Genomic DNA, 141,025 nt, shown 5'->3' on the forward strand with positions numbered 1-141,025 from the left:
GCCAGCCACGAGAAAGATTTAAACATTCATTGTGAATTGTCACGTGCGGAGATATAAATAAACGACTTAAAGTCTTGACCTAAATTAAATTAAGTCGGAATTGTTACAAAGGATGTACGAAACGTCTTCCAGATGTAAAATATTCAGATGCGGTTCATCCGCACAATTGTTAAAATAGGAGTAGAGGCGTGATAATTTAAGGATATCTTTGCAGTGCAACCATGTGGCAAGCTGTAATTGAATCAGTCAATAACTCTGCAAGTAAGTATATAAATAAACAGCTTAGTATCACCAAAGTCTTCATTAAGACTATAATCATTATCGTCATAATTATCATCAACAAAATTCTGCAGATACGCCATTGCAATTGAGAAATTGAGCCAGTATGTTTTCTGCTTTACACTTGGCACGATTGTCTTGTTCAGCCGCCTGGGGGCGCAATGACACAGAAGTCATTATTCCAAATGTGTGGAAAAAATAGGTGCAAGAAGCAATTATCCGTAACGGGACTAAGTGATGCGATCGGCATCTCGCTGTTGACGCAAACGATCGGAATAAGCACCGGGCAGTAGGCTACAGCATTTGAACCAGTACCAGTAAATTACGCACACAGTATTTATGCACACTTTTCTATTGTAGAGAGAGTCAAATTATGTGACAATTTACTCGAAACACTGCTGGACAAAAACGGAACATTTAATATTCTTAACCCCACGTCTAAATATGCATGTTTGTGAAACATGTCTTTCAGCTCTCAGCCTTTGCATGACAAAGCAAGTGTCTTACCCGCTACACAACCTTTCAAGCTCATTTTATAGGTCCAGGAATACCTTGTCCAAGTGACTGCTGTGGCACGTATTAAAGGAGATTGAAATGTGCAAGCATTGACTCCAAGCTTTGCCACAGAAAACGAAATCAAACCGAATATAAAAAAACTGCCCACAGAGGGTCCATCCTATTCATTTAGTCCAGATTTTTTTTTTACTTATTTTGAAAGACCAAGATAATAGACCTGTCATCAAGGACAGATCCATTATTGCAAAAGCAGTTGTCTTACTCTCCACAGCAGGGGTGTATATTTGACTTGCAATAAAGCAACAATGTCGCAGGCTGCAAATCTTTAACAGAACAAGTTAATTCCACAGCAAAAAGAGCAGGATGTTATTTTTTGAATTAAGAATAAAACATAGTAAAGCACACTCCATCACAATTTTCTTGTGGCAAAACTTGGATCCAAATCCAGATCTATAAAGCTTGAACTGTCAACTTCAATCAGCAACATGCCCATACAACCAATCCCCTAAACCCATTCCCCAATGCCTTTGGATACTTTATTAAAAATGCAAAACACAGCATATGTAGCCCTCTGTACGTATGCATAACTTGAAGCTCTCATTAGCGGGAAAGGCTGCAGGACCCGATAAGACAATGTGGTTTGTAAATTATTTACTTATTTATTGCATTTTCTTAGCTCACCAAATGCTCTTATCTGGAGCAGCTTGCATGTCTTACGTATTTTCCATTTTATACATTCATACAGCTGGGAATCTACTGAGGTGATTCAGGTTAAATGCCTTGCCCAAGTGTACAACAGCATTGCCCCACCTGAAAATCAAACCAGCAGTCATAAAGAACCAAATTTTACTCAAACACATGCACACACAGTCACGCATGCATTCGAACAAACACACACACACACATTTGTGCCATGAGGTCAGCAGAAATCTCATTGATAAGCTCTCTCCCTGCAAAGGTGCAATTCATGCAACACATTTCTGTCATTACACATCCCATAGTACAAGTACCAGCTGGAGGATCGGCACATCTCCAGTGATGTCAACCATACAACTCATAGGCTCCTCTGGAGCTGCAAGTGGTGGGGCAAGGAGATCTTAGCTAATGAAATCCATCCTACCCCAATGTAATGAAACAAATTGATTTCAGCTGCTGCAGACTCCTGGTAATTATCAGCAAATGACACAACTCAGATGTGAACACGGGTTTAAGATGTAGGAACATGCACCTTAACCAGTAGAGCCACTCATTCTATTTCTGGACAAATGATAAAATATGAAGAAAGGAGGAATAAAGGAGTTGTTTAAATTTGGCAACAGCATAATGCATATGGCAGGTCTAGGGGTGATCTCTCAGATGCATGCTACATGTCCATCACATCATCATGGCGTTTAAGAATTTTGGTCAATTTTGGTCATGCTCATTGGGTCTAATCCTGCTGATACAAACATACATTGTATAGTGGTCCTTTTGTGGTCACAGTTTGAAATTGTATGTAAGGATTTCTTCTGCTTTGTAAAGATGTACCCCAGCAGGTGACCCATCCCAGAGGGGGGAACTGTTCTTAGCACTGCTGATTTGGCACCTCTGCATGAGTTAGCTTATCATCCCTCCTCTCTCTCATCTCCTTTAACTATTCTAAACATAAAGCCCGCACAGAAGCATTAGGGAACCAGGGCAAAGAGATCAGCGGCCTTTGTAACCCGACTGCAGTTTTAGGAGGAAGCAATCCCACTGTAATTGTCTCAGGAGGAGACATTTTCTGGAGTGTAGTCTGGAATAGCTCGTCTGCCGGTTGCCAGATTTACCTTTGTGCTGTCAGCTGGTTAACATAATTAAGGACTTAGATGAGCTCGAGGAGACGCTTACTATGATTACACAACCGCTGCATGGACGCCAGCTCTGCCAGGCAGCTTGACTACCCAGCGTTCAAATCCACCTCAGCCGCTACATCAGTGTGGAGCACAGTAAATGTGTACTGTCCAGGTCCTCCTGGGTTTTCTCTGGGAGACCACAGGCTCTCCCACAGTCCAAAGACATGACGCCCAGGCATCAGCAAATTGTTCCCAGTGTTTGCGTGTGTGTTTGTGCAAGTGTGTGTCAGCCCCTGTGTTCTTCTGTCTGGATTGTGGTCCCTAGTTTCCAAATTCTGTCCTTCCCATCCCAGGCCTGGTTCCAGCTCACACCACTCCTCTCCAGGATATCTGTCTGATAGCTATTTGATCGCTGTCTGATAAATCTGAGTGGTGGGATGGAACTGCTGCTGTCTGGGGGATACCCACGACTCTTTTGATATCCTAAGAGGCTTTTTTTGGGGGGGGGGGTTCATCTGGACAAGCAGATAAGTGTATCTACACTCGCTTCAATAAGCTGTGTTTGCTGTCGAGCCTTGGGAAGAGTTCCAAATATGCCACCTCCACTGGGAACTTCAAATCCCTTGGAACCACAGACAGTTATCCCAGATATCCCAGATATCCCAGACATGGTTAACTAATTTGATTCATTTTCATAATTTTTCAAAAACTTTTTTTAACATCAAGACTGTATTAGTCCCTTGTTAGCTCATTTTAAGCATGTACAACCAAAAGTAATTAGTGGATTAATAGAAATGTAGAGGATGTGTTAGTTGATGGAAGTCAAAGCCTGGTTTAAGAACACATTCATATGGCAGAGGTTTCTTTTTCGCACTGTTTCCAGGCTGCTAAAAGCTTGGGCCTGCCACAGCAACGATTTAATGACGGAAATTTATCACATTTTAGTTTAAGTGAGCACGGTCACACTTGCTTAAAGTTGCTTAAAAACATTAACCAAGGGGGTTGCTTTACAGGTTAGGGGCTATCACAGTGTACATCAAGGATATATAGAGGAATAGACAGTAGTGGCTTTCAACTACCTTTACTTCTGTGGTGGACTCCATTTTAACACAGACTGAATTCAGAAAGCCTAGCACTCATAGCATTCTAAGCTAAGTACATTTACACTAATTGCTTAGCATATGTTCTTATCCAGAGTGACTTAAATAGGTTACAGTTCTCACATGTTATCCATTCATACAGCTGCATGTTTGATCAGGCAACTTTGGTTAAGTACCTTGCCAAAGAGTACAACAGCTGTGCTCCAACTGGGAACTGAACCAGTAACCTTTGGGTTACAAGTCCTGTTCCTTACCACTGATGAATGATTGACGATTGATTGATACAATTATTGATTTATTAATTACATGACACAGCCTCAGTTGCACCCTAGGCCTCACTACACCAGGTGGCGCTGTGCCTCAGTGCACTCAGACAGGACTTCTTCATCCTGGCTTAAGTAGCTATTACTGACAATGCTGTGAGAAGTCACTGGGACAGCAGCACAGCACGTAACAAAGGAGAGGATTGTGTCAGTTACAGCTCTGTCAGGGCCTGTCTCTGTACTGCGGATAGTCTTCAGCAAACAAGGCATTAAAAAAGCTCTGCTCTCATCAGGTCAGGATACACGCATCACTGCTGGTGTGCTCGCTTTCTCAATTGACAGGCTGGTGGCTGAGCTGGATTTGCAGTGCATTGGCCCCACGTCAAACTTCAGCCCCAGCTAATAGGATGTGGTGCAAATAACATTTTGCTGATTGCTAATAACAGAAGAGCAAATAGCACCCCCACCACTACACACACATACAGCCAAGGATTCGCTTATGCACAGCTGAGTAGCGTGGCCTGGGGTCAGTAGAAAAACCCTCCAGTTGTGAGTGCAGGCTAAGCTCAGACATCTCACCATGTCAGTGCTGCAAATTGTGCGACAAAATTGCTCCCATAATGTTGGTGAGGTGCAATGGAACACCCTGGTGGTGCGAGGTGTCGTGGTCATTGAGGGGGGCGGGGGGGCAGGTAGCAGGGATCAGAATGCGGATCTGTCCTGTGACGCACCTGGGCTTGCTCGTGCTTTAGTGACATGATCTCTGGCAGAGGGTGGGCTAATCCTCCTCCACCCTGATCTGCATCCCCCCCCCCCAATCCCTCTCCGCATGGCTCCCACAGCAGTCACCCAGACGCCAGGGTCCATCATGGACAGCAACTTGACAGTGAAGCCCACCGAGACACTGTTTTACAGGAGACCCTCACTGTTCTCTGTACGCCACCAGTGATGGATGTATGCAAAGGGGTCATTGTTCCCCAACATAAAAAAACACATTTAATGTAATGTAATATTGCAATAAACAAGTGCATATTTACTCAAAAATGAAATAAACACATTTGCTATGTAAAATGACAAATATGTGACACGTGAACATATCCTTAATGGGCTGAATATTTCATCGTATGTGGACCAGCCTATGGATTTCAAGTATAAAGGTAATTCAGTGTTGTATGTGATTCATATTTAAGACCAATATTAAACTCATTTTTGGGGATGGGAAATTCTTTTTCTCTCATCAGTGACCCCTTGCACGATCTTCCCATTCTTAGGGGTGACTTCCACAGTTTTATTCAACCCCTCCACTGTCTGTAGAGGGAAGAGGAAAGAGGGAATACTTTGATGTGTGAGAGTGATGTCATCATGGCACAGGAGCTCTCCCTGGTTGTCATGTCTGTTGGAATGGTGATTCTGGGGGGTGGGGGGACGGGTGCTGTGAGGTGTTCACTGCAGAGGCCCTGACCCCCCCTCCCGGACTGCCCCTGGACAGCTTATCTGCACAGACTGGATTCAAGAAAAGGGTGGAGAGAGTGATGAAACGGTGAGTGGGCGTGGTCAGAAGCAAACATGTTTGGAGGGTGGGGGTGGGGGGGGGTCTTTGGGGTCTGTGTGTGCATGTGTGTATGCATGTGTGTGTGTGTATGTGTGTGTGTTGGAGGGGCTTCTGAGTTTCTAAAGCCTCTTGATCATCCCTCACCGCTCCGGCAGAATTATCCTAATAGTGCATGACAAGTCTCCTTCCCTAAGATGCAGGGCTCGTAATCCCGCTCCAAGATAATGAACTACGGTGGATTTCAGGGCCACAGCCTCCTGGGCTCCCTCTGCTTCTTCACGTCCTGCTCTGAGCAAGGCAAGGAAAGAGAGGAGAGAAAGAGGGAGGGAGGGGGAGCGTCTGTTGAAGGGATGATCCGCATAGCCGCCCATGGGAAGTAGAACGTGGTGGATGTAAAAGTTGCAGACTTTACAAAAAGATAAACTGAAAAAGGACTGAAGAAACTGTCTCTGGATTTTACAGATTTGTTGCCTCCACGATCCTGTTGAAATCCACTCGGAAGGAGACTAGCAGAGTAAGTAAAGTCGGGTTACATTCAGTGGTGCTTGGCTTTTTCACAGTTAAAACTACATTGAAAGTAATAATCCCATTTGGGCAGCATATTCATGAATGTAGGAAATACACAGAAATATGAATATTTATGTTGAATCTGCATGTCCAGAAAACTTCATTTGTGTGGTAGTGAACCTTGTGTATTCTTATAGGACAAGAACAGAGCTCATCTGTTGTGCATACCTGTATGGAGATATTAATGGTGATTGAGGAGTTTTGGATATTGCAGCTTAGCTATAAAAAGGGTAGCAAACTGCAACTGTCCAACAGGTTTCATTTTACAGTTAGGTTACCTTGCAAAGATGTTATATTAAACCGAGGCTATGTCCATCTAGAGCCGGATCAAGCGAAAAAAAAAACCCCACTTTGCGACAACTTCTATAACTTCAGCAACTGAAATACCAGCTCATTTTGTGTTACAGTGGAGAAGCAGGTCAAAAGTATATTGCATGCAGTTTGTTGGATACGTAGGCATAACATTAGCAGGTCTTAAACTTTTAACAGCAGTGGAGAGCATATGGGCTGAACATTCAATTAGCTAGTGGAGACAACAGGTCAGTGGCTTTGACGTTTGGTATGTCACTCTTCCTGAATTTTAATGGGTCACCTCACCGAGACTCACATTTTAAGCTCTTATTAGCATTGACACTTTGATATTGGTAGTTACATCTGTCTCAGTACCTGCTGATGCATAGGTGTCTACAGTATCCACTGTTGTATCTACTGGTACTTATGAATGGTATAGGAATTCACTGCACCTTTTTACCCATGTCTCTTTCCTGTTTCCACAAAGGGGAACTCTGTAATCAGTGCTGTGCAAAGTAAAAAAAGGTATCATTGTAGTTGACATGGTGTAATGGTTCACACCCACAGTCTGACAGCTCTTTCACTGGAAGTAATGTAAAGTGTCTCAGTTGGTAAGAGCTTATTGTTAAGTTAACATTAACATTAATTGTTAATATTAACCAAGTCAAAAAATACAATGTGGGCAGTGCGATAGTCATGAAATGTCTGTTGGCAGGTGTTTGTGTTTCAGCTGTATGCGTTTTCCACTCACTTGCCCACACCTGCCCAGGACAATCTTTCTTGAAACAATGAAAATTAAGATGAAAGAATGGGGAGCTAGAAAAAGCCATTTCAGGTAGTAAATACAATGTTCTGTTTCTACAACCTGAAAGAGACAGAAGTTTTAGTGACCATAGGGGGCTCACCCTCAAGAATACCCTTTAACATTCACCACACTTTGAAAGAATTTTATATCCTCCCCACAAAATCAAATCATAAAAAGATAACGTCTAATAACTGCAGGCCCTACAGCTTGGTCTTCCCCTGTGTCATAGTCTCTTGGTCTGTTCAGTTGTTCAGTGGTGGTTAATCACTTGTCCAATGTTACAGCTAACCAGCTAATTAATAGTAATAACCCAGGTCCACCTTTGTTTCCTACTACAAACTCCTATGGGAGATTGTATTATGCAGGGACCCACCTGTAACATTTAAACAAACTCGTTACTTATTCCTGTGAGTATCTGAAAAAAAAGATGCGCTGGACTAAAATCAAAGGGACGTGGAATTAAACGGATCATAATTAACCCAATTAAGAGATACAGTGGATAGATTGGATTGAGTGTCCTCAGGATGCTCAAACCGTGGTGATACTTATCTGCGAAACGCTCTCCCTTGGCGAGAGGTTGCCGTTTTATTTGCTTATTTTATAATTAGAGAGCCTGTTCTGACCCACAGTAATCCCTTAACGAACTTTATGGCAGTGCGGAGCAAGAGATGACTTCCATGGACTCCTCGTGCCGATAGCGGTTTGACCTCCAGGGAGCTGACGTTAATACTGACAGCTTCACATACCACATTTGTGAAATGTTACTCCTATATTATCAATCTCCACAAATGAATCGTAAAAATTTAAGCTTTTCATGACTGCTGGATGCTAGATATATTTTAAGCTTTTGCAGTTTCCAAAAACGGTTCCCGGTTGATTATGTTTGACAAAATTTATGGATCAAATACCCTATTTATAGCTTCCAACCTGTGTTTCCTGCCAGCGCAGCTGTGAACATGGGCAGACGCCAGCAGAGTGCAAACAGAAGGTCGCTCAAACCAGAGGGCAGATTAAATCCGAACTTTTGACTAAATAACGGACAATCGCAAACCTAATTCAATTAGAGCTTGCAGTTTGGCGATGAATCTATCGCCTTGCAACAAAATGAAAGCCTGGCCAGCTGAAACCATTCCATCATTCTGAATTAATGGGTGGCTGAATTTTTACATGTGATGCCAACCTTAGAGGGTGTGATTCTTTTTCAGTCAGTGCGTGCTCCTTCAACAAGCGATGAAGTGTTGAACGCAAATTAATGGCACCTCTGCAGACAGAGGATTCTTCGATGAGAGATCATTTGCTTCAGCCGTACTCTGAGGGCCAAGTGTCTTCCTCATTATCTTGAGAGGCCTGATAGTAGGCACGCGGCCCAAATCACTTAGCCAAAGATATCTAAACATGAATCATGTGCTTTCCACTGAGTGACACCTCAATAAGCCATTTCAGAACACATTTTACGTTGAGTAATGAAACAAATGAATAGATAATGAAGCAATTATTCATGTACCTTACCCTGCAGAATTGGCTGGTGGTAATGAGGACTTTTGTGTGGAGAAGTGGTAATTAGTTTGCTCTCCTGCGTTAAAATAAACTTGTCAGAAGAATGACAGGACTCAATATCAAATTGCCAGTAATTAATGCTGGAAAAATACTCATCATAATCATAGTCCCTGTCAGGTTGTACTTTTTTCAGTCAGTTGTTATTGGAATCGGCATATTCAGTTGCTGCTTGTAAATTTATTCGGAATGGGATATCAAGGCTGCCAAAATATCACTGCCAATGAAACATGAGAACGAAATACTCAATTTCCTAAGCGTAACATTTTTAAATGTTAGCAGCTGTAATGTCTGTATTTAGTCTTCATATATCGCTCACGACAGCTATCTTTTAACACAAAGCAGATCAACAGCTCTGCGGTGAAATATGCTGTTGTCCTGCAATTGGTAAAATAATTTTCCAAGCTTAACTTTCATCACAGAGGATTCATTTTTGAATACACTAATGGGTCTGCGTTAAAATAACTTATACATTTGAAATCAGCTGTCTTTGGCTGTTGACCCCTCAGAGGCTAGATTAAGAGAATCCTTAGATGTTGCTTTCTTTGTGACATGTCTGCAGTTCCATGACTGTCAAGATCAGAATATGTCTGCTTACAGTTGCAGCAAGACAGCTATAGATGTGTCCCATCTAACCTGCTGGTAGGATGGTCTGCACTGCTGATGTTCAATGCAGCTTACAGCTCTGTTACTAAGGCAACAGCCTCCACTCATTTTGAAGGTCTGAGGCTGTACCAGTTAAGTGAATGCATTGTGAATGGGGGTGACACATCAACATGCACAGTTCCAATAATTCAAAACACTTATGGCTGTTCTTTGGTTCATAGCACAGCAAATTAATTGCCTGAGATGCACATTATTGGTATAGTACATTCAGATAAAAATGAACAGTGATGTAATTGGTCAAACGCATATTTCTTTTTTTTTTTGAAATTGTTACCAAAGCTATCTGAATGGGATTAATCTCTTGGGCATAAATCTACTGAAACATATCATTAATTTGATGGTGTCTTTTTTAATTTCATTCATTTTTATTGTCATTGAATTAAGTTCTTTCAATTAATGCAACAAACTGCTTCTTGATGCATTACTTCTTGACACACTGTCTTTCAGCAGCTGACTCTGGAAGGTAGCTGGAAGGAGACACAGGGAATGAGGGGATTGAGGGGGGCTTAAGATGATGGTTTAATGTAAGGGTTAGAATAGCGGGTGTGGAGTTACGGGAAAGGGATGGGGATCAGATGGAGGTTTGTGGCCACCAGGCACCAGTTGGCTGGAGATCTCGAAGTTAGTAGGGAGGGTGGGGGACCCGGGGATCGAAGGATAGAATATAACACCAGCATTTAACATCTCTGTTTCTCAACAAGTAGTAATGTTGTATTATCCATTTCCTTTAGAAAAAGTGTACTTGGCCCTCTAGGCACCCCCGGAAGCACTCACTCTTCTTGAAGCCGTGCACAATACATTGTATCACTTGTAGTAATTCCACGACCTAGATAGGGGGGTTTAAAAACTCATAATCATCTGAAAATTATAAAACATCTAACACGCTCTAGTGCCTTGTAGATTGTATCATAGAGTAGGCCCACAACCTAAGGCTTTTTTCTGTTATATATAAGTTCCATTACTTTGGCTCTCATTCTTCATCACTTGCATTTGCAAACATACAAAATCAAAATGGGGAAGAAAGTGACACTGAAACTAACGCCTTACTCCCTCTTCCCTGTCTCTGGTCACAGCCCCGCCATGGACATCGGTGGCTTGGAGACGGTGGTGGCCAACTCGGCCTATGTGGCAGCCCGTGGCAGCGTGGACGGCAACGCGGCTGCCACCATGCGCGACAAGAAGATGCGTGCCAGGCTGAAGCTGCCTCACATCAAGCAGTGCGAGCACATGAAGGCCACGGTGGACTCGGCCTTCGACAGCATGTGCGTCCGGCAGCCCATCGGCAAGCGTCTCTTCCAGCAGTACCTGGAGAGCGAACCCACCCACAAGACCGCCTGCGAGCTGTGGAAGGACATGGAGGACTACAACATCTCTGAGGAGAAGGCCCGCACGCAGAAGGCCCAGAAGATCGTCAACAAGTACTATGACTCCGCCTCCAAGACCTTCTGCAGCTTCCTGGAGGAGAAGGCCGTCGCCCGGGTCAAGGCCGACCACAAAAACATCCGGAACGACCTCTTCAAGGAGTCCGAGCAGCAGCTTCTCAAGCACCTGGAGGCCAAGGCCCTGGATGGCTTCAAGAAGAGCATGTACTTCCTGCGCTACGTGCAGTTCAAATGGCTGGAAGGCCAGTCAGTCACCGAGGAGTGGTTCATGGACTTCCGTGTGCTGGGCAAAGGAGGGTTCGGGGAGGTGCACGCCTGCCAGATGAAGGCCACGGGCAAGATGTATGCCAACAAGAAGCTCAACAAGAAGAGACTGAAGAAACGCAAGGGCTATGAGGTAGGAGGATGAAACATCACGATGCAGCTCATCTCTCTGCAAACATTACATCAAAGTAATGTCTGTTCTAATGCTCCAAACAGACAGTGAAGGGAAGAAAGTTCTTCATCTGCAGAGTAGGACATTCTTTGAAGAATCTACCCTCACAGTTCCTGCACTGCCATGTAGAACAAAACTCTACTGGCTAATTCAGCAGTTATTTTTCCCCTGTCTTCAGCTTGCCTGCAGTCAGTCTCCACAGTTCACTTGGTTTTTGACCGCATGTCTCTCAGGGGTACCGACCATGACCTTTACATTATTGTTTACTATGAGTGCTATGTGTTGGCTTGTCCATAGCACTCATAGCTTGTCCATAGCACTTATGGCACTTAACAGCGTCGGAGAGCTGCAGGCCTGGAAGGCCATAATGTCATGGCCATAGTGTCTTCCAGTTGTTTCTTCTGTCACTCCTGTGTTTATTTTGAGTCATTATTTAAGCAGGTCAGTCGGTTAATTTTTAAAAGGTAACTCCAGTAGGCCTTTTTGCATTGAGAAACTGTCATTGCCCACCCCTGGCTGGCCCTCATGGTCACAACATAGTATTTTATCCTGGGAGATAGACCTGGGAGATATGACAGCAGGCATTACACAGGCACAAAAGAGAGGAGATCAGACAGCTCATATAATTCAGTACACCCACATCCCTTACAGAGTGGTCATCCTTACTTTCTGTAATCCAGGGATGCATGCGGAGGCTTCTGGGTTACCTCTGGGTATGGATAGACACACACACAGAACAACTAAACCACCCAATAATACTACCTGCTGTTGTGTTACCTGTGTGTCAGACAGTAAAATAAACAGATTCTGTTAAAATCTTAAAATAACACACATGTATTGCATTGTACTCATTGTAAAGACACATACTCAAAATACACAACATTTTTCATTACATATATTCAAGACACTTTGAGCTTCACTATACATATATTACTACTGGCCAACTAGATCCTACAGATCTACGTGCTGCAATATTCAGTTGGTCTCTTCACTGTCCTCTTGAGACATGGATCAAAAAAAGCAGTAAACCAGGTTTATTCTTGAACTCATCTGTCCACAAGGAAACTAAGAGATCACCCTAGGACACTGATTCTCAATCCCGCTCCTGGGGTCCCCCTGCTCCGCACATTTTCCAACTTTCCCTGCTCTACCTACCTGACTGAGCTCATCAGTGGCACTTTTGATTAGCTGAGCACACACCTGATTTAATCAAGTTAATCATACTAATTTCAATCAGTTGTGTTTGGAGCAAGGATAGACAGAAGATATGCAGGACAGGGGGGCTCCAGGAGTAGGATTGAGAAAAACTGCCCTAGGAAACTGGTGATCGTGGCATCGTGATTAACGAAATTATAAGGTGAGAGGAGTGAAAAGAAGGGATGTTCAGAGAGGGAGAGGGAGAAGGAGAAAAGGAGGGGAGGCAGGTGAAAGGTGAGATTATGGGAGTTATTTGAGTGCTGAGAATTAGTTTAAACTCTAAGCGAGCCGCATTTGCTCAGGGCAAAGAGGCTTGCGGGCTGCTGATTAAAGCTCAAGGGCGGGGGAGAAACAGAGTCCATTGCAATCATGCTCCTGCTTGTCAAAGCATTACTGGGTAATGGAGATTAACCTTTTACATACCAATCTAAACCAGTGCACGGAGCAGGTCTACTCCACAAAGAAACAATTAACTATGAAATATTTTTCTTAATATATTTTACCATGAGCAATGAATATATCTGCTCTCTGGGGGTATATTTTACAACCTACATGAATTGGCTTTTTCATAAGGGCTCCACTGATTGATGCATTGACTCAGGATGTCAAAATCACAGACACATCCTTATGGGGGCTGGTGTATCTACATGTACCTAATGTAATATGGTGATTTGAATTTCTGTCCAATAGGATCCCACCCTAAGTCAATTCCCAGCAATATGGAAAAGATCACATTATTATTTCTTGTTTTGATGCTTTACTAATAAATAAGTTATTAATGTAAAATAAATGACATTTCACAAGCAGAGACAAGAGACACCTGCAACTTATGGGATTTAAACAAATAAAATAACCTGTGGTAAGACAATGGGGCATGTTCCAGCTTCTGTGAATTTTCTTAATTTGAAACTGAATGCCAGGTTAAAGTGGATTCCTGAATCACCTAATTCTGTCTAAAGAGGTTTGACTCAGTTTAGTTTCCTCTTTCCAAACACGGAGAATGCCGCGTGCAGCTCATGAGAACCTAAGAGCATCAGCTGGATTTGTGCCCTCTAAGTCATGACTTAAACTCTGACCCCGCCCTCCCCCAGCACTCCTCGTCCCCCCCAAAGTCTCAGTTTGTCTCAGTTTCTGTCTGTAAATCTGCCTTATGTAAGTTTTCAAGCGAGATAACGCGTTTGTGTCTGACTGGGAATACAGTCCAGCTCATTGGTTCTTTTGTCACAGTTTACCACAGCTCTTATTGGCTGAATCAATGCTCCGCCTAATTCCCTGCAACTAACGCTCACCTCACATCAGCTATCATGTGTTGAGAGTTCTGCCAGACAATATCAGTCCCCCAGGGGAATGCTTTACTGCACCAGTTGAGTTCCCACCCTTTGTAAAGTGCTTTCAGATTTGATTAAAGGCGCTATACAAATGGAGAGAAATGGGGGAAACAAGTGACTTGACATTAGGACAAGGATGTAAATTCTGGAAACTTTCGTATTGGTTATCCTATTTAAAATGTCAAGGATAAGTACTCATAAGGAATAAAACTGGAACTCACTGCTTCAGGTATAATTCACAAAAAACATAATTCCTCTGTACTGTTTTTGTGTAAATACTGATAAAAATGCATCACTGAACATTTTGTAGCAAATGCTGGATAACCAGAGGAATAGAAATAAGGAGGAGTTCTAAAAATTAGCCTCTCTTGATGGTCAAAGGTTTCTGTCAACAAGCAGACCTCCATTAGACCTCCTAGCAGAAATGATAAAAGATTAGCCCTATTAGCTGGGAGATAACTCGTTTCACTGTTAAGCAAAGGTGCCCCACCTGAAACGGAGAATAAACTGGTGGTCTGAGCAGTCACAGAGAAGAAACTACACAAAGTAAGCACAGTCTGGGTCATGGGTGTCATGAGTGGGCAGGGTGGGACTCACTGATTGACAGGTGGGAGTGATTCCTCATTGGACCACATACTCACAGTGACAATGGTGTTCTGGTGGCATGATAAAGTTGCTTCTCCTATCCATTTTGTGTCTGAAAATAATACCCCTATTGGAGAACTTTAGCAATTACTTCTTGGGTTTGATTTTGACTGCATGTGGTCATGCCTGGAACGATACATATAATGGGCATGTGTGTACAATTTTCTTTCTTTTTTATTTAAATGCTTATTTCTTCATTTTGTGTTGCCAGTTAAACAGCCATTAATGAGTACTAGTTAGCTCCTAGTTAGCATAACCTTAGCATAGTTTAGATAGCATAGCATAACTAGCATAACCTGCATACTCATTAATAGCCTTACACCAGAAGGTTTTAACAGTTGTTAAAAACACTAATAGATTGGGATGGACTGGCTCTAACACTATAGAAATCTAAAAAACAGGCATCTAAAAAACAGCCACACCCAAATAATTTCATCCATTTTACGTTGGTGGCGAGGAGCTATAATGATTATTAAGGTATTATACTGTTGCCCCTTCTAAATAAAGTTTATGTCAGCACAGGAGAGTATGTTTAACGGTAAGCGCCATGCACAGGTGAGGGTCACCTTCAGTCTCTTTACTGTCACTTGCGGCCCCTGAACTGGCAGCATTCCTTTGCAGGAGAATTGATTTTGGATGTCTGTGTTTCCTCCGCCTCCCCCTCCTTCCCTCCCCCTGCCCCTGTGTGTCAGGGGGCAATCATTGAGAAGAGGATCCTGGCAAAGGTCCACAGCCGCTTTATCGTGACGCTGGCATACGCCTTCCAGACCAAGAATGACCTCTGCCTGGTCATGACCATCATGAACGGAGGAGACCTCAGGTGGGCGCTAGTGGCCACAGATCAGCCCTCCATAATCAGGCACTCTGCATGACACGAGGTGTTCACTTACCCAGCGCTGATCGGAGATCAGTATTGCTGAGGAGAGTAAGGGTGAGTGTGTGAGTAGTTGGAGTGTAGCCAGGATCTGTGAGGAGAACCTGGAAAGAAAGTGGGGGAAGTGTGTTTGGCACAGCAAGCAGCAGGCATGATCTCATTTTCACACACTTTCACACACATGGACACTCGCCTACACACACAGACACACACACACACACACACACACCTCCGCACCCTTGGCCTTCCCTCTGAGCACACCGGCATGCTGTTGTTCTGATCCCCCTGCTAATCAGTCTAGAGGATCAACCTCATGGCTAATCTGTGTGTGGGCAACTGAGTCCTCTACAGGTAGAAACAGCAGGGAGGTTCAAACTGAGCCACAGTGTGCTCTGAAGGACTGCTACGGTCTCTCCCTCTTTCTTTTTTCTCTCACTCCTCTTAGCATGCCATACCCCAACTAATAAAAAACCTGACACACCCTGCACCTATAACAGCTTTTTAATTCTTTCCTTTGATGGTTGGTTCCACCCATAACTGTATTAGCTGTTTGCACTGTTTTAGTCATCTCTGAAACGCATATGAATCAAAGGTCAGACTTAATCTGGCACCAGACCAATGACACCAACCAGGCATCATACACTTTTTCCTTCTGTCTGTCAAATATATATATAAAATGCAACACGCCAGGACCGGCAATGAAAATGAAAAATCTCTCCTCACCTCACCTTTCTGAACTGCAGGTACCACATGTACAATGTGGATGAGAAGAACCCGGGCTTCAAGGAGCCCCGAGCCTGCTTCTACACAGCCCAGATCATCTGTGGCCTGGAGCACCTCCACCAGCACAGGATCATCTACAGGGACCTGAAGCCGGAGAACGTCCTGCTGGATGATGCGGGTACGACCACCCTCCGCCCCGCTCCATCATGTCACCCTCAACCACCCTCCATTCTGCCATCTGCAGTGTGCCTGTGTGTTACTGTCCCAGTCATGCTGGCCAGCAGCCCCTCTGCTCCCAACTGACTACATTCAGCAGGAAACCATCAGCTGACGTGTACCATCCATACAGTGTCTCATATTGCGGTGGGAACATTGTCTATTACACTAACGTTGCTACGTGGCAGCCGAACACCCCATGACATGCTTCTGAGCTCTCGTTGTGCTCTTCTGGTGTACATTTGTGCTCACTAAGCCTAAATTCTTTTATAACTCTTTTATAAATAATGATATTGACATGCCCCAGTTGCAAACCTGAAAAAACCTGTATTGAAAACCTGTACCTTCTGCTGAAATCTGACACTGCCAGATGTGAAAATCCAGGAGCCATGCTAATTAGCCTGGTTAGGTTTTGTCCCCCTGTAGCTCCTCTTCCTCTTACCCCTGTGTACCTGTGCCTTAGTGGTGTCTTTGGGTTATTGTTATTGATGATTATGTCGCCAGTAATGCTGCTGCCTCTCGTTTCCCTGTGATGTTCTGTGGTCTCACTCCCCTGTGTCCTCTGACAGGACATGTCAGATTGTCCGATCTGGGTCTCGCTGTGGAGCTGCCGCCGGGGAAAGACAAAACGAAAGGCTACGCAGGGACCCCGGGTCAGTAGTTTACAAAGGATCCACACTCAGCATTTCCAAACAGAGACAAGGCTAAATGACTCAGTTTGCCAAACTCTTGGAAACCTTTTTATTTTATACCTAGCTCAAAATTGTTGCCTATTTAAAGACACCAGGTCAGTGAAAAAGGCATGTGATCAAAGCAACCCAAGTAAAACAAAAGGCTATGTGGAACCACCTGGTTAGTGAAAATAATATATGAACTGACCCAACCAAGTAAAAGCAAGCCCCAAAATAGGGAAGAAAATGAAGATACCAAAACACCTACACCTACACTTTCACCTACACAGGTTTCCCTCAAACCTTCCATTATCATTTTGGCCATTTTGGTGGCCTGATTTTATAAACTTCATTCAAAATATGAATTTTGCTCAGATTGTTTTGATTGTGGACAAACAAATTAAAGGTAGTCAGAAGGTAAAACAGATGATCTGATCTAACAAGGATATGGGATGACTCATCAGCAGCTGCTCTGAAAGATGTGGTCCCTTCTTTGTGAAAGGCCCTCCATCTGTCTGTGTCACTCAGTACACTTCTGTCAGAGTAGCCTGCAAGGTTACATAGATTACCTAACATTGTGTTACCTTGGATTACATAAAATATCACCTGTAAGGATACATCCAATAGCTTTGAAAAAAATATTTTGTATGTCAAAAAACTGAATAGAAACTCAACTCAATGCTCTGAGATTCTGCTAAGCTTGAAGTCTTAGAATTTGCTTTCAGACTCCTTTATTGGGGTACAAAGGCTGCCCTGTTCTCTTTCTTTATTTCTAAGTCTTGTGCTTTCTGGCTGACATCCAGCAAAGTGCAGCCAAGGACATAAGAATCTTTGAAGGAGTGGGGTGTGTTCTCAGGCAGTGGTCCCAACACTGGCCCAAGAGGTACACCTTGTGTGCCAGCTTCCTGTTCCAGCTGGGCTCTCCATTCATTAGTTTGATTGAGCTTTCAGTTGAATGCTGGGCTTTGACACCTTCATTTTTACTCTGTGTTTATTGCATTAATTGTGAAAGATGTGTGCTGTTGGAGGTGTGTTTGTGCTAACAAAGACATCAAGTCATTTATTCATTCCATTAGACTATTCATTTTTATCAGTTAATGTCTGTCCCTTGAATAAATTTGAGGCAGCTGTCTCTATTGAGCTTAATTGGAGTTCTATTAATTATTCTGGGCCCCAGTTACTCTTATTAAAAGGGCTGAGGTAAATAACTTACAGTAACACATTTACTTGTTCTTGTCGAATCAAACAGATATCTGTGTGTAGGAAAGAACAGCCAGTACATGTTAAATGGTGTCAAATACAGATTAATGTTCAATTAACAGCTCAGTCAAACCTGATCAACAGTGAACTGAGCTGAGCTTCAGAGAGTCCTCCTAGGACCCAGGGCTGGGATACTCCACTCTGGCATAGCATTACCATTATTATTGGCATTTAGCAGATGCTCTTATCCAGAGCAACTTACAATGTTATCCATTTATACAGCTGGATATTTTTACTGAGGCAAGTGTGGGTTGCCCTAGGGTACAGCAGCAGTGCCCCAATGGGGAATTGAACCAGCAACCTTTCGGTCACGAGTCCTGCTTCTTATCCACTATGCTACACTACCAGCCCACTAGCCATAGCACACTGGGAGGGAGGGAGGGCGAGCAACAGTCTGACGTGCTGCTGGTCCGGTCCATTGCAGGCTTCATGGCTCCAGAGCTGCTGCAGAGCAAAGAGTACGACTACACCGTGGACTACTTCACCCTGGGGGTGACGCTGTACGAGATGATCGCGGCCAAGGGGCCTTTCAGGACTCGTGGCGAAAAGGTACACACAAGTGCCTACTAAAGAAACATATAATATACAGTCATTTCCACCTCAAAACTACTGCCAAAATGATAACAATCCTAATGTGTGAAGGACTGGGACTTACTCATGTCTTCATACAGAGTGGCATCCTTAAATTTAAGGAACAAAGTTAAGACAGTTAAGAGTCAAGTACATATTTGCCAACTCTCAAGCTAAGAGGAATGTATGTAAAGTGATGTATGAAGTAATTCAAAAAGCAATATTGCCTTCCTTTTGATATTTGAACCTTCCTTTTTTGGGGTATGTTGAATCTTCAATCAGTACAGTTGAAACTGCCATGTAAGGGACGCGGTTTTTAGGCCACCCAAGTTGCCTTTTTTCACATTCACGCGACGTCACGCTTTGGATGTGCCGTTTCTCTCGACGCGGCGCAGGTGGAGAACACGGAGGTGACCCGGCGGATCCTGAATGACCCGCCCTCATACACTGACAGCTTCAGCAAGGACTGCAAGGCCCTGTGCGAGGGGCTTCTGGAGAAGGACCCCGCCAAACGCCTCGGCTTCAAAAACAACAGCTGTGAGGAGCTGAAGAATCAGCCATTCTTCAAGAACCTCAACTGGGGCCGGCTAGAAGCAGGTGACGTAAAAAGGGTTTGCTTTTAAAAAGGCTGGAGGAATGGAGCTGCCCAAAAAGATGCTCAGTTTATCACAAGTAAATGAGACATGTTAAAACTAGTAAAACAGGCAAAAAAAATGGCCTAAAATGTATAAAACCACGGCGTAAACCACACACAGTCCTCCCTATGCATCTTTTTTCCCTCTCATAACCCAACTCCCACTTATTTAACCTGGTGGGCATGGGTAATGAATTAAGTAGATTAATTATCCAATGTCTGTCAAAACAAACACACACATTCTCATGCTTTCTAAACTAACGGTGAACCTGATGATAAAAAGATTATACATTGCAAAATATGTACATGAAGACACAGGGTTGTGAACACAATTGTGCATTAGCAAATAATAATTACGGATAAATAATAATAAAGGAAAATGTGTCCATGGTGAAGATCTTCACAGAGAATCTTCGTTTCTGTAGTAAAAAAATAAGCATGGATTCTCCGCATACACTTACATGTCATTGTGCCAGTTGCCTACAAAATATCATCATTCAGATACTAATTGTCCTTCAACATGTGGACACCTAAAGCAGCAGAACCCCCAGTGATGAATTTTTCATCACTGGCATGTAACCTCTCTGCTTTAATCACAGTTTGCATACGCATGCTAACACTGGCACATTTTTCCTCTGATAAAAGAGGGACAAACATTACTATACAGTTCTTATTTGACAAACCCCATTACTCTCTCTCCTCTCCCCAATCACTTACTATCTCCAGGCATGCTGACGCCCCCCTTCGTACCCGACCCCAAGATGGTGTACGCCAAGAACATTGATGACGTGGGAGCCTTCAGCACTATCAAGGGCGTGGTTCTGGACAACAAGGACACAGATTTCTACAGCGAGTTCGCTTCCGGAAACATCCCCATCCCCTGGCAGGAGGAGATGATCGAGACAGGCGTGTTCGGCGAGCTCAACATCTGGGGGGAGAAGGGCAAGCTGCCGCCCGACCTCGACCCCAACGTAGACCCCAGCGCCGTGGAGGCCAAAGGCGGGGCATGTGTCCTGCTCTGAGGAGGGGGTGGGGATGACAGAAGAGGAGGGGGAGGCCGCCAGCTGTCGGAAGACTGAAGGGGCAAGAACTAAAAAAGCACAATCTGCTGGTCTGAACTCGCAACTTAGATTATCTATGGACTCCATAACCATGTCAAGCGACCCGCCATCAGCTCAGTTCCTTTTGAAACAACCGGCAAAATAACCACGCTCAGACAACAGGTTCCATCAGTTCCATAGCTGTTGCTCAAAAATGATGGCAAATGTTTTGTTTACTGGTTCTGGGAGTTTTCCCACAATGATTTTGCTGTAAAGAGAAATTTTTTTTTCATTAGACTCAGGTTGAAATGTTCCCTTGTGTATGTGCTGTGGAAGCGATGAGCAAAAGTTTTGTTTTGGTTTGCTTTTTTTTTGTTGTTGTTGTTGACGCACAAGAAATATGTGCAATTCAAGACCGCAACTCCGGCATGGCATCTTGCTGTAACAACCATAAAGTGTAGTTGCGGAGGGACTGTTTCGGGTTGGAAATCTTTGGGGTGTCATGCTATGACCTGTCCTGACCTGAATGTGACCGTGCTGGCCATAATTACACCCCTAAATGGGACCAAGCACTTCAGCTATGCAATGAATGGGAAGGTGGGGAGGGGGACAATATTCAGCTAAGATATTGTATCCCACTCTCACATGTGGAAGATAGATTGGTATACAAACATTAATCAGAACAGGTTAACAGACCGGGGTCATTCCAGGTGGAGAGGACCCTTTCATGTTTAAAGTTTAAATGGATGAATGAGAACATTAAAAAAAGCTAAACCTAGATGACTGAGCTGAAAAATACTGTTGAATCCATAGAGGACAAGATGCTAAGTCTGCTTATTTTAAAGTAATTTCAATTGTAAATAGAAACAAAGAACAATGTGGCATTTGTGTTTAGCTGTGTTTTAATTGCCAATCTATAATGTTCAACTAGACATTAAACAAGAATATGAAGCATTACATCTCTAGACATACAAATGTTTTATTAAATAAATTGTCATTTGAAATATGTTAAGCAAAGATTTATCAACAGAAAGAAAATATGCTTTAAATGACACATACTGACAAAAAAACTAAATTAGATAACGTAGCATACATAATTGGGAAATCCTCTAGATTGTCTTTAAGCATTTGAATATCTTAATAGAAATGCACAATATAAATAAATGTATGTGAGCATTTGTGAGTTTGTTTCTTTGTTTGCACCACGCTGACTTATATGTGAACAACATCCATTATAATTGAACGTAAATGCCCATACTTTTAGCGTTTTTTGAGGTGTTTTAATTTAGCCTTATGGCAGTAGATTTCTATATTGGTTTTAAGTATTTAAATATCTGTTCCATTTCACCAATAACAGAGTTCGCAGGTTTGATATTGCTGTGTGTTTATGAAGAAGGTAATGTGTCGTTGGGTCGTAGGGAGGAACAGGCTGTCTCACACGGGCTTTCAAAGATGATGAACTTTATTTACAAACATGCCGCAGTGTTCAGGCGGTCCGTATTTACAGTGCAAGGCCAAAACAGCAGAGATGCATAAAAAAGGCTAAACAAACACAAGGAAGTTAACCAATAACGCAGATCAGAAGCTGTCTGTAAGCCCTGTTGGCTACGGTCACTGTTGCCGCAAGGCAACCGTTGTATGCTTAAACTCGCACAGCAATCAACCACAGTTACTTGCCTCTACCTACGTTACCCCCTAAGTGTGCGACCCAGCCCGTTAAAATAGTCTCCCCTTACCAAACCCCACCCTGGACTAATCCACATGAGGTACAACAGAAAGAACATACTTTTCCTTTCTGCATGATCTAACACATAGCCTAATCATATTTATGTACTGTTTAACACAGTAATCACAATTTTACCGCATCTAAAACATTCCATATCCAGATGTCACCCAGAAAGCACGCATATTACAACATGGTCCCTCTATCCCAAACCCGAAATGAGGCGCGGCTGCCGTAACAAAGACCCATGCGCATATGGGTGTGCTCCCGTACAGCGTCCGTAGCTGAAAACCATGGTGAGTTTCAGTTTTCGCGTTATTCCTCTTAAACACAGGCAGTCGGTTGACCATTATTCCCCTGCATGCAATGTTGTTCGCTAACTCGACTACGAATACCTACACAGGCACAGCGACAAACACAAAAACTCAACACACACACAGAAACGTTTTGAATTGAATATCCACCAACGGTGAACCTCGCTCCGTCACATTCATTTACATTTACATTTTACATTTATTTATTTGGCAGACGCTTTTATCCAAAGCGACTTACAAAAGTGCATACAGTTCATAGTTACAGTTACAAACGAAAGAAAATGACCAAGCAAATGTGATGGCGAGGGAAGTGACTGATGATGACTGAATGGAAAATATATATATTGTGCGCATACATGATATTACGGAGTCACCTGAATTGACTTGCAAGTCACGTATAAATTATCATTATACAGGACAAAAATGAAAATGCGTTATGAAGAAGGAGCCCTTTCAACTTCACCACTGTGTGCGTGTGTGCGCGCGTGCGCACTTGTAAGTCGCTTTGGATAAAAGCGTCTGCCAAATGAATAAATGTAAATGTATGGGCATGTGTGCATGTTTGTCTAATGAAATATAAAAGACGAACATGAACAAGTAAAAATTCAAATGAATAGTTGTGGTAACACCCCACTTGGAATCATAAATCCATATTCATCAGTTTATTTTAATGCACTAATTATTCCTGAATTAAATACATTTTTAAATACCTGAACAAATTTCAATCTCATTATAATATTCACATTTCAATCTCATTATAATATTCACATTTCACAGTGCTATTCTGGTGTAGGTCAGCGTTAACTGCTATCGGGATAGTACCATGCATTTTATGGTTCTTTGCTCTGGTCTGGGTTTTTATGATCCCTTTCCCTACTCAGGACCAGATCAAGGGCAGATAAGATAAGTCAACAAATACACACACACAGCAGGCACCATAAATGGCCTACCACCATAAATAAATAAGCAGGGCGTGGTACGCCTGCTTTGTGTATTGATAAGCATTAATCTGCCCCTCAGATGTAGAATCCTTGGCTAAACTGTGGCCACAGTCATGTTTGGTTTAATCTGAAAGAGGTTCAGGTGCCAAATACTTCTAAAATAATATTAAAGAACTCTGCCTTTCCAGCCAATCTTAAAGTTACTTCTTAAAAACAGTAACATCCAGATAAACCACAACTGCAGAGAGTTGCCTTCTCCCCCCCTTTCCCCCTTCCTGAGCACAATCAGCGTGTGTGTGTGTGTGTTTCTTTGTATGTATCTACATGTTTGGATCACTTACCTTTTTATACCCCACAGTTAATTGTACCCTCATGTCATGGGAAAATGTTGGAGAAACCTAATGCCATGTGATAACGTGTAACGTTCTCAATATATACAGCAAAGCCACCATTTTACCAGGTCCTCTCAGCCAACTCTCTCCTCTCAACCCATGCCTATTAATGTTTGGTGTCATTGCAATGCTCATGAAGGGCTGAATGTAAAAATGAGAATCTCAAAAATATATCTGGTATTTCCAGATGTTTGAGTCTAAAGTACAAAATTAAGTCCTGAAGAAACTTCCAGGCACTCCCCCACCATAAAATTAATTATGCGTGGGTCAGGGAGGTGGAGAGAGCTTCTTATTAAGTCAGGCCTAGAACATGCCTCGACACTCAGTCATCCAGTACGCTCAGTTTTTGCCTATCAGTCCATGGCTCACTTTTTGCTTGCACTCCATTCAATCTGCTCAGTTTCTCCTGAAACTTTTTGGATTTTTCCTTTTGGAGTTTTGCTGCGTGGTTAGTAGAGCTGAGTGGTTCCTGTGTTCTTCCTTGGGAGAGATAAACAATTGGCTTGGGTAATTTCCTCTTCACGAAATTCATTTATCCATTCCGTGATCCATCCATGTTCTTGTTTTGTAATGTCTTTATGTAATTCAGTGTGTGTTACGGTAGTGGACCAGGTTTGTAGCCCAGGCTCTGAATTTTGTCTTTGTCTTTGTCTTAGTGTAACTGCTCAATAAACCTTTTTAATTTATTCCAGTCGTGATTCTGGCAAAAGTTGATCTACCAGACTGCTCATTTCCTATCAACGAATTTGGTGATTTAATTGATAATTAATATCTTTGATAATTATCATTAAATTAAATCAATTTTTACAATTATTTTACATGTTGGTTAAGTGAGGAGTTTTAGTAATTGGCATCACTTGTGTTCGGTGTTCAGAGAGCCGGACGATAAACAAGGGCATTAATTTCTAAGACTGTTGGGTTCAGACCATTTAATTTTTATTAAGTTCTCACTTCCCCGTCACTGCCGGTGTTTTTTATTTGAGGAGTTGGCTGATGTAAATTGAATTGCTGAGCAATCCTGGCTGCCAAGATGAGAAAACGCTCCCATACCTAGTCTACGGTTCTGCTAAGGACAGTTGTGCTTGTTAGCGCAAAGACATCCTGAGAAGACACATTCTGTGAAAGATGGTGTCTCATCTTGGTCTCATTGCTGTCTCCTTGTTTTCTCACTGGCCTTATTAGATTACATTACATTACATCATTGGCACTTAGCAGACACTCTTATGCAGAGCAACTTACAGTGTTTTTACATTTATACAACTGGATATTTACTGAGGCAATTGTGGGTTAAGTACCTTGCCCAAGGGTTACAGCCACAGTGCCCCAGCGGTCCGGCGCCTTAACCACTAAGCTACATTGCCACCTTGTATGCTGTTTATGTGAACAACAACAACAACAGCAATAATACATAATCTTTAATATGCTGAGTGAATGTAATGGTACAGTAACTACTTTGTGAGGCAGTGGACAGGCCATGACAGAACATTCTTATGAAAAAAAGCAAAAAAGCTTGTCTTTTTAAATCAAACTTGCTGTGAGACATGGTTTAAATCTTAGACAACTATTCACTTCCTGTCACAGACTTTGTCACAGTCTCATTGATTTCTATTTAGTTATAACTAATAATGCATTTTCAGACCAATAGCTCCGTTGGTTAGACTACAAAAATGAAAAAAATATATTTTGAAACCTAACCAATTTTAGATGAGGCGAACTAAAAAAAAGCCGTACGTTTAAGTTCATAACATTATATTTTGTAGATATTATTGATGACAACAGACCAGTTTATATTTTGTATAATGATCCAAAACGGAATATACTATTATCGTCCAATACGAATATAACATATATGACAGCATAAATACTCTAACGTTAAATAAAATATACACGGAAGCAATACACTTGTTTTATAGTTGTTTCTGTTTGTGCAATGAAAATTTAGTCCGCACTCCGTGTAAACTCGATCTAAACCGGTCAACGTGCGCACACGTAATCCTTTTCTTAAGAATGGAAACTGAAAGTGCTGCAGCGCTGTGTAGGCTTTGGATTTACAGCGCAGAGATCTGCTCGCGAAAACCTGACAACAATGGTGGGTGTTTTGCCATAATTTGCTACCAAATAACTCAACACTGTTTTTAACCAAAATACCGTGTCACAGACCTGAAGTGATTGGTGTTCGGCATATATGTTTTCGTTGCGTGTCTCGTGTACAGCGCAAATGCACCCACTGCCAGTTAACATAGAGCAGGTGCGTAAATGCGTAAAAATACTATTGTATTATCTGTACGCGCAGCAACAGATCGAATAATGAAGTGCCTTGTAAAATCTTGGCTTGTCTGGGAGTTGGTACTATCAGGAGGGCGTCTGTATGTCTCAGCCAAGAGATATTTGCAGAGTAGACGTTTGCCGTGATATACAGTTGAAAATATTGTTTTGCTCAAATAACGTGCTCTAATGTTAAAACCCATCTATAGAGTAGTTTTGAGTGTTGTTAATGACTGGAGACACTGTTGATAATGACCAGGTTCAACTGTCAGCACCATGTACTGTCAGGAAAATGTCTGGGGCCCTCTGGAAGGTAGCTTAGGTTTTAGGTTTTAAGGTGTCTTAAAATGGGATGGATACTTATCAAATTATGTTTGAAGAACTTCACTTTACTTCACTTTCACATGCTGTAGATCCATTATTGTAACTTGTAGCAAATTGCATTTGTCTGTTTTTTATTCTTTTACCCCTTTATATAGCCTTCGTAGGCAATGGTATTTGCACATTGGGTTAGTTTCATCTCGACAATCTCTGCGTTTGAGCAGGGGTGCAGAGTGATGAGAATACAATCCTCTAATACACATGCATGCTAGTGCATGCTGACCTAAACACTGTACCCTAGGCGGAAGGAGATGCGGTTTGTTCTGCCACTGTGGGCCCTCGGTCACTGTCAGAGGATGATACAGCTAGGATTAAACCCGGGCTATAGTGCTCAGCCTGCACTCAAGATAAATGCCTTGCCGAAGCAGCCTCTTAGGAAGCCCACATGCGATTGTGATTATCTTGTTGTGAATGATTTTCCCCTGCATGTCTTCTTCAGAGTGGCCCCTCAGATGTGGTGGACCACCAGCCTGAGCTGCAGGCCCTGGTGTCCAGTCTGTTTGACAGCCCTGAGTTCAGCGACGTGCAGCTGGAGGTCAATGGGAGCCAGAGGTTCCAAGCACACCGCCTGCTCCTGGTCACCCAGAGCTCCGTCTTCAGGACCATGCTGTCCAGCCCCCACTGGAACAGCTCCAAGCAGGACACGGTCAGCCTGGTCGAAGACGAGCAGTGCGTCCCTCACTTCGCCGGTTTCCTCCGTTACTTCTACACTGGGACGGTCGAGCTTGACGTCGACAGCGCCATGCCCGTGTGCGTGCTGGCCGACAAGTATGACATGGCGGCCCTCAGGGAGCACTGCCAGGAGTTCATGGTGAGGAATGTGGCGTCCCCGGCGGCCTTCAACCGGGCGGTGCCGTGGAGGCGGTACGCCGCACTGGCCGGCCTCGCCCAACTGAGGGAGGCCTGCGAGGAGTTCCTCGCCCGGAATGTGGACACGGCGGCACAGTCCCCCGGGTGGGCTTCCATCGAGGAGGAGCAGCTGTGCGCCCTGCTGCAGCGGAGCGACTTGGTGACGGAGAGTGAGGCAGCGCTTCTGGCCGCCGCCGCCGCCTGGCTGAGGGCGCGGCCGGAGCGGGCCAGCCACGTGCTGAGCCACATCCGGCTCCCGATGATCCACCCCAACGAGCTCTACCGGTACCAGGCCCTGACCCCAGGCGGCGACGACGACGACGATGACGACGAGGTCCACGCCTACATCCATAGAGGGTGCCTGATCAGCTACCAGGCCAACTCGGTCAGCGTGGAGCTCCTGAGCCGCAACAACGACCTCACGTCGGCTCCGTTTGCCATGAGACTGTACAAATCCCAGAGCGCGGGGAGCAGCTGGGAGATGGGGAACTACACAGCCCAGCCAGCAGGAGAGCACGTCCTGAAATTTACAAGCATCTGTTTGCAGGCAAGGTGCAAATGGCAGATTCGCTTCTACCCTCGAGGACAAATGCTCCCAAGGATTTCAACACTTGTTTTATATCGTGGGCAAGGTACCTATAGAGATTCGGTCTTTGTAAACGAAATGTCCCTTAGCTGGACGGTGGACTGTGGCCTGGGATTGCCACACCACAGACACAGGCTGAACGTGCTGCTGCACACCTTCCAAAACGGGGAGTGGTTTGTTTCTGATATCAAGGCCTTTGACAGCGTACCGGGGAGTGAGAACAGAGTAACGGACCTGATTCCCGAGCCAGAGAGGCTGCAGTACATTGCGACAAATAGCATGCGGCTGCACTTTGTCGGGCAAACAGTTTGGACGAACCCCGCACTGGAACAAGAAGAGGAAAAATATGAAGATGTGCCAGCTTTTCTCTTGTGAAGAGTCTCGGCCTGTGAGGAGGGCTTCGGCAGCCGCTGCATTGCAGTTGCAGGGCAATCTGTTGACGACCCTCATGCACATGGGATCGAGTGGTGGCCCTGCACGCAAGTAGAGCCCGATAGGTTCAAATCCCAAACAGGGGACCACTGTAACATGTGATAAAGCATATATTTAAGTCACCATATGTGTCCAAAATGATAATTATACATTTGCGAACACTGTCTCAACTTTTGCTTCACGTCTCTGTACCATAAAAATTATCACTGCTTTCACAGTTATATGTATGAAGAGTACCACTATGAGGAAGGTCTCGTGGTGGAGTTGCGTTAGTGTATAACCTTTGAATTTCAGTGCAGGCATTAGCCCTGCAATGTCTCTTTCGAGAATTACAGGAACTGGCTAACACTCATAATAGTAAATAGGTATTGACTGTCCTTGCACTTTGCAAATGGTCATGTTCAATTCAGCTGTATTCTGAACTTTGCACTGGACTCTGCACTTCTGAATATCCACTAATGCCCATTTAAGCCTTGCAGAGTAGCAAGTCATTTGGCAGGCTTCCTAATCTGCACCACAGGAGCTTGGTTTGTTTGTAAAATATTGATGATATTATGGAGGCATTTATTCACATGCTATAGAGGCAGACTGAGGTTATTTTAATGGGACATAGCCACTGCACTCTTTAGGGTCAGTCCATAGGGTGTAGTTCAGATTCAACGTAATGTACCGTCAAGTCATTTATGATATATTTGGAAGAATTTTTTAGTAAATTGCTCAAATTCATCCCGTGCACCACCTTATGCAATAGGAAGGTTAAAGTTAACAGACTGGAATGCACTAAACGTTAATAAATGCATGTTTGGAGCAGTTATCATTTTCTGTAGGGAGCTGCATAATTTGCACTTGTGTTTGGATTCCACCTTTAAAAGTGATGATTTAACACTAAAAAGGCATGGGAGGGAATATATATTATGTACATCAAAAATAGTTGAATATCATCAAAATATCACATGTAGTCCATTTTATCAACATTTACTAATATTCAAGAGTAACACCCACAGGCATCCATAGCCACTTGTTACCAATAATGTTAAAGGTGATACCAGCCATAAAGGATGATTAAAAACACACCGTGGTCTTAGAAATGATGTCAACTGTGTAATAAACGGTTCTGAATGTTCTTGTACTTTATTGTCTTATGAATTTTAATCATGATTATGATTCTGATATGTAGTCTTAGTAATCTCTCCATAAGGCATTCTGAATGTTTACATGAGGCCCCCAATTTAAAGTGTAACCAAGACAGTTCTTTCTCGTAGTTGTGCACTTTGACTGTTCAGTCAATTGTTGATGACCTGGTTATGGCATTTAACACGTTCCCTTTTTAAAATAGGAGGAGTTATTTGTCATCAGCATTCTCGTTGATTCCAAACAGGGCAGTTAATGCTACATGGGCTTCTGACAATGATCGTCATGCAAAACCTGTGTGATTTATTTCCTTACGAATCACCCTACAAATCAGACAATGCCTGCCGTTTCTGGGCAGCTCTGAATGTAAATGACTTAAAATGTGAGAAATGATTCATGATTCCGTATGTTTGCGCAAACTGAAATAAGTGCTGTGTGTTTATTATTTCATTAGTTATGAAAAACACCTGCTCTAAAATAAATTAACGTAAAGCTAAGAGGAAATCACTGAAACTCTGAATCTGAGTGAATCGAGTACAGTGTGACAGATTGGTCCCGTTTGCCCCCTGGTGGCCAACAGATGTTTTCACACAACCTGACAAGAACGTGGCCTTGCAAACCAGCTGGACAAACATGCTAACAGCCACGCTATAAACCGTGAGGATTTACGCACAAAAGCAGGCAGTAAAAATTATCTGGTGATCCACCTGCTCAGCTGGTGCACTGTGGGCGTCTCTCATTACACAAGGGACGAGCGGGTAACGAGCAACAGGGGGTGTTTAGTGCATATATGCTTAGGCAACCGTGTTTCACCAGCTGTATGTCCGGCTGTCTGAATGACCCAGGCCTGATATGCAGCTGATAAGTGATGCTACCAATCAGTGTGTGTTTCAAAAGGACATCAGTAACAATCACACTAGCGGAAGACCAAATTCATGGTCATGAACTCAACTTGTTTTTTTTCCCCATGAAGTATGCATTGTGTAATATTTAATCAATTTCACACATTGTTGCAGGAAATAAAAAAAAACAAATTTACTTTTTGAAAAGCGCCCAAACATTGACATCACAGGCAGTCAGGTGGAACAGGGGCGGGACTGACGAGGAGCCATTCTCTCCTGTCCTGAAGCCCATTCGGATCGATTTCGTTCGACCACCGGCCCATCGTAGTCAAAAGGGAAGTGCAAGAGATGCAGTCGTTCTTACATCACATGATCTCCTTCAGCAAGCTGTTTGGAAATGACCCAAGCAGAATGGGCCTACATGTAACTCGGAACTGTTGGAATGACCAAGTGACTGAGAGAGAGGAGAGTGGGGAGGGGGTGGTGAGAAGTGTCCTGAGAAGTGTTAAATACGTGATCATTGATTCATGGGACACGGTTTTGGTGGGTTTGGTCAAGAGGTGAGAGATTTGGAGTGAGGGGTAGTCTTGGATCAGGACGCCAGGGGTATGGCAGGTTTGGGGGAATCGAAGGGCATGGGGATTCAGAAGAAATGATGGGTCGAAGGTCAGGGGAGGTGGAGGACAGGTAGAAGAGGGGCTCAGGTAAGGACAAAATACAAGAGTAGAGAGAACATAAGAATATCAGTACATATAGCTGCCCACAACAGGCATTGCATGGACCCCAGGCAGCCTCATTCTGGGGCAGCTGTGGGAGGAGACGGAGTTGTGCTTGTATGTGGCCCGGTCCAGATCCACCACCTGGCCCTGGATTCGGATCAGCCTCAGACAGCCATGCAGGTAGGGGGAGCTGCCGTCATCTGTGCCATCTGCATGGAAGAAGCACCCACCAAAGGTTCAGCCATCATGAGTTTCACGCTGGGGCCTGGATACAATCAAAACTTCGACCCTTCATCTTATCGAAATGCATTGTGTAATGCTGGCTTGAAATTCACTCGATTGATACTTATTTAGTCTTAATTCCTCTGAGCTAGAGAACCAGTAGCCATTTGTGAGAAGTAACAAAAGCCCGATTGATGGCGGGTTTATAATGTGTGATTTGGAGGCAAGTCTGATTGTTTTCTTGACAGTCAACCAAGGTGTAACTGTCTCCCTTAGTGTCTTAGCATGACTGGAGAACTTCCTCTGACTGCTGTACACCCAAGAGGTTGCTGATTGGTTAGATTGGTGGGGGGAGACCTTTTGCCAAATCCCTGACCCATCCTTATGACCTCACTATCTCAGCAAAGTTCAAAGTTCTCAGTTCATAGTTCTGCATCTCAGGAGAAATGGTGGTGACAGTGACATGGTGGTTAAGACATGGTGGTGCGATGTCATTACATTACATTATTTGCATTATTACATTTTTTGCTTTCCTCCAGATTGGCTTATACAGTTTATGTGTCATCCATTTTATATGGCTGATCATTCACTGCAACAATTTGGCACAACAGGAGCACCCCATCAGAGAATTGAACCAGCAACCTTGTGTGTGACCACGACGCCACACTGCTGCCGCACACTGCCGCCGCACACTGCCGTTGGTTATGCTGCAAACAGCATTTCCCAAACCCACCTGGTACGCCCCCAAAGGCCAGGACCATGCCCTCATTCCACATCGACAGCCAGTCATGCGTGTCATCCTCCATAATTGGGCCATCCGACACCTCCAGCGCGTGTTTGGTCAAGTTCAGGTCAAGGTGAAATGGCTCCATCTTCACAGTGCTGGTCTGAGTGCCAAACTTCACGGTAAACTCCTGTAGCACGCAAACGCATGCATACAGACACGCACAGACAGGGTACAAGAACTGGGTGTCAGTGCGAAACAACGCAGTTTTCTGCAGTTGGCCCACGCCAATTCAATGTACTTTCTTTCCAAAAAAAGGAAGGGGTTACTTCCAGAGAGAGAGGAAGATATCTAGGGATGTACTGTGTTTGTGTCTTTTGTAATTTCATAAATATGTCATCTTTGCCATCTCATTTCACAACTTGGGAACTACGGAGCGTGACTCCTTTCAGAACGTTAAGATATAGACCTATCTTATAGGTATGAGACTAGACGTACTACTATATATATGTAGGGCATGACCTGCTACTCTCAGTGCTGAGTCTCTCAGAAAAGGCCTATAATGGTGGACTGTGACTAAAATGTAAATAAAAAAAAATCTAGCAATGAGAGTTCAAACCAGGTTGGTGCTCACTTAAAAAAAAAATTGGCTGCACTGTTATCTGGGGATTGATTCGGATTTTAGCCCATGAAGCCTGTCGTGCCATCAGTGTGTATGAATGTACACACTGATTAATCTGCATTTTGTACATCACTCTGGATAAGAATGACAGATCGAAATGTTGTGAGCCCACACAACAAAAGGAAGAGCATTGTGGGTGAGTGCTCGCGCATTTACCTCTGTTTCATTATAGGCAGTGACGGTCAGCACCGGCTCCCCCTGCGAGGTCTTGAGGCTCAGAACAGTTCCGTTCCACGTGGACACATCGTATCCTTCCATCTCTATGGAAACCTCGCTTCGGTCCACTGGGAAGTCTGTAACGGCAGAGACCTGATTCCCATCTCTTGCCTGTACTTTCCAATTTCTCCACTGCGTCATGCCTCAGTCTTACAACCCTTAAATCCCACCCCCCCCACCAAGGTGTGCCATACCGTCCTGGCATCTTCAGCATAACAATGATCTAATCTACCAAGGGATTGCAGATGCTCTGGATAGTGATCAATGGATTGGAATGACCATCACAAACTCCACACTACACTTTGACAAAAAATTGTGATTCAAATTGAATTTAAATCCACGGATGCTGGAGAAATGGTCCAAAAAAAAATCACCCTGAGAGAGGCTTGAACCCAATAAAAACACCACCTCTGGGGTCAAAGGAAAAGGCCCATTTACTGATTGCACAGGTGTGAATAAATTTGATCATTGTTTTTTCAATAAAGTACACTTATTTGTTGCTTTTTAGTCTTCAAAGTACTACAATTTGCAACATTTACATTGCCTTGCATTTAAACATACTGCTACTATTAATCATAGTTTAACAAACTATATTCATACCTTAGCATCTTATAGGCTTTCACAACCAGTATACAGGAAAGTATGACACAAAACAAGTCAAAAATCAGAGCCATTCTGGCTCTTGTGGAGTGCAGTTGCAAAAAGGTTTTTTGCTATACAGTGAGCATGTTAAAACAGCAGTTAAAACATGTTTAACAACAGTTAATACATTTATGTATCCTTCTTACCAGTAATTGTAAATATTACAAAGTATGGGACACTTTAGGGGTGTCTGAAATCGTATTACAAGATTCTTCCAGGCATGAATATGGGAAATAAATTGTAATATCTACAATTACAGGTAAGAAGGATATATAAATGTCCCCCCCCCCCCCCACCAACTGTTGTTTTTACCTCTTTTGGGGGGGTTCAAGTCTTAATTAGGGGGGGTCAGACCCCCCCGATCCCCCCCCTTAATTCGAACCCTGGTTAAAACTGGATCCATTCTGGCTCTTGATGAACAGAATTACCAAGACCCCTGTCATGTGCTACAGGGAACCCTGTCTTCCTCCATTTCTCACCAGAGGAGTTAAAGATAGCCAGGCCGGTCCCGGGAAAGTAGCTGCCTTTGGAGATCCAGGTGAAGCATGGCTGAAGCTCCTGGCTGAGGTCCGTCTCCCAGGGAGTGCTGAGATTCAGCCAGGTCCCCGCTCGCACGCAACCATCCATCTCCATGCGGAGCTGACACACACACACACACACACAGAAACACACACACACACACACAGGGGTAAAAGTTGGCTTTGGATTCGAGCTAAGGCTGTTAAGGGCTCAGACCAAGTTCCTTGGAGGCTGTGTCATGAAGAGTGAACTGGGGGCAGTGAGGGAAGCAAGGTACAGGTAAACCTTAGTTAATGTTCAGTAGATGTCTCACTTTGTTATGGGAAACATCATTTCCAGAGACAGCCATAACATGGGGTGGATTGGAATACGTTCCAGGCCTTCGTAAAGTTTTGGAAATTTAGAAAATACAGAATTAACAACATAAATAATTAACATAAACTTCACAATTAACATGAAACACACATTTATTTAAAAAACATACATAATGCACCAAATATAAGGTGGCTGCCTGTAGAAATTGATTTATCTATATTTCATCTTGGTGCTTTAACTTACTTTCACTTTTTGTGAGAAATAGTAAAAATTGCTTGGATTGTCTCTGAAAGGGTAAAATAGCAGACCCTACAGGAATTTTGACATAACAAAGATGTAAGTTCACTGACCAAGTAACCCTGAGGCTTTTATCATAATGTCAATAATATCAAGCATAAAGCAGCATCAGGAATAGGAAATTCATCTCTTGACGTTAGACATGAGAACTGAATATGGAACCTGGATGCTATTGAAATTGCAACTGTAAAAATTCAATATCTACTGGGGAAAGGGTGTATAATAACTGTGGGCATTCTACAAGGGTGTGCAAATAAGCAAGTATATAAGAGGAAGACGATTAAACAGCTGTTGTGACGGGAGAGGACATACTGGGTTGAGAAGCCGCTGCTCTGTGATCAGGATCCCACCAAGGGAGAGGCGGATTTGCCCTGAGAGATCAGCCTGGGTTTGCTGGGAGTGCAGCCCCACCACCAGAGCCACCTCCCCATCCAGCTCCAGCACCACAAACCTGCCCTCACTGCGGAGCTCTATCTGACAGGGGGCGGAGGGAGGGGTAATTAAAAAGCAGTAACAACAGTGAAGACAGATTCCGAGTAGAGCTCCACCGAGCACATAAAACTGTCACAATCGCCGTCCAATATTGCAGCAGCGCGGCGTTACCTAAACGAGAAGATGCCGGTGCTTTCGCGCATTAGCAGTAATGGCACTGCTGTAAAGAAGCCAGTGGCGGATCGATGCTCAGTTATCGTACCCTGGGGCTCAAAAATGGCAAGATTCAGACACCTTGTGCCACATTCCGTCGTCGAGCTTGGGCCCGCCAGTGACGGTGGTCAGAACGTCCGCTTTTCCAATCTGCATCTCGGGCCTGCCCCCGCGCAGCGCCAGCACGAACCAGTCAGCGCCCCCGCGGGTGTCCCCGTAAAACACAACCCCCTCTGGGTCCAGCGTGCGGAACTCGAATGAGGACTTGATGCTGCAGAGGGCAGATGCACAGAATGGGATAGATAAAAGGTGTTAGAATATGCATAGATGCTTTAAGAACGGCTATGACATGGAATGTTCAGACAGCTTTTATCACTACTTCCACTGCAATTTTGACACGTTATATTTTTGCTTTCTGATAATGGTATTAACTTGAATGTTAATCAAATAAAAAGGCTAATGATGCTGATTAGCAAGGATGATAAAAGCATAGATAGGTATGTAATAGCAGTACATTATGATACCTTTTAAAATGATTGTTTGCATGGAAACATTGCTGGTGTCATGTAATGATGACTGACCTGGTGACCTCTGTTAGGTTTGCTCTGGTGTGCATCAACGGTGACTTGGAGCCCCATCTCTGTCCTAGATTGATCAGGCCCTGCCCTGAAATCAGTGTCTGCACAACACACAATGCACACAAAAACTGTCACACAGCATACACACACATTACATTGCATACACTGTCACACACCTATACAAACACACACATACACACAAACACACACACAGAGCAAACTGTCATACATCTATATAAATGCACACGCACAACATCCCGTACTTACAGACACACACATATACTGCCACACACCTACACACACACACACACACACGCCTAGCATATGCTCCCACACAGTTATACTCAACACTCAGCAGCTCAGAGCTGGCACACAGCACCTGACATACACCCTCACACTCCAGCACATTCTCAGCTAGCGTCACTCCCACAGCACACCCGTGAGTCTCCAACACACACAGAGCTCCTGATCTCTTCCACTCCCTCACAGACCGGGCAGTGCATTCACATTTACATTACATATACATTTACATTACATACACATTCATATTACACTCCCATTTACATTACATATGCATTCACATTACACTCCCATTTACATTACATACACATTTACATTACACACACATTCACATTACACTCCCATTTACATTACATACACATTTACATTACATACACATCTATTCATTCACCAGACACTCTTATCCAGAGTGACTTACAAGAAATACATTCAGTGATAGTTGGGAATATAGCCAAACAGATACTGAATTGTGAGTGCCATATTTGTAATAACTGTAAGAAACATTGCCACAATAATTGCTGTCATAAGGTGCACAAACATATACTACTGTTGTCATTTTCAGCCACCAAGCTTGTAAAGCCACAGGCTTCTGTTGCCATAAAATTTTGGCCGGCTCAAGATTTTTCTGCAGAAAAGGCCTACAGTGCAGCACTGCTTGTGGCCTTCCGCAGTATTCAGTGCCTGATCATAACCCTATCTCTCCACTAGGAGGCTCCCCCTGTCTGCTAGAGGCTAGCTATAACAAGCACAGGTTTCAGAACATGGCAGAGGACACCTCTAATGACAAGGCTGGTAAAACAACCTTTTGGCTCCTTGATGTTAAGGGTTGTGTATCTTTATGGCTTTTTTAGGAAATATTAATTTACGTCTGTGTGCCACGTCCTACCCCACCTAAAAATAAAAAAAAACACTCTTCCGGTCATTCTGTGGTTTTGCCTGGGTTTACACTGGGGTCAAATTTAATGTGGGCAGGCTGGGGTGCAGTACCCAGCTGTGCTTTGGAGAGATAAGTTAAAGCTGAACCGAATACACGCCGCCCTGTTCATGTAGGGAGCCCAAAGTCCAATGCTTTGTCTAAGCGCAAACCCCTCCCACCACCTACCCCCCCCCCCCCACCGTCTCCCCATCGCTCATGCGCTACTGATGCTGGTGACGCCGCCATCAGCACTGCATTCCTGATTGATCTGCTGTCTTCCCAGCTGATGCCTACGTTGCCAGGACGTTGGCACAACGTTTCAGCACATTGTCAGGCCCTCCGGCCGCTAGGACAATGTTGCGCCGCTCACAGACAAGGGAAATAGAATCTCTGACAATCACTGCCCAGCCTGAGGTAGTCTGTGTAATCTACACACACATCAGTGACCCCAGGTGGATTCCTGTCTTTCATGCAGTCGCTTTCCTGATGACTTAATGGTGTTTGATTTACAGCTTCACTTGCGGTGCTGGCCCCATACCTTCTCACAAGGATCAAAGCAGGACTGGCCAAGCCAACGTGACCTCATCTGTCAGCCAACAATGCCAAAACCCTCTTTGGATGTTACACGGCCAGAACAAAAGCTAAACGCTCTATGGCTCGGTAATATTTACCTTGGACAAAGTAAAAAGGAAAAAGAAGACAAATCTGCCAACTGGCTTCTTAAAACAAGCTAATCAGAAAAGAAAGACAAATGAATGCATTGTAAAAAGATGACATGATTTTAGAATTCACCCCCACCCCCAGCTGGCTTTTCAGTCCTGTTTCAGTGCAATTCAATCAATTTGGCTGCAAAAGCCAAAGCCAGCAACCCCTGCAAAAAGTCTGGCATACATATATATAAATACATATAATATATACATATATTTTTTGCATATATATATATATATATATATATATATATATATATATATATATATATATATATATATATATATATATATATAAACACACAAAACGTATATAAATATATATGTGTATACATATATATAAATACACAACATACCATCTTCTCTAATTTAGCATCTTTTTTTACCAAAAAAGAGAGTCCTCTTGTCATATTTCATCTTTCCAAATTGCTTTTTGACCCGGTTTCTCCTGAAAAGCCAGTAGGAAACAGGCAGCATGTTTGGAATGACGAAAACACTTCAGTTAAACGCGCCCCCGGGGGGGCCTAAAGTTGACTGACCGTCCCAGCGCTGCTCTCCCTGCTGTAGGCGGCCTGGTCTGGCCAAGCGGGGCCGGTGCAGAGAAGCAGCAGCAGCAGCAACGGCAGCGGTGGCGGCGCAGGCACCTTCCTCTGGGAGCCCATCCTTCAGCGCACACGGATCCTCTGCAGCCGTCTGTCGATCTACTGAAACCCCTGGTCCCCCTTCGCGCTCTCTCTCCACACAGGCATGAATGAGCCAGCTGTCGGAAAGTGCGCCGTGGTCTCCCACGCCACTGGCCCTGCCTCTGACCCCCAGCCAGTGACTTTGCAGGCCCACGCTTACTCAGAAAGCCAGGAGAGCAAATATGTCGAAATCACTATGCGCTCCACCTGATCCCAGAAAATATCGATCACAGGTACAGTTTATTTGTGTCTGACTGTCGGTGAGTGTCTGTCTGTCTGAGTGTGCGTGTGTATGTGTGTGGCCATCCAAGGAAGGCGGAGGTTGCATGAGTGAAGACCAGTAGACAAAGGAGCCCTTTGAATTTCAATTTTTATTTTATCATTGTCATAACACCTCCTCCTTTGTCCAGAAATGCTTTATCTGTCTTTGAACATTGGGTCGCAAACGGAGCTCTGACAAACATTTTGGTCAAAGGAAATGCTCTCGTTTCACTGGTTTTTGGCCTTTTGTGTCATCACGTTAGGATCTAAGCAATTCAAGAGCACTATGCCGGTAGACTTCTGTGTTAATGCAATTTATCTTTAGCAGTTCAACCTTTTGACGGACTCTTAAATTAAACGGTTGCCGATATTTGGTCTGTCTGACGCTCTCCGCAACACTTACGTAAACATTCTGAGCCAAGGGTGAAACAGCTGCTCCACCAGCCCAGAAATGTGATCCCCCTCCTTCCCGGGACAGCATGGGTGGCTACATCAGTGTTTGCTGGGCCAGTGACCTTTGCTAAGTTCTTGCTGTTTGTTTGCCAGTTACAGAGAAACCTTGACTTGCTTTGCGTGAGCTTCGACTATATCTGTGTAGAGCGTGGGTATGTTTTCCACCCCTCAGACCTGGAACTTTTCCCATCTGGTTAACAGAAAGCTGGTGTCCATTTCCCCCCAAAAAATATACAATTGTATTTGAAACACTGTATCCATCCTCACTACCTACACTCACTTCAGCTGCTAGTTGATTTTCCATAATTATTCACAGCTCTGCTAAGGCCACATAAAAGCATCAGTCTGTACAATAGGGAGCATTTAGCTTTATCAATAGTACTGTGGCTACATTTAAGAATTAAAGAGCTGCCACCAGTTGGCATGAACATTTGTTTGCTTGTGTATTCTCTGAGTACAGAACGACCACAAGCATTAGCATGGATCTGATTATTTCCCGTAGATGTACAAACAGTGGGTAAGCAAAAACTATGTGGGAATTCATAAATAACTATTACCAAAATTTAGCCATGTAATTAATATTTTAAATTATACACAACAGATTATACACAACATGAAATAGAGGGTTAATGCAGATTATTTACTTTTTCTAGATCTTACTTCTCCCTCACATTATAGTTTAAGGCACAGCACCACAGTACAACTAAAAATATATAAAACAACATACATGTACTGCTAGTGAATCCATGTAATGCTCATTTTAAATAAATTGAATTGAGTGTCAGGTTTCACAAGCTGAGCATAAGACAGAAGGACTGCCAGCAGCCAATGGAAAAAAAAACAATTCAGCCACAGGGTTAGGTTACTATGTATAGATACTTTACAGAATCACTTATCTATATAACATGCGGACTGGCTAAAACAGTGGGCTCAGTGAAAAGAATGTCCTATCCAGATAACATAAAATGAATGCAATAAAATACCAGATGTAAAAAATCATCAAATTTGTGCAGTGGCTTTATGGTCACTGTATGGGCCTTTACACGGGATCAAACTGCAGCAAATCACACAGTATGAGATCACTACAGCGCAGAGCTATATTTATCCATTGTAAAGGTTTGTGACCATATTTATGAAGGTACAGCACCACCGATGAAGTATCATGTCTGCACACCACTCACCACCCATCTAATGAAGGGTACTAAGGCATGTGTTTGGCCACCAACACCAACAGTTCTACTAAGACAAGTCAACCCCCCCCCCCCCCCCCCCAAAAAAAAATATCCAGCATTGATCCATTTCTTTTCTCTTCCTGTGGTGCAGGAGACATTCATAAATGTCCTGTGCATGCTTGTCTTGCTTCATAAATTGTGGTTGGCCTTAGCTTTCTCATTGTGGTAATTTCTCTTTGCACTGAGATTTGTCAACATGGTTGTGCATACCTGGGTTCCACTCATGTAATATCTATAGCCACCTGTATTACTAAACTGACATTAGTGTCATGCTTCAGTAGCGGCTTGGAAGTCACCATGAGACTCAACACACATGAACATACTCAGCTGGTGACATTCGATTACTAACAAGTAGTCTGCCATTTCATCAATTATTGTGGCCTTTTTTTATCCTAACATTAACAGCAGATGAGAATGATGTGAAATGTAATAAATAAACCTTACATAGTCAGTTTATTTCAGAATAGTCAACACAAATATACCAAAGGGGGTTAGTAACATTATATGGCAACTCGCAGTCAAGTAAGAAGATGGACCTGGGCAAGCAACAGCATAGCTACTCCATCATCAACTAACCATTCTATTGTACAATCATGGTGGTGAAACACTGCACTGAATGGCTGTTATTGGATAGTATGGAATCACATGACTATAGGGTTTCTAAGATGTTACCCAGATCAAACGAATTATTCAAACATAGATAAAATGTTAACAATACGACTTTGAAAAATCACATTGATCACATAGAAAAATTTTTTAGTTATCTCCAAAACAAATTTTTTGGTTACATCATAGTTTTTGATTCTATTTAATCAAGGGCATGCATAAACATATGTGTCAGTGTCTGTATACACACAAACACACACACACACACACACATACACACACACACACAAACACACACACACGTATATATAAATATGTATATACATATATATATATATATATATAAAATATGTGTGTATAGTAAATATTATGTAAATATGTATATAAAGTATATATAGATTTTATGAGTTTATATTAACTGTAAATATATATAATATTTGTTTTAAAATAAATGTATATGTATACATATACATGCATATGTATCTTCCTCTCTGTCTCTACACATAAGAGTGTGAGAGAGATGTGTAGAGAGACAATTGCCTGATCATGAAAAACTTTGCATGATACCGTATCCATTGCTTGGACATTTTTGGATGTTCCCATTGATCTTAACAACTGCATCACACCTTGACTTTCTGTTGAAGTGGTCCTGGAGATGTTGACAAATAATGTTCACAGTAGCCCAGAGTTCACCGTTTGCTCAAGGACCCCAGATGCAGTCTGCTCCCAAGCTCCTGTGACACCCGGCCCATAATAACCTCAGTCCCCTCCTCTTCAAATCACTATCCTGTTATCCCACACCTTCAATAGTTTCTACCTGGACCTAAATCACAGACAGGGCTTAATATCAGTTGTGCAGTTTAGGTCAAAAAGCATTACCCAGTGCTTCTGTGCATTTCTGTATGTGTTAAGTAATACTTTGATCATCAGCATGTGAAAAGGTAAAGAGAAGAACAGAACCAAAGGCAAAATGTACAGAACAGCAGTCAAAATTGCACCAGTTGCAGATTTTGCTCTCCGCAAAAAACAGAAGGGCTTGAAAAATTGTTGACTGGACTTTTGTTATTTAAGTCTCTGCTGAGACCAGTTTGAACATCCATTGCATGGCTCAGTCCACACTGAGTCCACATCCCTCTCTAGTGGCGAATAACTAACATTGCACCATGGGCAATGGATGCAGGCACAGCGTCGTTAATTGAATGTCGTTTGTCTCGTCAAACGCAGTTCACTTATTAATCACGGCCATCTCGTATGTGTAAAAATACCGTCGTGTACGTGATAAAATATTGCTGCGCTGCATTTACAAATTAAACTCAAATGGTGTTGCAATTACAATTTCACTTTGCCTTTCAGATGTGTGCAGTCGTTAGAGGTACCCGCATAAGTAACTTTGCTTACCAGCCATGCAAAGCTGCCTGAGGAGACTGACACATACCTGGTGGATGAGGCTACGCCAGCAGCAGTAACACCCTCACAATGTAATGTTACGGTGAACGTTGCTACAACGTCGTAAAAACACACACGCCAGCTGGATTTTCTGTCAATCAAAAGCAGCAGTCGTTACATTGGGTTGTCAGGTTAATACTTTATTTGTTTGATTGTTGCAAGAAGAGAGAATGGGGGAAAAGGAGGACCGATACCAAGAAAGAAAAAAAAAAAAAACAAAGGAGAAATTAGATATTTGGGGCAAGTGGGACAATCTGTGGCTACAAGCCTTTATAATCACATTATCACAGGAAGTTACCAACAAACATCACCACTTTGCAGTGCTTAAAAAGCCTTCAACAACTTATCAGTGGCCCCCCTAGAACCGTGGTACAGGGTTACTTTAACATGAATACATTGCCAGAGGGTACAGCCACACCTTTCACTGTGAGTTTCCATGAACCTCAACACACATTTAACCTGTATGCTCCAGCTTGGTTGCCAAAGACATTTTCCACACATTCACTAAGGTTTTCTATGTTTTCATGGTACACCATATCTGATGAAGGGAGAAGAATTATAATTTGGTTATTTTATCTCCAATACCGTCATAAATAATGACCAACACAACACTCTAAATTTGGTTGGGTGTTACGCCTGAAAACTGAGATTCAGTGGTTCCCTTCAGCAGGACACCGGCGTTGTCCTTTTTTGGCTTTTTGCGTTTGACGTTTTTGAGGCCTTCATCGGATCAGGTGCACACGGTGGCGTCAGCTGAAACACAAACAGGAGCCTCCCCAATCCCGAGGGTCTGTTCGTAGCAGATGAATACATTAGCCAACATGCGTCACAGCTGGGTGACCTTTAGGAACCAGTATGAGGAAGGGTTCTGCCTGCTCCAGGAATCACACCGTTCGAATGAGGGGGGACCAAGGTCTCTGGGGCAGGAAACATCAAGGGGCTTCACTTGGGACTATTTTTTTTTTTGGTGTGCATTCGGTGTGTTTCTCAACTTATCAAGACCCTGATCAAAAAACTATACATGCTCAAGATACGGTACAACTGCAGTGAGCCTTTTACCAAAAGGTTACAAAAAGAAAAGTTTGTTTGGTTTCCCCTCAATGACAAAAAAGAGGGACAAGAATTGATTCAGGCAAAATTTAAACCAGGCAGGCAATATACCCTGGATGTATAGTACTTAGGCAGATTTATTTTGGTTTTCCTCTTTTTTTTCCTCGACACAAAAGGCTTGTAACCACACCCAAATGGTGCCAGTTGAGCTCCTGCAGTTTGTCACGCTGAGCTCCGTGCCCTCCGGAAACGAACAGTGTTGCGGTTCCATCACACGCTCTCAGACACACAAACTTCAAAGGCGGGGTGTAAAGTGCTGGGAAATGGGCCGGGGGGGGGGGGGGGGGTTGTGGGGGGTGTGGTGGTGGTGGTGGTGGTGAGGGGGGGGGGGGCGGGGCAGGGTTGCACAGCTCCCATACCGAACGAGAGAAAACTGTGGCAGCTGCTCTTTTTTTTGGTTTAATATCTGGGAACACAGTGGGAGAAAACGGAGACGGAGGAGACGACAGCGGGAGGAAAATAAAAAGGGGGGGTGGATGGAGAAGGACAGACGGACATGAGCGGAGGTTAAAGACGTACTGGAGGAGATACTGTAAGGAGACAAGTGCTGCTGCTCATGCTTTGTGGATGCAGAACCCACGTTTCTTGAAACATTTTCCTATAGGACTACCGTATATATACCAGACTTCATCATGGAGAGACTGCGACTCTTTCACCTGTCATTATTCAAGTCAGTAAAAAAGAATCCATCTACCTTTTTTTGTCTGTTTTTCTTCTTTTTTTTTTTAACTTCGTTCAGCTCATGACTAAATTACATTCATGTTTCTGTGTACTCAAAACCCTTTTTGCAGAAATCTCTTCTGTCTGGCAAAAGGGGGGAAAGGTCAAACAAAAGGAACGTTGTATAAAAACAAAACAAAAACCCAAAAAAACGAACACAGAGATACACATGACAGTAAAGCCACGAGGGGGTTTCTGGGGGAACTCCATCACGGCGGTCGCTACGCCCGCGGCCTGGTTTCCGGCTGGGGACCGGGCCTGGCGTGGACAACGCCGCCAACCCCCCCCCCCCCCCCCTTCCGCCCACGGCAGACAGTGAGGAAAGAAGAAGAGCAGAAGATGCTGGACGATATCCGACCGCGCCAGCGCCCGTCCAGCTTGTGTCTACGCGCCACACCGCTCACACAGACTGCCCCCTTCTAATGCCTGCAGTCCCGGGAGGGGTTTTTTTAGTTACTGCTTAGGAAGCTCCATCACGGACACGAAGATGGCTGCACTCTCACTCCATGTGCCTCTGCCTGCATAACATGGAGGTCACCCTGTCTATGTCTCTCTCTCTTTCTCTCTCTCTCTCTCTCACGCTATCTCGCTCTCTCTGTAGACTCTTACGCTCTCAGACCCAGCCAAGCAAATGGCGTGTGTCTTTTTTGGGGACACTGGGGGCAACAGAAAAAAGGCCACGGAAGATTAATTTGACTGATTTCCTTTTGTCGGTTTTTTTCTTTGTTTTTTTGTTGAAATTACTGGAAGAGATGAGATGAGCAATAGGATAACTGGAAGTACATGAACTGGCTTCTGTTCTACAGTTCTCGCCCAGCGGCCAGTTTCACATAAAGTGTCGCTTCAGCTTCAGTCTCGAATGTGCCAGTCTGTTCCACCTTACAAAATGGGCTCCGACATGTCAAGCTGCTTTGTGCAAATCCCGAAAAAGGTAAAAACCAAAGGAGACTCTCGATCTGGCTTCATGCCACCTGGCCACCGTGCTCTCTGTTAGAGGTATCGCGAACTCCCAAACCTCGCACTCGATGGTGGGGGTTACCGTTCTCGCAGCTACAGCATCTGTTCCAGCCTTTCCAGCTTCTGGGATTGCTACTTTGCAATTGGCAGAGTGGACTGAGGATTTTAATCTAATATTTCTGCACGCTGACATATGATGGCGAGACCACAGCACAGGAATGACGCTCATACCACAGATCTCCCTGGAATGGATCATTGCTTGAGCAGATGGCCTTGCGCATACACACACACACACACACACACACACACACACACACATACATGTACATGCACACACATGTGCGTACATACACACATTCACAATGCTCATGTGTACGCACAAGCGTGCACACTCACATGCACATACTCAGAACACGTTAGCACATGCATATACACAGGTGCATATGCATGCTAACATGCGTGCAGAAGCACAAGATCACACGCACTCACACACACTTACACACACACACAGTTGCTGTCTAGTTACACTCTAAGACTCCACCACGCAGGGTGATGACATTTCTGGCTCATCCCTTTTCTTTTCTAAAACATAACCAGCCTGTTTTTTTGTTTTTTTGTAGTATTTTTTTTCTTTTGCGGTCACTATAAAGGGAAGCAGACTGAACTAATTTTTGCAAAACACACACCCTGTTAGCTGTTATTATTGTTATATTATAGATATTATTATTATAACAAGTCTGAGAGGACAGTTAATCGAGCTCTAGTACTACTACAGAAAGAAAGGATAAAAGGAGAGAGGTGTACTGGAAGTGCTAGATGGATAGGGGAGGGAGAGGGGTGTCTATCTTTATCTGGCCTACATCCTCCCCCTTTGAACCCCCCCTCCAAGCCCCCTCCTCCCTTTACCCCTCCTCTAAAATTGCCTAGGTCTTATCACTACTTTACTTTACAAAAGAGAGGCAGGGATTGTTCAAGTGCATTCAGTCCCCACGGAGCCCCTCCCTCAGAAGCCGACCCTTCTTCTTAAATACTCCACAGCTGTGTCTCCTCCTATGGGTTGGTGCTGTCCCGCTTCTTGCTGCTGCCACTGCTGCTGCTGTAGTGGCTGGGGTTGGCCACCAGGGGGTGTGGTACCGCGCCTGCATATGGGCCGGCAGCATAGTTGAAGAGGGCAGGCAGGAAGGGCAGCGGCTCCACCTTTTCCCCCGGGGCCATCACGTTGAGGGCCATGGGCAGGGCAGCCAGGTTGTAGGGGTAGGCGAGCAGCTGCGGGCTGTAGAGCAGGTGGCACGGGTCGGGGTAGAAGGGCAGCTTGGACAAGTCTCCGTTGGCGCCCATCTTGCCCAGCGGCCCGAAGGGAAGCGGGCTGGCCGGGTAGGACACCAGGATGTTGTCTTCATGCTTCTTGCTGGAGCGGCAGCCCCCAGGCATTATGAGGGGTAAGGGGAACTCCTGAACAGGGTACTTAGCCTCCCCGCAGGAGCCCATGGGTGCCATGGAGGGATCGTCGTCGGGCTCGGCCTCCGGCGGAGGGGCTCGGGGAAGGAGCAGTGCATTGGCAGAGGGGCGCTCGGCAGCCCCCGAGGAGCACGACGGCTGCGGCAGCCCCTGTCTCTCAGACCCCCGGCTCCCCCGCAGAGAAGGGGTGGCCTCCAGGTGCGCTCGTGCCAGCAGGTCAGAGGTGTTCGGGGAGCGATGGGGAGACTTGGAGTGCCTCTGTGGGGGGACCGTGCTCGCAGGGCTTTGTATGATGGAGTACTCGGGAGACGGCACCGGCGTCTCCACCTCCTGTTTGGGCACCAGCAGGGCCACCTCCCTGTCCTTCGGCTGTTCTTTGGGGACCTTCTGCTTCGCTGAGGCTGGCTGGTTCAGCTCCCTCTCCCTTGCTGCCATGGATGGTGCGGATAGATCCTGCGTGAGGACGGAGCTGGAGCTTCTGGCTGCTGCTGGTAACCTGAGGTCCTGAGCCACCCGCGGGTCCTCCACTTCTGCGGGCAGCCTCACGGACCCTCGAGAAGACGGTGAACCCATGGTGTCCGTGACAGTACCCCCCGACACCCCTCCGCCGGGTGCTGCCGTAACGGACACTACCGGGGCGGCGGAAGCTCTTGCCTGCAACATTATGGCCCCACGCAGAGAAGTGTCACCTGACTCCTCCATCCGCGCCGGGCTGCTCTTCCTGCTGACCTGACTCTCCGGACTTCTCTCTCTGGAAGCTTTGTAGGACCGGCTTGGGTCCAGGAAGTCTTTTCCGCTCAGGACCAGCACACTATGGAGGCTGGCCGACGAGGTGTCGGGTCTGTCGAGTCTGGAGGCGGGACTGGTCTGAGGGAGCGCGGCGCACTGAGGGCTGGGGCCTCTATCGGCAGCGGGTCCTTTCTCTCTGTGCTCTGAATCACCTACAGGTCCTGCTGTTTGGGGTTCTGCTTCCTCTTTACCTGGGAGGCCAAGACTTGCAGACTCAAAGTCTGCGTCAGACTGAGGGGCCACCTTGGGGTAGTTGATGACTGGTATAGCCTGAGCATGATCGTGTTTCATGTCTGAGTCTGTGCTCGATGAAAGCTCAGCCGATGCTGCAGGTGCCGCCTCCAGTGCTGAGGCTGTGTCCCCACCCTCAGCCTCCTCGCCTGCGGCCAGGCTGTCCAGTTCATGCCGCTTGGTGTGGCGACCTAGCGCGGCTGCTGTCTTGCACACTTTAGCACAGTGGGGACAGATATGTCTCACGGAGGGCCTTCTGCCGACGCGACCCGGGCTGGCCTTTCCCGGTGCCACCCTCTCCGTTTCCGTCTCCGTCTCCATGTCTGCGTCTGCGTCTAGTGGCTGACCCCGTGACAGGGAGGGCGGGCGGTCCACGTGGGCGTGCTGGGTTCTCTGGTGCTCCTCCAGCTGGGCCTGGGAGGGGAAGGGCTCACGGCACTGCAGGCACACAAACTCCAACAGGTGGGTCAGCTCATGCCTGTCCCGCTTGCGGACAGTGGAGAACCAGCGTCCACAGGTCCCGCACTCTGATGCCATTGGCTGGTCCTGTCTGTCTGTGCAGTCAGAAGAGGAGGCATCCAAGAGGGACTGGGAAGGGTGCTTTCCACTCTGCGGTTTCTTTTCCCCTGGATTATTTTCTTGCTGCTTTTCTGCAGAGGCCACGGAGCTGATGTTCGATGTCTCTTCAGAGCATCCCTTCGCTCCGTCGTCTTTTTTCCCTCCCTCCTCCCCTACCTCCTCTTCCTCCCCCTCCTCTTCCTCCTCCTCCTCCTCCTCCTCCTCCTTGGTGTTGTTGTCCATGAGTTTCTCTGCCCTTCTTAGTAACCTTAGGGAGCGCTTGTAGCGTAATTGGCGCTGCCAGCTGGATTTCTTCACCTTCTGCACATGTAAGGCCTTCCGTTTTGGTTTGTAGGTGTAGTATGGCCGCCAGAGGTTGTCCTCTGCGTCCTGGTCACTGTCTTCCTCTCGCACCTCCTGACGGAAGTAGTACTCCCGGACTTTGCCTGTCGCTTTGGAAGCCTTGGGGTTCTTCCTCCAGGTCTCTGCTTCCTCCTCCTGCTCACTGGAGCTGCGGTGGGTTCGATGCCTGTGGCGGTGGTGGTGGGCGTGGTGCGGCTCCGCTGGGTCTTGCACGCTGGCGTCAGTCTTTTTGGCTTTGCTAGGCGGTGGGCTCTTGTCCCTCATGAGGTCCGTCTCGGAGATGCTCCGCTTGACGATGGCCTCCTCCCCGATCCGCACCGTGATCTGGCACAGTGGCGCCGAGCCCCTGACCTCTGCCTCCCCCGCCACACAGGCTGGCTTTGCCGTGTATGTCACGCTTTTGCTGTGGGCCCTGCGGCCCTTCTGTGGTTTCCCCCTCTCTTCCCCCTCCACTGCCTGCTTCCCCCCCACTTCCTCTGGAGTGGACACACCTTCCGCCTCACTCTGAGTCTGGGCATAGTTCTTCAGCACCTGCTTTTTCATAGGCCGGTGGGCTGCCTTGGAGGGCACTGGACTGCTGCTGTTAGCCTCTGAGGGAGAACTGCTGAGGAAGCTGCTTCCACCCCCTGAGGAGATCTGATTGCTGTGGACAATGACGGAGGATGAGACGGCCGTTCCGTGCTTGATGACCGACGGTTTAGGGTGTCCGTAGGTGATGACGGAGGAGACGGGCGCCTTGGAGCTGCAGTAGCCCTTCTGCGGTCTCACGCCGCTGCCGCCTGGCAGGACGCCATCCCCGCTGTTGGCTTCTTGCTCTCCCTCAGCTGCCCCCCCCTCAGCCAATCTCACGCGCATGTCAGACTTGGCATCGGTGAGTTTGGAGGGCTCTCCCGGACCCAGACCATCTGGTTTCACTCCAAAGGTGAACTCAGAGGGGTCAGCGAGCAGACCCTGACGATGACCGTCACTGATGAGAGAGTGCAGCTCGCTGGGGCCCAGGGGAGTGGGCAAGCTGCAGTCCAGGGGCAAGGGCAGGGGCTTTGCTGATTCTGGAGGCAGCAGCAGGCTGTCGGTGAGGGACTGGCTGTAGGTCTTGTAGGGCCGTTTCTGGGAGCGCATGGGCAACAGGCGGTACAGCTTGAGGGCATTGACCTTCTGTTTGTAGCCACCGTTAGCAGTCTTTTCACTGGAGATGAGGCCAGGGCTGATACCGTGGAAGGCCTTCTGGTGTGTTTTGAGGTTGTAGTAGGTGGCAAAAGCCTCCCAGCAGAAGATGCACTGGTAGCGGCGTTCGCCCGTGTGCCAGACCTCGTGCTTGGTGCGGTACTCGGCCAGGGCAAAGACCTTGTCGCAGAAGTGGCAGGGGTACTTGCGGCGCCAGGAGTGCACATTGGAGTGCCGCTTGAGACTGGAGAGAGTCATGTAGGAGCGCTCGCACACTGTGCAGAAGTAGATTATATGTCCGTCTACCACCTTCACAAAGTGGTCCTCCTCAGCCAGCAGGTCAGAGCGAGGGAACGGGCGGTGGTGTCTCATCAGGAAACCGCGCCCTTTTTTCAAGGGCCGCCCGGGCCCCATGCGACCGTGCTCCGGCTGCTCCTCTGCTCCTCCCCCCTGCTCGCCCTCCTCCTCCCCCTCGTCAGGCGGCTCCTGCTTGGGGGCGGTGTGCAGGACAGGCGGTGCCTGCCGGCAGACAGCCTCGTGGGACTGCAGCCTCTTGTTGTGGATGAAGGCTTTGCCACAGTGCCGACAGCTGAGCGCCCGCCCCCCGCGGTGCAGCCGCATGTGGACAGTGAGGGAGGAGGCGGAGCTGAAGAGGCGGTGGCAGACCCCGCACAGGAGCTCCGCCTTCGGGGGCACCGGCGAGGGGCCGTGAGGCAGCGGGGGAGTGAGAGGAGGAGGGAGGGGGTTCGTCTGAGGCAGTCCTGGTCCCGCTGCGGGGCTTTCTGCCCTCCCCTGTTTCACCCCGGGGCCCTGCTCCTTTCTGTCTGGCTCCAGTTGCCCCCGGCCCTGGAAGGCCATGGCACTCAGGTTGAACAGGATCTGTGCCGTCTCTGTGGTAGAGTGCTCAGAGTCCATGCCTGCGGGGAAGCTGTCGCCTTTTCCCCCTGCTGGAAACACCAGTCCAGTCCTGGCAGGGGGCAACAGGGGGAGGCTTAGGAACTGGGGAACAGTGCCGGTCATGGAGGAAGGGGGCGTGGATGGAGGCTCCTTTCTGGTTGGTGCAGTTAGGTCAATGGGAGAGGAAGAGGAGGAGGAGGAAGATGAAGAGGAAGAAATTGGCAAAAGTCCAGGCATGTGTTGCAAATGCTTGTCCACGGCGGCCCTCTTCCACAGAGCCTCCTCGGAGCCCGTGGCGCAGGCAGAAGATGAAGACGGGGAGCTGGAGGGTGGGCAATGATTTTGTGCTGAAAGGCCGGGAAAAGGCACACTGAGGGGAAAAGAGAGAGACGTTTTCGAGCTCTTCGCAGCACCCAGCTTGTCCGTTCCATCCATGCCGTCGGCTTTATCCTGTCCGCTTTTGCTCTTGACGCGACTCGGGTCCTTCCCCACCAGGCCAGCCAGGAAAGGCACGCCCAGGCTCCGGCCTGCCTCAGACAGCAGCCGGGTCCCTTTGGAACCGTGCTGGGCAACGCGGGAGGTGTAGATGTAGTCCAGCAGGTCGGACAGGACTCTGGACTGGAGATGGGGCAGCTCCAGCACCCTGTCCTTCCCGGTGAGGGCCGCGGATGACGACGAGTGGGACCGGGGGGGAGCCGGGGACGGGGAGGACAGCAGCTCTCGGAAGTAGGGGCTGCAGGCGGCCAAGACACTCTGGTGCGCGCGGAATTTGGCGTCGTCAGAGGCGATGAGCGTTACGTCGCAGAAGGGGGCGGGGCCGGCCAACCGCTGCTCGTTCAGCTGCGAGAGGAGCGCGCCTGCATGGAAGGGGTCCCAGACCTCCGCCTGGGACACCATGACCGCGCCCCAAACCCTGCCAACAAAAAAAGGGCAGAGAGAGGGAATTAATATAGCATACTTACCCAGGGTCCAGCAGATTAGATAGCATACCAGTGTGGTTTATTCATAGTATCTCTGAGCTATATTCCCCCCTATGTCTCTGCAACAGTGCAGCAGCACTATCACATTCCTTTGACATCACAGCAACGTAAAGAGTGAAAATAATGCGCTAGCCAGTATTAGGCCGCCTATGCACTGGGGCTGCCTTGTTACCAGAGATGCATCTAGCCTTTGTTCAATCCAATCCCTCATTTGCACAGCCGATCACGTGCTGAAAGCACCCAGCGGTTGATCATTTTAGACAAACACTGGAAAAATCTGTGGAATTGCAGCAATTCAGAAACAGGGCTGGCTAGCCCAGCACATCAGCATCATAACCAGAGAGCGGGTTGTATCAGAAATACATACTGAGTTCACATATATCAGTGACAGGTGTTCTGCCATTATACCTGTGCACTGCTTCCTGGCGTGGATTCTGAATGCCTCTTGCAGCAGTGCATTTACATAAACAAGATCAGTGTTTGAGGGCAGAAACATTTAGCAAACAACTTTCTTTTGATGAGCTGAGGCTGAGGGCCTATTTTAATACCACGCAGTGAATGGAGTGGGGGGAGGCAGAGGACTGGGAGGAGGGGTTGGGGGGATGTGGGGGGGGGGGGGGGGGGGATCTACAGCAGCCCCGATTACGGTTTCTGCACGGCGAGACCTTGGAAGGCATTTTGGAGATCAGCTCCGCTGTGCCACGACATTTCCTTCACCTAATTGAAAGCCATTCAGATTTAATCAAGATTTCCTGAAATAGAGTGCTGACTTATACATAGCCAGGGGAACTTAAAATAGGCCCGCTCTAAACAGGCAGAATAAAAGGGCCAATTTCAATCGCAAGCAGCTTGCTGCCCTGGGCAATCGCTAACGTTCTCCGGTTGGGGCACGAGCCTAACCATTTTGGGGGGGGGGGGGGCAGTGGGAAGGGGGGTGGTTGGCGGGTTGTTTTTTCCGCTCTCTGCATCCGGTCCGATCTGTCGCAGCCTAGCTGGAGAGGACAGGCAACGGCACTCCCACTCCCGCAATTTTAATTCAGCCAAGATGGCGGAAATGCATCGCGTTTCTCCTCAAAGGTTAATATTCAAGAAGCGCCTCTGATATGCATTGTTATTGTCTGTCCTTTTTTTCATGGTGTTTTTTTTCGTTGTTGTCGTCGTTTTTTTTTTTTTTTGTCTCCCGTTTGGCTGCGGCGTGTACGCGGCGAGCGCCCGCAAGGGGAGAGCGGCGGTCGGGCCCTAATGATGCGACAGAAGAAAAATCCTCCGTCATGCTTTTCCGCCTGCGTTTCTGCCCCGTCGGCCGAAGCAGGCAGGCCTCTGTAAAATTCCACAAGCAGCCCTGAACAGACAGAAACTAGGTCAGCACTGTTATTGCAGAGTGAAGAGGAGGGAGAGAGAGAGAGAGAGAGAGAGAGAGAGAGAGAGAGAGAGAGAGAGGGACACTCAGAGAAAAAAAAGAAAAATCCACTTACTGCGTCCACTGTCACATAGGTGGATGTACGGACACATGTCAACACCGACGCGTGGATGGGCGTAACAGGCGCGCAGCTAATGGATCTACATGCTGATGTACAGGCTTATGTGCTGCGCAGATATGCCACAAGTACTGGCACAAAACACAGACGTATACACACTCCAAACACACCGACGCACCGACTGGCTTTCTAAAAATCCACCCCTCACACACAAATGGGCACTACAGACGGACCCACACAACGGACAGGCAGGCACTGACCGAATGATAAGCAGGGAGGCCTCATTGAAATTCAGATAGGAGCAGGCAGACCGCCGGCACGAACACAGGCAGATTTCAGAGGGCGGAAGAAGTCCCCGGGTTTCAGCCACCGTTCGCGCTGACACGGGAGCGGATGAGGGAGCCTGTCGGCCGCCCCCTCAGTCTCTCTCCTCGCCTTCCTCTGACGCACGCGGCGTCTCTCCACAAACAGGTCCTGCACAACAGACTGGCCAAGCGTGACAGGGGAGCCTCGCGTTCCCCTCCCCCTGCCCTCCCTCCCCCGCTCCCAGCTCCCGCACGCTCAATCTGACCCAGAGAGCCATGTCAATCCAGCCCCCAAAGCCTACAGAGGCCAGCTCCCACCCCCCAGCCCCCCACACCAAAGACACCCTGCTCTCCCCTGGTCCCCAGTCAGCAGGAGGCACGCGCTCTACATAACCGTGATCCCAAAACGATCGGAATCCACTGATCTCAGATCCATGGTCCATGTGACGTGAGCAAGGCCGCATCCGGGGGGGGTCCCACTCAAGGCCTTAGCCGCCTTTCCACTCAGGCCCCAGTCCAGGCAATTTCATAAGCGTTTTTTAAGGCCTTGCCTTTAAAGGCCTGGCCACATGCGTCCCCATACCCTTCCTTTTTGTCGTTTCTCTCTTTCACGCACACACCGTTTGGCACACCCATCCATCAAAACCACAAAAAAAACCAGCTGCAGATCATTGTCAGGTATCAAGTCGTTCGTTAATGTTTCAGCGCTGTTACATACCATTTACATCGAGAGCTCTACAAAAGAGTATTTTTTCTGACACCGCAAAATAAACAGTGCGTTGCATAAGGCCCGGCGGGAGCTTTTTGCATTGGAGGCTGGGTGCACACGCAGAGAAAAGAAGAGCCAAAATCCAGTCGTTAATATTTCAGACAACGGGCGCCGTGCCGCGGCGTGCCTCTAATGGTCGCATCTCGGTGACTCAGTGTTTCCTGTTCGGGACGGGGGGGAAGCCGGAGAGAGACGCGCGCGGGGCGCCAGGGCCGAAGTGAAGCGACGGGCGGGGAGGGGAGAGGGGAAGCAGGAGCGCGGCCCGTTCCTGCTCTGGCCGCTGCTGGGCCCCGGGACGCCAGGGCAACGGCAGGGCCAGGGAGAGGGGAGGCGGGGGAGGGCACGGGGTGGAGGGGGGGGCGTCGTCGGAGCCTGAACTCTGCACAACCTCCAGCCAAAAAACATCACCGAGCCAGCCAGCTGAGGAGAGAGGGGAGGGGAAGGGGAAGGGGAAAGGAAGGGGGGGTGTGGGTGGGGGTGGTGGGGTTACTTCAAACACAGCTCGTCCTTGTACAGATTTCATGGTTTCCTTGTCTTTCAGATCTTACGCAGCACGCCCGGGCCGTCTCTCCTGAGCGTAAACCGCGGTATCGTGTTGATTTTGCACGCCGCCCTCAGCCCCGCTCAGAGTCTGCCCGTGTTAGAACACGACGCTTTCCATGCTCTGTCAGAGTTCGGCCCCGCAAAACGCTCCCATAATTCTGACGCTGCGGCTGAATCACGGGAAGTTTTTGACAGGGTACACTGACCGAACGCGCGAGGGCACACAGAAATGGCCGCCCAGCCATTTCCATGTACGGCCCTTCGTTTCACCACAAACTTCTCTCAAGAGCGTTACCGAGCTGAAACGAAAACAGCAGAAGGACAGGGATTCACCACCGCAGCTAGTCTTGGCGCTGGGCTCAAATGCGTAAAGCCGTGACTGTCACAACGTCAACACAACGTTGAAGCCATGGCACTACACGACTGCAACAGCAAGGCGGCCTGGACACTGTGAGCTGTCTGGGAATGTAAATGAATGTAAATGCCACAAAAGTTTATCCCACTTTCTTCGCTCTTATGAAACAGCCTGTGCGTATTCAGAGACTAACAGCTGGTAAAAAAAATGTTGATAGCATTGAGTAACCAGGCTCACTGTACCCTGACCTCTGACCCCTATGCTCTACACTTTTATGAGCCAGTTTTCCCTTATACAAGTGAGAATAAGAGCTGGCCAGTAGCCGTGACGAAGAGGAATGTGGAAATATTTGGCAGACCTACTTTTTTTTCTTGTTTTGGGAAGGGGGGGCGAGGAAATAACAGCAGGACTATGACGTCAATGTACCCTCCTAGTTTCTGCAACAAGCTTCTTTCTAAAAAAATAAAAAAGGTGTACAGAGAAAGTGGTCACTCTTATGACAAGGCAGGAGCAGTAGGGGAGGAGAGAGGCCAGAAACAGAAGACCCTACACACCATATGCATCCCCTGGTAAGCATGTATGTACATGCAACCCACAACTCTCTTTGTTATTTTGCTAACAAGCCGATGGGAACCGAACCATTGCAACATGGAAAGGCGTCCAAAAAAACAAAAGCCAGCCTCCTTCTCTAACGTCTTCTGTGACGCCCTCGTCCCCCCTCTCCGACGCCGCGGTCCGGAGCGGTTCTAACCAGGACGGAGTTCTTTTTGAAAAAAAATTGGAAGTTTCTGAGCCCTTCTTCATTTTATTTATGACAATCACTAGACGAGTCATCGCTCCTGAATAAAGCACTGCGTGGTGCGCGAGTGAGACAGAGGAGGATGAGGGAGAGGAGGGCCCTCGTTAGCAGCACACACACACGCGAGCGAGCGCCGCGCGCACACACGCACACACAGACGCGCACTAACGCAGGAGGGGAAAAAAAAAACAACAACAACACTCCAGCTTCCCCCCTTCCTCACAAAACAAAAAAAAACTATGACAAAACGACGGGGAGCGATCGCGCTTGGAAAAAAAAGAGCAGGCTAAAAGGAAAAGAGAGAGAAGGAGTCAGGTACAACAGCCTTCTCCTCCCTCTCTTTCTCTGGTAGGTAAGCACACAACAAGACGGGAGAACGTACCTCGGGAAACCTCCTGCTGCATCTCTGCTGCGATGTGTTCTCGCTCCTCTCTCTCTCTCTCTCGCTCGCTCGCTCTCTCTCGCTCCCTCTTCCTCGTTCTGCGTGTGTGTGCGCGTGTGCGTGTGTGCGGTGTGTGTGTGCGTGCAGTGCGGTGTGTGTGTGTGTGTGTGTGTCGTGTGTGTGTGTGTGTGAGTGCAGTGAGAGAAACGGCGCACACACAGGCAGCAGTGGGTGAAGGCAGAGGGCAGGAACGACTCTCGCGCTCTCGCTCTCTCTCTCCCCCCCTCTCCCTCTCTCTCTCGCTCTCCCTCTCTCTCTCTTGCTCTCTCTCTCTCCCTCACTCGCTCTCCCTCTCACTTCAGTTTTGCCCCTGACACATGATTCTTGGTGTTTTTGCTTTTTTTCCAGTGAGTGAATTCTTTTTTTGTACCCCCCCATTCTTTTTCCTTCTCCTCACCCCCCTTCCCTGACTTCAATCCTCTTTTTATTTGGAAGTGTTGTTTTCCACACACACACACGCACACACACTACTTTATATACAAAAAGCTCAGAGATAGAGAGAGAGAGAGAGAGAGAGAGGGAGAGAGAGAGAGAGGGTAGGAGGGAGGGAGAGCGAGAGGACGCCATTTAAGCAGTTTGTTACGAGCACTGCCAGTCCCCAAAATGGCTGAAAACAAACAGGAGCCATGCCAACAAAAAAAACTGGGCAGAGCAAGGGGGGGGGGGGAGACGAGGAGAGAGAGAGAGAGAGAGAGAGAGAGAGAGAGAGAGGGAGGGAGGGAGAGAGAGTGAGAGAGGGAGGGAGAGAGGACAGACAATAGTTGGAATAGATGCTTGGGCTCCCCAAACGAGCGAAGTTGCCGAAACGAGCAAGATCAAAGAGTGGGAGAAAAGGGCAGGGACACACGCTGGTTTCGATTTTCTCTCTCTCTCTCTCTTTTTTTTACAGCTTCCGTCAAAAGGGTGACAGTTTACGGCGGGCTCCGCCGGTGGCCGAGTGCGACTAACCCGCGGTCTCCTGCACCCCGCACCGCCACCTGAGACGAGCGAACGTGCGCAGGCCCTCCGGTGCTCACCTGCGCTGCGCCGCCGTTCGGGGCATTGGGTCAGCACCTGTTCCCCCTCTCCCTCCCCAGCCCCACCCCTACCTGCTCTCTGACTGCCCACAGTCTCTTCCAGCCAACCTGAGGGGACCATAGCATGCAGCACACACGCGCACGCACACACCCTGGCCCAGACGGTAATACCCGACACAAGGGGGCGTGATTCTCACCTGGGGCAGAATGCGAAAGTGAGCAGACAGGTGGAAAAGAGGCTGAGAGGGGGGGGGTGAGCAGACATGCCAAAAAAGAAGAGACAGGGGACAGGCACAGAGAGAGACACAGAGTGGAGGAGAGAAGAATAGAGAAGAGATGAGAAAAAACACAGAAGTATGGCGTGCGGTGCTGGGAAGGGGCAGTGGAATTTTCTGGAACCATTCCTCCCTCACACTTCACTTGATTCTCTCTTGCATTTCTGCAGCCCCCCCCCCCCCCAACCACCCCCCCCCCCAATCTCCCACAACCCCCTCCCTCCTGCCCTTTCTCTTTGTATACCAGCGCACTTGTCTCCATGGAAACAGCGTTTGGATTGGGTGTTGTTCCTATGACCTCTCCAGCTTTTGGAAGAACTTTGTCGCTTTTTTTTCCCCCACTGATCCGCTCTTTCACTTTTTTTTATCAGAGCGAACTTTGTGTGTGTGTGTGTGTGTGTGTGTGTGTTTGTGTGTGTGTGTGTGTGTGTGCATGCCCCATTATCCCCAGTCTTGCATGTGTGTGGGAGCATGTTAGTCTATACATGAGCCTCTACTGGTTGCTGTGGTCAGTTTGTGACTCTTCATTATAAAAAAAAAAAGCCAATCTATACGTGCAGGTTCACAACCTAAACATATTCAACACTCAGGCATGTCCAGGCAAACAACAGTGCCACTACAATTCAGTTTATTAATGACAGGTTACATTATGTCACATTCATTCAAATTAGGCTCGTTCTAAGATTAAATCATGTGTTTGAAATTCTTAATCTATTAAGTGATGAACGATAAGAGGGGGAAACACCAGTAAGTGGCTAAGATGTTTCCCTGAAATTGTGCCAATCAAAAAGGGGAGGATAAGGTAATACACTTTATTTTAGATAAGGTAATACACTGAATGTACAGTAAAAAAAAAATGGCAGCGATCTTGTGTTTTGTATATGTTGATTAGATCCCACAGCAACACTCACTTAGCCGATTCGCTTAGCACTCATCCAGAGCGGTTGCTAACTGCATTTACATGTGATCCATTTATACAGCTGGATGTTTACAGGGGCAATTCAGGTTAAGTACCTTGCCTGAGGGTACAACAGCGGTGGCCCAAGAATCAAAATGGTGATTTTTGGGTTATGAGCCCTGCTCCTTACCACTGCGCCACACAAGTCTGTGTGTGTCAATGGTTCCTAAACCCATTTCATATGTGAACAAAACAGCGCCTTGAAATGCGCTGAAATTTTCCCAGGTCATTTGAAGCTCAGCAAAAGTTACAGTAATTGACGCGTGACGCTTGCATGAGAGGGTGCAATCTAAGCCCCACCCCCAGGCCAACGGGCATGCTGCTCCTCAAACAAACAGAGACACCAGGAGGCGGCCTGACCTGGTCGTTTGGCGGGTTCTCTCACAGAGAGGGCCGGGGGGGTGTTGGAGAGGGACGGGTGACGGAGCTGTCCCACGCAGACGTCAGGCAGGGCCCCATTCACCCGAGGCCTATGCGCTGCCCTGTGTGGATGAGCACAGACAGTCGGTCGAGTGTGTGTCTGTGCACGCGCACATACACATATACACTCATACTGGCGCACACATGCATGCATACCCTCACATACACAAACACATTTAGAGACACATGCGCACAAATACACTCACATACACTCTCAATCACGCACATATGCACATGTATGCACACGTGCGTGCACATACGTGTGGACGTAGAGACACACATTCACACACAAATACAAATAGGCACACACTGACGCACATACTCACACACGCGTACTCATATGTGCACATACACCCACAAACACGTATCCACACGTTTGCATGTGCGTGCACACACACACACACACACACACATTCAGTTCTCACAAACATGCGATCTGTCATTGTTGTACTACAACAAAAAATGTAATTTCACAAATGATTGTTTTTTATTTAGCCAACAGCCTTATCCAGGTCCACTTATAAAGGCTGCATATCACACATTGCCAGCTGATATGGCTGGGTATATAATGTTCTCTAACCAGTAGGCCACAATGTCCTCGTACTGCCTTTGGAATTCTAAGGCCAGTTTTATAACCAATAGGCCACAAAGCTCTAGTACTGCCTTCGGTTTCCAGCAATGAGAGAGGAATGAGACAAAATTGTGAATGGGGATGTGGTCTGCATGTTTGCCCGAGCGTGAATCCCAGCAACAGGCACGGCGAAAAGCGGAGATCCGCGTCGACCTGGGTCCCGCACACACACCGTGGGGGGGGTTTTCAGAGGTGCAAACCGGACAGTTAGACCACGGGAAAGGTCTAAGGGGCCGATGAGCGGGTGCCGACCAGCAACGCCTTCAAAGCGCCAAGGGGGGGGATGGAGAGGTGGAGGGGTGGAGGGGTGGAGGGGTGGGGGGTGTGGCAGCAAGAAGAGGACAGGCGCCGATTGCAAGAGAGGCCGTGTCGAAAAAAAAAGCAAGGAAAAGAGGAAGGACTGGGAGAGGAGGGGAGAGAGAGACTGAGCGAGGGATAGAGAGAGAGAGCGGCCAAGAGAGACTGGAAGGGATGGGTGGAAAATCAGCAGGGAGGGGTGCCTGTTTGGGGGGGGGGGGGGGGGGGGGGGGGGGTGATGGGTGGAGGGGGGTTGGTGGGGGGGGGCATTTTTCCGCTGCCAGGGAAAGAACGGCTAAATCAAATTAATTAGCTTCTTCATCTCCCGGCAGCTACTCAGGCATGCTGCATGGAGAGCGGGCCGAAAGGGAGAGCGAGGGAGAGGGTGCGCGGATATGTATGAGCGCCCTGTTGTGTTTGTGTTCCATTCTGGAAAGCAGGGCTGGGGGGGAACACTGGTGGGGTGTGTGTGTGTGTGTGTGTGTGTGTGTTGGGGGGGGTTTGGGAGTGAGGTGGGGGTGTGCGCGGGGGGCTATAATTGTCTGATAAGGGCGAGGGCTGTTTTTCTCGTGCTCAGCAGCGGGGAAAGAGGGGCCCGGCGCTCTAATAGGGCAGGCAGGGAAACGTGCGTCGCCGTGCTGCGATATTTTACGCCGCGATTTTCTGTGCGTGTCATATTTCCTGTTTCTCCTCTGTATGGCTTTAAACGCATTGTCAACACCCCGGCTCGCCCGTCACGCCTCTTTAAATAGAGCCCACTTGAATTTGAATCTGACAGAAAGAGAGAGATAGGGAGAGAGAGAGAGAGGGGGAGAGAGAGAGAGAGGCGAGGGAGGGGAGGGGAGAGAAAATGGGATGAGCCAGGGAGCGCAAGACAAGGAGGGAGGGGAGAGAGGAAGGGATAGGGACAGACAGAAAGGGAGGAAGAAGGACAGAGGGAAAGAGGGAAAGAAGGAGAGGGGAGTTTCTAATTGAAATCACTTCCCGGTGAACAGAGGAAAAAAGGAGAAAAAAAAAACAATAATAGCACTGACATCAGGAGAGAGAGAGAAAGAGAAAGAGGGAGAGAGAGAGAGAGAGAAAGAGGGAGAGATAAAGAGAAAGAACGAGGGAGAGGCAGATGGTCAGAGACAGTGGCAGCGTGCCAGGGGAAACACAACACAACGGAGGGGAGAGAAAAGAAAAGAGAGAAGAAAAAAAGCTGGAATTAGAGAGAGTGGCAGACTCACAGGGGGCGGGGGGGGTGGACAGAGGGAGAGCAGAACGGTCCGCATGTGGTGGTGTCGGCAGCTGTGAGGAAGGAGGGGGGAGTGGTGGTGGTGGTGGTGGGAGCACAGAGCGGACAGGGACACATGGGAGGGGGGGGGGGGCAGGTTTGGGACAGACAGACGGAGGCAGGGGTACTGCTCAGGGGAGGGGAGGGGACAAGGTTTCTGTGGCGCTGCTCGGCCCTGACTTGGCTCTACCAGAGGAGTGCAGATTAAAGCTAAGCCCATTGCGACAGGAGTTGGAATCAAGTGCAATTAATTTTGCACCCTGATTTTTCCAGGAAGAGGCGGCAAGCTTCCGCAGCAGGGAGACAATGTGGGTCCTTTACTCTCTGCACCGGTCTGCCCTTCCCCCTGCACCTAGTCCCACTTTAGGACAGTTAGCGGCCCATGTACCTCAACCTTCTGTCGTCGAGCAGTTATAGGCTGTGCAGGTCTCTCCCACGTGCGCTGCCCTCAGGAATCAAAAGGAAGGCGAAGGATTGACCTTAGAGTTTTTTTTAAAAAATTAGACTTCAACGATCAGTTCATTTTAAAAGCAAAACTTGTCAATATGTGGTCTTTATTAACGCTTAGTGCCTTTTCGGCCGTCACATGGTTTTGCCTGCATTTATCGGTCGGTCGGTTTGTGTTCACAACCGATTCAGCCAGCAGGACAGAGCGAGGTCCGACAAAAAGACAGGCAACCTCCCGGGAAAACAGACTGGGACACAATACCGAGTACAAAAGGGAGGGGTAAGCGCAAACGCTCACTAATGGGTGCGCGCGCGCGCGCACACACACTCACGGTATACAGGCAAGCAGGCCCTGCGCATAATGTAGGTGGACCCTGAAAGGCGCCTGATATAAAGTTGCCGTTCATTTGTATGCATTCAATGTGCCGCACTGTGTTCAATGCATATTTACTATCACCGAGGCGACAAATCTTACGGGAGTAATTAGGAACGTCTTTCAATATTTTTTGTGATTTTTTTTCTGAAATAATACATGGCCTCCAGATCCGAGTCTTTGGTCTGGGATACGTTCAAGAGACTAAAACTATTTTCCGAAGTCACAGAGTGGAAACGAAGTGTAACATCGCATACTGGTGCCAATGGAGGTGTAAGCCCATGGATATAGAATGTTAACACGGGCTGTGCGCGGAAAATCCCCGACGCTATAGCGACACACAACATAGAACAGATAAAATAAATACGTCGTTTGAGAAATAAAAACTATCTGCCGACAAGTTCGTTTGGCCACACTAAACATATACGTCCTCTCGTGCCTGGAAGCATAGGGCGCTTCTTTTGATTCAAAAGCGGCTCTGACCTAATGCTCCCCCACCCCACCCCCCCGACAGCACGGCCCTGGGCTACCCTCTGTCCCTCATCTCCGCCAACAGCCCCGCAAAGCCCTCTGAAGCGCTGGAGCGAGGTGCCTGCCGCCGTCAGCACAGCGTTTATTCCTGCTTTTATTTAAAGCTCGGTTGTTGATAGAGTATCACGGAAAAAAAAAAACACCGATCTCAGCGCCGTATTTCACTGAAAACACAGACTCTTTCATCATTCATCACCCACTTCCACAGTGGTACCGTGGCACCTAAGGTGCCTGGCCACTGTACTCTGTTTTCAAGTCTATCATTGATGTTGATCGATGCAGGGTATTGACGTATTGTAACTACGGGATTTGCATCGGTGCATGAAAGCAGCGGCCGTGTTGCGTTTTGTACTCAGCGCTTTTACTTGAAAGCCCTCAAACGTTTAGTCCTCATAGCCTACACGTAGTCATACCCTTCTGTCATTACACTGTTTCCGACCTAGCTCTTATTGATTATATTTGGCCTTCCTGTACTTAATGGCCTGTAAGTGTGCTTTATGTAACCTTGCTCTGTGAGGTAATTGTGGATAAGGTCGCCAGCGGCATACAACGGCGTCACCAACAGCCGCCAAGAAAGGGCGGACAGGAACACTCGCCGTTTCGACATGCGTGATTAAATTATTTAAATTCTGCATGTTTAGGCCTACTTTGTTGAATAGGCTATGTTGTTAGCAGTCTCAAAAATAATTTAATATGGTACATTTTTTTTTCATTTAGTGATCCAATATAAACTAATGCTGTCATTAAAACCCTTTGCGTTTCCCCGGGTTAATGATAGAGAACTCGGTTTTAGGTGTAGTTCAGATCGGTTGGCTAACGTTATATGTTGAAAGGTCCACGCCTTATGGGTTTTTGCTTGTATTGTACTCTAACTCGCCTGTAAGTCGCATTGGATAAAAGCGTCTCTCAAATGAATAAATGTAAATGCAGATGTAATGCTGAATGAAATCTTACGTGCGTGCCTACGTCCATTGTACCAGCCAGTCAGTCATGGGTTTTTCACCGCTCTGTCGGGGTTTGCGTCGACACTGCACAGAATTCGGCCTTACCTCTGCATGTCATTTCCTTACAAATTCACACATAAAGATTCTGCTGCAGTGTCAGACTCATCCTACGCAGAGGCTAAACACCTGCGCAACATCTGTGCAGTTTGGTGTCCAAGTGGACAACCAGCTGCTCCACGTTGCGAACAGTTGTTGCGGGAAGGTAACCGACAGTAAATCCGTTCGAGGCCCTCATCGTTACAGGTGCGTGTGTGATCGGTATGTGGCTTTTTCAAGGATAGGCGTGAGGGTAGCCTACGTTTCCTAGGAGTTTTTTTTTTTTGGGGGGGGGGGGGGGGGGGGGTTGACAAAACAGATTATTTTCCTGCTTATCAAAGAGGATATAAGGAAACACAGTTCAGGGAAAAAACAGAAACCTCTGTAGTCCTGAGCTCTTGAGTAACACAGCTTCCTGCGGAGAAGCACAGCACAGCGACATCATCAAAACAAACACCGCAGGAACAGGACGTTCCCCTCCTTCCCCCGGGGATTCTGGGATTCCTTTCAACTCAAGTGTTCTTTCATACCCCTTGATCTCTTCCATAAATATGCCCAAACTCTTTTTGAACGGTTTCTCTCTTTTATTCCAAACTGATAGTAAAACGTGTGCAACATTGTTTAGAATTCTGGTAAGATTCGGTGAGTTGCTGTTTTTTTTTTTTGTTTGTTTGTTTTTGCCAATGCGTTATCGTAAAAGCTATTTTTAACAGTTAAAAACTGGTACAGTTGCATCGACCCTTCTAATTGCAGACAGGTTGTGCAAAAAGTTGTGCTGTGATTCGTTTCCAATTACAACTTAGAAATGCAGTTTTAAAGATGCACATTATATAAATATATAGATATGTGTGTGTGTGTGTGTGTGTACAGGGAGCATACATAAAATGTGCGGGACTAAATGAAAAGAATAGGGATAAAAAAATGAAAAAAGAAAAAATGAACTATGGAATGAGAAGGACTAGTGGCCTCCACCAATGACCAGCTGCAGGCAGATCAGTGACAACAAATGACCACTACTTTGCTCAAATGTGACATGGGACAATCACATCTGTATGCGTGGGAGAAATCATGGATGTAAACAACGACGCAGGTCATGTGCTAATAGGGCATTTTCTTCACGTTACATATGTTCTAGTTTAGCCCCATCCACAAGGGGGCGCTATACACACTTCGACACTACTGTCTCTGAAGGGAGGAATAACAGCTTGATCGTGTGATAACAAGCCATTTATATAACTCCTCACTCTTGACATGTGAATCATCATGTGACCAGGCCGTTGCTCCTGGTTGTGCATTTATGCAACAGGACCAGGCAGATAACAATCAGACTTGGAAGATTAAGAACATGGCTGAATCTCTGAAAAACCCTGCAGGAGCTGTTATATTTATGATTTGGAAAGACACCCCAGTGGCCAAGTGGTTCGATGATGTGCCTGTCAGTTCACTGCACAATCGCAGGTTCCAATCATGTGTGATGACGTAATATGCGAACGTGTGAAAACTTTAAAAACATACCCATGTGCATTCAAATCCTGTTACGGTTCTTTCAGACTGGGAAGGCAAATTAAGTCAATTAGTTTCCTAACTTACTGTATCGAAGGAGCTTGGGGTAATGAGTGAATTATACAGGGACCTCTGGGGGCAGAGGGCAGAGGGGAAAGGTCACTGTGATAATAACAACAAGGAAACAAAAGGGGAGTGGGAATCTTTGCTGAGGGGGGAGGCTAGTACCTGTTCAAGATGCACTGTATACCCCACCCAAAAAAAAATACTGATAATCTCATCGGCCCCACCTCCATTCCGAAACTCAGACTTAACATTGTACACACGAGACATTATCGTCCCCTCCCACAGTACTGTAGTGCTTCTGCCTGTCCCTCTGTGTATGGCCAGAGCTGAGTCCATGACACACATCCACGTTCACGAGTCAGCCAGGCCGAATATGACATGTCTGAAAATACACACATGCATACACACACGCACACACACGTATACACAGACACAGATACACAGGCTGGCTCTATTACATAGGCCTATACTACAGGTGCATCCGTAACTCGGCACCAGAGAAAAACACAGCATAAAAAACAACAGAATTTCTCACTTCGCCGCGCTCTCTTTCCTCAGGCTCTTACCTTCCGTCGCAAAGAGGGAGGATGTTTTAAGAGGGATCCAGATTCTCCTTGCCAAAATGGAGTCCCTTCTCTCTCCCCTGTGCTGTGCATGCTCTGCTCCTGGTTCTCTTTCTGGTAGTCTCTCTCTCTCTCTCTCTCTCTCTCTCGCCCTCCCTCGCTCTGTCTCGTTACTGTGCTACAGAGCAGCCCCCCCCCCCATCCCTCTCTCTCTCGCTCGCTCGCTCTGCCTCTCACAAACACACACAGCCAGGCAAACACTGACATCAGCAGGAGAGAGCTCCCCCTGGATCAGTGTATCTTCTCTCCCTCCAAATATAAACCCCTCCATGCACACGCACACACAAACGCACGGTCACACAGACATGCAGACACACATACGGGCAGGAGCAATGGGGTAAAACAAGATTGGAATGAACATTTAAATAAAAGCCTACCTTGGACACCAATCCTACCCCCTTGCCCGTGCAGTGCATCACAAAAACACACTGCCTACACAAAACGCAGTCTCCACCGATTTTAACTTTGTCGATTTGTCCGGGGCTGGATCATCTGGCAGACACACACACACACACATGCACGCACGCACGCACGCACGCACACACACACACACACGCGCACACACACACACACACACGCACACACACACATTCCAGGAGTCCATCAGTATGCCAGGAAGGCACACACTTAATTGATTGCTGTTTCTTTTTTTCTCCCCAGTACCAGAAAACGGTGGAATACCTGGCTGTGTCGCACTCAGAATCATACGGTAGCAATGCACACACATACACATACACACTCAGCCTGCATTTTTTGTGTCTGCTTTCTTCTTCATCTTCATCAGTTATAAAATATTGATGTCTTCCACTGAAATCAATATTTGTCTAATTCTGCCATCCCTTCTTCTAAGCCTTATGCCTGTCAGAGTTGTTGTAGATTGAAAAATGCATAGCACTGAGTGCTAGCAAGAGACAAGGCCCTCTTGTTAGCGAAGACGCTGATCACATTTGACCCTCTATTGCTTTCAATGGCTTCTGTGGTTCTTTTGCAGTTGAGTAACTTGCTCATTGAGAGAAATGGCCGGCTGCTGTTGTTTACAGTTCAGTGTGTGGCTTTACTGCATGCCACCTCTTAAGGAATGGCAAAATTATTATTTCAACTATAGAACAGACTGTCGCTGGCAAGGTGTAACAGCTTGCAGTCGCCCCTTTTAATCTAAACGGCCCTGTTTGCAACTGTTCACTACAGGCCCTGGGACACACAAGACCATATGAATCTGCCTAGCAGTACACTTCTGTTATTTTAGGAGGAAGTCTTGCACACCACTCCAAGTAATGGGTTCCTTCAGTGTCATTAAGATTCTTAGTGGAACACTTCATGCAGCGGAACCAGACGTCCACGCTTAATGAAATGGCCTTTTATTTTTAGCACAATAAACTGTACTATGCAGTAGCATGGGTGGAATGGAGATGCTACTGATGGCAAAGTGAAGAGACTTCCACAAAGATACAGCTGAACTTCAGGGGGTTGTCCTGGATGTTTCATTAGTGTTCTACCTCTGCCCTGAACTTAAGTACAAGAAATACTTGTTTCAGTACTGATGAAGAATGAAAAGCTTCCCTTTTTATGCTTACTTTTATTTGATGGTTCAAAGTCTCCATTTGACATACGATGTTTAAGTGATAGTTGAGACCGAGAACCCTGCAATATACTGCCATCTTGTGCAGGGGGGGTGTAATTGTACTTCATGAAACAGGCACTGGGAGCCTCCAATCAATTAATCTGGCCAAGAACAATCACCGTCCATAAACACAGCCCTGCCACAAACATAGCAAAGACATCACAGAATGGCAAGTATAATCAATAGACAGGAAAGTGCTTTTTTAAGTGCTAGAATGTTCAGATTAACCATGGCAGCAGACGTGCTATTAAATGTTTGTTTTAGTAAATTTCTTTACATTTTTTAACTTTATTAACATTATTACAGACAGGGAGCCCTGAAGAGGAAGTATAGCCTAAATGTGTTTATATTCAAATTGTAACAGCTAGTTATACCGTTAAAAGCAGTAATTTCTTCAAATGTGTGGCAAAGGAGAATCTTTTCAGAATATAAGGGCTTGTATTCTCTCAGTTTTTGTTACTAGGACTATAGACAAAGGAAAAGCTGATTAACATTTGCTGTTTTGAAAAACCAAGCACCCATGTATATCTTCCAAGGAAACATAACATTTTTAATGGTATCACCGACAGTGTGCTGGTGTCCAAACCTGTCCAAGCCACGTGGTGTTTTGCTATGCATATTTATGGCTACATAAGTACTAGCTAGGGCTGCAGCATGGGGTTGAGAAAGAGGTTAAAAAATCCGTCACCATACCATTCACTACAACATTCACGACACATCCCTCTGCTAACGGTTCACCCCTTTGGTAGACCTCATTGATTGGCTGTACCGTCCTCCTTCGCGCCATTTATTTAGCACAAGCGCCAGCAGAGGGCCCTCCGCTAGGATGCATTGCTCATTTACGCACGCGAAAAGCTGTTGCGCAATTTTATATTGCGTCGGCAATTTCGACATTGTCCGGAGGAGGGAGACAAAGGACAACATGAAAGGGGACTATGCGCCTTTCATTTTATGAACACGATTACAACGACTTATAAACAATTATTTTCACCCAACATTTGGTTGTGCTTTTGTTAACGCTTTCCTGCAGAAGTCATTTTAAGAATTTTCTGCCAACCAACGCAGCTGCTTTTAAGTACATATATATATAAACGCAAAAGATTAAAGGTAAGGCCTTAACCTCTATTTACGGATGTCACACGAATATATTACTCAAAAAAAAAAAAAAATCGGACATAAATTCAGTGCTTAAAGTTTTAAACACTTGTGTTGTTGCTCGTGTCCTTTCAACAGGCTGGCACGTCAATACCTCTTCCTGTGTCACTCTGGGGACACTGCGTTCCTGTTTAAAGAAAACCTGGAGATCAGGACATGCTGGGTACAAAAATGCCAGAACCCATCACCCACCCACACACCAATGTCTGGTCTGTGACAGTGATAATGTACAAGTAACAGCTTTACACTTCACTAGGCCACCAAACGTGCATGGAAACAAATGAGAACGACACAGATTAAGTGATTGTCGTTTATTTCAGAAGGAAATGGACATTTCATAAATATACAGATTGACATCAGTGACTTCCTTACAGCTATAAAGTGGATGGATTTCCTTTTTGGACCTGACAATCCAATGCCGCGATGGATAGCTGATAAACAGTTGTCCTGATTAAAAATGAATCATTAACACAGTACTCCTTATTACATTTTTGCAAATACATATTACATGAATACACATAGGTCATTTCAAGCGAGAAAACATTCCCGTGTAATAATTTAAAAGTTCGAGGCATAATACTGCAATTTCCGTGAGGGAATAGCGGGCTGTGATAAACCTGCGTCGTGCACTTAGATATCCGCCATCCCCACACGGAGCATTTTGTTCTCGGTAACTTTCGCATAAATCTATTGTGCAATCGGCCGGCGGAGAACGCTGGCGAACCATGTTAGCTTCCTTCATGTTTCTTAGCAGGTCGACACTCTGGAGAAACGCGAGCACAACACTGTCAACTTCCACTTTCTCACATTACTTTACGAAGACCTCAGCTCACCCGCTTGTGCCTCACGTTGCGTACAGACGTATAAAATGTAAAGTAAAATTCCCCTCCCAGCAATACTGTACTTAAACGTAGTTATACAACCATTTCTTCCCGACTTAGAACCCGCCCCGCTAATTCTCGGTTAAGAGGAACGCTTAAAAAAAAAAAACAAGACTCCATTTTTATCAAGTCGAAACTGCACCCCCGCCATGTTTAAATCATTTAGCTAGCTAGCAACAGACGAGCTACCTATTTCGAACACAGTTAATTTTGCTAAATTTAATCCTTGGTGTCAAATCTAAAGTGTAAATACGCAACGCTAGTTAGAAATCTATGTTTTGAAGTTGCCGTTGTCGATGCATAATTACTTTAGTGTTGCCAAAATACGCAGTCTCTAGACAGACATGATAACTATTTAATTATTCATCCAATCATTAAGTGGCTACCTAACTATAGTAGACTGACATTTCTCAGCCCATGCTAGCGAAGTAAAGCCGTTTCATTGTAAGACTGGTCAAAAGTCTAGCTGTTATGAACATGGCACATAACAAGCAAGTTTTACAACGTTACATACAGCCTACAAGTTAGCTGGCCACCATCAAAACTTGCTCTGATGAAGATAGTTAGCTAATGGCGTTAGCTTGACAACATAAGATACTAACTTAACCTCAGTTACTACATGCAGTCGCTAATTACACCAGCTAAGAAACTGTCTAAACAGACTGCTAGTTAACTAGTAAAATGTGGAACACAACGACTACCTAAGCCTTGGTCTGTATATTTGAGCCTGTCCATATTCAAACTTTTCCGAAATTTAAAAGTTCGTGCCATCTATAGTGATAATGAACAATTTCTCCGGATATGTGTGTAGACTAACAATGAACCAAACATAACCCCGGGAGAACATACTTCCGAGGGAAAGAACTTCCAAAAAACAAAGCCGTTCCCTCTAGTTTGCTTTAGCTACTTAGCAGCCTGGAAACAAGCTGTGGGTTTATCCCACACGATCCACTATCATAGCTAACCACTTAGTGTGAAATTCACAATTACTGATCGATTAATATTTCCCTTTAACAATGTGTAGCAGCAAACGCATTACTTCTCTAACAATATACAAATACTGAACTGAAAGGGCTGATGTGGTGAATTTCCCTTTCTTAACCGCCTGTCTTCACCAGCTAGCGTTAGCTAGCTAGTAGAGTTCTGGGGCTAATCTGACGGCAGCCATATTGTTGTAGCTCACGACATTAGCTAGGTATTCACACTGCTAAATCTAGCTAATATTGTGTAATGTTTTGGTCAAGCTAGCTATCTTAAATTAACTCGTCAAAGCACGCTAACAAGTTAACTCCTCGTCAAGCTAACTATATGTTGTTTTAATTTCTCAGTAGCATTAGCCAATTTAACAAGGTAGGGGGTTTTCCTTCCCCCCAAAGACTGCTAACGTTAGCTACAGCGGTTGTTCGACTTAACGTAGCTAATAACTAGCTAGTTTCGCCATTTGGTGGGCTAGCTACGATAGCTACACCTTAACCCATAACAACTCTTGTTAAATCAAAATTTAAACGGCAGAATCCTTATTTCAGAATTACCCACATTAATTTATGCCGCCTAATTTTACATAGCTGACTAATGTTATCAAACGTTACATACGAAGCCATCATATGGACGGTTAACGGCCCTCACATCTGGACCCTTCTTTTGTCAGAAAAAAGACATTATTTATTCACCTCTGTAACACGGACAGGAGAGCATAAGCACATAAAGTCGCTTCAAACATCTTGTTTTACGAAATCCTCTGAACTGCATCCATATTAAACGACGCAGGCATTCTTCGGAGTTTCCCAGACGAAGTGACCGTAGAGGATGTCAGCTTTTCGGTCTTTGTTCCTACTCGAGTCCGATGATTGGCCAATAGTCCCGTAAAATACAAAAAACTGAAATCTACTAATAAAACGTCGACGTCCACCGAAAAGAGGCACACAATAAAGCGCAACAGGGCATTTAAAATTGTTATATCTGTATATTTCTATCATTAATTATTTCTTTTTCCGTGATGGGCGAGGTAGGCCCCACGCGCGAGCTTCTTCTTTTCCAAGAGTCGAAGCTGATCCAAAGCGAGACGAACGAGACAACGCGGATTTTTTTTATTTTTGCTCAGAGGGAAAAAAATACAAATCGGCTAAACTCGGTAACATTCGGAAATAAGGCGGGTCAAATGAAAATTATTCAAAGACCATAAAATCTCTGCAGTCATTGGCTCATTCTTATGTAGTAATACATATTAATTAGATGTTTGACGAACCACGCAGTATTTCAAGTAATATTAATAAAACCTCAAACTGTAACCCCTCCGCTTGCTTATCGTGGCCAATGAAAATGTTCTCGAAGCGTTTCGATGCGTCCCTATTGTTTCAATTCGCTACGGAAAAAAACGTGCATTCTCATTGGTTATACGTCGTATCTTATTAATTATTCAGGTACCTCTCTTGTGCAGCCAATTAGCGTTTTACTATACAGAGCCAAAGCCCACCCCAAGACTGTTCAGCCCCTGCCATGCGGCGTGTGTAAGCCTGTAGCTCAGCTTGCAGTCTATATAAAGCCGTGTGGAAGGCTTTCGTGCTCAGATGCGCTTAGAGCGCACTGGAGTGTAGTTCGGGAAAAGGGAGGGGGTCAGACCCTAGTGATAGTAGTTAGTAACAAAACGCAAATAAACAATCTCTTAGGGCAGTAAACAACGTGGGTCCTTGGGAACTCGCCATCGGAGACATTCCGGTCGCCATTGGGGGCTTGGAGAGAGTCTCGGTGGCAATTTTTACCTGTTCCTTCTTACAAAGCGGCGTGCCGAGGGAGGACGCGTCTCTTTGAATAGACAGGATGCACGGACCGCCCTCCGGCGACAGCGCATGCCCATTGCGCCTCATCAGGAGAGTGCAATTCGGCATCATCAGCCCAGATGAGCTTGTAGGTTTTCGTTTGGGGAGGGGGGATTCATTTAACGTTTTTTAAATGAAGTGTTCTTATCGATCATCTCTACATGAGTATACCTATGGTATTTCATTATTTGAGTTATGGCAGTGGTAATGTTTTTGCTAGCTAGCTAACATCTAGCCTAGCTTGGTGGCTAACTTAGCTAGCTAGCTAGCAACCTCACGTTGTCGTTAGCGAGCGCATGACGTTTTAGGAAGTTTGTCAAACTTTCAGTACCAACTTAAGCCATTACAAGAATCCATCGCCCAGCTATTTTAAAGTGTCATTTTATAACACAGTATGTTTCATTTGAGTTAAAATGGTTTTTGCTTTTGCAAAACGTAGCTGTGTCTTTACTAGCGGAGTCCCCTGATGCGAATTTGCTCACACCCAGACTCCATTAAGATCTAAAGAAAATATGCTACGTATTCCCATACCTGTGTTTTAATCTGTAATACTGATAATAAAAAGTAACCTTAATAAAACGTTGTTCCATGCATGTCTTTTTGTATCTGTGAATTGTTTTAAGCCAGGTTATGTCACCTCTTCATAGGTACCGAAAGTTGCCTGTGTAAAATGTTTCAAAAGTCTTGACGCAGCCTGTAACATTTAAAAAGGTTGTTCAGTCTGTGGTTGGAGGATGGACAGTGCCCAGTTAGGACTGAACTCAACATAAATTTACATTTGTTTTCCCAACTTGATATTAAACGCGCAAAATGTTGGCAGAGGACCTCTGCTTGGGTTGCGTGTGTGCTGCCTCTATGTTGCCCAGCGTTATTCTGCTGGTGTAGTGAATTGCTGAATAGCAGAAGAACCCAATTTCTTAGCCAGAGTATTTAACAATAGCGTTTGTCTCTGTGATATGAAGTTATACCTGCAAGTGCCATACCAGTCACATTTTCCAGAATGTGTTTCAGTAGGTGCTGTAACATTTCAGTTGTAATTCTGTTATATTTTCTAAGGTTGTTTTTGGCCAGGTGGTCAGAATTTATAGAATTTTTTTTTCCTCAGAAACGGATGTCTGTCACAGAAGGGGGTATCAAGTACCCCGAAACCACAGAAGGAGGGCGCCCCAAACTTGGGGGACTCATGGATCCACGGCAAGGGGTCATCGAGAGGTCGGGCAGATGCCAGACATGTGCAGGTAAGTAAGAGCGAATTTCTTCAAGTGTCCATTTGTCTTTTGATAACTGGAACATTATTTCCCATCAACTGGTTGAAGTAGCTGCAATTGTTTCATGCATTACACACACAGACATAATATTTAGTCATGAAATGTTATGTATGTTTCTTGATACCTTTCATGATTATATTGTGATTGTCCATTGAGGTCTCATTGAATTCTGCATGTGTCCACTAGCGCTGGTGTGTTTTTGAGCGGGGTTCTTCTGTCTGTTGCCCAGGTAACATGACGGAATGCCCAGGCCACTTCGGCCACATCGAGCTGGCCAAGCCTGTCTTTCACGTGGGCTTCATCACCAAGATCATGAAGGTGCTCCGCTGTGTCTGCTTCTTCTGCTCCAAGCTGCTGGTGGACTCGGTCAGTACCCTCACTCCACGGTCGCTCGGGTCAGCCAAGCAGAAATTACCCTGATGCAGGGCATACCCACAGTGGTGCACATGGGGAAAAATAAGCTCTGACATTATGGTCCATACAGGCTTTCATGTGATTTTAGAAATTTGACAGTGGGAATGGGAATGTGAAACCTTGTTAACTTATCTCCATACAATTCCCTTTCAAGCAACGGCTTCAAATGCAGAGCTGAACAACACTCAGAAACTAGGTTCTAGTATATACTGCACATTAACGCTGTACGAAGTGAATGCAATGGTGGGTTTTCATTGGGGTGGAGGGTTAAAGCTAAGACCGTGACCACGTCTCCCCCCCCCCCCCCCCCTCACAGAATAACCCAAAGATCAAGGACATCCTGATAAAGTCGAAGGGGCAGCCCCGGAAGCGCCTGACGCACGTCTACGACCTGTGCAAGGGCAAGAACATCTGCGAGGGGGGCGAGGAGATGGACAACAAGTTTGGCGTGGAGCAGGCCGAGACAGAGGAGGACATCACCAAGGAGAAGGTAGCTGCGCCGGGCGCCCCGTGACAGCCGGAGTCGTCTGCTCCCCAGCAGTGTGTGGCTGCTGCAGGTGTACCTCCCTGTCACCTCACCCTTCCCTGAGACTACCCGCCTCCCGTTTACGAACCCGCCTGCCGTTTACGAACGCACATATCTCCACTCGTCCTCTCTCTCCCCTTCATTCTTTTCACTGTGCTTTGCTGGCATAAATATTGCCAAAGTATATTAGACAAAACGAAAAACATAATAATTGAATGATAATTCATTTTAAACCAAAGAACTTTAAATACAGATTAAATATTGCTGTTATAAAATGATAGTTATAAATTGTTGAAGAAGAATATTATATGCAGTAGATACCAGTCTAATTAATTTGTTTGTTGGGTTGGGAAATGGCTGGCTGGGATACACTGACAGTGATACTGTGCTGTTAGTGTGGCTGTTGGTCCCTTCCCCTCACTGGACTTGGTTTCTCTCACCCTCCCGGGTGGCAGGGCCACGGCGGCTGTGGGCGGTACCAGCCGCGGATCCGGCGCTCGGGGCTGGAGCTGTACGCGGAGTGGAAGCACGTGAATGAGGACTCCCAGGAGAAGAAGATCCTGCTGAGCCCCGAGCGCGTGCACGAGATCTTCAAGCGCATCTCGGACGAGGAGGACATCATCCTGGGCATGGACCCCAAGTACGCCCGGCCCGAGTGGATGATCGTCACCGTGCTGCCCGTGCCGCCGCTCGCCGTGCGGCCCGCCGTCGTCATGCAGGGCTCTGCCCGTAACCAGGTGAGGGGCCTCTGCGGGAGTGCACAGAAACGGCCAGTCTTTTGCGGACAGTCCCGTTGACCGGGGTGTCAGTTAGGTTATTTGATGACCGGGAGAGGCTCAAGCCCACTGTCTGTCTCTGCAGGACTTCCAATCCACAGGCTGATCTCCAGTCAGTTTGTTTGCTGAGGTCTGAGAAAAGTAGTAAATTGTCCCCCCCCCCCCCCCCCCCCCCCCCCCCCCCTCTCTCTCTCAGGACGATCTGACGCACAAGCTGGCTGACATCGTGAAGATCAACAACCAGCTGCGGCGGAACGAGCAGAGCGGCGCGGCGGCGCACGTCATCGCCGAGGACGTCAAGCTGCTGCAGTTCCACGTGGCCACCATGGTGGACAACGAGCTGCCAGGCCTGCCCAGGGTGCGCGGCTAACACACTGAGCAGGGCTGCCCTGCGCTGTCGGTTCTGTGCTGCTTTTAGCCAATCAAAATGTGTAGTTTTCCATGACAAAACGCCGCAGTTGGTTCAAGTCAGTCGTTGCTACAAACCCATTTTGGTGCTGAGCAATTCCTGCCCCCCCCCATTGCTTGTCATTGTCCACAGTTAAATCGAATCAGTGTGATCGACTCATTGGGGTTGGCACCCCCACCCCCTTTCCTTTCACCACACAAGCACAAAAAGCATCCATTATTAGTGACTGCAGAGATGGCTTCACCTCGGAAAGACGCTTGTTTGAATTGTGTGCAGCCGCAATGCAGGTGGCCTCACCGGCGCCATCTGCCCCTCCATCTCCCCCTACAGGCCATGCAGAAATCCGGCCGCCCCCTCAAATCCATCAAACAGCGGCTGAAGGGTAAGGAGGGCCGCGTCCGTGGCAACCTGATGGGCAAGCGTGTGGACTTCTCGGCCCGTACCGTCATCACTCCCGACCCCAACCTGCAGATCGACCAGGTGGGCGTCCCGCGCTCCATCGCCGCCAACATGACCTTCCCTGAGATCGTCACCCCCTTCAACATCGACAGGTAAGGGCTGCCATGTGTGGGGCTTCTCCTCTTGTCTCACCCACAGCACCATCGAATGGAATTTGGTACATTGTTTGTAGTTTGTACATTGTGAGTCAGCACTGGAATTAGCCCAGAGCATTTAGGTCTCTCTCTCTCTCTCTCTTTCTCTTTCTCTTTCTCCCCCTCCCCCCCCCCCAGACTTCAGGAATTGGTGCGGAGGGGGAACAGTCAGTACCCCGGGGCCAAGTACATCATCCGCGATAACGGGGACCGCATCGACCTGCGTTTCCACCCCAAACCCAGCGACTTGCACCTACAGATCGGCTACAAGGTAAGCTTGGAGGGGAAGGGTTAATTCACGAGAAGCCCGTAGACCGAGTTACTGCATGTTCTCAGCCCTGAGGCATGGGAGGTGGAGGTAACAAAAATATTGAATAAAGCAGAATTAAACTGTGCACAGAATAAATTAAATTGATTAATAATTGATTAAATCATTTTCATATCAAATTTAACAGAACCTTGGGAATGAAATCAAAATTGTTAAATTGGGTTAAATTAAATAGTTTCCCCTTTATAACGTTATGTGTGTCTCCTTAATACATTAGCTTGCACATCTATATGCCAAAATCTGAATAAATATCCATCTAATTAAGTTTGACATGAGCACAAATTTATTTTGTTACTTCCACCTCTCAAGATAAGCTAAATCCTTGTCACTGAATGTAAGCTAGGCTGTAGTCAAATGAACATTTTGAATGGAAAACGGCAGCACCGCCGGAGTGCAGCTGAGTTAGCGCCAGGCGTCACGCAGGTGATGCTAACGGCAGCGTCTGTCTCTCAGGTGGAGCGGCACATGTGCGACGGTGACATCATCATCTTCAACAGGCAGCCCACGCTGCACAAGATGTCCATGATGGGGCACAGGGTCCGCATCCTGCCCTGGTCCACCTTCCGACTCAACCTGAGGTAGGCCGCTCCGCCGGCACACTCGCTGTGCCTCCATCTCTGTCCCCGTGGCTACGCTCTCAGATACGCCACCTCCAGCTGTTTAGCTCAGAAGCACTGTGGCATAGTCATAAGGAGCAGGGGCTCATGACCCAAAGATTGTCAGTTTGAATCCCAGGTGTCCCATTGCTGTTATACCCTTGAGCAAAGGTACTTAACCTGTATCACCTCAGTCAATATCCAGCTGTACAAACATAACATGGAAGGATTGTAGGCAGGATATGCACTGAAAATAAGAGCAGTTTTCAGACAAAGCAGTGTGTGTGTATGTATAATAAAAAGTATGTACATCTGTATGTATGTGGATATGTAAACGGTGTATCCGTCTGATTTTGCTGTCAGTGTCCTTCGAACTCACCCTCTCCCTTCCACCCCGCAGTGTGACCACCCCCTACAACGCTGACTTCGACGGGGACGAGATGAACCTGCACCTGCCACAGTCCCTGGAGACGCGGGCGGAGATCCAGGAGCTGGCCATGGTGCCCCGCATGATCGTCACGCCCCAGTCCAACCGGCCCGTCATGGGCATCGTGCAGGACACCCTCACCGCCGTGCGCAAGTTCACCAAGCGCGACGTCTTCCTGGAGCGGGTACAGTCTCCCCGTGCCTGTCGTTCTTCGATCTCCTAGAGTGACAGGCGATGGCTGATGCATTATGGGTGGAAGATGTGAGCGCTGCTGCAGGGACTGGAGCCTCTGGCGGTCTCTGTTGATCAAGGCCCTCCAGGCCCAGTCCCTTTGGGCGTTTATGTCACAGATAATACTCATTTCAAGCCGTCGGAGAACACAGAAGGGGGTTGAGCTCACCCAGTGCAACGGCTTGTTGACTGAACCATAATTGGTCAGACAGGAGCTCAGCTGACCTTTTTGGGACAGCTGATTGGAGGGGCAAGGCCAGATCCACATAGGGAAACGACACAGGCGTATCACCAGTGAAAGATGTGTTTCATGTTACGCTGCGGTCGGTGTTTAACACCCCCGACTCCTGCTCCCACAGGGCGAGGTGATGAACCTCCTCATGTTCCTGTCCACTTGGGACGGCAAGGTCCCCCAGCCGGCCATCCTGAAGCCCCGCCCGCTCTGGACCGGCAAGCAGATCTTCAGCCTCATCATCCCAGGCCACATCAACGTCATCCGAACCCACAGCACCCACCCCGACGAGGAGGACAGCGGCCCCTACAAGCACATCTCCCCCGGTGACACTAAGGTGAGCACACGGCACAGTCCCACCAATCAAAATCCAAGCTTCTTTCAACAGACCGCACTTCCCAAACACATTTATCTTGGAGAGCTTTAATTAAATAGGATTAGTGTACAGATTCAGGTGTATGATGTACAGATAAGGCACAAGATATTACCATAGGGTTCAGGCTAAAATTTCCCTTTTAGAGAAATTCCCCTTTAAGAGAAGTCCCCCTAAGAGCAAGCCAAGGGCGACAGTTCCGAGGGAAAACCTGCCCTTATTTTAGTTTGTTGTAGAGCTGCACGAACCTCGAGGGGAAACCAGTCTTTATAGGCAGACCTACTCCCAGCAGGCTAGCAGGATAGTTGCTGTAGATAAGCATTAGCAGCAACAACAGGTTTAAGATGTAGCGCTTATACCTTTCATGGCAGCAGTGGGGGGTATATATTTAAGTAGCAGACATGGTCATGGGTTAAATGGGTTAAACCCTCAGGTGGAACATGGCTGCTGTACTCGTATGAAACTATGAGAGTGAAGATTCTCTACTGAAAGAGCCTGGCCTCTGTCACGCAGCTGCTAGGACACACATTCTCCCCCTATAGATATAGTAAAGAGCTGCTGCACTAATGGTATTGTGCTGGTGTGTGCTGCAAAATCACCATAGCGGTTTTCTGTGTTTTCGATGTCTGCAGTTGAGTTAGGGGCGCTCTGTATGTGTGTGGCACGCCGCAGGCGAGGATGACAGTGTAACTGTAATGGGTGTAACGCCTTGACCAGGTGATTGTGGAGAACGGGGAGCTGATCATGGGCATCCTCTGCAAGAAGTCCCTGGGCACGTCGGCTGGCTCCCTGGTGCACATCTCCTACCTGGAGATGGGCCACGACGTCACCCGCCTCTTCTACTCCAACATCCAGACCGTGGTCAACAACTGGCTGCTCATCGAGGGTAAGGCGCAGCACAGGCTGGGCATAGGCCCGGGCTAACAAGTGTGAAGGTTGCTTGGTGATGTGTTTGTATATGCGTGCCGTGCTTTGTCAATACCATCTTTGTTCCCCGCAGCTCATGAACTGTAGACGTGTTCTTACCGTCCTGCACTCTGTCGTCCTCAGGTCACTCCATCGGTATCGGGGACTCAATCGCTGACTCAAAGACTTACCTGGACATTCAGAACACCATCAAGAAGGCCAAGCAGGATGTGATAGAGGTGAGAATCCAACTGCATACCCCAATGTCATTGCATAGCAGTGTTAGATGAGCTGCTCACTTCCTCATTGTTAAGCACTTTAACTCTTCAGTCAGAGCTTTAGGTCAAAGTGGTGTAATTTAAGTGTTGGGTCAGACTAGCATTCATTCGTGTGAAGGTCCAATCTCCCTTATCTAAGCGCACCTCCATCTCTGCCGCCCCCTACAGGTCATTGAAAAAGCCCACAACAATGAGCTGGAGCCCACGCCCGGCAACACCCTGCGGCAGACCTTCGAGAACCAGGTGAACCGCATCCTGAACGATGCCCGTGACAAGACCGGCTCCTCGGCCCAGAAGTCCCTGTCCGAGTACAACAACTTCAAGTCCATGGTGGTGGCCGGGTCCAAGGGCTCCAAAATCAATATCTCGCAGGTACAGTGGAAGGGCAGGCAGGGGGTGATGTAAGTTTTCCTGGAGCTGTGTTCAGACACTGATTTTATAACCCCCACCCTCCATCTTTCTCTCCTTCCCCCTCTCCCTTTTCCATTCACTTTTTTCCTCACTTCCTCCCCATCCCGCCACTTCCTCTCTGCCCCCCCGCAGGTCATTGCAGTGGTGGGGCAGCAGAATGTGGAGGGTAAGCGCATCCCGTTCGGCTTCAAGCACCGCACCCTGCCACACTTCATCAAGGACGACTACGGGCCCGAGAGCAGGGGCTTCGTGGAGAACTCCTACCTGGCCGGCCTCACGCCCACAGAGTTCTTCTTCCACGCCATGGGAGGCAGAGAGGGGCTGATCGACACGGCTGTGAAAACCGCCGAGACAGGTAAGGGCGGGGGAGCGCTGGCAGCCGCCGTTTTTGTTCCTGCAGATAATTTTTCTGTAGAACTATTGTACTCAAGCCGTTGAGTATTATTCAGTAATGCTTTTATTGGTTGTTACCATACATGTACGTGCGCTTCCCCTCCCCAGGTTACATCCAGCGCCGTCTGATCAAATCCATGGAGTCTGTGATGGTGAAGTATGACGCCACGGTGCGGAACTCCATCAACCAGGTGGTGCAGCTGCGCTACGGAGAGGACGGGCTGGCGGGGGAGGCTGTGGAGTTCCAGAACATGGCAACCCTCAAGCCCTCCAACAAGGCCTTTGAGAAGAAGTGAGTGGGACAGTTGGCGGCCTCTTTGCTTGACATATTTGTGCAGATGCTTAATATATAACCCGGTTTTGTCAGTCTCAGGCAGTGGGTGCTATAGGTAGTACCAGTTCTCATTTGCAGTAAAGACCTGGCCAAGAGCCAAGATTGGGGGGGGAAAAATAAAAAGGTACAATAAAACATGCAAAGCAGAACACATACAACATATACCATAATACAAATATCTAACACTGTGCAGACTGAGAACCGGTGGGCTATGGACAGGGTCAGTTAAGACTTCCTGTAACACTGGACACGCTCCCCCCCCGCAGATTCAAATTCGACTGCAGCAACGAGCGGGCTCTGCGGCGCACCCTGCAGGAGGACGTGGTGAAGGACGTGATGACCAACGCGCACGTGCAGAGCGCCCTGGAGCACGAGTTCGAGAAGATGAGGGAGGACCGCGAGATCCTGCGCGCCATCTTCCCCACCGGAGACAGCAAGGTCAGACCCGCACCCAGCGCCGGCTCCTTTAACGGGCGGGAGCGGTGACGGTGTGGTGCTAGCTATTCTGAAGGCCGCACTGCACTGTGTTCTCTCTCAATATGTTGCAAATTACATGAAGCATATCAAAGCGTATACAAGTCATGTCTTATCACTGCAACGAAAGGATCCCGACAGTGGGTTCTCCAATGTCTTACAACAGCAGTGCAACTTGCAAAATTCCTGATGATAAATGCTTTAGTAAAAATGATGTACAATCTATCTAATGGCAGGAAGTTAAGTGTCTTAGTGTTGTTGATGGTAATTTGAGTTAACTGTTTCCCTCCGGTGCTGTAGGTGGTGCTGCCCTGTAACCTTGCCAGGATGATCTGGAACGCCCAGAAGATCTTCCGCATCAATCCCCGCACTCCCACAGACCTCAACCCCCTGCGTGTCGTGGAAGGTGCGTAGCATCCAGAAATTGTTCCTTCTCCAGCCACAACTTCTGTTAGCTGGGAACATTTGATCTATAGGTTGGGAATTTGTGTAATGAAGATATTTGTAGGATGCTTCAATCTTTACTGGAAACCCCAATTGGAGGCCTCCAGTCTGGGTTCCCTGAGTCGCGGGGAAGTCGAAAGTGTTCTGGCCATTAAGGACCAGAGCTGCTTCTGCTTCTCTTTTTTAGTCACTTTGTGGATCAAAGCGCATGAACACTACGTACCTCTGCCTGAGTGGAATCTTGCACTTTTGAGCTGCCTTCACTCTGAGCAGCAGCCAAACCCAGCTTACTGCTATATAAAGATGTGAGCCTGGCGCTGTATTAAAAGCTCAGGCGACTTAGTGAGATGCAAGGATCGCATGCTGATACCACTATCGGGCATGACACTGGTTAAAAGTTTATCATGTAAATATCACAATATCATGGAGTGCATCTCCACAAAGTATTAACAGTATTAACAATGTAAGGGTCAAATTCAGTAAGGGGGTGACAACTAGTCAAATTTGGCAATAGTTATGCACAGTCAACTCTACTGTTGCTGTGCACCATTGAGAAGCCTCTTAGTAAAACCCACCCGGTAGAGGGACAGCTTCCGCCCACGTGATTCCTGACCCCTCCACCCCCCTCGCCGTGTCCCCCTAGGCGTGCATGAGCTGAGCAAGAAGCTGGTGATCGTGAACGGGGATGACCCGCTGAGCCGGCAGGCGCAGGAGAACGCCACGCTCCTCTTCAACATCCACCTGCGCTCTACCCTCTGCTCGCGCCGCATGACCGAGGAGTTCCGCCTCAGCTCCGAGGCCTTCGAGTGGCTGCTGGGCGAGATCGAGACCAAGTTCAACCAGTCCATCGTGAGTACCCCAGGGGCATGCTGGGAAGGGAGCGGGCAGTACTGAGAGCAGAATTAACCAAGTCCGTCTTAGTCAGGTGGTCTTAATCTGCCCCCGAATAGCTGCTCGTCCTTTACAGACTGCCAGTGATATTACACATCTGTTAGTCTCCCCTCTGAAGAAACATATTGTGGCAGTATGTTGCTGATAAAAGGCTTCATCTCAAAAAGAGAAGACTGCCTTGTTAGCGTTTTATGGTTTGGGTTGACGCGGGTCTCTCTCGCCCTTTCAGGCACACCCTGGAGAGATGGTGGGCGCCCTGGCCGCCCAGTCTCTGGGAGAGCCGGCCACCCAGATGACCCTGAACACTTTCCACTACGCCGGTGTGTCCGCCAAGAACGTCACCCTGGGTGTGCCCCGACTTAAGGAGCTGATCAACATCTCCAAGCGGCCCAAGACCCCCTCGCTGACCGTCTTCCTGCTGGGCCAGGCGGCGCGTGACGCTGAGAGGGCCAAGGTAACCCCACCCCACCCCCCAGCCCGCTTTCCTCTGCCTCAGCCCCTGATGCCCAACCCCCACCCCTCCTTTTGGAGGGCGTCTTTTTGGGGAGCGTTGATATGGCCGCACGCATGTGCCATCCCGCAGCCGATTCACCCTCTCTCCCACCCCCTCCCTTCAGGACATCCTGTGCCGTCTGGAGCACACCACCTTGCGGAAGGTGACGGCCAACACGGCCATCTACTACGACCCCAACCCGCAGAGCACGGTGGTGACGGAGGACCAGGAGTGGGTGAACGTGTACTACGAGATGCCCGACTTCGACGTGACGCGCATCTCTCCCTGGCTGCTCCGCATCGAGCTGGACCGCAAGCACATGACTGACCGCAAGCTGACCATGGAGCAGATCGCTGAGAAGATCAACGCAGGTCAGAGCTCGCAAATACACACGCGCACGCTCATGCGCAAATTCTGGCGAAAAAAGTGTCCACAAAGGAACTGTGGGAGCACGACACATTTCAGTAAAAGTGCTAGTTATAATGATAGTTGTTATTCTGTAGTGCCATATGAGTATTGCCAGTGACACATTATTGAATAGTAACTGACAACATAATGTTGATGACAACATAAAAATTGATTATACATTTTGGTGCTGAATATGATGGGCGGTTCCACGTTTACTCATAAACACACCCCCTTCCCCTCAGGTTTTGGAGATGATCTCAACTGCATCTTCAACGACGACAACGCCGAGAAGCTCGTGCTGCGAATTCGCATCATGAACAACGACGAGAACAAGTTCCAGGAGGTGAGCAAGCGCGGTCCTGACCACGCCTCTCCGTTCCCATTCGCTCAGGGGGTTTGCCACTGACCAACGGGAGTGTAATTCTCTCTCTCTCTCTCTCTCTCTCTCTCTCTCTCTCTCTCTCTCTCTCTCTCTCTCTCTCTCTCTCTCTTTCTTTCTCTTTCTCTTTCTTCCTCCCCCAAGGACGAGGAGGTGGTGGACAAGATGGACGACGACGTGTTCCTGCGCTGCATCGAGTCCAACATGCTGACGGACATGACGCTGCAGGGGATCGAGCAGATCAGCAAGGTGGGGACCGCCGCCTGCGTCCGGCCGCATGCACATTACCTCGGTGACAGCCCGTCAGTCAGTGACAGATGGCTACTTCTTGATGGCAGTTTGCCTCTGATTTATGGATCATGCCCTCAGGGCCAGGGCTGAAGTGAAATCCATACTTTCCTCATTAGAAATCAGATAATGTCGCCTGATTAGTGATTTTTTTTTTTTTTTTTTGAAAGCAAAATGGCAAGCACAAAACCAAACCTGCTGTCAGCCTTTAGTTTCTGTTTGAGTGTGGCATTTAAGTAAACCCAAATGTGGGTGGAGCTACGTTAACCCCTCCCCATTTTCCTGACCCCTCCCCCCGCAGGTGTACATGCACCTCCCTCAGACGGACAACAAGAAGAAGATCATTATCACGGAGGACGGGGAGTTCAAAGCGCTGCAGGAGTGGATCCTGGAGACGGACGGCGTCGGGCTCATGAGGGTGCTGAGCGAGAAGGACGTGGACCCGGTCAGAACCACCTCCAACGACATCGTGGAGATCTTCACGGTGAGCATCATGAAGTCAAGATTTCTCATTTATCATGTAAAATGAGATGTCACAGGCATGTAACTGCTTAGACTTTTCCAAATGAAAAGCTTAGGCGCTTATGGTGTGTTTGAATCGACAGAGGTGGGAACTTTATCCTGCATGCAGAGCTATGGTCATGCAGAAAGTGGTACAGGCTGACCGGCCCTTGCCTCTCTCTCTCCCCCCCCTGCAGGTTTTGGGCATCGAAGCCGTGCGCAAGGCCCTGGAGAGGGAGCTGTACCATGTCATCTCCTTCGACGGCTCCTACGTCAACTACCGCCACCTGGCCCTGCTGTGCGACACCATGACCTGCAGAGGCCACCTGATGGCCATCACCCGCCACGGCATCAACCGGCAGGACACCGGGCCGCTCATGAAGTGCTCCTTCGAGGAGACGGTGAGGAGGGGGCGGGGGGAGAGGGAGGGGCAGTCCTGCAGACTGACTGAATAAATGAATGCAGTGCTGTTCTGCTTGACCGTGTAGCAGTGGACTTCTCCCATGCCCCTTGGGAGAGTAGCGCATTGTACTGGAGGAGGGCTTGTTACGCACCCAAATGCTGGTTCAGTTCCCCAGTGGGGAAACTGCATTGTAGGCAAGATGCTTAACCTGAGTTTTCTCAGTAAATACACAGCTATGGAAATGGATAACTTGTAAAAGCCATGCAAGTCGCTCTCGATAAGAGCCTCTGGTTAGTAGACGTAATGGGAGTAGCTTGGAGGATGGGCACTGCTGCATTTGTAGCCTTAGCCTAGCGCAGGAGGCAGGGAGGACTGGAATAGCGGGAGAATTTGGAAGAGTGTAGCTCTCTCCTCTGCCGTGTGGCAGCAGGGTCCCCGTGCTCAGAGACCGGGCTGTGACAGCCTGCCCCCCCCCCCTCCTCAGGTGGACGTGCTGATGGAGGCCTCGTCCCACGGGGAGAGCGACCCCATGAAGGGCGTGTCCGAAAACATCATGCTGGGGCAGCTGGCCCCGGCCGGCACCGGCTGCTTCGATTTGCTGCTGGACGCCGAGAAGTGCAAGTATGGCATGGAGGTGCCCACCAACATCCCCGGGATCAGCGTGGCAGGACGTGAGTTACCGGCGGGAATCGGGGAGGGGAAGGGGTTTGGGGAGGGGTGTCAACTATTACACTTCATCTGGACACTGTATCCAGACTATACCATACCATAAATGTGCAGTTAGTCTGGCTTAAAGAACATTTGAGCAGGTACAAAAATGGCAAATAAGACCAATTCAGTTAACCGTAGCTCAGAAATGGTTTAGGATTGTAGAAATTTTGATGGAAATGGAAATGTGTAATCCAGCTTTGAGATTCGAAGGGTCATGCCACACTTCTGTTGCTGAACCAGCGTGCTTGTTGAATTTTGCCAGATGTTTGATGTATTTGCCCCCCCACCTTCTCTCTTCCAGCGACGGGCATGTTTTTCGGCTCTGCGCCCAGCCCTATGAGCGGAATGTCTCCAGCCATGACCCCCTGGAACACGGGAGCCACTCCCGCTTACGGCGCCTGGTCGCCCAGTGTGGGTAAGTGTGTCCCCGTGCTCAGGCTAAAACTCGGTCAGTTCCGCAAGCCAGGCTACTGCAGCTGTCTGTTCTGTGATGTCATCGTTTTGACCCCTCCTCCTCCTCGCCCCCTCACAGGCAGTGGAATGACCCCAGGAGCAGCAGGCTTCTCTCCCAGCGCGGCCTCAGACGCCAGCGGCTTCTCGCCCGGATACTCCCCGGCCTGGTCACCCACGCCTGGCTCGCCCGGATCCCCAGGCCCGGCCAGCCCCTACATCCCCTCCCCAGGTCTGTCCCCTCCCTTCCCTCTTTTCCAAATTCAAGTATTTTTTTCTCAAAGCAGTTTCACTGAAGCAAATTTTAGTTCTTGACTATAACCGCTTGTGTTGATGCCCTGTCTTGTCTGTTTGACTCCTCCAGGTGGTGCTATGTCTCCCAACTACTCGCCCACCTCCCCTGCCTACGAGCCCCGTTCCCCTGGTGGCTACACGCCTCAGAGCCCGGGCTGCTCGCCCACATCGCCCTCCTACTCGCCCACATCTCCATCTTATTCTCCCACCAGCCCCAACTACAGCCCAACCTCTCCCTCGTATTCTCCCACCTCACCCAGCTACTCGCCCACCTCACCCTCATATTCGCCGACATCTCCAAGCTACTCTCCTACTTCGCCCTCCTATTCCCCGACTTCGCCCTCGTACTCCCCCACCTCTCCCTCTTACTCCCCCACCTCTCCTAGCTACAGCCCCACTTCCCCTAGTTACAGCCCCACGTCGCCAAGCTACAGCCCCACATCACCGTCATATTCCCCTACGTCACCCTCATACTCGCCCACCTCTCCGTCCTACTCTCCGACATCACCCAGTTACTCCCCCACCTCTCCCTCATACTCCCCAACCTCTCCCAGCTACAGCCCCACCTCCCCCAACTATACACCCACCTCACCCTCTTACTCTCCCACATCACCTTCTTACTCCCCAACGTCACCCTCCTACTCCCCAACCTCACCCAACTACACCCCTACCAGCCCCAACTACTCCCCCACCTCTCCCTCGTACTCCCCCACCTCGCCATCCTACTCCCCATCCAGTCCTCGCTACACCCCTCAGTCGCCCACCTACACACCCAGCTCGCCCTCTTACAGCCCGAGCTCACCCTCCTACTCCCCCACCTCGCCCAAGTACACGCCCACGTCCCCCTCCTACAGCCCCAGCTCCCCGGAGTACACGCCCACGTCCCCGAAATACTCCCCCACCTCTCCGAAGTACTCTCCGACGTCCCCCAAGTACAGCCCCACCTCGCCCACCTACTCCCCGACCACCCCGAAGTACTCTCCGACCTCGCCCACCTACTCTCCCACCTCGCCCACCTACACACCCACTTCGCCCAAGTACTCGCCCACCTCTCCCACGTACTCGCCCACCTCCCCCAAGTACTCGCCCACCTCGCCCACCTACTCGCCCACCAGCCCCAAGGGCTCCACCTACAGCCCCACCTCCCCAGGTTACAGCCCTACCTCCCCCACCTACAGCCTCACCAGCCCCGCCATCAGCCCGGACGACAGCGACGAGGAGAACAACTGAGCGCGCTTGGGGGGAAAGGACTGATGCGGCTCCTTCCGGCCCGCCCGCTCGCCTCCCCCTCTCCCCGGGGCACGCAACGGAAGGACCACCCCTCTCTGGCCGTGCGGCGGGGAGGAGGCAGAGGAACTCGGGGGTCCCACGTGTGAATTTCCGGACTTTGCGCCTAGCCTCTCTCGTTTTCGGGGGCTCTCCATATTTACTAATGTATTTGATAGACTTGAACTATTGGCCTGAAAAGGCTGCCTTTTGGATAGACATTTTGTTGTGGTGTTGGGTGTTACCATGGTGGGTAATGCTTCCCTTCCTTTTTTTCAAAAGGAGGAAAGGAGGGACCTCTTGGAGTGAATACTTTGAAACATTTTCCCCCCACCTTACCCCTCTCTGTGTCTCTCTCTCTCTCAAATTCACAGCTAGCAGAAATATAGAAGTGCAGTATTGCAAAAAGTCTTTAGAAACTGAAGTATTTTTAATCCCAGATATTTAAAAAAAAAAAAAAGACTAGCCTGAAATAGAAATCACTTTAGAACAGTAGAGTGAGAGACGCTGACTTTTTGCATATTTTCTGAAATGTCTTTTCCTGGAATATCTGTTTTCTGTAAGATTTTACAGGTGGCTTACCAGGTACTGGGAATGGAAGGTAAACTAACGTATGAGTTTCTAGACCTGGTTTAAGAAGGCTAGACTTAACGATACAGTCAGTCCCGAAGTGCAGTGTTCTTTGTTGGAGGGACTAAAATGGATTTTCTTTCGGCAGTTGAGATGAACTCTGCACAGAAAATGGCTCAAAGAAAAAAAAAAATGGAATGTCGTAATAGAATTATTACGATTCTCTGTACTGCTTTTTTCAGTGCGTGACGTATGCAATACTAGTGTAGCTAAAGGTTTATGCCACTGGTTTTAGGTGCCTGTGTCGGCAAATGGTGTAGAGGCATGGGAGGTTGGGTGGGGAAGATGGTGTAAGGAAGCGATGCCTTTTTCCTGTGGTTGGGAAATGTTGTTGGGGGTTGGGGGGGCTTGTTTCAACCCCCACCACCCTCCACAACAGTTCTCCCTCCCCAAAGATACAAACCTGACCCCTGCCAGCATCTAGCTGCCAGTCTCAGTTTGGGCAGTTGTACAACAATGACGAAACGATTGCCAGAAATCACACTTCCTGTACACAAGGAAGCAGAACGTTTAATGAAATAATGATTTTTTTTTGTCTTTGTTTTTGGTTGAGCTAAAAATGGGGGAGTAGGTGAAAGGGGGTTTAGTTGGTGCTTTGGTCATTGTTTGCATGAGTAGCACCTGTTAATACGTTTTAATCAAGTTTTAGGTTTAAATCTTCTTTAAAACCACCCCCCACACACACCTTTTCAATATTTCTTCGATATCTAACTAGCCTGTGTATAAATACTTTGTTTCTCTTTTTTGGAGTTCAGTTTATTTAAGGAAAGAGAAACTGTTCTCTGTGTGAATAATTAAGGAAATTTTACAAATGTTGAGGTTAAATGATTTTTTTTTTTGTGCCCCAGTTTGATTTTGTTGACTATAAAGCTGTTGCAAGAAGGGTATATCCTGAATCTTGGCTGGGTGTATATCTTCAAGTGTTTTGGATGAAGTGTAAGGTGATGATTTGGGGGGGGGGGTAAGCTTGGCTCGTCCCTTTAATGATGCAACGTGTTTAAAGTTACGCATACCTCCCAGTCTGTCTCCAAATGGCCTTGTTTAGTAATTGTGTTGAAGCGTGCATCTGTGTGACTGACATGTCCTCTGTAACAGTTACAGTGAGCACCTTTTGCTTGTTCGTTCTGTGATCGTCTCACTGCAAGCTCTCGAGTGAAATGTCACCATAGTTTGACCAAACTGGGAACTATGGGACGCTTCCCAGTGATCTGTTAGCTGGTGTAATTTTTTTTTTTGTTCTTGAGCACTGGGGGGCGACAAAGTACAGTTTCTCAGGCTTGTGAAATCTGAAATGGTACACAGCTTGGCATAGGTTCAGTATTAGCGTTGCAGTGGAATGGATCCTCGCTTTGACTTGGCACTTTCAGGCACACAAGTGACGCCTTATCTGAAGTAGATGCATATATACATGCATTATTGTGAGCTCCTGTTCTTTGGACTGATGCGGGCCCAGGTCACAATGAAAGAACCAGGCTAATGAAGTTATTGTAAGGTAATAACCCCCCCTCCTCCCAGCACAGGATGTGATCCCACCTGAAAACCCCAAATCTGTTTTGTGATTGGGACGTGCTACAGTTTTCCTCCCGTCCCCTGTCCTTGTTCTTCATCCAAAATCAGTTCTGTTACTTTCTTAAACCAGTGTTTGTCCTTTTTCTATCAATGTCTGTGTACCTGTGTTAAAGGGATCGGGGTGGGAGGGGGTGTGCAGAGTCTGTTGCAGGGGGCAATTTGTAGGTTTATACCTCCAACTTTGGGTGGAACCAGGGTGAAACTAAAACTCAGATCTGTTCCCTCAATAGGAGTTTTTTTTTTTTTTGTTTGTATAACCAGCTGTCTTCTAAACATCTCTTGCTCTGAACCGAGCAGACCATACACCAGCTGTAGAAATGGACTGTGGGGAGTAGACATTTAACGGGATGCAATCGGGCGACATCAACTTTGCACCTTTTCGCCAAGTTCCCCCAAACACTAAACCAAATTCTGCGAAGGCAACTTTGTATTGGCCGCCCACTATGTTACGGCCAATGGGGGGAGGAGTCTTGTTTCAGTTGAACCCCATGGCATTTTTTTTTAATTCGGTCAGTTCTGGGTGTGTCACCCAGCAGAGTGTGATATGAGTGAGTGAACATGTGCACGTGCTTGCCCCAATGTGTCTCATGACATGCGTATGTGTGTGTTTCCGTGTCAAGGGTAAGACAGGGTTTTCATTTGTGAGGAAAGACTGGGCAGGGTCTCTGGGAGAAGGAGAATTTAAGTTAAAATTGCCACTGTATAGAAATCAATCCAATATTTCATTCTCTGTATCTGTTTTTTTTTTTTTTTTTGTTTTTGACTTGAGGAAAAAATAAAAAAAAGTTTTACTAAACCTGCTACACTGAGTGGTGTCTTTAATGGTTTGGACATAGGGGGTGTATAGAAAAAGTAGGAAGGCTATGGGGGCTGTCTGATTCAACATTCGTGCGTCATACGGTGTGCCACAATGCGTCACACTTGGTTGCATGCGTTACATCGCCAGAGGTGTGACCATAGCAAATTTTACGTCTGTTTCCAACCGATCTTTCCCCTGAAATGTGTCTTAGGCTGAATAGTTATGTAAACATGTCAAATATGCCAACTTTTTTTAGACCCATCTTTGTACGTGACCCAACTTTAACTGCGAAAGAAAAAACGGACATGTTCGTTTCCTTGAATTTTGGCAGTGAATTATGACCAGTAACCTCTTGCCAGCTACATGAAGGTAAAGGATTCATTTATGGTCTAATAGTTACTCTCATGGTTTATTAAAAGCTCTTCGCTGCCAGAAAATTAATGATAGATAATTAACTATGATTGTAAAGCAAGGTTACGTGACTGGCTTAATATCAATGTCATGACTTTCAAAAGTAGGATATTGCTTCGAATTACGGGCACTCCCTAACTGCATGGGGATTATGGCTGTCCATATCAGTAATATGTGTCATTGCATTTTGTGGCCTTTTTCTTCATTTTCTTAATCTGACTTTCCTAAATCTGAGAAAACACAGGGTAATGAATGATTAAATTGTGGTATACAGATTGTGTGTCTGTACACTACACCACGCCAGTGTGGTTAATTTCTCCTTTTCCTGCGTGTTTTCTGAGTCGGTTTCATTTAAGCTTGAGCTGTCCAATCATAGGTGTCGGCAGCATCTCACGAAAGTTATACTGGATTGTTAAATCAGTGCCAACGTTATATGACACAGTGACGCCTTTCTTTCGGGTAATTTCTCACCTGTGATTGGTTCACGGGGGATCAGATGAAACCAAATTAGGTCAAGGAGGTTTGTGACTATAAAGATACATACCCAGGCTCGGCGCCCAGAGAAAATACTGAGGAGTGCACTTGTAATCCCCCAGGGGAGGGGGGTTTGATTTTAAAAGATTAAATATGCTATTACCATCGGTAATGTGGAAATAATGGCATTTCCTTGAACTTCCTTAAAATCAGCCATACATGCCATGTAAAATGTTTAAGTAAATAGCTAAAAATGAACGGAAAAGAGTGGGGGAGAGAGCATGAAGTTGGAACAAAAATAGATCACAACGCCACAAGCCACGCTATTCTTTATCTGCATTCTTCGCTACTGACTGCCAGAAGAGGTCGCTGTTGGGGCTTCTAACATTCGCAGTTTGATCTTTGTCAAAGTGTTTGTGTCAAGGGTGTTGTAGCTTCGACATCCTCACATTTTCCTATCAATAGTGCACTGATTTGAGCAAAATCCATCTGGTTTGAAAGCTTTAACTCAGGGAGGAACAATTCTGTTCCTAGAGAACTGTAAGCCATTCCTGGTTTACCTGCGCTGTTGCTTGTAATCGTTTAATTGAAATCATGTGAATGGGAAGTCAACACACCTGGTGTTCCACCTCTACAGTCGGGCCCTCAGGGACATTTGACACCAACTTCCTGCAAGACAGCCGTTGAACTCATTCTCTCAATTTAATTAATTAATTCAATTAGTTGATGAATAACTTCACTGGCAGCAGGACCAGACACCTTTCAGCCATCTAGCACTAAAGCTGTGCATCCCTGTTTTTAACCCCTGCCATTAAAGAGAAGAAACCATTTGGTGAGTAACAGATTGCAAATGCCACACAGCTGACCCATTTAAAATGGTCAGTTGTGTGTGCCAGTTCCTGTTTCTGCCAGTTCTGTCACAGCTCAGATAATTCAGGTATATGTACGAAACAACTTCTTCAGTGAACAGTGCAAGTCTTTACTTATAATCTCCACCCACATAAATGATGGCTGTCAAGTACATCAAAAAGGTTATGCAATAGAGAGCTTGGCCCAAAATCAGCAAACTGTTACTTTCCAGAAACAGAATTTCAGACCTTTTAGAAAGCACTGTTTCGAGATACAACCAGTACCAGAATGTGCCTTGCCAGGAGTTTAAGAATATGGGGACAGACGCTGTGAAAATTATTCATTTTACAGTGGAAAGTCAATCTGATAATGTCCAGTTTTCCAGAGTGGCCAAAGAATTAATGAAGGCTTTAACAAATGACATGTTATAACTTTGTCAGTTTCAGAAGCTCGCTTATCACCTACTGCAGTAATCTGTCATTCCAAGGTCTATGTATAGATGAAACGTCCATTGCATGCTGTCCTGAAATCACTGTGAAAAGGCTTCACTCCGGGTTAATCATGACAAATATGGTCAAGTTGAGGCATGATGAGTTTCTCTCTGAAATTAGAGTGTGCCATCCTCTGACTGGTGCACGATCTACATTTGACCTGTCTGGGCCAATCATAAACAAGGGAAGAACTGACTGTGCCTGCACAATTCCACTTCCATGGCATATGTCTTGAGCATGTCGGGCCTTCTGTCCAGACAAAAAGGGGGAGAGGTGATCACTGCTATGACCAAATTGTAAACCACCTTTTGTACCACAGCAATTTGCTTCGCTTCCTCTTTAAAGCGAATGGTGGTTGCTGTTGAGAATGTGAAGTCCCCTTCAAATCGAGTGTGCAGAAGTACAGTAAAAAAAAAGGTCAGAAGACTGAGCCAGACACACATGGCACAGATTACGTGAACTGGGGTAGTGCCCAATATTGTCATTCAATGTCTTTAATCACATACCTTAACCAACGTTAACATTATAAGAACTGTTGACCCCCCCCCCCCCCCCCACCCCAGCCATATCTGTATTGCTTTGTATGTGTTTATACTGCCGTGTTTGATGTTTATATATGAGATGTAAGACAAAATTCCCCTGTGGAGATAACAATAAACAGTCAAGTAGTCAAACAATCAAAAAAGTACTGATGTGTTTAAATGAATGAGAATCTGTGTGGCTGATATTCTAATGGCATTGTCAGCTCAGTCTAGACATTGCAGTTTGTTCTTTCCACAGAAAACATGCACGTGCCATGCCAGAAACAAATGCCAATCTTTTAAATTATGTGGTCAAAACAATTTATATGTGTAAATTTTTAATCCCCTGTCTTTTTCCCGAAACCTTGTTTTCCAGTCAAGTTTTATCACCTGTCCATGGTATTTATTTTCAATTTTGACACAATAGGATAAATTGTGGTGATTGTAGAACTTTGCATATGCCACATAGCAAATAGAATGAAAAGTAGGAAACAAAAGTGTTAAGTGGGATGTTTCAAAATGTGTGTCTCTGGCATGCAATGCTTACTGTGGTGGCCACACACATTACTAGGCTGTGACATAGGGGTCCGTCTGTCGATGACAAATATCAATCAGTATTATGAAGTTACTTATGTTCATTCAGATACATATAACTGCACCTATTAGTGTGTACGTGAGTGCATTTGCGTGTGTGTGTGTGTGTGTGTGCGTGCATGCATGTGAATGCATATGTGTGTAGGTGTCTGTGCGGTGGGCGAGTTTCCTGTTCCAGTTCTATTTGTTGAGTGTGGGTTTTTCAGTGTGGAGGCAAGCTGTCACCACTGCGGCTAATTGTGAGAGCACTTTGTCTAGTCTGCACTGTCATCTTCAGCCTAATGAGGATCTCCCCTGCTCATTACCTGGTCATTTGAAATGTGTCACAATGGGTGTGGAGTGGAGTTGCTGTGTATCTATTCCATGACCACATGTCTGTCAGGAGGATACTCAATGTGTTACCATAGAGACAAACAAGGGTGGTTATGTGCCTGCCAGGATCATCTATTTCGTCATGGGAGAGCAATAGCTTGCCTTTGTTTTTTTTATGCAAGTGAATGCTAAATGCTAATGCTAATATCCTTACAGTGAAGTGTGTTCATAGTACTCTTTTGAGGGAGAAAAGCGTCTCTCTGACACAACAGAGTTAGACTCAGTTGTTTGAGCTGATTGTACCTGGAAAGCCTTGTTGGCACGGAGCAGCAGTTGAGTTTGGGTGGGGCAGGCTGTTACTCCAGCAGCAGACTGGGTGTGTCTGTGTGGGAGGTTTAGCGTGGTATCAGAACGAAAGGTGGGGGAGCCGCCCAGCCTTGCGAAAAGGCAATCCCCGTGTCTGTCACTGCTGGTGGAGCAGTAGCAGTGTAGTTTTGATTTCGGGCCCTTATGCACGTATGCCCCAGGCCTGAAAATCACGCGCAGTATAAACCGCACACCCCTTCCCAACGATGCGTGACAAATATCGCCACAGAGCTCCTCAAGGTTCTCTAACTGTGTGCTGCACGGCTGCGCTTCGATGCATTTGTGACATTTCCAGAGCTCCACCCGATACCATACTGAGTTCCTTCTGTGGCTTCCAGTCGGCTGCATCACATTATGCACATACACAACTTGGAGCAATTGCGCTGCTCTCTCAGCCAAGTTGCATTCGCTGGCCAGAGACTGAGAGCTCTGAATCTGGGTATTTCCACTCAGAGACTGACTCAGACCATACAGCTCCCTTTGTGCCAGGTCATTCGTTCAGACTAATCATTTCCAAGCTGATCATAGGCAGGGACTATTGAAAGCGTGACTGTTGAGACCAACTTCCTCTAATCCCTGCCACCCACCCCCCTGCTCCAGCTCAGTCATTTCCTCTTTTCCAAACACTGATTCTTTTTCTACATCACTTTGCTGCGTAAGTGTTTAAATGCTTGCCGTGGTGCTTGTCAGATGAAAAGTGCACAATAAGCTCTCTCCCTCCCTCTCTCTCTCCCCCAACTCTCTCTCTCTCTCTCTCTCTCCCCCAACTCTCTCTCTCTCTCTCTCTCTGTCTTTCTCTCTCCCTCCCTCTCTCAGTCTCGCTCATGTGGTTTCCCCAGCCTCCCTCCTCTGCTCTGTCTCTGCCTCCACCTTTGTGTAAAAGCCAAGGGGCTGGGCTCTGACTGCATGAGCCACAGGCAGGAAGCTTTTTTCTAAAAAAAAAAAAAGAAACGAAACGACAAGTTTCCTCCTGTGTGCACTGCTTTCCCCCTCACTCGACTCGTCTCATTCTGATCTGCACTCGACACACCCCAGGCTTCAAGGTAAGGTCCGGAAACTTTAGTGTTTAGCGTTTCTTCTCTGACTTTTTTTTGCTTTCATATTTTCTCTAAAGAGTTGTCTGCCAGGAAGGAATTTACTTAAAGGACTTTTTTGAACAATTGTCATACTCTGAGCCCCGCCACCCCCCTCGCCCTTCCATCGCTATCTGTCCATCTTGCATCACTTCCTCAAATTATCTCCTGGATCGGGAGCGGGGCAGACAGAGAGGCTCCGAGCCTTGCTTCTCGGTCCTTGCCCTCTCCTCGCTCTGTTGGCCCGGCATATTCTGCACTCATATCTCCACCTCCTCCACTCTGATTAAGAGCGCATGAGGTCACTGATAGCTCTCTGACGGCTCGCTGTTCGCCCGCTGGGGCCTCTCTGTCTCTGCACTCCAGAGCTGCTCCACTGCCCAGGGGCTAAAGGAGCACGCATCCCGCCTGTCCCCGTACCTGTCCCTGTCCCTGTCCCTCTGGTCCTCTCTCCTTTGTTTCTTTTCTCCCTCTGCTGTGGGAGGGGAGGCAGGGGAGGGAGGCGGGCACACTAATTATCCCTGCGGGGTTTAGCGCCGGTCAGGAACCCGACTCTCCCCCCACAGGGCGTCCTCTCGACGGTGCGCTCGGATTATTGCCCCGGCTCCGGTTACCTCCCGCATATAAACTAACCAGGCCAGGTGAGCGCAAACACACACACACACATACACATACACACACGCGCGCACGCAGAGACGGGGAGAATGGAGCCGGAGTCAGGTACCGTGCCGGAGCTAGCCGAGGGGATCATGCAGTTAAGTGGACCGGGGCTTTTTTGTCTTTACTTACTCTTCATGATGCGTTCACCTCGCGCCCACTCGGGGCCTCGGTGCCACGGCCCCGGGCCCCCTGCCTCGTGCATGCCTCCTCTCTCCTCCCCTCTGTCCGTCTGGGTGGCTCCTCCTGCGTTTGAAACCTGTGTGTTACACTGCTACATCTAAACGTGGTCCTCTTGTGTTTGATTTGGAACAGAATGTGTTATCCTACTACACTTATTACACCAACATGGTTATCTTGTTTAACCTGTGTTTCAAATTTGTATAACACTACTACACCTGAACATGATCGTTCTGTTTCACTTGTATTTGAACACTTGCGTTTTTATGTTACATCATTACACAGTTGTCTTGAGTTTAACCTGAGTTTGAAAACTGTGTTATGCTACTAAACCTCAACATGGTCCTCCTGCATTTGCCTTGGGCTTGGCTACTGCGTTACAGTGCTACTCCTAACCATGGTCTTCATTCATTGGATCTGTGTTTGTAAACTGTGTGGTACACTGCCACACCTAAACATGGTCCTCTTGCATTTGACCTGCGTGTGTAAACTCTGTGGTACATTGCTACAACTAAACATGCTCGTTAGTTTGCTTTGCCAGGGAAACATGGGCATCTCCTTTGCAAATTGCTGTGGTTATTAAGGAAGAGGGGGTCTGTGTAGTTGGAGACCTTAACTTGCTTAAGCTCAGATGAAACCGATAAAATGGGCGTCTCTGCTGTTAGTTTGGTCTTATCCGGTGTTCAGGCGTTGCCCTGTGCCACCAGCTGACACGGCAGTTGATAGAGATGTGTGAGATCTTGCCGTGTTGTCTAGTGTCTGTTGTGGTTCATGCGATCAGGCTACTGTATGGCTGGTCCCAGCTGATGTCACTGTGTGGTCATCCCCTGCTCTGGACAAGCTTGAAGCGCACAACATTACAACCTGTCAAAAACAGCACTGCTGAGTTACATGTACTCACAACAGCAATACAAATAGCTGACACACTGAAGACACTATCTCTCACTATTTCACTATATACAGGATAGGGGATGCTTTCTGCCGTGGCATGCAGACACTGCAAAAGGTGCCGTGTTTCCCTCTCCCAGTAAAATTTTTTCATTTCTTTTCATCATTCTATTTCTAATGTGGAGAGGGATAGTTCAAAATATTCAAAGTATTTTCTGTAATTATTTGGAATTAATTACAGTTTAGGAAAAGGTGCTCTCTCTCTCTCTCTCTCTCTCTCTCTCTCTCTCTCTCTCTCTCTCTCTCTCTCTCTCTCTCTCTCTCTCTCTCTCTCTCTCTCTCTCTCTCTCTCTCTCTCTCTCTCTCTCTCTCTCACGCGCGCGCGCGCGCGCACAAGCATGCGAACACATGGGCAATTAGGGGTTAATGCAGCTGTGGCTTTTCGCTGCATTCTGGAGAGAGGAGGGTGAGTCAGAGCAAGGGTTTCCATGGAAACCACTCAAACAGCCGCATTCTCCACCTGGAGGGCGGATCTCTGCGATGATGGCAGCCAGTAAACTCCTCTGTCGCTGGCCACACGGCCCGTGCCTCCAACCTCCTCTGCTGCTCACTGAATCACACGGCAGTGAGCACACATGCCCACACCTTTCATCCAGACAAAATAAGCTATACTCATTCAGCTGGAGTTGTTTTCTCTTGTTCTCGTTCTCTGAGGCCTGGTGATTGTGTAAAGCTTCACCCAGTGGCATCCTTAGGTCCGATCATTCGGGGCTATAGCCCCGAATATTTTAAGCCTAGCCTCCAAATATTTTCGCCCGGAAAAAGGAGGTAATTATAGCAAAACAACAGACACACAGTATAACAGAGGGGAACTTGACTTGCAGCTTACAAAGGTGTGATAATATTTATATATTATAAAGGTAGATGTAACTTCCCCAACCTACCAATGCTGATCTCCCTTCAAAAAAAAAAAAGACAAACCCCAGGCAAACTGCCTCTTCAATTGCCTTTTCAATAGCTAGAAACACCCCTGGCTTCACCCTAGATAGCCACCCAGCTGAACCAGTGCACTCAAAACACTGCTGCAACATTGCAGAAACTTGACAGCGTCTCCACAATGTCACTTGAGTGTTTTTGAGTTTAGAGAATTCGGTGGGTTAGCTGGGAATTTTTGGGACATTTGAACTTGAATCAGATCGTGAAACACCTACTGGTTTCTATGGAGACGACCATGCTCACCACATAACAGGTACAGGCATGCTATGGAAAGAGTTTTTCACAGCTAGTCAATGTTAAGGACGCCCTTTTCACCAGACTTTAATTGTGGGAGCAAGAGACTGTTGAAATGCTGAGTGATGGTTGAGAGGCTGGTGGTGTTACCTCATTTCTCGTATCGGCATTTGGTTTGTCTGATTAGATGCGTCTGTGCTGTGAGGAGAATGTAACCCCACAGATGTTCTTTTATAACAAGATATTCAGCTCCTACATTCTTTCCGTTCTCCTTCAGGGAGGTTCTGTTGCTAACAGGAGATTCCAGTGCTGTCAGTGTTCCTATGCTGACTAGAAATGCTCTGTTTTAGGCCACACCCAATAAGAACGGTCATAAGAAGCCAGTGAATCGGAACACTTTAGCTTTAATGATAGCCAATTTTCACTGTGACAAGCACCAAAGTCACTGTCCTATACATGATAAGAAGCTGTGGTGGAACTTTGTGTTGGTTGTCATAGTTAAACCAAATCCCAGAACTGTACCTTGCAGCACCCCTTAAAAGCTTGAGCACCAGGCCTGTCATTCTTATTTTTGAGCCGTGGTGTTTAAAACTTGAAACCATTATGCTGAAACTTAACACTGCACCTTTTTAAACATGCATACCACATGGTCTGTGCTGTACATATACACAAAACTGATGCCTACAACCCACTGCCCAACCTGCATGCCATAATGCTAAACTAACACATTACATAACCTACGGATAAAACAAATGTCCACAAAACACTGTGTAAATCTACACAACAAACTGAGAAGCCACACTGTGATACTTACACACCACGCTGTCAATCCCACACAGGGTACTAACCTACACAATGTCCTGTGTCAACTATATACCATGCAGTGGGTGGAATCCACATACCACACTGTCAAAACAAACTATACTTTCTCAACTTATAGGCACGCTGTATAAACTACACAGTACCAGACTATACCTACACACCTCAAAAAAACAGTCTGAACATTTAAACATCCCGTTTTGTTTTTGTTGGTTCATATGCCAGTTCTTAGCATTGTAGTTGTGTGTTGCTTGCAATATTGTCTTTCAGGTGCTCGGACATACCCAGAGATATGTGTGCACATATTAATATGAAGTAATTGTAATAATTTATTCAGTTGGGCTATGCGAGAGAGAGAGCAATAGGTCTCTGTTTTGCAGAGGTGGGCCAAAATGCTAAAAAGCCTGAAAGTGGCATATCACTTTCAGGATCCCTTGATCTTCTGTGTCACAAAACTCGGAATGCTACACAGTACGAGGGTAGGATGGGGTCTAGGACAGAGTGTGAGACCTGATCTGACTTGCCTGGGGTCACACCTTCTTTTGTTTGCCTAAGAAAGAGCAATAACATTAGTCTAGGTATGCCTGTGAAGGCATGTTGTCCTGAAGAACCTAGAGAGGTGGATTGCGTAACAATAATGTAATGAGTGTGGCAATGCGTCCCATTGGTCGGTCTCTCCGTGTGTGTGTTTCATCTGCTTTCCTGTCTGTTTCCGGCTCCCTGATCTGAATCCCACTTCTGCTATCTCGCTTAATTTGTCCATGGCATTCTCTCCTCCCCCCCTGAAAAGCACACACATCAATGTCTCCTGAGTTGTTTAATGGGTGTTATTGCTATTTCTGTAAATTACTCTGGTTTAATATCCTAGAGCAAAATTTCCCTGTTCCTGCATCCCTTCCCTGCCCTTGTTTGCCTCCCAAATTGTCTTGTACCTCCTCTCTGTCCTTCCCCTCCCTTATTTCTTCCACACACCACCCTTTACCCATGATGCCCCTCCCACAGCGCTCTCACTAATCTGCCCCTCTCTCCTGTCCCTCTCTGTCTCCTGCAGAATGCAACCGTTCCAGGCCGCCCCTGGTCAGTTTGGTCCCGAGGCACGGGAGCCGGGCCTGCGCTGCTGGCGGGTGGAGAAGATGAAGGCCGTCCCGCTGGAGCCCTCCGAGCTGGGCGCCTTCTTCAACGGCGACTCCTACCTGGTGCTGAGCAACCGAGGGGAGGAGGGGGCCGACCTGCACATGTGGATCGGTGGGTTGGCCTGTGGGAGAGGGCGGGGTCGATGAGAAGACGGGGCGGTGCAGGGGTGACTGCAGGTCACGAGAAGGAGCCATGAGAGAGGAGAGTATAGAGGAGCGCAGCTGATTGGTGCTCAGGAGAGGGGCAGGAGTGAAGGTTTTTTCCTTGTCTCACTGTGTAACCTTCTAGGCCTGAGGCCAGTGTGTGAAAATGCTTTGGTGAGAAGCAATATTTGAACCTGTGGAAACAGGTTGGTGGTCGGTGATACGGAAGGGTAACTCACATCATTAGAGCTATGGTGAGGTCCACCGGTTTGTGCACCTCAACACAAGAACGCCCATCCCAGCATCCTCTCTGTCACCAAAGCAGCAGCTGAGCTTGAGCGTGTCACCCACATTACGAGCTTACCTGAAAATGTGCTCTGCTGAATAAAACATAGCGCAGAGAGACTGAAAGAGGGAGGGAGTGTGTGAGAACTGGTAGTGGTGAAAGGAGAGAGACAAGGATAGAAGGAAGTGGAGGGAGGGTGGATGAATGGGAGGAGCAAGAGGAAGGGAAAAGAGACTGGATGGAATGAGAGAGGGGGAGGGAGGGGTTGGAGGGAGAAAGAGGGATGAGCCCCAGGGGAAAAAGGGAAGGGCGGGTTTTGTGCGTGTCGTTAAAATTTCATGAGCTCTGTTTCAGTGCTCAAATGTAGCTGTTGTTTCCATCGTGTATCCGGTGATTAGGTAACACTAAGCTGATTGTTACTGCAAGGGACGCCCATTAAACCCTCTCGTGCACTCCCCCCACCCCCTCTCTGTCTTTCTCTCCTTGTCTATGTCTACCCCCTCTGTATATCTATTCATCTATCCATTTCTCTGTCTTTCTCCCTCACTCTGTCTCCCTCTGTCTCTTATTCTGTCTCACTGTTTCTCATTCTGTCTCACTATCTATCTATCCTTCTCTCTCTCCCTTTAACTCACCTTATCACTCTGTCTCACTATTTCTGCTTCTCTCTATCATTCTCTCTGCTATCTCTCTGTCCCTCTCTTGCTCTCTCAACTTATCTCCCTCTCTCTCCATTTCCCCCTCTCTCTGCCTGTCTGTGGTGTGCCGCTGCAGGTGAGAAGTCATCTCGTGACGAGCAGGTGGCCTGTGCCATGCTGGCCACGCAGCTGGACAACTTCCTGGGCGGGGACCCCATCCAGCACCGGCACGTCCAGGGATACGAGTCTCCAGAGTTCATGAGTCTTTTCCCCAGGGGAGTCAGCTACAAGGTGAGGAAGAGGAGGTGCTGGTGGCCAGTTCGAATCCATTCCCATCACGCACCTCTCTCTCGCTTGCTACACTACTAGTTAGTTACTTACGTACCGATTCAAAAAAAGGTCAAAGCCCAGATTCAACCTAACTGCATTGCCCTCAGCTTTGACTATGAAACTTCAGGTAATTCTGTGTCCAAAAAAAGGATGAACAAGAAGTGTGTCAATGTTATTATCTACCTACTGTCTTTGGGAGCCATACTCAACTTGTTAGTCTGCTTTCCTACTTTGGTGGGGAAAGCAGAACAACCATACTACACATGCTGTAATATTGCTGTACTTGCAGTCAGGAACTATTGTAAAGAGGATATGCAGCTAACACTGTAACCAATACAAGTAGTTAGGAGCTACAACTGAAATGCCAAGGGCAAGAGCAAAGGACCAAGTTATGGTGATTAGTAAACCATAATAATGCATTCCCTGAATAGATATTGCCATAGCTTTGTTTGTTTGAAAAACCTGGCTTGAGGGCATGCTGTCACTCTGTAACCATTTTTTTTTGCTTGGCCCTCCCTCTTATAGGAGGGCGGAGTGGAGTCTGGGTTCCGGAGGACTCAGTCTGGTTCTTGCCCAGTCCACAGATTGTACCAGATCAAGGGCAAGCGCAACATCCGGGCCAAGGAGGTGGAGCTGAGCTGGGACAGCTTCAACAAGGGAGACTGCTTCATCCTGGACCTGGGGGAGGTGAGGAGTGTGGGAGGAGGCGGGAGACTGAGGAAGATGGAAGTCATCCTGCTATCTCATAACACAAAATTTCTAAACCACTCTGAGCTTGCAGCTTATGGTTTCCCCCTAATAAATACACACTAAGCTACTCTCAGGTGTGATCTCTTCAATGCCATTTCCAGCAAATGAGTGACACAACCGATGTATTACAACAAGCCATGAATGTACTCCCTTTATGTTTTTAGCATAGAAGTATACAAACCTGATCTAGTTTGCCTTGTGCCTGGAAATTTATGGTTTGTCAAAATCAGTAGTAAATGTTCTCTAAGTAAGAGTATATGACACGCCTTATGCACGTAGGCTACTGTGGAATCGTTGGCACACAGGCTAACACATCCCACCAAGTTTTGAAACTGAGAAAGCACAATGCATTACACAACCTCAGGATGTGGCTCAGTTTTCTCTCTCTGAGTGTGTTGCCATGTTGTCATTTCTTCGCTAGCTTGCCCAGAGAGCGTGACTCCAGGACCTGCAAATCACCTGCCATTTCTATGAAGCCACCCATGTGTTTCTCTCCACTTTCTGCACTTCCGTTGTCTGTAGTGGCAGCTGTCTCCGGCTGGATCAAATGACACTTCTGTTCTCGCCGAAGTTCAATAAGCTGCTTACTGCCTGCTTCTGTCCAGCGAGTGCCCTTTGCCATAGTGCCTCTGTTTTATTGCCATTGTGTCTTTGTGTTCTCGCCACTTTTTTTCTGCCTTTTACAACTGGCTGAGCATTGCATTGTTGGGCTTTCAATTTTGAAAGTCATTTTTCCATGGTTGTTTGCGGTGCTTCTTGTCAGTTTAGTTAATGAAACCTGAAAATGGGTGCTATTCCGATGCAAATTTCTGCCTTTCAAGGAACTGGCTTGCAGCCCAGAGGGGCTGGTGTTATCGCCACTTGAAAGCATTTGACAAACTGCGGGATCTGATGAAACACAAATGCACAATTTCAGTGTGTACATATTAAATTTCAACAAGAGTTGTGGCAAACTCACAAAAGCTGTTTTCAGTTAGATAGAGGCCTGTACATGATGTGGTAAAACTCCATCTCTCTTTCTCTCTCTCTCTGTCTTTGTGTGTATGTGTGTGTGTGTGTGTGCGTGCACTTGTGTTTGTGTCTGTGTCTGTGTGTGTCCAATGGTGCAGACCATTGTGTCTTGGGTCGGGTCCCAGGCAAATATCTTTGAGAAGCAGAAGGTGTGTGAGATCGCCACCCTGATCCGCGACACGGAGAGGCACGGCAAGGCACGCATCGTGGACGTCAGCGAGGGCGAGGAGACGCCAGAGATGCTGAAGGTGCGCTCGCCTGTGACCCGCCCGCATGAGCTCACCAGGCTGCTGTAAAGCAGTATGCTGTCTGTGTCCTGAGTACGTGCAACAGAATCAAGCGCTTTATAAATCACACGTTTACTCATCACTGCCCCTGCCCCAGTGAACTGTGATCAGGCTTCATACACATCGTGCCATGGCTAACCACAGAAGAATGAAACTGTTAAAACATGCCTTAGAGACTGTACCATGGAGTTTCTGCCTCAAATCAAGCGTAACGCCTCATTGTAACCTCATATGAGGACAGTGATGTGTTATCCTCATGGCACCACTGCAGCATGCTGATACAATCCTGAATTGGGAGCCATGTGTTAGATTCCAACCTGCGACAGTGTGTCACAGTCTACACATCCACACAATTGAACAAGTACGCTCAGAGATTTGGGATACTCTGCTCTTTGATTCCATCTTGATCACTGGTGTTCGATACAGCTATAGTACAGAAAATGCAATACCCTCTGGTCGAGAATGAACATTTTTCATTTGATTAGTAATGGTTCGAAAATGGTATAATTTTATGGCTGTTATGCCTAAACTGAAGTGTTGTCCTGCCCAACCTTATGACTGACAGGTGCTGGGCCCAATGCCAAGCCTGAAAGAGAGCACCTCAGAGGAGGACTCCCAAGCTGATGCCTCTAACTCTGCCTCCTTGTACAAGGTGGGCAGAACCGTCTCCACATGTCTGCACTGTATCAAATGCATTAATGCTTTTCTATGAATGATCTAATCATTCATATATGAGGGGTGCACAAGCAAACACACAAAGTACACAGATCAACCGCACAGAGACAATATACAGATCAGTAGTACACACGCACAAGCATACATATGCAACACGCACACACACACACACACACATACACATACACACAATATACAGATCAGTGGTGTGTACTGTACATATACATACAATATAGAGGGTAGTGACACACACAAACACATACATGCTTTTGCTGTGTATAATCATGCCAGTTGGATCCATGCTGATATGGGTGTCCCTCCTTGCAGGTCTCTGATGCCACCGGGGCAATGAAACTGACCAAAGTGTCAGAGAAAAGCCCATTTGACAAGGACCTCCTGGTGCGTGATGACTGCTTCATACTGGACAATGGAGCCAACGGCAAGATCTTCGTCTGGAAAGGTGAGAAAGAGAGAGGGAGAGAGAGAGCTGTGTCTGCACATTGGACAAGGAGAAATCAGGACTTCAGATGGTCAGTACTTATAGAATATTTTACCAAACAGAATATTGCTTAAGGATATCTTACTGAAGAAATTTCCAAGATACACAGTAAATGTTTTTCCATAGACAGCTGTTCAAACTTAGTTGGGCTGAAATTTAGCCAGTACTCTTGCCGTTGGTTTACATTTTTATTAATAAGTATTAATATTGGGCAACAAGGTCAATTCATAACACTACAGCTCAAGTTCAGCAGCCTCAGGTTTCCAAAGAAAATAAATGAATAATGAATAATCCACATTATACACTTACATTAAACACACATAATGTGGTTTATTAATGTGAATGACATTTGATAACTTACTATTGTAAATAAAAGAAATCAATGAATGTATTTAATAGTTCTTGAGAATTTTGTAACAGTTCTCCAGACCTTGGAACCAAAAATGGTACAGACTCCCAAACACAACCCTGAGCAGATACTGGCTTACATTTTTGGTGGGTGTACTGACTGGCTGATGTTGGTGATTGACAGGGAGCGGAGCCAATGCAGAGGAGAAGAGGGAGGCTCTAAAGATGGCTGATGACTTCATCCAGAAGATGAACTATCCCAGGATGAAAACACAGGTGCCTGATAATAATTACTCAACAATGTTATTCGTATGTAACATACAATACCACTGTAAGAGAATTAGGAAAAAATGAAGAAAATTAAAATTATTGATATACTGATGTACGCATTATGATTGGTGAGATATTTAAATCATTATTATAACATTATTTTAGAGTCTAGATCTCAACATGTATTACTTTTTGATAGGGTATCTTACAGTAGCAGAGCTGTACAGTATACATGCTTCCTGACAGTTCTGTAGTAACAAGATGGACATTCACTATGTGAGATACTATATGTGACACTTTGTGTTTCCTGTTGCAGGTGGAGATCCTGCCACAGGGCAGAGAGAGAGTTATATTCAAGCAGTTCTTTAAGAACTGGAACTAAACTCACACAAAACACCAAAGGACCTGTTAACCTCACAATCCAAATAAAAAGCAAGGAATATTATTCCCACTGATGTCTTGCTTAATCCCACCAAGAGTAATAAGACCTAAATACGTGTATATTACCCAGGACCAACTGGAGAGGAAGTCTTGTTTTGGCAAACATGAGAATCACATTGAGAGTTCACAGAGCGCCCTCTGGTGTTTACTATAGTCATAACTTTTATTTGAAAGTGCGCCAAGATTGCATTCTGCATATATTATAAAATATAAAAATTTAAAAAGTTATTTTTTACATTTGTTTTAACATGACTGGAGATGTTTCTGGAAACAACAGACCAGAATAATAAAGGTTTTCAAAGTGCACAACTGATTCATGGTGAAGTGTATCATTCAAAAAGACTCTCCCCCTCTCCTTCTCAAATTCAAATTCAAATTCAAAGATTATTTATTGGCATGGCTTCTATTTTTTAATGAAGTTGATACATGATCTATAATTAGGAAACTGTATTGTAGATGTTCCGCATGGAAGCCAACAGTTAAAGGTGGGCAAAAGCCAGGAATTGGAAAAGCACAAATATTAAGCATTGTAATTGACAGAGAAAAATGCAGCCTTTGCAAAGGTGACCATTTTTAGATGTTCAAATAGTTTGCAGCTTTAAACAGTTATTATCAATCACTCAAGGCACAGGACAACACAAAATGGCTTACACAGAATTCTGCATATACAGAATGAAAATGATGCTATGGTAATTGTGTGGGCCTCACACCTATCATTTATACAGTGTAGCACACTGGATTTCTTTATGATTGTGCCTGGGCCCGATTGTAGTAAGTCAAATAGTTTCTATTATTGTCCTTTTATGGTGTCGCTTGCTCTGAATGGTCTTTTAATTTATTGTATTCATTGCTATCCTAAATCTTCCTGGCATACTGTTTGAGGTTGGTGTGATGTCAGGTGGGTTCTAGAGTGATAGTCCCTAGAATACCTTAGCATATGTTTCTGGAAGGTTATTACTCTGGCGTCATCATGTTAAGCTGTGTTGCCAGGGCCTGGTTCTTTACAGTACTGTTCTGCTGCAGTGATTGTTCGTGGATGCAGACAGAGCCAGGTCACATACAGTTTGCAAAGACCAGGACTTTGGACTCCATATACTGAAGAATGAGGCTGGGGGCCTGCAGACTGTTCCAATACCACCGCTATCTTATTTACGTAATGATGAAATATCGCTGTACTCAGATCCACATCACATTCCCTGGGTGTAAATCGCTGTGGAATTCCAAAGGACGTCATTTCGGCAGCCATTCTCAGCCATGGCACAGCCGTTTGCAAAGATGGTTGATTAGTGACGGCAAAGCCAGCTGCTTCTCTTAAAATGAGGTGCTTCAGTTCTGACTGGTGGGTGAGGAATATCTCTCGAACCAGACAGATTTGACATAATGCAGTGTATCACACCGAATCGCCCCAAAAGGGCATCTCTTAGGCACAGGGGTCAGAGGCTCACAGATTCACTGTGAATTAAATAGGTTTTTTTTTTCCCATATGAGAATCTGAAATGGGGTGAATGGGCAGTAACAATCTCTTTGTAGGGCATCAGTGTTTCTCAAAGGAATTCATAATCTGTTGATCAAAGGTTAAGAAATGGAGGCACATTCCACTTCTGTTTAAAAGACATGCTGCACAGCATTATCTGTTTGAGCCCACAGTTTTCAGGGTAATTATCTATACTATAAATCCATCACACCTGGGGAGAATATGTTGAGGGCCATCATTCTAACTGAGGAGCAGCTTACATAACCAGGCCTATAAATTCTGCTCCAGCTGCTACTGTTTAGGCTGAGGTCCATTTCAATACCTAGTTTTATGAAGACATGATAGCATAATAAAAATGCATATGAAGGTTTTACAGGTAAGATGTTTACTGGAAGTGTCAGCTTTGATTCTCAAAGCTGATTCACACATACCAGTAAGCTGTATGATTTAATTGCAGCTGCTTGTCCCACACACAGAAGCAGAAATGGATGAGATATGCTCAGTCTGAAATTTCCAGGTTGGTTTCACCCGGAGAACAAACAGACAGTTTACACATATAAATACATGCGATTACACGTTATATGTTTAATTTGTTTGTTCACAAGCCAGGTGACACCAACCTCGAAATTTCAAGAAATTTTCAACCTGCGCATCTCATCCATTTATGCTTGGGAAAAGCAACCACTTTTAAATCAGAAACGTTATGCACCTGATTGGAACAAGTCCTATACAGTGTCCACATAAGAAAGAAGGCTTGAATGTGCTGGGCAGAAATGATGTCTGGTGTCTTTTAGCCCAGCTGGAATGAGTAGGTCATGCAAAAGGCTAAACTTTTCATGGAGGAACCAGCTTGCTCCTCCGCCCTTAATGTGCCTCCACTCACTTCTCTTCTAGAATCAGAAATGTTTCATGTGGGTGGCCAGCCTACAATCTGACGGCACCCACCAAGGCTTTAGACATGACTTCTTAGCAGTCTGGACCACACAGAGGCATATCCCAATGGCATGTTGCAAGTCTTATTAAGGTCTCACAGATTTCCAGCCATATGCCGACCAGAAGACCTGAAATTTAAACAAGACAATAACAAATCAAACAAAGTTTTACACAACACCGATGACTGACACATGGTTATGCACCATTGGTCCATGGACCTGTGGTAACAGAAGTGGTGGGAAAAAGGATTAGAGGGGTTACCTTCCTCATATTTTGGGGCCTATAGTTCCAGACAGAAGTCTTCAGATAAATGCAGACACTCAGTGTGCTTGAAAACAACAGCTCTTTTCACCCTGCTTCATCCCTGTAACCTCCCATTGCAACCTTCTTTTCTTCCAGTGTTAGCAGTTCTTTAGTAACTTTTTAGTCCTTTGTATTTGTCCCTTGTAATTTCTTGTTGCAAAGAAAAGTAATGATATGCACTAAAGATGGCTATGTAGCTGGCAAATGCGTTTTTGCTCGTGCTATGAATAAATAATTACTTATTTCATTCATAAATGATAGTAACCTGCTGCCTATTTTGACTTGTTCATGAATACAGCCAAATGAAAAAATAACAACCATAATATAATATTACTAACAATAATATAAACTAAAGGATTACAAAATACAATGATACACTCTGACGAACATGTCTTTGATTTGTAAAATGCCAGTTGAATTACCAAGTTGAAATGAAATCACATGAAATTATGGTTCTGCAAAAATACTAACAAAAATGGATCCATTCATCACAATATTTCAGCTTAAGATTCATAAAGTTAAATTGTTATTGATTTAAATAACACACAACACGATAATGGTGAATTTGAGCAGGTTATTATCACAGACTCTGTCTTTTCTTAATGTCACTTTGCAGTGCTTCTTCACGGAAGGCAAGACATGATATTGACTATCAGAGGGTATCATGACAAATCAATATGGTATTCAGGATAATTTATGCTGTAATTCAAGGTGTGGCGGGTTTTCCCTGCTATGGGCAGGTAGCTACGGCCCCATATGAAGCAAAATAGGGGAAAGGTGAATCAGGCCATGCACAATCCATGTGACAACATGGGTAAATACATGCATTGCTAGCTGACAGAGCTGGGTATTACTGGCAATATTTTGACAAGCCCTCCTTTGATATGGCGCTCACATTCAAAAGCCATCTCAAGTGTGTTTCCAATGACTTACCTGCCACCCAAATTAGAGAAGCATTTTCCTTCAGTGTTGACACAAAGCAGTCTGTGCATGTATGTTTGGAAACGGGGAAGGAAGAGAGCTGTTCTCATCAGCTGTTATAACAGGTGTACCTTGACATGACCCTTACGGTAACTCTAACGATAATTGCCAGGAGACGTGCACAGGAATATTCCCCGTCGGTGTGACGCATATGCCTGCAGCCATAAAAAAGTCCAAAGATCCTGCATTGTTAGCTCCTAACAAAAACCCCTGATGTGCTCTGTTCACTGTCCAGTCTTTGAGACCTTCAAGAGCACGCACTGGCCGCTCTTCCAACACAGGGTAAGCTTTGCTGTCAGTTCCTACACACTTAATAAAATTAATACTAATATATTAATATATTACCATTTATTAATATGAATATTATTAGCAATATCATCACAAAATTAAATATGCAAAGATATGAGTGTGGACATAACTTGAAAAGAGTTTACAATGTGGACAACACTTTAGTGTTGAAACTTTGTTTCTCAGTATGTTTGTCATGCAATCATATTGTTTCTGATTTGAATTATTGCTGTTATTGCTGCTGTTATATACCGTATCTTCTGACTCAGTGCAGTTATTGTACATGTAAAGTGGATAAGCACATATAGCACAGAGATGCACATGATATCTAATTAAATGAAAGGATTTTTTTAGAATAAAATCCTGTAGCAAGTAGCTCTAATACAACATTAAACTAGGCTATCCTGGCAATGTTGTATTACAGGATAGCCTAGTTTTATACAACATTAAACTAGGCTATCCTGGCTGTTGTGTTGAAAGTGTTTGTCTATTGGTGCACTACACAGATACTTCAGGTCACAAAGTGAGGTGACGAAATTCAAGATGAAGAGCATCCTGAAGGAGAAGACGCTTAGTAAGTCCCCTGTTTGTGTGATCCAGTGGAGACGTCCATTGTGATAATTCCTTTTCCGTATAATCTGATGAATATTCCAATTGGAAATGTTGGGAATTTTCCAATAAGTTCTCATAAATCATCAACTTCAGTTTTTTATTTCATTTATTTTGTCAAGAACTGGGTCTGCAGCACTTGGCTAGCAAGACGCAGACACTCCAAAATGTGTAACATAAAACTGTGTTTCAATCATTACCTTAAAAATAGTTTTATCTTTCCATTTCAATTTTCACTAGTTCCTTTTTAATACTGGAGTACAGGCACTGGCGTAAATATCAGCGGTGCAACCGGTGCAGCGCACTGGGGCCCAGAAGCTGTCTGGGGCCCATGTAGGAAGGAATATAATTTTTTGCTGCTTTACTATTGTTGGTGGGCCCTCTCGCGCATTGACCGTTTCACTCAGAAAATAACCGTTCAACGATATCACTAGAATTACTTGTAATTGTGATAGCTATATATACCACCTTCCCACCTTGTGTATAACATGTAAGGTTTTGACTCATAGCCTATTTTTATGTATTTTTATTTGTCCTTATTGAAATGTTCCAAAAATAAATATTATTTCTACCACCACTTATTTAATTTGGTTGCTTTCTTCTCAAAGGAAGGAAGGCTTGCTGGGAAATGCTAATTTGTTTGTCCAATGACTTTGCACCCTGTCATTTGTCATAACTTGCGTGGACGTCCTGACATCAATTTTTTCTCAACGGTTCAACCTTTTAGCAAGAAGAAGTGTTCTTCAGCAAATGGACGATAAGTTAGCAGCGTAAATAATGTTTAGCACGTCCAAACAAAAAAGCAGCACTCAAAAGAGGAAGGAAAAAAGAATGTGCTTGTATTTGGGGTGGAAGAAAAAAATATTTGCACCGGAGCCAATTACAATTATGTTACACTACAGAATACAGGTTTGGTTGTTGGATTTATAATTGTGCATTAAGCGTGTTGTTATTATAGTTTAAGGTCAATAATAAAATTATAGTATTAAAGTTAATAATGGTAAAATTTCATTTCTGGTCTGTAATGTGTGATGTCTTTGGTGTGTGCTATGAGATGAATAATTCAGCAAAATATATAATTTAGTGTTTGTAGGTTTGATAAAGAGTGTATTTATCTGAAGCACTGAGTGTATTAATTTGAGTATGTGGCTGATTGAGCTCTATCAAAGACTGTATCAAATTCCTATTCTTCTGTATTGCAGGGAAAGAAAATCATCTGAATAATTAATCATTAATATGTATCTGTATAAGATGCAATTTAAAGTGGGGTTTCCTTTAGTTTTAATAATCATTGTGGCCAGCTGCATTTGCAATAATATCGGAATTTGGGAGGGTGAACATGTGCTGATCCATCCCTGCTCCTCTCAGAGCTCCATTGCTCCAAGCTGAAATTCGAGAGCGCGGCCCAGAGCAACTCCATCGGAGCCGTGCGCTGGACCCTCCCGGAGGAGAACTTGCAGGCACACAGCTCTGCCCCCAGCAATCCCTTCAAGAGCCCCTCCAGCTCCTCCCGCCCGCAGGTACGCCAACACCGTGGGGGGGAGAGCGAGAATGCTGTGCGTTTCTCTACCACTGCTTCAGGAGTCAACGGTCAACGGTCGATGTTAAAGCTAGTCATAACCCACTCGCCGTAAAAACCAGCACGTGTGTCTTTGGCCATGGAAGTTTTTTGCCATACTGATGAAAGCGGTTGAACACTGGTGGCTGAAGTTTAGTAGGAAGTAGAATGATGATTAGTGTGATGGAAATAAGAGGAAGGGGGAAGGAGAGATTTTGAGGGGTCAGAGACAGAGACCGACTCAAGAATAATTGTGTAGGGGCTCTACAGTGCTGAGCTTCACCTTATAGCTGAAACGCGGCAGCTTTGTGAGTCAGTCAGGATGGCAGACAAAGTGCCAGCTTCAATACATCTCACACCCTTTATTCAGTGTTTTCTGTCTGACTTTCTGTCCATCTTTCAGCAGCACCCCAGACAGCAGGGCCTTCAGGATCTACGCAGCCTGCAGGAGTGTGTCAAGTTCATCAACCACTGGAAGGAGGAGGTTGTACGAGTCTGTAAGGTAGGCCTCAGGAGGGGAGCAGTGGAAGATAGGGGGTGGGGGGGTATGTTGTTGTGTAATGGGTTCCATAGTTGCCCTCTGCATGGCTTGTCAGCTGTTTGTTTCCCCGGCAGTGAGAGACAGATTAATTATGTATCAGCATGTAAAAGTTCCCATAGTTCCCCTCCCCATGGCGCCTGTGCATTTTTATTGCAGTATGCTTTTATATAGAGTCACTGTTTAAACTGTGTCATGGATGATATTATGCATAGTACCAGTCATCTAACCCTTACACAGACTAACCTGTGAGAGAGGTGAGCAGGCGTACAGTCATATTGGTGGGTGACGGGTTGGGAAGAGTCAGGAGACAGGAGAGGGAGGCTCCAATCATCGGGTGGAGGGAGCAAGAGGGTTTGGCACGTAAAGGGTGAGATGTGCAGACCAAAAGATGAGTCAGAGAAGGAGCAAGGCAAACGATTGATGGAGGCAAAATGGATGAGGGAAGGGGCGATACTGAGGGTGATACTGAGGGAAGGATGAAGGACCAACGCCAAAAAGAGACAGGGCACAAATGCAATCTTCTCAACAGGTACCCATTAGAGATGCTGCAGCAATCACCTGCTTCTTAGGCGCTTGGTTCCGTAGTTTGAGTTTATCGGCATCACTTTCTATGCAACACCTGCCTATAGTGTATTCATAACTCTGGATAAGAGCATCTAAAAGGCAAATGTAATGAAAATTTGTCAACATATAAATCATTTTAATGTATTATAAATGTGACACAATATAGAATGAATAACAATGTAAGCGCTCTTAATTCCTCATTCCATTCCACTCAGGCCAGGTTACAAGGAATATAAATGACCACTTTTTCAAAAACACCCATCTCTTGATTGCGCCATAGCCAGGATAACCTGAAAGGGATGGCGTTTTTTTTATTTTTTTAATGTGTGAGATATCTGCAAAGCCACCCCACCCCACCAGCCTGTGGTGGAGTGCTGGGGTTTCCCCGCCCTCGTTTTTCTTCCTCTCTCCACTTCCTTCTGTCATTTTTCCCCCATGGATGGGCACGTTCCCGCTGACACAAGCAGAAGTTTCACAGCAGGCTCCACTGCTATCTGGGTGCAGTTACATTTCAGAGCAGGGCATTTCCTTGTGCTCAGTGCTGTGAACTTTTTTTAAAGATGAAGAGCTGGTGCCAGTGAGGCGGATGCCTTCAAATTCCTGTCAGTTCAGTATGACTTTCAACCAAAGCTATAAAGCCACTTTGGATCCGGGCCAGAAAGTGCGGCTCCATTTCTCAGTAATAAATGATGCGTAGCAATAAAGTGTAAAAATAAACCGCTAAACTAGACCAATAACTATTTCAGGTCGGTACTACTGCATTTCATGCCTTACACAACCTTTGTTTTATGACAAATTGTAGAGGTGACACTGCCTTGAACCTGTTTGTTTCAACTCTAAAACTTCAGTTGGATTGTCGTATGACAGAGTAATTTTCCGGAACACATACGCCCACCAGCCTTAAATTTCATTAAGTTCACCTCCCTCCTGCCCAGTTTTGTTCAGTTAACAAGGCAAATAACTGTATAAGGCAAATACGTTTGTATTGATTCATATTGATTAATGTCTTCTTTTCCAAACTGGCACATTCTTCACTGTGCTAAACAACATTTAATTATTAAAATCATTAGGGTTATTTTCACATTCATATCTAAAAAATTCCATGCTGGTCACCGCTTCCTTGCAGTTTTGTTCAAATTAGGGGAAACCAACTGGATATAGCTTTGTTTACTTGGATTATTTTCCTGTCAGAGCTGGTGCATTTTTTCCTGGATCAAAGGGTGTGAAATTATAATAATAATCACATCATCATTTAAACCAATGGAAACTAAATTGAAAGTGCTCACTCAGTACCTCCCACCCTGTAAGATAACTCAGATACCAGCCATGATTAGTCATCAAATAACTGACCTGAGCTGTGCGTGTGAAAGAGGCAGGGTAGAAAAGATGACATCTGCTAATGCCATTTATGGCAGTTCGATAAGCGTTGCCCTGGGAGACTTACAGGCATATGTGTTCAATATTGAGATCCCTCTGTGACCGATGACAGGCGCACTGTGAGGAGATACTGTGGCTGTTATCACAATTTACAGCCTCATAATATTAATGGTGCCTTATCTGAGGCACACGTATTAAGAGGGGTTGAAAGGTAGGTAGAGACATAGGGTTACTGGAACAGAGGCATCAGATCAGAGCAGGCTGGCACAGGGGCTGTTGGAACCATGGTCATAGGGGTAGGGGTTTGATATGAGAGCTGATTTATGGGGGGACCATCATGGCTTTGGTGACGCAGACTTGCTGGGATGATGAAAGGGTAGTCCCAAAAGATCAATCCTGCCTCAATACAACACAGGTACTGTTCCGTCACTGGGAGGCATTAAAAATGTAACAAATGATTTTGGCCCCAATAATTTCCCGGCAGTATATATTCAGAAATGATGATCAATACGTTTATTTTCATTTGCTTCATGTCAAACTAGTCAATGAAACAAACTTGGAAATCCTGGCAAATTTCACAATTTTTTCACCCCTCTGATTATGGATACAGCACGCCAGGGAAAATTAGCAGCAGTTAATAAAAATACAGTGTAAAAAAAAGTGCCAACAGAGAAGAGCCATCAGAATGTTTGAAGGTCAAAACTTTACTTGTGGTGGACTGGCCAAACTAGTGCACCTCTGGGATACTCCGGATTCTTTCATTCTTGTTTTATTTAACTTCCATTTTACTGGGTGGGGTCACTTGAGAACCGATTCTGTTTTGCAATGACGACCTAAGAGAGGGAACTGTTTAGTCAATTAAGAGAGAGGATTATTAGATAGCCGGATTGAAAGAGCCTGAGTGGGACAGGTTGTTGTGGCCATATAATGACCGTGTTGTGATGGTGACAGTGTGCGCTTGCCGAGCTGTGTGCAGCAGTCCTCACAGTGTATAGTATTGTTTCCCTGAGGGAAATAACCCCCACTGATGTGATGTGAAACGCTAGCTGGCTTTTTTTGACCATCTCTGTGCTCATGTGATTTCAGAACAGCAACGATCTAGGGGAGGGCCCCAGCAAGGAGGAGCCCCACAAAGCGGACTCCCGCACCGAGCGCAGCCTGGAGGAGAGCCGAAAACTCATCCTGCAGTGGGCGGACGAGCTCAAGAGCGTGGACACGGTGAGGCATGCTGGGAAGGCGGAGGCCACAATGGGCTTACGCTGGACGATCACGGACTGCAGGGACGGAGGAGGGTGTGACAGAGAGAGAGAGAACGAAAAAGAGACAGAATCAGGCACACGTGCATCCGGATAGACAGTCTCAGGCTATGTGTGAAAAAGGGGAGGGGGTGGAGTCGGATTTAACCTATGAGAAGCAGGAAATTGAATGATGGTTTCCCATGTGACTGACAGCAGCGTAAATATGTCTTCAAAAATGCAGATCCCTAAATCAGGCTGCTAATGGCAAAGCTAAATCTTGACTGTGTCTGCGCTTGTCTGTTCGGCACAGCATCATGCGTGACACATCTTAACCCTTGAGAATGGGGGGGGCTGTATCCCACTCTTACATCAATGTAGCCAGCAAGGGGGAGGTGGACTTAGAGCTGAAATCAAACCCGTTACAGCAGGGAGAATTCCACATCCTCTGCACACTGCAGTCCTGAGCGTCTCCATCTGTCTCCCCAGCTGTTTAAGGAGTGCCCCTGGAGGCAGGAGCGGGATGAGCAAGAGGCCCCGGAGAGCAAAGACGACGATGAGAACAATAACAAGCTGGTGCAGGAGAGGATCATGGAGTGGGCCAAGGAGCTGCACAGTGTGTCAGAGGTGAGTGGTGTGTGCATGTTGTTGTAGACCTGTGTATTACTGTGTCTGTCATGGTTTTTTAGCATTATTTAGTCATTGTCTTTGTCACATTGTCTTTGCCTGTACCAAGGTGTGTGCCAGTGTCAATTCACCTGCGCAGAGCTGTGTGTGAGAGTCTGTTTGTCTGCGCAGAGCTGTGTGTGAGAGTCTGTTTGTCTGCGCAGAGCTGTGTCTGAGAGTCTGTTTGTCTGCGCAGAGCTGTGTGTGAGAGTCTGTTTGTCTGCACAGAGCTGTGTGTGACAGTGTTTGCCTGCGCAGAGCTGTGTCTGAGAGTCTGTTTGTCTGTGCAGAGCTGTGTGTGACAATGTTTGTCTGCGCAGAGCTGTGTGTGACAGTGTTTGTCTGTGCAGAGCTGTGTGTGACAGTGTTTGTCTGCGCAGAGCTGTGTGTGACAGTGTTTGCCTGTGCAGAGCTGTGTGTGACAGTGTTTGTCTGCGCAGAGCTGTGTGTGAGAGTGTTTGTCTGCACAGAGCTGTGTGTGACAGTGTTTATCTGAGCAGAGCTGTGTGTGACAGTGTTTGCCTGTGCAGAGCTGTGTGTGAGAGTGTTTGTCTGCACAGAGCTGTGTGTGACAGTGTTTGTCTGCGCAGAGCTGTGGGGTGCCGGGGGAGGAGTTGGCTCAGATGCTGCGCATGCTGGGACTGAGGAAGAAGAGGCTGGTGAGCCTTCTTCCCCTGCTGGAGTTCATCACCTGGTCCCTGCTGAAGGAGGACAGCAAGGTGAGGCCTGGGGCCTGGTTACACATGCACACGCGCACACACACACACACACACACACACACACACACACACACACACACACACACGCACACACACACACACGCACACACACACACACACACACACACACACACGCACACGCGCACACACACACACACACGCATACATCCTGCACTTCTCATATTTGTTCCACGTCATTTCAGACTCCATCCGCTCATGCTGGTCACTGTATAAGCTGTGGTGACATTAATGGCTCACGGTGGCTGACTTCACATGCATTTTTGGGTCAGGTGGTGGGCAATGGTAAATGAAATCAGGACGATCATTATCTTTCATTATCAGATCATTATCTTTCATTCTGTATCCCTCCATTGAATGTCCTTGAGGTGTTTTTAAAGCACATATTTCACGTGTTGTTTGATGTACACGTGGGCCCTAGATGTCCCATAAACTGTTTTGTTTTTTCGAGATTTCGAGTTTTTACTACTTTTTTTTTTTTACTACTTTTCCTTCCAAATGTCTATACTACTGTATGTCAGGTAGCCTGGTAGGTGAAAACATAAGGAGAGTTAGTTCTGATAATGAAGCTTATATAACTCACAGTCGTGCTTGCGATGGTAACTGACACCTGTACTAAATAATGGGGGCAATTCACAAAGGTATTCGTGCCACCTTATCAGTGTGCAGTAACAACTAGATACCTCAAGGTTAACGAGGGCCATAAAACAGAAGACATTTGGAGCAGTTTCTGACTTACGGGAAATACACTCCAGTCTCATCAAGATACATAACTGATTTGAGGTGTTGTAAACCATTCAGTTATTAAATAATAAATACATAAAGATACATATTGTTGGGCAAAAATGAAAGTTAGACTGCTCAAAACTAGAAAGAAGTGGCAGCCATAAATGTGGGCATTCTGTAATTCAAATATACACATACATAAGTGCATACACAGACTGGAAGTTGATTTTGACTGACAGGAAAATCATTTTATAGTGACTTTCAGATTAAGAAATGCAAAGTGCCTGCGAAGACCAAGACTCTCACAGATATGGATTGTTAAATTAAATAATGTTTAATCTCCAATCAATTGGGGGATTAAATATCTTTCAATTTAAAATGTTTAAGGAAATATTGTTTAATCTCTCAAGTGTCTACTAATGTTGCCTGCCTGCCTGTTTGTGGCATCCTTCACAGTTCTCACAATTTGTGGCCCTTTCCTTCAATGACTGATTAACTGCTACCTTTTTTACTGCGAACTTTGGCCATACAATTAGCCCTGTTAAACTGGTGCAATAAAGCTGTCCACGAGGGACAAGAACATGCTGCTCACGTAACAGTCATACAAACACACATAATGTTCCTGCAGTCAGGGGGTCCACACCATCTGTAGGGTCGGAGGTGTCAAGTTTTGTTTTATTGCCAGCCGCAGAGCTCATTAGCGTATCTCCACTGAGCCAGTGGAAAAGTTTGAGGGTGACCCAACTTCACACTGTCTGTTTGACAGAAAGATAGCAGCCACTGGAGAGATCGGGCTTGAGGTAATATGATCGGCTGTTCATGCCAGGGTCACAGCCCACCCTCCCCAGCAGACACGGCCGGGGTGGAGTGGTGTAGGATTAGAGCACTCGATCAGAGGAAAAGCCAAAAATGCCGTTCAGTCTGAGGGAGTTCGTTCTGTTGAAACTGATGGCTGCACCCCCATTGCAGCCTTCAGCCTCCAGCAGATTGGTATTTTTTATTTTGTATTTATGGGTAACTTGCGTACACTTCCCAATGCAAACTTCAGCGAAGAGGATCAAACCCCCTCTGAGGGATCGGAGATTTGTGCTACCATCTTCTCACCCTGTTTCTCCCATCTCTCCTTCAGAGCATCGTGCCCCAGCTGTGGTTGTCAGCCAAACAGCGCACCTGGAAAGCAGGTGAGCCAGACTCACTGTAGTTCTGTGAAGCCACTGACATGCTCTGGTGGGTTGTACACAAGGAAAATAAAACCAAGCTAATTGGGTGACCCCTTCCCCCAGTGATGTCATCTGTGTCTTGTTTCTATTGGAAAAGAATTCTCATAGATACAACAGTTGTGATGGAAGAAAATGTTATTAAATATCCAGCTGTAAAAACTGGAAATACATAAAATGTCATACCTGTGAGCAAAATGTTCAGTGTATTTTTTTCCTAACAATTCTGTTTCTGATCTTTTTTCCTCCCCTCTGAACAGGAACTCCTAGATACATTCCGAATTCAGGTAGCTACCTTCTGCATTCATTCACATTAATGTATTTTTAAAATTTTGATTCTTTGATTCTTTTATTCATGGCCGTGCCTGTTTTTACTGAGAGCTTTCCTCTTCTTTCCCCCTAGTTTGGAGCTGGATCACCAGTGCAGCAGGTAATTATTCTCACATCCACTAAAAGCATGCTCTCATGATTAGTGTGCTTGGAGATGGGTCTGTGGTGTCTTCTGGATAGCTGACAGTGCCTCTCCCTGCCCCCCCCCCCCCCTCCGTCTTCCCCTCGCAGCCGACGTGACCCTTGACCCCATGACCAACCACCCCTGGCTGCTGCTGTCGGACGACCGGCGCAAGGTGCAGGAGGCCCACGCGGAGATGGAGGTAGCCTACAGCACACAGCGCTTCGACGTCTGGCCCTGCGTGCTGGGCTGGGAGGGCTTCGACTCTGGCCGCCATTACTGGGAGGTGGACATGGCCAACAACGGCTACTGGAGGGTGGGCGTGACCACGGCCACGTCCAAGAGGCGCGGCCGCTTCGCCATGGTGCCGTCACAGGGCTACTGGACCCTGTGGCGGAGCACCCGGCAGTTCTACGCCTGCACCAAGCCCGAGACACCCCTCCCCGTGGGGCTGGTCCCGCGGAAGCTCGGCGTGTACCTGGACTACGAGGAGGGACAAATCTCCTTCTACAACGTCGAGAACAAGTCGCACATCTACACCTTCACCGACAGCTTCAGGGGGAAGCTCTACCCGCTCTTCGCCCCGCTGGACGGCCGGACTCTCATCACAGTCTCCTCCCCCAACTCCGTCACTGAGTTCTGAACACTCCCCCCAACCCCCACAACAAATCACCGCTAACTTCCCTTTGCCTGGTAGGTCAGATTCCCCCCTCCCTCTCCAAAACCCCCTTCTTACCCCCCCCAATGTCCCACTCTGACAGCGGGGAAATGAGCGCCCCCTGCAGATAAGGATCACTAATCGCCATCCTGCTCTCAGTGGTATGTCAGAGAGCAGGGCAATGCTGCTGTCCACAGCCCCGCTGTAATGCCTGAGAAACGCTGTGGAGATACACAGGCATACACATACACAGGTGCACATGCACTCACACACACACACACCCTCACATCTACATTCTCACACACAATTGTAATACAAAACAATTTGAAGGACATAAGATAAATTTATCTAAAAAATTAAAAGTGCAATAACTATATTTTGGTAGCCAAAAATATCATTACCAAAAGCAAGCACCAGGATGTACTGTAAACTGAAAGCATTTACACTCTGATCCTATTTTCACTAAACAGAACATTTTCCAAGCACTTAAAGAATGGCTACCTTTATATAGAGTATATTAAAGTATAGCTATGAATCTATAAGTGTGTATGTTTATATTTATATATAGAGAGAGAAATTGAAAGCACTGATGAATTTGCAATCATCCCCTTTTCACTCTCAACTAAAAAAAAATCTCCTAGTGTCTGAATAAGCTGCCGTTGTGGAGTATATTAGAATTATACACATAGCTGTTAATATAGAAGTGCAGAGAGCAAGAGTGATTGAAATACAATGACAATCCAAAGCGGATCTGTGATGTGGTCAAATTATATATTTTTCAAATATTTATATTATATGATGCATAATAAGTGTTATATTCTACAAATACTGTAGTAATGTTGTTAAGGTTTTGTATAATGTTGGAATTTTATGCACCTTTAAAGATCATATGTAAAAAATAAATCAACCACAAAGTACATGTTTTGTTAAACAAAATATCTGGACTCAGTTTATTTGAAACCATATTTCATCCTCCTCATCCTCCTCAGATGTGCTCAGACAGCTCTGATTCAGCATCACAAAAGCCACACATTACAAATGATTTGCATTTTTTCTACATTGTCCACATTCTAGGAATAAAAAATACTGTATTATATTAAGTATAAATCAGAGTTACTGTTCTGTGCTAGCTTTCTGTGCCACAATTTGATCACGATTGGCACAAGAAAACTGATTTTTAGGCTGTTAGGGCTGAATTTTAGCAACATTGTTATCTTATGTGGGAGAACAAACACAGTGGGCTTTCATAACCAAAAAAGGCTGAAAGCCTGCAGTACTATTTTACTTATGTGCCATTTTTCCCTTTCTTCCTCCTGTTCCTCCTGACAGTTTTTTTGTCTCAGATTTGGCATATGGTTTGTAAATAAGCAAAAAGAAAACACTTTTTACTGTCCTTGGTTCACAGTCATACAGCACGTGGTCAGATTTTTCCACAAGCCAATGGCTTTGCAGTCATTCACCTCTACATTTTGCCCCAGCTGTGCTTTCATTTTATTTGCTATGCAATCTTGGGTGGACTTCAGCAGTTTCTACTCTAATATTCTAATACTGGAACTCAAAACATCCACAGTGTAACCACTTCCAGTACCGACTTAAGGGTTGTATTTCTGGCTTTCAACTGTGTATGTATCAATAAAACAGCTTGAGCAAACTGAACTGTGGCTCCCAGGGTGGTCTTCATTGCAGCATTCTTTGCTCTGTGGTAGAAATTCAATGCGAGTGTGCTGGAGACTCAGGGGCTGGTAAGCATCAAGGCTCAGGGCTTCCCATAAGTCTACAAGTGACTGCATGTGTGACAGTGGGGCACTGTGTAACTGTAAAGCAGAACATGTAGTCTACGTGTTTAACGTGCGTGTAGGTGTGTGGTTAAGCCCTTTTTTGTCTGGCTGTGTAAACAGCAGGAGGAGGTACAGAGACATGGTTTCGAGTTTACTTATTTAGTTACTGAGCGTATTTGTGTCTGTGGGAGTGCATCTGTGCTCCCTGTGTATTTAGGTGTAATCACACCTACACTGACACGTGATGTGAGGAATGCCTGAGTTTTAGAGCGCTAGCTCAGCATGGCTTGGCCTACACTGTATGAGGCCAAAAGAGTCCCTAGAGAAAGGCTTAGTTTTTCACCAGTTGCTATCCCCAGAGAGAGGTCCAGACAGGTCCCGTCTCCGTTCTAAGCCAGAGAGGCAGGGCTGCTTGGTTTTCGGGGATTCCATGGCTTCTCGCACACCCAGGGTCCGTGTGCTTCACAGCTGGAAGCGAACAGACTCCCGTCTCCCCTGATGTCCGCACAGTCTCTCTCTTCAGAGTTCCACTGCACCTCAGACCTGCCACACACACATACACACACACACACACACACACACACACGTTTTTAATACCGTCATGGCATGAAGCCTGCTGGTTCAGGTATGGCTCTACCTGGTTGTCCCCCATGGTGCTTCTTTGTTCAGGCGCAAGAAGTGACAATGAAACTCCACCCCCAATGGCCAAACTGCCACCAGATTGGTTAGACAGATAAGATTGTGGGCAGGGCAAGTGAGCTGCGCACTGATACCCCTGAAGGGAATGGGGGCAGGTTGCAGGAAGGAAGTGAGGTGACACAGCCCAGTTCCATTGGCCGAATGGTTCAAGGGACAGAGAAAACCTGGCCACAGAGTCACAGGTACACAGATGTCCCGTTTTCGCCCAGTGTGCTTTCTCCCTGGTACCCTGTCCTGCTCCAGAGATCTGCTCAAGAGCTACAACATCGTTAGCAATCAAAAAACCTATCCTGATGTTGTGTCACAAGTGCACCATCTGTTGCATTTCTTGAGAACTGCAGTTCCATACCACTCACTCTCTGCCACACAGGTGGTTTTGCTACTGTGTATTCTGGTCAAGGTAACAGTGGGCACAGAGCTCATCAATGTGCTGCAAAATCAACTGATTACACTTGCAAGGGGCCCATCTTTGTGATGTTTTTTTTTTATATACTTCAGATTCTGTCAGAACACAGTGCTTCTGAGAAAGTTCTAAAAAATAAGAACACCTAAGAAATCAAGCATACATGCTGGTGTTTATTTTTCCCTGTCCTACAAGCCAAGCAACTCCTGCCCTGCTTGTTGATACAGACAGGCTGCAGGGTCAAGCAGATGACCCCTCTGCAAGGCAGAGAGCAACAGCACATAGGACCAATACAGGGCCCTGAAACCAATGTTTCTCTTTGTGTAGCATGTGAGACACTGTTACCATTCCTTATGTTTGTTTCTATTTACAGATGACTTAAATTTATCATACTGAAAGCTTTATCATAGATGAGAAATTCCACCATACAATAATAATAACAATAATAATAGAAACCTTTTATATGAATAACTGTCTCCTAACAATTCTGGTTCAAAGTTTCACAATACGGGATCGGCAGACTTTATTACACTGATGATATACATTACGATCTATGCAGTAGGAGATTTGTTAATTTTTAACAGGGGGGATGGCAGATGCACACACAGCACTCCCTCTGCTACTAACCAGGGGATGGAGAGGGGGGGTGGCAGGTTAAAAAGGGGGATGCATTTTGGTCATTTTGCTAACAAGGGGGATAGCATCCCCCTTCATATCACCTACTGGATGTATGTATAATATAGTGATAGATACATATATAATTTTATGCTGATTATATATACATTCATAATAAGATACATACAGAGCATTTCATCTATCTCCCCCTTCCAAGAAAAAGAGACACTTACAGGGTGTGGTCTTGATGGGGTTGTCCGTCCTCCCACACCCACTGCCCCTCCTCCAGCCTGTCTGTTAGCCCCACCCACAGAAACGCCATGGGCTCATACGTCCCCATTTGCGCCTGGATGACCTCCTGCAGGGGCACACATCCCTGGTCACAAAGATCTGTGCACAACAGTTACTCCCGCACATCAATCCTCCCTCCCTCGTCCTGCCACCATTTCACCTCAACCCACCCTCCCGCTCCACCCCTCCCCCTCCCCCTCCCCCTCCCTCCATCCTCCTCTCCCCTGTCCACACCATCTCCCGGTGGTCCCTGATGACGGCCAGGTGGGCGTCGTGCTGCTGGCAGAACGCCGCGCTCTCGTTCCACTTGCGGTCCTCCTGCAGGCCCACGGAGAAGTAGTAGCAGCTGCCCCTGGACCACAGCCAGCCGCCCGGGCACAGCTGGCACCGCCAGTCTGGAGCGTTGCGGGGGAGAAGGCGGGTGGGAATGCGGGGGGTTATCAGGTCTGAAGCAACTCACGTTGCCCAATGTTTCTTTATTAATCTTGCTCAGAAACATGGAACTTACAATTGATTGTCTTGACCATCTGGTGCTAGGCTATGACAATGAACGTATCACATATTTCACACTTTGCTGCTAAATAATCAGTGGTTTTGTTTCTCTCAATCAGCTGGCTGCTCATCTGCTCATTATCTGCGCATGGTATTATCTGCGCGTGTGTCTGCACTGAAGCGGCAACCCTGCCTCGAAGCCTCATCATACGCAGCGCAAAGGCAAGGGAGTCTATCTGTGCTAGTCCATCGAGGGAGGTCACACAGGAAGTTTTTTAACCATTTCTTACATTAACATATCATTACACAGGAGGCCCTGGGTATGCTTTGGTATTGTATTGGAAAGATACACTCCTGATGGGTATATTGTGCTGCACTTGTGTGTTGGGCCAGGTACGTATTGGCGGTGTCAGCTTTGTGTTTGACACTGGCTCCTGTTTGTGTGTGGTTGATGGCTTCCTTGTTCCTCAGTTTTGTGTTGTTTTGCTGAATGCCCTTTGTGCTTGACTTCTGGAGCAGCTCTGGAGAACAGAGTCCACTGGATATCAACAACATAAATGTATTGTCAAATGTACTCCTCTTGTACACTACTCAGGAAAAGAGTCTACTGTGTCTCAACAATGTAAATGTAATGTTAATTGTATGTTGTTTGTCCCTCTGGATAAGCGCATCTGCAAAGCGGCAAAATGTAAATGTAAATATGTGTATAATTAATTTCAACAGCTGTAACCCTCACCCAAGTTTATCCCATGGTAGAAATATACTGCGCAAAATATATTACACAACAAATGGAGCAGAACATTAAATATGACTTCTTACTGGCCCAAAACCTCACTTCACCTTCAGCCCTCAAGGTTTCATGGATTCACATTACCAGATAGCAAGAAAGAACATCTTGCCGTTATATGATACAGATATAACATAATGCAATCCTATATCTACAAGAGGGTGACGGCTCAGGGCTAATCCCATAGCTGTGATCACATGTTAAACATTTTGAGCATGCAGCCATGACACCTTCCTTCTCCCGCCTGACGGCTGAAGCTAAGTGGGGCGGGGCTTGGTTAGCGCTTAGGATGTAGACACTGCATAAAAAAAAAAAAAAAAAAACACATTTGTTGCAGGATGTGGTGTTGGTGAGCCAGCAGGGGGCACTCTTACCTTGAGCAGAAACCATTGCCTCAGTGCAGTGACAGTACGCAGCGCTGAGGACAGTGCGCTATGAGACGCTGCCTTTCACATGTGGCATTAAACTGAGGTTAAACTGACTCACTGTGCTTATTAACGATCCGATGGCACTTATTTAAAGAATAGTGGTTTTCCCCCCGGTGTCTTGGTCAAATTCCCCAAACAGGCTCTCTGACCACATATTGCTGTCTGAATGCAGGCTGTCTCTTATATTCCCTATCCTCCTTGTTTCACCAGACTGTCACTGTGAATGTAAAATGAGCTCGAAGTTGGTTAGGTAAAAAGGTTAAATAGCCACTGTGTCACAAACACACAGAGAGGCAACAAACCTGGAACCAAATATATAAATCATGAAAAGAGACTCAAGACGTTTAATCTGTTTAGCTTCAACAAAAGAAGGGTAAGGGCTGATCCGACTGAAGTTTTTAAATTTCTAAACAGGACTAAAGTTGCCCGCAGGAGCCATTTCAAGCTTAGCTCTGTCAGCAGAACAAGAGGACATATGTGTAAATTAGCTATCATTACATCTCTGACTAATATTAGGACGTTTTTCTCTCACTTATAAAGTTGTAAATGTATTCACAGCACAAGCAGACAGCCTTGGGGCATTCAAGACCAAGCATGACACAGCCCTAGAAAACAGTCTAGATTATAGATGGAAAGACAATCCTGGCTGGGCCGAATAGCTGGGTCTCGTCGTTAAACTTTTTTAATTTCCTCAGCAATTTAGCTTTGTTTGAGTGAGTCTCTACACTCTACAGTGTTTCTCCCTCACTGTGAAAGAGAGAGATCCTTGTGAGAGTCACATTACTGGTGTTGGTGGATGGGGCAGGGCGGGTCTGACCACGTCACCTTGGCTGATGCGGTGTAGCAGGAGAGATGTGGCGCGGAGCTCGGCCCGGCACTCCGACAGCTGCCCCGCCGCCTCGGCAGCCTTCCCAGCATCCTCTGCGCTCTGCTCTGTCCCTGGCGCGCCCGTGCTGAACACTGCTGAAGGTGCACACTTGTTCAGTCCTGTATCAGAGGCCTCAATAACCCTCCCTTTTTTTCCCCTTACTCCCTCCCTAATCTCTCCTCATCACCACCGATACACACCGATCCACTGCAGAAAAGTTTTCATTTCATTGCCAGACACAGACGACTTTCTGTCTTCAACATCTCGTACTTTTCATAGGGTTCGGCCACACAAAAAAATATGTAAATTTATGTGGCTAATCGCCCTTTTCCAACATTTCCCCTCAGCCAGAAACCCACAGGCAGCAGTCAGATCATGTGGTGAACAGGAGACAAACTGGCACAATTCTTTGACATTATTACCCCCCCTTTTGAGCAGGGGCTACCAAACAGGCACACCCTGAGCTTCCTCTAGCAGTGTGCCTCTGAACGACGCTCCACCTCCTGTTCAGAGCCACATCTGTTTCAGCAGCAGTAAAAGTAAGCGTGTCAGATCTAATGAGCGACCGTCCTGATGGTGACGCTCCTTATTGCCAAATGGTACACTGGATCCCTGAATCGGTCACATTCCTCAAAACATCCCTTTCATGTGCAAATAAAGCTGAATTAATCACCTAAGGCACGTGGGAGCAGCATACAGGGAGCCTACTTCTTCTTTCGTGCTCTGTCTATGCACGTGACTCATAAAGCTACAGAAGAAGTGGACCTGCCGATGAGAACCACGCTGTCTGCTGCAGCTGAGTATTCATGAGAAGCCGCCATTACCATCCCGTAAATAGGGCTGTGGTGACAACAAAAACAAGTAGCAAACGAAGAAAAACCCTCACGTGACAGGACTAAGGCCAGGAGTAGCCCCTTCACCAGCACCGCGATGAGCAGAAAAACGGCCACCCGCCTGGACAGCCAGCATCGCTCTCGGTGGCCTCTGTCTGGAGAGGACAAACAGCAGTTACGCAGCTGAAATTACTCACAATCATTGTACCAATATTCACAAGCACAGCACCATGAGGGAGGACATTACCGCGTGTCCCTCGAAAAAGGAGAAGTCCCAGTTTTACCAGCATTTACTCAAAGCTATTTTTCGGACTTTTTTTTACATAAAAGCTCATTCAGCCCAAGTCAAAAACACCTGGCCTGCCTTACTGGTCCAGCTTCCACTGGCCACAGAAGGATTTTCCACTGTGAACTCCTTATAGACAATACTAATATCATGAAGGCACAGTGGCATTAGCTCTAACCAAAAGCTGAGGAACAGATGCTGTCGGCTTGATTCCCCAGTGGGCCGCTGCCGTTGTACCCTCAGGCAAGGTACTTAACTCAAATTGCCTCAGTAATTATCCAGATAAATGGATGACATGTAAAATAATAAAAATAAACAATGATATTTAATTGTAAGCTATGCAAGTCGTTCCGGATAACAGCATCTGTTAGGATAATGTAATGCAATTAGATACGAACAGTGAACAAATTAGTTGGGAATGTGCCTCCCTCACATTCACTCTCACCAGGAGGGAGCAATAACAATGTGGGCGGGCATAATTACCCATCTACCAATCCGAGTTACCTGCCGCTTTGCCGGGCTTCCTGAAACGGCTCGTAGCGGTTTACGGAGCTCGTAGCGGAGAGACCCTCAAAGCAGACCCTCACCTGGAGAGTAAGCAGCTAAAAAAAGAGAGGTCTCAGATACCTGTATGAGCGCTGCAACGCTGCGGGCGGCTCTGCACCAGCTCCATTTTCCCTCTTCCCTCCGTTTTAGGTGTTCTCTCCACCCCTACTGCAGTACTCTGTCCCTCCTCCGACACAGCTCCCGCCTTCCCCCTCTCTCGTCCTCAACCCAAATGGGGCTCCTCTCAGTTCCTCCAGTGTCCTCTCTCTCGCTCTCTCTCTCTCTCTTTCCCTCTCTGCCCACTCCACCCTTCCTCTCACACGCCCGGCCTCCAGTCATGACTCGAGTGCAGGCACAGAGAGGGAAGGTGTGAAAAACGTTACTTCTGACTCTCTCACGCCTCGATGTGACACACTGACTGCTCCCTGAGAGGGAGTATTTCAAAACAGCCACACACAAACAAAAAACAAAAACTCAGTTTCATTTCACTCTAGTGTATTTTTTTAAACCTGGGAACATGGACGACTTTAAAAAAATATAAATGACAATATTAGCCCTAAACTGATATTCTGTAGGGTTTTTCTCTTATGTACAAAATAGACAAAATCAATAGAAAAGCCACACAAGTTCAGACTGCTGTTGTCTGCTTTGTTCATCCTCTTGAGCAGCACTCTCTTCTTCTAAATTTTAACTGGCAGGTTTGACGCCTCCACAGGGGTGTCTCAGTTCCTGCACTTGCAGATGCAGGTTCTCCCAGGCCACGCCTCTCCAGGCCCTAGCGGAGCCCCATTGGCTGGTGCAGGAGGCAGGCGAGGTAGCAGCACACCTCCCAGGCGCGGTCCAGCTGAGGGGCGGAGCTGTGGGGGTGCACCGCCCGCAGGTAGCGGAACGTCAGCACCTTGTCTGTCAGGCTGCGCACGCTGAGAACCTCCCGGGAGGGTGCGCCCGTTGGAGGGGGTGGGGCCGCCCCGCCCTCCTCCCCCCCGACCAGGTGGGGGGGCAAGGCCAGGGGGGCCGGACTGGGGCCCCCGGGGTCGTCGGCGTGGTCCTCCCACTCCTCCAGGCGCAGGGAGCTGGCGAAGCCCAGGTAGCCCTCGGGCGACGCCAGGGCGCAGCCCCGGTGGTGGGACAGGAAGCGGTAGGGCTGCGGGGACTGCCACGCCCCCCCGGCGGCGCCGCTGTCCCCCGGCCGCCCCGCCGCGCGCTGCCGGTCCCGCGAGGACGCGTCGAACAGCAGGTCAGCACACTCCAGCACCGTCAGCTCACGGCTGGACCCCACCGTCAGCGTGTGCCTGGGCTGGAAATAGCTGATATAGCGCTGGCTGCACTTCACTGGGATCTGAGACAGAGAACAAAGGGTTAAACCAGCACACAACTGCACAGGCCAAAGCACACACAAAAAAGGGCCCGCAAGACTGTGTTACACCAGACACAGTACAGTACCAGCTATCAGCTGTGTTTAAAGCCTTTCCAAAAATATTATCAATTCATTCAAAGGAGATGGTTAAAGGCATTCTTCCATGAGCCACAATTACTGTAAGCAAAGGAGCTTCAAAGAGGCATTTAGACAGAAATAGCTCTCCCCACCCCTGTGCCTAAGGGACTGAAACACAGCAAAGCCACTAACCCCTGTTCCGGAAGGCTCTATGACTCAAAAAACCAGGTCAAACTGGTTCAGTTAAGAGCGCAACGAGCAGTTCTGGTGTAACTTCCAGACCCGAGGCCGGGTGACGGTGCGTTTGCCCCTCCCCCCACCTGCTGGAGCCTCCGCTGCAGCAGCTCCATCCAGTGCACCCAGATGCGCGACACGGTGGACTCGGCCACGCGGAAGCGGAAGGCCAGGTCCTGCAGCAGCAGGCCCAGGCGCAGCCGGGTCAGAACCAGCAGCAGCTGGTCCTCCGGGCTCAGGAGGTTCGGGGCTCCTCCGCCGGCCCCGCCGCCCCCGCGGCAGTATCCCATGATCCTCCACCGGACGGACTCGGCCGTCTCCCTCTCGCTGTCCGCGTCACCTGGGAAGAGGGAGGGGTCCACCTGGGCAATGGGAGTGGAGTCCTGGCACAGATGGTGCAAAAGAACAAGGGTTCAACAGGTAGCGTGTAGCATGGAGCTGGTAAAGAGTGCCACTTCTGTGCTTTACCTAACTCTGGCTTGTGAGAATGCAAGTTAAAGCACCCTCTGTGCCTGGATGGCTACACTCCACTTAGACACAAATGAGCCCAGCTGTGTTTGGACATGAGCTGGCAGACCAAAGTTTCATGCAATGACATTACATTACACCATAATTTAGAAGACACCGTAATCCAGAGCGACTTGCAATTTTATCCATTTATGCAGCTGGACATTTACTGAGCAGCTGTGGGTTAAGTACCTTTCCCCAGGGTACAACAGCAATGCCCCAACAGGGAATTAAATTAGCAACCTTTGGGTTAGATGCCGTGCCCATGACCACTATGCCACACTGCTCCCTAACATTTAGAGTCTGCACTTGTTAGAAAATAAAAATAACCAAGATCATTTCAATTCACCTCTGACTCCTTCGGGTGAGTCAAACAACAACTGCGTGTAGGTACAACCGCACAAAGCTGTGAGCTGTGCAGTTACTCACAACTCACAGTCCTGATGCCCGTTGCATTTTCTCTTCTCTGCTATGAGCACGTGTGCAACACACGTATGTGGCCAGAGGTGGTCTGCAGTGGTAAGGAGCAGGGCGTATAACCCAAAGGCTGATGGCTCACTGCTGTTGTACCTCTGGGTAAGCCTATTAACCTGAATTTTGCCTCAGCAAATATCCAGCTACATAATTGTGCAACATTTATAAAATCGGTGGTCATTCTGGATAAGAGCGTCTGCAAAGTGACTGTAGCGTACATTTTAACGCTAGTCTCCAGACTTTGTAGACGGCAGTTAATATGCACATCGGGCCATGTTACCAGAGATGGCGGGTCGGACAGGCTGTCTTCGTCCTTCACCACGTCCTGCTCCTCCACCCCGCCCTCCGCCTCCGCCTCCGTCTCCAGGTCCCAGCCCAGCCCCGCTCCATCCCCGCCCTGCAGGAAGGCCAGCAGGGCCTTGAAGTGGGCGTAGGAGTGGAAGCCCGTGTAGAAGCGCAGCCACTTGGGCGGGCCGCGAGCCAGGGCGCGGGCGCTGAGGGCGGTGGGGCGGGGCGGAGCCTGGCTCCGAGCGCGCAGGTGGGCGTCCAGCGAGAGCGCCGCCTCGGCGCTGGCCTGCGCCTGCTGCCGCGCCCGCCGCAGCTCCTCCTGCAGGCTTGCGGCCTCGGCGCGCTGCTGCTGCAGCTGCTCCTCCAGCACCCGGATGCGGGAGTCGCGCGCCGCCGTCAGCGCCTGCATCTCCCACTCCCACTGCTTCTGCAGAGAGACACAGAGAGCATGGAGAGAGAGGGAACCACTCCCACTGCTAACATACAGAGAGAAACAGTCCCACTGCTAACATACAGAGAAACAGTCCCACTGCTAACATACAGAGAGAAACAGTCCCACTGCTAACATACAGAGAGTGTATGAGGGTGCTCTGGAAAAGGCTGGGTGTGAGGGAGGGACAGAGAGAGCCGAGGGAGACACAGGATGAGCGCCCAGCCCAGCATGAGGCGGGCCCTTTGGCTGCTCCCGCGGGGGCGCACCAAGCCCGGCTCCCTCACCTTCTTCTTCTGCAGCAGCTTGTCCTTCCCCTCCACGGCCTTCTGCAGGCTGAGGAGGGCCTGCTCCTGCCGGTGCTGGTCCTTGGCCAGGCCGCGCACCAGGGCGCACAGCCGGCCCGGCTCGGTGGGGATCGGCAGGCAGCCGTGGTCGTTGAGGAAGCCACGGCGGCTCCACACGCCCAGCTGCACCTGCTGCACCGTGTCGCTGACCACCTCCATCAGCTCCGCCGCCAGCGCCAGGTCTCCCAGGCTGGCCGGCGAGTCTGAGGCCCCGATCACAAGGGGGGGACATAGGGAGAAGGAGAGGGGGGAGGGAGATAGTGGAAATGGGAGGCAGGGGAGGGGGAGAGGAGAGTGGAGGAGGGGACAGAAGAGAGAGGAAAAAACATTACTGTGTGCAAAGTGAGCCTGTAGCGGTTTCGGTTCACGGGATGCCCGCAGCAACCGTAACCGCTCAATTTTGCCTGATGTCGCACTCATGCACTTGTGAACTCTAAGACAGACCCACATAAGGCAGTGCACCACCATTCTGAAGACAGTGTCACTATGCCTGACGTTTATCTGTGAAAAGATGAGGAGCCACGCAAACAGTCAGGAAACAGGAAGCAGGGTGCGGCCACTATGCACAGACAGCCCGTTTGGGGACCCGATCACGGCAGCCGATTTCGGAGAAAGTGCCGGCCCCTGCTCTTGCGGTGGAGGGGTGTGAGGGTGCGTCTTCCTACCTGCACTTCGCCCTGCCGCCTGCTCCTCCTGCCTCGCTCTCTTTCCTCTCTTCGGCCAATCGCGAACCTTCTCCAGCCTCTCCGGCTCCACCTCTCCCTCTCTCTGTGGGACAGAGCGCGCGAAAACACAGTGAACACAAGGACAACCAATTTACCTCTAAAAATGAGAGCACGGCCCTGGGAACAGCACCCATGACAACAAAAAATAAAGTGGCCCTTCAAACATAGTCTATCTACTGTACAAAGTCTTCGAACTGAAGCCCTGCAAGCTAAATGCAAATTCAAATATGAGAACACTTCTTATAGCTCAGTAACTCCCTCGTAAAGAGATTAGTTCTAGCAAGCCACTGGGGAAAGGATCCACTGCTGCCATGCTTTCACTCATAACTTTCTTGTACCTTCCTCTTGCGGAAGTCAAAGAGCGTGGGCACGGCGGAGTCGCGCAGCCGCACGGTCTGCCCGGTGCGGTCGAACATGTCCGGGGCGAAGTGCAGGCTGCAGAGCACGCTGTTCTTGGTGGGCACCCAGAGCCGGCGGTCGCAGCTCTGCCTGCGCAGCGCCGAGCACCACTGCAGCCTGCGCACCGGGTCCTTGGGGAATCTGCGCAGTCGCCGGGGGCATGGAGAGAGACAGCCAATCATAACACCTGCTTTTCAGATGCCATGGTTATGTTAATGCTCAACAACCTGAGGTCCTTGCTGTTTTACCCCGTGTCTGTGACTGCTGCTTATTAACTTCAGTTTCACATCATTGAGATGCTGAAGTCTTTTTAGGAACTTTGTCAGGTTTTTGTTTCGTTTTTTTACTACTTCCCAATATGTGACCGTAACAGCTTTGTATTCACACAGTGCCTGGTGTAATTAATTTGTGGGGATACACTAAGTAGTACTAACAATTGAATTAAACCAGTCAAAGAGTGAGTACACACAAAGTAGACACTACGTAGGTACAGTAAAAAGACACAGTTATTATGTGTTAAAAAGTGTCCCTTGCATTTATTGTTTGTTTGAAGGATTTATGTTGATTAATCCAAGGCTTTTGTGTAAAATCACAAGTCTCTTTTTTCACAATGAAACACAACAAGCACACAAAACTAAAGGGGGTTAAGAGTAGAGAGCGAGAGGAGGGGAGGGGAAAGGGCTGCAAGGCAGAGCAGTGTAAGGCAGTGCAGATCCTCCGACTTAAAACGGTGGAGGCCACAGGACCTGCTTTGGTCTGCCTTCATTAAGGGTAACAGATGAAAGATTATAGGCCTCCTTCATTCATTCAGAGGTGAAGGTGGAGAGGCAGGCCTCTGAACTCAGTGAAAAGTGACAAAGAAAAGGTCAAGGACCCCATTCTCTATTTTATTATTATTCTTTTTAAACAGGCGAGAAATGAAGGATCTTTTTTAAGTAATGTCTATGATTTGTACTTGCAGGTGTGAACACCTGTGGATGAAGACTATGAATGTGTGGTGGGTGAGGAGTACCTGTGAAAGGTGATGCCCTGTTTCAGGGTGTCTGGGCTCCTCTCCACAGAGCAGTTGATGGCCACGCAGCTAGATGGCATGTCTCCCTGATTGCACTGAATGCTGCTGTGAACAAGACAAACGGCACTCATCTGCGTTGCTATTCTCGCATGTATGTCTCTGTGTGTACATTCGTACTGCTTGATGACGACACACTGGTCTTACGTCATTGCTGTTTATTAGCAACTAATTTTATTCTGAAAAATAAGAAATGAACATTGCACGTTTTGCTAAGCTGAGCAGGTTTCTCCGGTACGAGGAGGAGCAAGGGAAACTGAATTAACCTATTGTGTTAGCTAAATGGACAGAGAGCTTATTGGGCATCCCTTTGCAGGACCAAAAACTGTCAAATACCAAAATGGAAGAACTACAGCTAAACACGTGACTGATGATGCCCCGTGAAAATGGGCAAATTATATGTTGGGTTTCGAGCAGGTTGTCTGTAGCAGTGTGTATATGATTTTCTACTTACGATAGAGGGCTGATGTTCCTGTAAATTGTGAGGTCCTACGAAACATAGAACACAATTGCTAATACAGCCAGTCTGGCTAATAACATGGCTTGTCAATTAGCAGGCAGTATGCCGTAGCTAACATTACAGTACAAATGCGACGAAATACCCCCCCCCCCCCCCTACGGTTAAACCAATGGATCCTTGCCAGAACAAAGCTGAGGCTAACGTCCAAGAAACGAGATAATAAAGGGATAAACTCAGCTAGCTACAAAATTATTGCAAGATTTATCTAGACATGTCAGCTACTCAGCTAAACCTACCTGAAATGACATAGTGTGAACAGTTACCTAGCAAGCTAGCTAAGGGAAATGGCTATTTAACACTGGACTCTGGTTTCGTTAACTAGCAAGCTATTCTATTTATGGCATTGACGGCTACCTTGCAAGCCAAGTAGTTAGCCTGCTAACGCTAGCTGCCTCGGAGTCGGAGTCAGAAGCTTTTAAGTCCGGGGAAGGGCATCTCGAACGACGTTCCCAAACATTAAGCCTTGGTACGGGTATGGTGTAATCATTCCAGGCAAACAGAAAAGGTACAGCTCCTTTGTTGAGTCTTCTCTGTCCCCCGGCCGTCACAACGAAATCACCTGTCTGGAAATGCCTACTACAGAGGCGAGAATTTTGAGTGGGACTGAAGTTGGCTCTACGGATCTTAATGAGCCACTGAGCCCGTACCTTAGGATCGATTGGAAAGCGATGAAAACTAATCTCCGAGTTGTACCTCGACGAATTAGCACATCGAGGCACACAACAGTGTAGAGACGTTTTCTTCTCTTGCCGTTGATATGTTAACCTTTTCTCCTTAACCTTAAAAACACTCATTATCGCTATTTCTATCCAAATTTTCCCGCAATTCTCCTCACAACTATTACAATAAACTACAACCGGAAACAGTAATGCACACCACGCAGAATCCGGAAGTTAAGAGACGCCATCTTGTGCACCGGGCGAATTGTGAGGTCCTACGAAACATAGAACACAACTGCTAATACAGTCAGTCTGGCTAATAACATGGCTTGTCAATTAGCATGCAGCATGCCGTAGCAAACATTAAGGTACAAATGTAGCCAATTGGTAGAAATGTGACGACATAACACCCCCCAGGTTAAACCAATGGATCCTTGCCAGAACAAAACTGAGGCTAACGTCCAAGAAACTAAATAATAAAGGGATAAACTCAGCCAGCTACAAAATTATTGCAAGATTTATCTAGACATGCCAGCTACTCAGCTAAACCCACCTGAAATGACATAGTGTGAACAGTTACCTAGCTAGCTAGCTAAAGGAAATGGCTATTTAACACTGGACTCTGATTTCGTTAACTAGCAAGCTATTCTATTTATGGCATTGACGGCTTCCTTGCAAGCCAAGTAGTTAGCCTGCTAACGCTAGCTGCCTAGGAGCAGCAAATAGACTCAAACGGCTAGTTAGCTAGCGGTAACATCCACCTCCCCACTGCAACGAAGCTAGCTGGCTAGCTAGCTAGCCGACAGTGTTCATCGTAACGATGAGTAAATCTTAAAAAAGAAAAATTCAGGCTATTAAATTATTTGATAATGCGACAGCTTCTCTATAGAATACGAGGCTGTTGAATTTGCCTAACTGTTACATTGCACACGTTAAAGAGCCACCAAAAGCCAAAATCCAACTTACAGGTGAATTCGCATATGAAAGAGGAATATTTCTTCACCGGCGAAAGATGGCGGACGGGCTGTAAGTCAGTCAGAATGACGTCACCTTCTGGAAGCGATTTTTAAAGGCGAAGCAAAGATCCTGAACAGAAGTGGACCGTGAAGATGAAGGGCGATCATTGTGTGTGAATTGCGTAACATTATACGCACGCAAAACAGGAAATGGAGTGTGCTGCATTTTGCTCGAAAGTCGTTGAGCTTTTTTAGCTGCCAGAACGCGATAATCCTGGGTAACGAGGTGTGGTATAATATAAGCATGTTTCAAAATGCATGGAAAAAACACCTTCCAATTTACAGTGACATTATCACAGGGCTAAAGGGTCCAGAACTTTTAGGTCACAGGGTCGTAATGTACTGCTACCAGCCAAAATCTAGATACATAATTACCAACTGGCGTAATGGGCATGATTGCTACACTTCTCTCCCATTATATATTTTATTTTTCACTGTTGCTTTCAATGTATTGCAGAGACCCCCTGGAAATCAGCATAGCATTCTGGATTAGCCCATGTTTTTTCCCTAGATCAACCCCAGAGGGCATTACCACATCCCTGAAGGAGTGGAACCACTTACCAAGGTCACAATGCATTGCTACCAAGTTCTGTTCTTGCACTTTTAACAGACAGGATCGATTGCTATTCTGCTCTTGGTAGCTATGTCAACATCAACCAGAAATCAGATTGGTTACTGCAAAGCACACCTGTATTTGGCCATACAATTTAAACAAATGGATCTGTTTTAGTGCTGCTTATGGATCCACTTATGGTTCAGGGCAGTTAATTTATATTGAGTTATACTGAGCTCTTCTGACCAAAAGTTATTTTGTATAAAATGAAGTGACATTTGTTTGCATACATCAAGAACACATTCTTGGCCAGCAGACAGTTCTCAGGAGACCCTACACTTGCCCTGTACCTCCTGTCATTGTGACAGTTCAACACCAGAACTTTATTTAAAATTTCACTTAAAAAGACTGTGCTTTGTTTGCATCAGTGTCGGGTCTCAGTTATGAAAAAATTCAAGGAAAAAGTCAAAAGCTACAACACGCCTGCAATGCCACAATTTATGGACTGGCCTTTTCTGAATGTGAAAGAGGCAAACACATGCAGTCAGCTATGCAATAATGCACATTTCTTACACATTATTTGAGCACCATAATTTCAATATGTGTAATATGTTTTTTGTCTTGTGACAGCTGATTACAAGCTTGAAAATATTATCACTCTTGTCTAAGCTGAAGCACGGCATCTGTTAACATACATTACAGATGTCATTCCTTAACTTTTAAAACACTTTCCCTCATTTTTTCTTGTGGTCCGGGGTACATTTCTTTTTCATCTTGCTGTCAAAATTTGGATGAAGCAAGCAAAAACTCTTAATTTACCAGAATTATGTTTATTACAGCAAGCTGTTGGGTAAAGAATTAATTGTAAGATTTAATATGACCACTAGAAACACTAGAAACACCAAGCTCCAAACAAAAGGGGAAAAAAATCATAATCACAGTAAATGCAACAACAATGTTATTTTCACAACACACGAAGAAATCCTTGGGTTGAACTTCCCATTCATAAAACAGCTCCATATTGACAGCCTTTTCAGGACTCCATACTGCCTGTCATTCATAAATAAGTTAAGTTATTTTTATCTGCATAGCAAGAAGCAAATGCATTGCACGTGCAGTCTAAGAAGGTTAAAACTCACTGGTGTCCAGTAGGGGGCATCGTGGTATGGATTTGGAAGAGTCAGTGGAGAAGGGCCTTGTTCCAATTTAAAAATTTCAGTTTGGTAATGCATGTATCCTTTTAAGAGCAAAAGCATATTGTGTGTGTGTGTGTGTGTGCTTACGGTATGATTGTGTGCTGTGGGGGTGATCAATAATTTTTCCATTCAAGCTCCCAGAATACTTTGTCATCCAGTTTTTCCTTAAAGTAGCCCTGAAGCTGCAAAACAGACAAAGAGTGGCAAAAAGTCATTAACTGGAAATGAAAAGTCCTATTTTATAGCAATCAAATATATAATGAGGATACAGCAAATGATCCCTTCCCTCATTTTGCACAGAAGCACACAGTGCACTGCAACATACCCACTTTACACGTTTTGATCTGCTGTACTTCCACATCTGCACTTTCAACAAATCATTTGTTCATTTTCATAATGATGCAGTAGAAGGCTTTCCATAAATAGTTCAGTAAATACAGTATAATAGTGGTGGGCCAGCAAACAAATCTGGTGATTTCAGGGGGGTTGCAGGTTTGAATCAATGCAGCATGTTTGGGCACAATGACTGACATGGATCAGATGTCAAGTGTCTCTCAACAAGTGCATTAGCTTTGACGAGGCCTGCTCTCACCTGTTTGAAGACACTGTCCCGGGTGTTGTTTTTCTCACACAACAGTGGTGTTTCGCTGGAGCAGGTCATCATCAGGGTCAGGTACTTCTTGTTGGGCACTGGTAAGGAAACGGCCAGAGGGTTGGAGGAATATTACATTAGGGTACAAAAATGAGTTAGAAGAAAACCCTTGGTCAGGCACTGCACAGCTGCAGCTGACAAGATGAGCGAAGCAACTGGCGGGAGTGAGCTGGGGCCCACCAAAGCTGGAATTCCAGGTGATGGGACACCTTTGAGGGAGTTAAAACCTGAGCTGTTTTGGCAAAAACACACAAGCATGTGAAAGGGCAGCCAGAGTGCAGGACGCTGCCTGCTAGGCTAATAAAGAATGTAGTAAGCACCAGCACTAACTGAGAGCAGAACAGTCAAACAAGAGGCACACCGTGCGTGAGTGAACATGCCAAAAAGCAGACACAGCGTTACCTGTGCTAAGGGTGATGATGGCTGGGTCACTGCGGAGGGTGCCAGCCAATGTCCGGATTTCAAATGTGTATAACGTTCCTGACCGCAGCCCCCCAACAGAGACACTGTTATTCGTTACGTTGCAGCCGCCTTCGTGAGACCAATAGCTAGCGTTGTATCTCACTTCATAGGTGACTGTTTTGCCCTCCAGCCTTTGTGGGATTTGCCAGGTTACCTGGATAGCGGTCGTATTTGCAAATTTGATCGAGGGTGACGTGGGTTTGAATGGCACTGGAAGCAAAGGGGTCAAGGGTTACATGTCACAGTGAATGAATGGAGGCTCTCAAAGCACAAGCTACCCATAAGTGCTGATTGAGGACCAGATTTCCCAAAGGAAATTCTAAACTTAACTATTTGTAAACTGTATTGGCAAAAACTGGTCCTAGATCAACTGGTCCTGGACAACTTCTGCCTTCAGCCGATGGTGGGGGGCTTTATCATCCTTTTATTGGCCTGCTTCCTCTTAGAAATGGTGCTTTAAACAAGGTACGTTAGGAACACATGCACATCAGAGGATTGAATAATGACAATCAAGAAGAATTTTCAATTATTCTGTCACTGGACAAGACATATTGGGATGGCAGGTGTGCCATCTGCCAAATTACAGGTTGGCAGGGCATAGCCCATACCTATACAGCACAACAATCATGCCCCTCTGGGGTCTCATACAGAAATGATATCGCCACGGAATGCGCGATTTCGAGAGAACACAGCAAATACTCACGAGTGAACACCGCTGCAGACACGCCCTGGCTCTCCAGAGACTTCGCCACCTGTGTGTAGACAGTCACGTTGTATTCCAAAGCCGCTCCTAACTGCGAGAACGTGTACATATTTTCCTTTGTCGTGTAGGTCTTCATTTCGTCGCCGTTCAGCACGACTTTGTAGGAACAGAAGTTGCCTACGGGCGGCTCCCATGTGGCAGTGATTGAATCTTGGGTACTTTTCAGAGTTAGGTTTTTCACGGGGGCCGGGGCTGCAGGGAGGAGACGAACAGGTAGAGAGGGATCAGGCGCGCTCCTCCGCCCACTGCTTCGCGTGCCTGCTGGTTTGTATGCATGTTAGCCTGCGTCTTTGCCTGCCAGTCCGTCTCTCGATCCGTCCGTACCTGTGCCTAACGCAGAACTTACCGATACAATTCTACAAGCCCGTGCCAGTAACGGTCTTTCGCCCCACGGTAAGAAGTCGCGGTAAGGGGAATATGCTCACACTCAGTTATCTGGGAGCGTTGCTCATTTAAGGTGAATGGATAAACATGTTCTATTATGCTGGAAGTCGCTCTGGATTACAGCGTCTGTTCAATGCATGTAAAGTA

General features: G+C 46.7%; 10 protein-coding genes and 1 long non-coding RNA gene across 15 annotated transcripts in view; 4 read left to right on the forward strand and 7 right to left on the reverse strand.

The window, feature by feature from the left end:
* Positions 1–10,487: 10,487 nt before the first annotated feature.
* Positions 10,488–20,365, forward strand: LOC118791010 (rhodopsin kinase GRK1-like). Its single transcript, XM_036548211.1, has 7 exons — positions 10,488–11,186; positions 15,088–15,215; positions 16,013–16,170; positions 16,778–16,861; positions 18,564–18,688; positions 19,105–19,306; positions 20,070–20,365. Exons 1-7 carry the CDS (start codon positions 10,488–10,490, stop codon positions 20,363–20,365), a joined length of 1,692 nt encoding a protein of 563 aa, XP_036404104.1.
* A 9,643-nt stretch (positions 20,366–30,008) lies between these two features.
* On the reverse strand, positions 30,009–38,567 carry shbg (sex hormone-binding globulin). Of its 2 annotated transcripts, none has more exons than XM_036548352.1 (8): positions 38,261–38,567; positions 35,802–35,899; positions 35,302–35,491; positions 34,888–35,049; positions 33,924–34,083; positions 32,743–32,879; positions 31,914–32,094; positions 30,009–31,167 (listed from the first exon to the last, which is right to left on the reverse strand). In XM_036548352.1, exons 1-8 carry the CDS (start codon positions 38,381–38,383, stop codon positions 30,983–30,985), a joined length of 1,236 nt encoding a protein of 411 aa, XP_036404245.1. In that variant the 5' UTR covers positions 38,384–38,567; the 3' UTR covers positions 30,009–30,982. The 2 variants fall into 2 exon arrangements, with proteins under 2 accessions (XP_036404245.1, XP_036404246.1); XM_036548353.1 differs by lacking the exon at positions 38,261–38,567 and adding an exon at positions 38,078–38,175.
* A 5,261-nt stretch (positions 38,568–43,828) lies between these two features.
* On the reverse strand, positions 43,829–65,827 carry zbtb4 (zinc finger and BTB domain containing 4). 3 transcript variants are annotated; one of them, XM_036547710.1, is made up of 3 exons: positions 65,720–65,827; positions 58,930–59,051; positions 43,829–51,562 (listed from the first exon to the last, which is right to left on the reverse strand). In XM_036547710.1, the coding sequence occupies exon 3, from the start codon at positions 51,544–51,546 to the stop codon at positions 46,240–46,242; it is 5,307 nt and encodes a 1,768-aa protein (XP_036403603.1). In that variant the 5' UTR covers positions 51,547–51,562; positions 58,930–59,051; positions 65,720–65,827; the 3' UTR covers positions 43,829–46,239. The 3 variants fall into 3 exon arrangements, with proteins under 3 accessions (XP_036403603.1, XP_036403604.1, XP_036403605.1); XM_036547711.1 differs by lacking the exons at positions 58,930–59,051; positions 65,720–65,827 and adding an exon at positions 56,261–56,291; XM_036547712.1 differs by lacking the exons at positions 58,930–59,051; positions 65,720–65,827 and adding an exon at positions 53,368–53,494.
* Positions 65,828–72,017: 6,190 nt separating this feature from the next.
* Positions 72,018–89,219, forward strand: polr2a (RNA polymerase II subunit A). The gene is made up of 29 exons (XM_036547723.1): positions 72,018–72,337; positions 73,355–73,487; positions 73,747–73,883; positions 74,248–74,421; positions 74,913–75,194; positions 75,430–75,591; positions 75,973–76,193; positions 76,374–76,506; positions 77,017–77,141; positions 77,560–77,770; positions 78,177–78,386; positions 79,140–79,308; positions 79,473–79,567; positions 79,775–79,978; positions 80,150–80,372; positions 80,519–80,702; positions 81,011–81,182; positions 81,519–81,624; positions 82,306–82,511; positions 82,783–83,007; positions 83,171–83,417; positions 83,697–83,797; positions 83,978–84,082; positions 84,423–84,605; positions 84,820–85,023; positions 85,510–85,696; positions 86,038–86,151; positions 86,269–86,418; positions 86,551–89,219. Exons 1-29 carry the CDS (start codon positions 72,251–72,253, stop codon positions 87,708–87,710), a joined length of 5,910 nt encoding a protein of 1,969 aa, XP_036403616.1. The 5' UTR covers positions 72,018–72,250; the 3' UTR covers positions 87,711–89,219.
* A 6,362-nt stretch (positions 89,220–95,581) lies between these two features.
* Positions 95,582–106,721, forward strand: capgb (capping protein (actin filament), gelsolin-like b). 2 transcript variants are annotated; one of them, XM_036548635.1, is made up of 9 exons: positions 95,582–95,805; positions 100,661–100,854; positions 101,947–102,101; positions 102,666–102,827; positions 104,000–104,149; positions 104,754–104,840; positions 105,191–105,323; positions 105,895–105,986; positions 106,297–106,721. In XM_036548635.1, exons 2-9 carry the CDS (start codon positions 100,662–100,664, stop codon positions 106,360–106,362), a joined length of 1,038 nt encoding a protein of 345 aa, XP_036404528.1. In that variant the 5' UTR covers positions 95,582–95,805; position 100,661; the 3' UTR covers positions 106,363–106,721. The 2 variants fall into 2 exon arrangements, with proteins under 2 accessions (XP_036404528.1, XP_036404529.1); XM_036548636.1 differs by lacking the exon at positions 95,582–95,805 and adding an exon at positions 96,406–96,476.
* Positions 106,722–110,943: 4,222 nt separating this feature from the next.
* Positions 110,944–120,724, forward strand: si:dkey-219e21.2 (E3 ubiquitin-protein ligase TRIM39). Its single transcript, XM_036548453.1, has 10 exons — positions 110,944–110,999; positions 112,409–112,529; positions 112,971–113,069; positions 116,136–116,267; positions 116,774–116,911; positions 117,541–117,669; positions 119,543–119,594; positions 119,891–119,917; positions 120,034–120,060; positions 120,192–120,724. The coding sequence occupies exons 1-10, from the start codon at positions 110,944–110,946 to the stop codon at positions 120,722–120,724; spliced, it is 1,314 nt and encodes a 437-aa protein (XP_036404346.1).
* Positions 120,725–122,906: 2,182 nt separating this feature from the next.
* On the reverse strand, positions 122,907–127,157 carry LOC118791171 (killer cell lectin-like receptor subfamily G member 1; the record flags this gene model as incomplete). Its single annotated transcript, XM_036548454.1, has 4 exons — positions 122,907–123,060; positions 124,468–124,592; positions 124,760–124,920; positions 127,058–127,157. Coding segments are annotated over 4 exons (540 nt in total), but the record flags the coding sequence as incomplete, so codon positions are not given.
* Positions 127,158–127,167: 10 nt separating this feature from the next.
* Positions 127,168–128,972, reverse strand: LOC118790644. The gene is made up of 3 exons (XR_005005510.1): positions 128,847–128,972; positions 127,987–128,088; positions 127,168–127,192 (listed from the first exon to the last, which is right to left on the reverse strand). It is a non-coding gene; the product is annotated as an uncharacterized LOC118790644 (long non-coding RNA).
* A 307-nt stretch (positions 128,973–129,279) lies between these two features.
* On the reverse strand, positions 129,280–130,949 carry LOC118791686. The gene is made up of 2 exons (XM_036549150.1): positions 130,521–130,949; positions 129,280–130,104 (listed from the first exon to the last, which is right to left on the reverse strand). The coding sequence occupies exons 1-2, from the start codon at positions 130,722–130,724 to the stop codon at positions 129,541–129,543; spliced, it is 768 nt and encodes a 255-aa protein (XP_036405043.1). The 5' UTR covers positions 130,725–130,949; the 3' UTR covers positions 129,280–129,540.
* On the reverse strand, positions 130,771–136,295 carry LOC118791172. The gene is made up of 8 exons (XM_036548455.1): positions 135,841–136,295; positions 135,128–135,162; positions 134,617–134,721; positions 133,544–133,745; positions 133,146–133,248; positions 132,421–132,683; positions 131,634–132,130; positions 130,771–130,774 (listed from the first exon to the last, which is right to left on the reverse strand). Exons 1-8 carry the CDS (start codon positions 135,985–135,987, stop codon positions 130,771–130,773), a joined length of 1,356 nt encoding a protein of 451 aa, XP_036404348.1. The 5' UTR covers positions 135,988–136,295.
* A 2,390-nt stretch (positions 136,296–138,685) lies between these two features.
* LOC118791174 (receptor-type tyrosine-protein phosphatase eta-like) overlaps positions 138,686–141,025 on the reverse strand; it is a 5,625-nt gene continuing 3,285 nt past the window's right edge. Inside the window, exons 4-7 of the mRNA XM_036548457.1 lie at positions 140,435–140,686; positions 139,672–139,941; positions 139,210–139,307; positions 138,686–138,799 (exon numbers count right to left, since the gene is read on the reverse strand). Of these exons, the coding sequence (XP_036404350.1) occupies positions 138,731–138,799; positions 139,210–139,307; positions 139,672–139,941; positions 140,435–140,686 (689 nt within the window). The 3' untranslated portion in view covers positions 138,686–138,730. The remainder of the gene's footprint in view (positions 138,800–139,209; positions 139,308–139,671; positions 139,942–140,434; positions 140,687–141,025) is intronic.

The sequence above is a fragment of the Megalops cyprinoides genome, chromosome 16, assembly GCF_013368585.1.
Source record: "Megalops cyprinoides isolate fMegCyp1 chromosome 16, fMegCyp1.pri, whole genome shotgun sequence".
NCBI classification, from domain to species: Eukaryota; Metazoa; Chordata; class Actinopteri; order Elopiformes; family Megalopidae; genus Megalops; species Megalops cyprinoides.

Coding starts and splice junctions, on each gene's coding strand:
- LOC118791010 (XM_036548211.1), top strand. CDS start 10,488: ATGGACATCGGTGGCTTGGAGACGGTGGTGGCCAACTCGGCCTATGTG. Junction 11,187..15,087: donor AGAAACGCAAGGGCTATGAG/GTAGGAGGATGA, acceptor CCTGTGTGTCAG/GGGGCAATCATTGAGAAGAG. Junction 16,862..18,563: donor AGGCTACGCAGGGACCCCGG/GTCAGTAGTTTA, acceptor GGTCCATTGCAG/GCTTCATGGCTCCAGAGCTG.
- shbg (XM_036548352.1), bottom strand. CDS start 38,383: ATGGGCTCCCAGAGGAAGGTGCCTGCGCCGCCACCGCTGCCGTTGCTG. Junction 32,095..32,742: donor CTGCCTATAATGAAACAGAG/GTAAATGCGCGA, acceptor TGCGTGCTACAG/GAGTTTACCGTGAAGTTTGG. Junction 31,168..31,913: donor GGCCTTTGGGGGCGTACCAG/GTGGGTTTGGGA, acceptor TCTTCCATGCAG/ATGGCACAGATGACGGCAGC.
- zbtb4 (XM_036547710.1), bottom strand. CDS start 51,546: ATGGTGTCCCAGGCGGAGGTCTGGGACCCCTTCCATGCAGGCGCGCTC.
- polr2a (XM_036547723.1), top strand. CDS start 72,251: ATGCACGGACCGCCCTCCGGCGACAGCGCATGCCCATTGCGCCTCATC. Junction 76,507..77,016: donor ACCTACAGATCGGCTACAAG/GTAAGCTTGGAG, acceptor TCTGTCTCTCAG/GTGGAGCGGCACATGTGCGA. Junction 82,512..82,782: donor CCAAGTTCAACCAGTCCATC/GTGAGTACCCCA, acceptor TCGCCCTTTCAG/GCACACCCTGGAGAGATGGT.
- capgb (XM_036548635.1), top strand. CDS start 100,662: ATGCAACCGTTCCAGGCCGCCCCTGGTCAGTTTGGTCCCGAGGCACGG. Junction 104,841..105,190: donor ACTCTGCCTCCTTGTACAAG/GTGGGCAGAACC, acceptor CCCTCCTTGCAG/GTCTCTGATGCCACCGGGGC. Junction 105,324..105,894: donor CAAGATCTTCGTCTGGAAAG/GTGAGAAAGAGA, acceptor GGTGATTGACAG/GGAGCGGAGCCAATGCAGAG.
- si:dkey-219e21.2 (XM_036548453.1), top strand. CDS start 110,944: ATGAAGAGCATCCTGAAGGAGAAGACGCTTAGTAAGTCCCCTGTTTGT. Junction 111,000..112,408: donor TCCCCTGTTTGTGTGATCCA/GTGGAGACGTCC, acceptor GAAATTCGAGAG/CGCGGCCCAGAGCAACTCCA. Junction 117,670..119,542: donor TGCTGAAGGAGGACAGCAAG/GTGAGGCCTGGG, acceptor TCTCTCCTTCAG/AGCATCGTGCCCCAGCTGTG.
- LOC118791686 (XM_036549150.1), bottom strand. CDS start 130,724: ATGGGATACTGCCGCGGGGGCGGCGGGGCCGGCGGAGGAGCCCCGAAC. Junction 130,105..130,520: donor TGCAGCGGAGGCTCCAGCAG/GTGGGGGGAGGG, acceptor TCTCTGTCTCAG/ATCCCAGTGAAGTGCAGCCA.
- LOC118791172 (XM_036548455.1), bottom strand. CDS start 135,987: ATGAGTGTTTTTAAGGTTAAGGAGAAAAGGTTAACATATCAACGGCAA. Junction 133,746..134,616: donor CAGGGCATCACCTTTCACAG/GTACTCCTCACC, acceptor GCGACTGCGCAG/ATTCCCCAAGGACCCGGTGC. Junction 132,131..132,420: donor AGCTGCTGCAGAAGAAGAAG/GTGAGGGAGCCG, acceptor GTCTCTCTGCAG/AAGCAGTGGGAGTGGGAGAT.